Here is a 144,179-nt window from a genome sequence, read left to right as displayed (position 1 = left end):
GCTCAGTCTTGCTAAGGACCTCGGTAGGCTGTGTTTCATCTCAAATGACTTGTGAGGTAGCTAAGGTATTTATATACCAACTTCTGACAGTCATTAATTGAGAGCTGGTCTCAGGGGGCATAAAGTGCCCAGATATTCTGGCCTACTAGCAGAGGAGCAGAATAGTCTTCAACAGCCCAAAGCCCTCAGACAAAGAATCACAGGTGCTTAAATATGGAAGCCAATGGTTCTGCACAAATGTAATTACCAAATGTAGATAGGGATTTGATAGTGTCTGGGGCATAGGCACAGGGAAATCAATTGCACATGAAATATAATTTCAGGGTCATCAGGAAAATCAATCGTATAACTGAATGATGCCTGAAAATCAGCTGTATAACTGAAAACTCACTGATGTTGGCAACAATACTCAATTATGATCTTTTAGTTGCAAGTTGTTTGATAAATTAATTTATTAATTCAATGTAATAGAAAAATTCAGGTCTTTGGCTTCAGACATGACTGGATTCAGGCTTTCTGGCTATGTCATCATGCATGTTTCTTTCTCTTTCTTTGGACTGTTTTCCTCTGTTTTGGCTTCATCCTTAGGTAGATTATCTCCATTGATGGCAAAATTGACTACCAGCTAGATTCAACCTGTTTGGCAAGCCAAGAATTAATAAATCGCCCACTTTCCAAAAGTTTCAGAATAAGTCTAAGAAGGCTTTCACTGTACTAAACTATGTTACCTGTACATCTCTCTTCCAGTTATTATGTATGGGAAGAGAAATGGGATTTGATGATTGGCTGGACTGAGTTCATATAATCATCCCTAAAACTGTGGAGACTGGGTAAACCTTGGCTGCATTCCATAGCATGAGGTATGGGCAGAGTAGTTCCTTAGAAGAAAATCAGGTTGCTGTTATTAGAAGGGAAAATACTATGTGGCGATGAAAAAGAATGAAATCTTGCCATTTGCCAAAATGTGGATGGAACTGGAGGGCATTATGCTAAATGAAACAAGTTAGAGAAAGACAGATATCACATAATTTCACTCAAATGTAGAATTTGAGAAATTTAACAGATATTCATAGTGGAAGGGAAGGAAAAATAAGATAAAGACGGAGGCAAACCATAAGAGACTCTTAAATACAGAGAACAAACTGAGGGTTGCTGGAGGGGTGGGGGTGGGGGGATGGGCTAAATGGGTGATGGGCATGAAGGAGGGCACTTGTCGGGATCAGCACTGGGTGTTATATGTAAATGATGAATCACTGGGTTCTACTCCTAAAGCCAAGACTACAGTGTATGTTAACTTATTTGAGAATAAAACAATCACACAAGAAGGGAAAATGCATAGCAGAAAGACTGCATACACACACACACACACACACACACACACACACACACACCACAGAAATATACCTATATTCATTGCCATTCCACTCTTTAGCTCTGATCTCTGAAAAAAAAAATGCAGGTTTCTTTGGAGATTCATTAACTTAATTTTGCATCCAGGTGACAATTTTCTTTTCTGGCTTTGCAACCTATTTGTGTGATACTGTACAATTCACTAAATAAAATGTAAAAGTGGAGTGTTTCCTCTCTTGGCAGTTTCAGGTGAGGCCTCCAAGCTGAAAGTACCAGGTACTAAGTACCCCTGTGTTCTAATGGGAGGTTCTAGGCCATCTGAATAGGAGTTAGAAATAAGAGAATTCCAACATTGGTTCTTTGATCTTTAGCCCAACAAACCACAAACCATGTGGATTCTATAGGAATTCATCAATGATCATTTCCTTAAAGGAATTAGGATCCTGGTTATTCCCCTCTGCCCCGTGGGGGAGAACGGGTGGTATTTTCCACACAGATGGGTGACGCAGGCCCCCATGAGATCTTTTCAGAGCCTAGCATGTGCTCCTTGGTTGGGTTTCCTGATTTGTGATTGGAAAGGACTGGAGCAGCCTCAGCTGAAGGATGAGGAGACCGAATGAAGAAAAAAGAAGTGCCCTAGGCTCTTCCCTCAATGTGCTATAGTGATTAAGCGCACAGGCTCTGAAGCACTCCTGCTTTTGTTCAAATCTCACCTCCACCAAGTATTAACTGCGTGTTGTGTGGTTGTGTAGCTTCATGGAAATAGTTTAAAGGAGCATTGTGAGAATGAGATGGACTGAAAGACATTAAGTGCTTAGAAGAGGGCTTGGCACATAGCAAGAGTTAGCTTTGATTATTACTTCTTTCTCACAGGCTGAGGTAGATATTTCTGAGGCCCCACAGAAGGAAGCTAGGTTTGAGTTATCTGGAAAGGGAGCCCAAATGAGAAGGTCACTACAGGGCAAGGTGACATAATAGACATAATAGGGAGAGTCTCTGTGGGACATCTGGAAGCAGGGATGGAGGGAGATGTCATATGCAGGCAACTAGAGGAGACATCATGCAGCATGGAGTCTCAGCAGGGTCTCTGATAATAGCAGTTCTCTTTGAAGAACCCTAAAGACACCCTAAAACTATTAACTTAAAGATCTACCCAGGGGCATGGATAGCTGAGAGAGCTACATGGTACAACTTCTTTTTTCTCCATCCTTCCTCCACACCACAGAGAAGAGGAACAGCTTTGTGAATGGGGGAGGGATGCAAATGCCAGGAAGAATAATAAAATAAACCCAAACAAAGCTGCTCTTTTGCAATAACTTTATCTATAAAGTAGATAAGAGAGTGAAGCTTTGATATTGCTGTGGACTGAATGTTTCCCCCCTCCCCCATTCATATGTTGAAGAACTAACCCCCCAATGTGACTGTAGTTGAAGAGAGGCTTTTTAGGAAGTAATTAAGGCTAAATAAGGTCATAAGATTGGGGCCCTAATCTGAATGGACTGATGGTTTTATATGAAGAGGAAGAGAGAGATCTCTCTTTTTCTCTCTCTATGCCATAGGAAGACACTTCAAGAGGGTGACCATCTATAAGCTAAGAAGAGAGCCTTAACTAGGAACAAAATTGACTAGCACTCTGATCTCAGACTTCTCTGCCTCTGGAACTGTAAGAAAACAATTTCTGTTGTTTAAGCCACCCAATCCATGGTAACCCCCTTTGACTAATACACATATTAAACTTTACAATGCCTGAAAAATTAGGGTATTCAGTGACACTATTCATTAGTGTCTAATAGTGTCTGGAAAAGCAATACTTTCAGCCCAAGATTTCATCCCATAGCAGGGAAGAAGTTTTTGCTGTAATAGACTTAAAAGGGCAGTGGTGGGAAGGAATGGACACATTTTTCATGAGTCTAGCTTTTCAATAATTTGGTTGCACACTTAACTACTTTGGACTCTGTTTCATTTCTTTGGGAGTATAAAGGAGTTGGACTAGATGGGATTCAAGTCCCCAGTGTGGCTCAGCCACATTACATTCAATGATTCATTTCCATTCATGTGAAAGGGCTTCAGATATTTTCCTGAAAGCAGTTTCTAAAAAGTAAATATGTTCAGTGTATTTCAAAAGGAAGATGGAGAGAAAAGGAGCACATTTTAGAGAACTAGAAGCCTTAGGGTTTCCAACCACAAACCAGACTTTTCTGAGGCCCAACACTATAGCCAGTACTAGCCATTTCATTTAAAAGAACCTTATTAGGGTTGGGTGCCTGGGGGGCCCAATTGGTTAAGCGTCCGCCTCTTGGTTTCATGATGTCACCATTTGTGAGTTTGAGCCCCGCTTGGGGCTCTGCGCTGATAGTGTGGAGTCTGCTTGGGACTCTTTCTCTCTCCCTCTCTTTCTGCCCCCTCCCCTGCCCACTCTTTCTCAAAATAAATAAATAAACTTTAAAAAAAGGACTTTACTAAAAACAAATGTCGTTTAGTAAAATTCCAATGATACCTGACTAACAAGTAGTCACCTAGAGTTCTCAAAAAATTTTCTTGGTAGCCTACAAGTAATTTTAGTAAATGTGAATTATAATGAACGTGTGCACACATGCACACACACGCACACACACACACCCAATGTCTCAACTGTGATGAATCTAGAACTCTTGAGCTTCTGGTTAATAAAACAAAACTCCTAGTTTCAAGCAAAAATATAGCTAAGTCATACAAGTTTTGAAAAGTCACTGTGGTATTCTGAAAGATGAGTAGAGCATTTCATATTCACTCTCAGGCAACTCATCCCAGTAGCTTTTCTTTAAAGATAATTATTCCTTTCCCACACCACATATGTCCCTAAGCTTGGGGAAATTGCAATTCCAATTTTAAAGGTCTGCCATGCACCGGTGGCAGGTTTAAAGACATTCCCTTCCAACGTGTCAAAGTCTTAGGTTTCTGAGGAGGAGAAACCAATGAAAATGTACACTGTAAATTCCCAGTTAAAAAGTGCCTGCCTGCATGAGGGCATTTTCACATTTCAATGTTGCCAACGATATGCAATTTGCAGCCTACATGTATAGAAATCTTCCCTGGTAGGCCTGCCCAAATCTAGAGCCAGGGTTATTAAAAAATCTTTGTACCCTTTTCACATAAATCTAGTGCTTCCTATACAAACATTTTTTTCATGTTGGAGTGATTCTAAAGCCTCTAATCCCATGGGTGTAATAGGACACCTCTCAATTATGCATCCTAGGGATGAGTAATTTCACAAGCTGAGGGAAAGAGATAAATGCCTTAAAATGTTCTTGCAAAACAAATTTCTGGGAGAGAAAAAAGATGAAAAAGGAAGTGAATATAGAAATTGAAGATTTACTTCATTGTGCAGAAAAGAATATTAGACCTGCCTTGGCAGAAGTGCTTAATTCATGATTCTGCACAAACAATCTGGGTAATAGCACTGCCAAAAGCCTTCCTAATATGCATGTACCTACCAAAGCTCAGCTCTGTCTCTGGCAACTGTAGAGGAGGAGAAGTGTATAATAATCACATTCTGTAGTGAGTCATGGGTCAGAGAATCTGTGAGGAATTATCTCATTATATCATTTCATTCAGGATTAGTTCTATTCAGAGGCAGAGTAGTTGGTCACTTCTGGGCTTTTTGGCCTTGTGAGAAGCTATGTATTGAGGCCCTGATCTGTGGGAAGGCACATGGTAGCTAGATGTAGGCTCTGTTACGACACTCATAAGAGCCAGGGCTTCTATAGGCAAAGACAGATAACCATATAAAAGCAATATCTTCTGTCCTGGGTGAGAAATCTTAAAGATATGCAGAGGTAGATACAATCAGATTGTTGGCATGATTAAAGAAGGCTTTGTGGATGAGTAGACAAATTGAGCCTAAAAAATAAAAAGGTAGATAGGCAGAGGCGAAGAGTGTCCTGGAGAGTTACCTCATGTGGGAGAAATGGAACCATAAATGCCCAGAGGTTTAAAGCATGGTTGGAGAAAACTTATATTATTAGATATAGCACTATGAAATTATTTTTGTGGATAAGAAATGATCAAATATCCCCTGCTTTGTAAGACACAAAGCTGCCATACCAGCACACTGGAAGACAAAGGTGGATATGTGGGTAGGAGCCACAAATCAGGAATCAAGCATGTCCTGGCAAGGTCTTTTCTAGTGAGGTATTTCCTTTAAACCTCATTAACAACACAGCATCTGCAATCTAAAGAATTATGAACCTTAGAATTTTCTTTTTTTTTTTTCAACGTTTTTATTTATTTTTGGGACAGAGAGAGACAGAGCATGAACGGGGGAGGGGCAGAGAGAGAGGGAGACACAGAATCAGAAACAGGCTCCAGGCTCCGAGCCATCAGCCCAGAGCCCGACGCGGGGCTCGAACTCACGGACCGCGAGATCGTGACCTGGCTGAAGTCGGACGCTTAACCGACTGCGCCACCCAGGCGCCCCTGAACCTTAGAATTTTCTAAGGAAGGGGACTTAGGAGAAACTTAGTTTAACTTCCAAACCCTGAATGACCCTTCATTGTCTGCTTTTATCATTCCAGTGACAATGAATGTCCACCTAATTCAGTTAATTCTCTTTTGAGACAACTCTAGTGGTTTATTTCTTTATTCGTGTGTGTGTGTGTGTGTGTGTGTGTGTGTGTGTGTGTGTGTGTGTGTTTAATGTTGAACCAAAGATTAGTGTTACAGGCAACATTAAAACTTTGGCTCATCCCTTCAAACATTTGAATACACCAGATTAAATACAGCTCTTCCTCAATTTATGATGGGGTTATGTCCGATAAACCATTGTAAGTGGAAAATATCGTAAGTCAAAAATGCACTTAATACACCTCATCTACCAAACATTATAGCTTAGCCTAGCTACCTTAAAGGAGCTCAGAATACTTACATAATGTACAATTGGGCAAAATCATCTAACACAAAGCCAATTTTTAACCAAGTGTTGGATGTCTCATGTAACTCTGAAAGTGAAAAACTAGAAGAGTTGTATGGGGCACAGAATGGTTGTAAAGGTATCAGTTATTTATCCTCCTAACGACAAGGCTGACGGTACTGTGGCTCGCAGCCCAGGATTACCGGAGAGGATCCTACTATATACCACTAGCTCAGGAAAAGATCCAAATTCAAAATTCAAAGTACAATTTCTACTGAATGTGCATTGCTTCTGCACCATCATACAGTAAAAAAAAAAAAAAAAAAAAAATTAAGTCTAACCACCGTAAGTCAAGGACTACCTGTGGTCCCTTTCTTTTATTGCTTAACTTTTGTGATTTAATTTCAGGCTCCTCCTTCACTCATATGAGGACTTTAAGAGACAAAACAGATGAACATAAGGGAAGGGAAACAAAAATAATATAAAAACAGGGAGGGGGACAAAACAGAAGAGACTCATAAATACGGAGAACAAACTGAGGGTTATGGGAGGGGTTGTGGGGGGGGGTGGTAAATGGGTAAGGGGCACGAAGGAATCTACTCCTGAAATCATTGTTGCACTATATGCTAACTAATTTGGATGTAAAATTTAAAAAAAGAAAAAAAAAAGAAAAAGAAAAAGAAAATTTCAGGCTCCTCACCTAGTTGGTCTAATTTTGACATGCTCCAAATTGTGAAAGTTTCTCTGAAAGTTCAACATTTAACATGACACATTATTGGGGCACCTGGGTGGCTCAGTTGGTTAGGCGACCGACTGCAGATCAGGTCATGATCTCACAGTTCATGGGTTCGAGCCCCACGTTGGGCTGTTTGCTGACAGCTCAGAGCCTGGAGCCTGCTTTGGATTCTGTGTCTCCCTCTCTCTCTGCCTCTGCCCCGCTTGCGCTCTGTCTCTCTGTCTCTCAAAAATAAATAAATGTAAAAAAAAGTTTAACATGACACACTATCTAGAAATTGCATGCCTATATCCAGCCATCTTCTTAATAGGTTTTCTGATTAATACATAATAACATAATTAAATTTTCTTGTCAATTGCTATGCAAAGCAGAATCATATTGAGTTTACTGTCAGCTAAATCCTAATTCATTTCCTACCCAGGCTAAGCCGTGAAACCCATATTGTATAGCTGTACAAATGTACCACATTTAGGACTTTTTATTAAATTCCTGTTAGATGGCACGTAGGCAGAGTTAGTCCCTTATTTTGACCTGTAAGTTCACTATTCTTTCAGTCAACATATTATCTATTGTTCTCCAATTTTTCTTCTACAGGTTTGATCAGCATACAACAATGTCCTTTAATAAAAATACTTAATAAGCTGGGGCTCTGAAATACACCACCAGATTATTAGCTGGTTTCACACAAACTATTTAGAAAATAACATTTATGGGAGTCACCTAATTTTGCTGTAATTTAGCCAATAATAATTTCTTAATCTCAATTATAGGGATAACAAGATATATTTGTCAGATATCTTGCTGAAATACGGGATGTATTTCCCGTGCTTTCAGTATTCTCCATTTTCTAAGTTTCCTCTCAAAAGTATTATCACAACTTTTGCTGAATGGGCTGTTTCTACAATGCCTTTGTAAAATGAAAGTGGGGTAGAATATAGGGCCACCTCCTATTACCCAGTAGGACCCTTTCAAACCAGTTACCACGTGAATTATGCCTAGGCCCCAACACCAATGATACAAAGGTCAGCAAACTTTTTTCTGTAAAGGGCCAGATAGTCAGTATTTTAGACTTTGTGGGCTACCTGGTCTCTGTTGCAAATACTCAGCTCTGTCATTGTGGAGCACAAGCAGCCGTAGACAGTACTGTCTACTAACCAAATGGGTGTGGCTGCATTCCAATGAAACTTTATTTACAAAAACAGGCAGCAAGCTGGATTTGGCCCAAGGCAGGAGTTTGCTGACCCCTGTATTAACATATTAGTATTGCTGGAAGGGGAGGTGAGCAGGGGATGGGCTAAATGGGTGATGGGCATTAAGGAGGGCACTTTTTGGGATGAGCACTGGGTGTTGGATGTCAGTGATGAATCAATGAAGCTGATATTACCTTAGAGGCTAACTAACTGGAAGTTAAATAAAAACGTGAAACAAGCGAAAATATATTAGTATTAACACACTGTCAGGGATCATATCTGTAATATCTGAAAATACAGAGAAGTCTAAAAAATGACAACTATTGGTGTAAAAAAATCAGGAAAATAATCTGAGGATGATAATCTTTCTGTGCAGAGAGCTACCCACTTCAAGGAGTCACTATGGACAGCTGAGAGCTTTAAAAAGGAAAGAATAGATGATAACATCCATCTGCAAGAGAGTAGGCCCAGCAGCAAATGTAAATTTAATCTATTTTGCACTTTTGCTGAGGTTTGGGACAGGTTTCAGTATTGGTATTACCCAGATATCACATTCAATTCTCTAGAGGCCTGATTTGAAACAAAGAAGCAGACAGCATTCAGCTACCACCAGCTTGAGGTGGGTTTTTTGTTTTTTTTTTTTTATCTTGGCTGGTGACAGTTAGAAGGCCTTGGGCATATGTACGTAAAAGAGTATTTAAAGAAACGTGGCAAACTCTTGTTCAGTAAAGCTTGACCTATGTGCTCACAAAGTACAATGTGAATATAAAAATAAACAAATGGAACTTCCTCCTGGGGGAAGAATTGGCCCGTCACATGAACTGAAACGGGAACTGAAAGATTCTTTTGGGAAGGACATTATTGTACACTTGTATGGAGTTCATACACCATCTTTCTTCAGTTTATAAAACACCATAGATTGTAAGCTGCACAGCTGATTTAATAATGGCCATACAGGAAAGAAACCCAAGCAAACTGTATTAAATGTTCCCGTCAATTGTAGACTATATCCTGGCTTTAGAAATTTAGAGAGTGAAAAAGAGCATTATAACATGGAAGAAACGTCTCATGTGATCTCTCCACTGTCCCCTCCCCACCCCAAACCAAAAGCACACACCTTGGCTTTAGGGAAAAATAAGACAAGCAATAGCCTATCACTCATCCTTCAGGAATAATGCAGCATAAATGAACTTCACTGCTTTGTCCTAACTTGTCTATACTGAGATGAAATCTTACATTTGGATTGTTTTTAAGTGGACATGAAACTACTAAAGATTTTTTTAAAAATGAACTTTTATTTTAGAACAGCTTCAGATTTATAGAGTTATTTCAAAGATAGTATAAAGGGTTTTAAGGTACCCCACACCCAGTTTTTCAATATGGTTCTTTTTTATTGTTATTGTTAACTTTAAGAGTTGTTTGTAATTTTAGATACAAGTTTTTCGTTGTTGTTGTTTTTCAAGTAATCTCTGCACCCAATGTGGGGCTCAAATGTACAATCCTGAGATCAAGAGCTCCATGCTCCATCAATTGATTGAGCCAGCCAGGTGCCCCTAGACACAACTTCTTTATCAGAGGTATGTTTTGCAAATATTTTCATCCATTTGTGGTTTGTCTTTCTTTTTCATAACTGTGTCCTAATTTCCTTTTTCTCTTCTAGGATCCCATCCAGGATACCACATTAAATTTAATTGTCATGTCTCCTTAGGCATCTCTTGGTTTTAACAGTTTCTCAGATTTCTCTTGTTTGCGATGCCCTTGACTGTTTTGCAGATTATTGGTCAGATATTTTCTACAATCTCTCCCAAATGGTATTTGTAATACATTAAAAGTCTTCTGCTGCTTTCTGTGTTCCATTCTAGGATCCTCCACACTCTGAGACGATTTCTTAAAAATTGTATACATCAAGATGGAGTCTTTGTGCTATAAAAGTCAGTGGGTTTTGACAATGTCTAACATCTTGTATTCACCACTATTACATCATACTTTACAGCCCTAAAAGTAGCTTTGCTGCCCTAAAATTTCCCCTGTGTTTTCCCCAGCCAGAAGACCTTCTCTGCCACCTACTGAACCCCTGGCAACCACTCATCTGTTTATTAGCACTACAGTTTTGCATTCAAACTGTCATACACTTGTGGAAACATACAATAAGTAGCCTTTTCAGACTGGTTTCTTTTATTTTGCAATATGCCTTTAAGGTCCCTCTATGTTTTTTTTTTTTTCATGACTTGATAGCTCATATCGTTTTGTCCCTGAATACTATTCCATTTAATGGCATACCAACTTTATTTATCTTGTTACCCATCGAAGGAAATCGTGGTTGTGCGCAGTTTTGGATGATCATAAGTAAAGACTTTCTAAACATTCGTATGAATGTTTTTATGTCAACGTAAGTTTTCAATTCATTTGGGTAAATACGACGTAGGAGCGCAATTGCTGGATCTCATGATAAGCCTATGTTTAGCTTTGCAAGAAACCGCCAAAGTATTTTCTGAAGTAGCTGTACCATTTTGCATTCTACAGGGAATGATAGCTCCTGTTGCTCCGTACAAACTGTTGTCGTTGTCAGTGTTTTAAATTTTTGCTAACTAATAAGTTTGTGGTGACGTCTCATTGTTGTTTGTAATTCCCTAATAATAAATAATACTGAGCATATTTTCACATGCTTATTTTCCATCTGTATATCTTCTCTGGTCACATGTCTCTTCAGATATTTTTTTTTTTTTGCCTATTTTTAAATTGAGTTATTTCTTTTCTTCTGGTTGAAGTGAATGTTCTATTTGTGTATTTTAGATAAGAGTCCTCTATCAGAAGCATCTGTTGCAGATATTCTCTCCCGATCTGTGGCTTGTCTTCATATTCTCTTGACATTGTCATTCACAGAGCAGAAGTTTTTCATCTTAATGAAGTCGAGCTTGTCAATTATTTCTTTCATAGGTCGTGCTTTGGTGTTGTGTCTAAAACATCTTTGCCATACCCAAGGTTATCTAGATTTTCTCCTATGTTATCTTTCAGGAGTTTTATAGTTTTGCATTTTATATTTAGGTCTATATTATTTGGAGTTAATTTTTTGTGAAGTGTGTAAAATCTGTGTCTTGATTCCTTTTTTTTTTTTTTTTTTGCATGTAGATGTTCAGTTGTTTTGCATCATTTGCTGAATGGATTGCCTTTTCATCCCCTTGGATAGTACCATTCGATGAACCAAAGTTTTAAATTTTGATCAAGTCCGGTTTATTTTATCTTTTGTTCCCTGTGCTTTTAAGATTCCATTGCCAAATCCAAGGTCCTGCATATATGCTTCTATATGTTCTTTGAATAATACTATAGCTACAGACTTTAAATTCGGTCTTTGATTCATTGTGAGTTAATGATAAAGGTGCATGATAAAGGTCTAATTTCATTCTTTTGCATGTGGATATACAGTTTTCCAGAACAATTTGTTCAAGAGACCAGTATTTCCCTTTTGGATGGTCTTCCCATTCTGGTCAAAAATCAATTGACCATAGATTGATAGACCATTGAGTTTATTTTTATATTCTCAGTTCTATTGTATTTGTCTATTTTTATACCAAGACGACAGTTTTGATTACTGTAGCTTTTTAGTAAATTTTGAAAGCAGAAGTGTGAATCCTTCAAATCTGTTCTTTTTCAAACATGCTATTACTTTCTGGGTCCATTGAAACTCCATATGAATTTTAGCTTGGGATTGTCCATTTTGCCAAAAAACATCACTGTGATTTTGAAACCGGTTGGTAAAATGCTGACATTTTGCCCTGCTAATTAGAGAACACTCTAACTGGAAGCTGGGGAGAAAGGAGGATGACTGTGTTCTCAGATGCACCAGCCTGGAGTGGCATTTCTGTTCCACTAATCTGGAAGAGGGAGGAGGGAACCTCAGATTCTCGTTGTTCTTAGTGAGTTTTAGTAGATTTTCTTGAATAAGTGTTTCTTCATTTGCTGTGTGCCCTTAGGACCATTTCTACAAACTTTAAGTGGTTGTTTCTTTGAAAATATTTTTTTCCAGTTTTACTGAAAAGTGGGTCCACAGTGCTCCTCACACTATCATGTTGCAAGTGGAATTCTCTTTAAATATGATTTTAAAACATTTATAATTTATTAAGCTCTCCAGAGAGCAGATTTATCCCTTCACGGAAAGCCAGTTTGAGTTATGAACTTGTTCTTAAAAGAATGATATGTATAGCCCCTCAAGTAATCACACATCGGCCTGTGGCATTTTTTTTCAACAAAATCAAAGCTTTAAGTGTTTTTTATAAAATTTGTGTCTTTTTGGTGAACTGGTTTGACTTTTGTAATTCGAACATTTTAATTGAAGCACTTTTTTTACAAGGACAGAAATGCAAAGAAATGTAATTTGATTAATTTTCTAAAATATATTTCCATTTTTATTACATTTATAACACATTAATATATATTTGTTATTAAAGGTTTAAACAATACACTTCTGTATCCCTATAGAACTTTAATGCATTTATATATATTTACTGTATGTGCAATCATAAAATAAATGCATCTTTTTTTCTGCAACTTATCTTTTTCACTTCATAAGAGATCTTAGAAAACTTTGTTATTTGATATAGATCTTCCTCATATTTATCTTTAATAGCTGTAAACTATTTCATAAGGTGGATTGCCTTTTTTTTAGTTAAAATTTTTTTAATGTTTATTTATTTTTGAGAGAGAGAGAGAGAGAGAGGAAGAGAGAGAAAGACACAGAATCTGAAGCAGGCTCCAGGCTCTGAGCTGTCAGCACAGAGCCTGATGCAGGGATTGAACCCATGAATGACAAGATCATGACAGCCAAAGTCAGATGCTTAACTGACTGAGTTACTCAGGTGCCCCTAAAACACTTCTCTACTGATAGACATTTAGGTTTCTTTTTTTAAAAAAAACTTTTATTATAATTATTGCTAATTAGAATTTATTGAACACTATTCACCTCTGTGTATTTGGGTTGCACTACATGTAACAGAAACTTCAAATAATAAGGTAAGTTCTAAGTCCCGCCCCCTGCTTTACCTCTAGTATACACTTACCAAGATGCTCAGAGGTAGGGTTAGCTGATGATATTATTGAAGTTTGAATAGGTCTGGGTTAAAGATTCTGTGATTTCTTAGTCTTTCCTTCAGGGTCACAGAAAGGCTGTTCCAGCTTCAGACCTCTCCTCCATATCCCTGGCAGAACAATGAAAAAATACAACATGAAAATAGGGCCTATGACCTGTTAGGTGCTTTCCTGAACACCCTGCTGTTGTTGGCTGAATTGTGCTTCCCCCTACAAATTCGTATTTTGGATTCCTAACACCCAATATCTCAGCATGTGACTGCGTTTGGAAACAGAGTCTTTAAAAAGGTTATCATGTTAAAATAAGATCATTGTATTTATTTTTATGTGACTCATTTCCTTATATGAAGAGGGGACTAGGACAGACACACACAAAAGGAAGGCCATGTGAAGATACAAGAAGTATCCATCTTACAAGGCAACGAAAGAGGCCTTGGTAGAAACTAACTCTGCATAAACTTTTGTCACAGACTTTTAGCCTCCATCATTGTGAGAAAATAAATATCTGTTGTTTAAGCCAGCCGCTCAGTGATATTTTTTTGTTTGTTTACAACACATTAACTAGCTGTATGTCACCTGGCTATCCTTAGATGCAAGAAAGGCTGAGAATCCCCTATCTATACCAAGATTCTGATACTAAGGGAAGGGAGCCTAATAAATAATGGGTATTCACTGCTTCTAAATTCCAAGGTCTTTACTTTTATAATCTTACTTAATCCGTATAAGTCTAAAATATTTTACAGAGATATAAATCAAGGAGTCAAATAAAAAGTCACCTGATTGGACCACAGACTGTCTGATAGAATGCTCAATCTAAGTTATCTCAGTATTTTTCTCCCCATTATAAGTAATATCATTTTAAAATTCCTAATACATACACTTTTTTGTATTTGATAAACTCGATTTTTAGAAACTAGATTTTTAGGATTCCTAGGATCATAACTACTATAATTCATGTTGTTACTCTTTAAATAAGAATGTGCTAGTTAAATTGCTTTCTTAAAAGGCATTGTCAGATGATACTCCCACCAACAGTTTATAAGTGTCCGTTTTCTCTCCAGTGCTGGGTATTAACAATCTTATAAATATTTTGCTAATCTATTGAGTCAAAAAAGGATATAACATTATTTTTAAATCTCCCTTATTATCAGGGAAGTAAAACATCTTTTCATACATTTATTGACCATTTGTATTTTTGTTCTTTTATTCATTTTTCTATTTGGTTATCCTTTCATATTTATTTATAGGGGCTCTTGATATATTCTGAGTATTAATCCTTCTTATATTTGCTTTATATACTGTTTCCCAATTATAATTTGTCTTAACTTTGTTTAAGGAATTTTTCTCAAAACAAATCCTGAATATTTTTGTGATGAATTCTGATATTTATATTTTTCCTAGGAAAATCTTCTCCAATCACAGTTATACATATGTATATATACCTAAGGGTCATCTTAGTTTTATAATTGTTAGTTTGTGGTTTTTATTTGAGTTTAACACTTAGCTCTTTTACCTACCTGGAATTTTTTTATATGCATTGCCTAAGGCAGAAATCTAACTTTATTTTTTTACAGACATTTGGCTGATTGTCCCAGTGTTATCCTTGATGTTGTTAATCTCATAATTTTTACAAAAATATAAAGATAATTTTTAATCTACGTAACATGCTCCTTATGATCTTTTGCTATACAGGAATTTTTGTACCAAAACATCATAATCTTATTTCATTTACATGTAAATCTGAAGATGGAAAACACGTTTTGGTAGTTCTATCACTAAAATGTTTGTACTCTTTCCTCAGTTTATGGCAAAATTCTTTTTCACCAGTAGTTTTAACATTATGATTGTATTGTTTATGAGGTACGTATTGCCTTTGGGGGGATTCTCAAGTGGTTGGCGAAAGTGCCTATTTGACTTTTCCACTGAAACTTTTATACCAGAGTTATTTTTGGTTCCCATCTGTCAGCAGATTGAGATGTTTGATGGAAACCACTTTATCTCAAAGATTTATTCAATCCCTTTTGCCATTTGAAAAATGAAGGTTAATCACAAAACACAAAGAGTCAGTACAGTTTTATTACTTAAGAGCATCCCACTGGAAGGGTTAATATGTCCACATTACAGAAAAAAAGAAGGCTCATAATTCCTAGAGAATTAACTGGAAGAGAGGAACAGCCTGACCCAGAGAAATCCCTCCAGGGTCCTGGAGAAGTTCCAGCATTCTGAAGGTTGGTACTCAAGCTAGCCTGTGTTTTGAGCCACTTTATCTGATACTTGAAGTTGGAAGACTCAGTATATATTTAATGCTGCATATCTAAAAATACCTTTCAAGTTTACTTAGATATTTAGGCAGGAGAATGACTTTTTCGGGAGAAGGGAATTAGGGGGTTCTTTTAAAGCAATTAGAAAAATGAAATGAATAGTCAGGTATAAATGTTCTTCAAAGTTAATACTCACTAGAACCTGGGAAATTGGGCTGTAAATATCCCTGCTTTTTTGATAAATTGAAATCTGCTTTATCTGCATTAGAAGGAATGCAATAGATGTTTCTACAATGAAAATAAAGGATAATTTGTCTATTGTGTAAATTGAACATGTATATATTTGATTTTCTTAAGATGAGATTTACTTGTATATGTTTTTCTGTAAACTTGGGAACATTGATTTATTCTGTTAATACTGCTGGTTACAGACCAATCTATCTCCCTAACTTCATAGTAGTCTATTTCTTTTTTTTTAATTTTTAATGTTTATTTTTTAGAGAAAGAGAGACAGAGTATGAGTGGGGAGGGGCAGAGAAAGAGGGAGACACAGAATCTGAAGCAGGCCTCAGGCTCTGAGTTGTCAGCACAGAGCCCCATGTGGGGCTCAAACCCACAAACCGTTAGATCATGACCTGAGCTGAAGTCAGTCGCTTACCAGAGACACCTAGGTGCCCCCACCCTACTCTATATCTAATGTATGTGCATTGCTTCAGAGTCAAGGTATCTGACAGGAATATCATGTACTAAAAACAAACAAATAAATATGAGTTAAAGACTGTTACTTAGAATGAAGAAGTAATTCACATTTTTTAAAATGGTTATTTATTTTGAGACAAAGAGAGCAAGTGTGAGCAGGGGAGGGACAGAGAGACAGAAAGAAAGAGAGGGAGATAGAGAATCCCAAGGAGGCCCCTCACTGTCAGTGCAGAGCCCTACGCAGGTCATGATCCCACGAACTGTGAGATCATGACCTGAGCCAAAATCAAGAGTTAGATGCTTAACAGACTGAGCTCCTCAGGCCCCCTGTAATTCACATTTTTTAAAAGATGAATTATGAACTATTAGTATGAACATTAGGAATTATAGTATGTAGATGAATTTGTGTGAGTTTCTGGGATAGATACCTATTTAAATTTTTAATAAGCACTTCCCACTCTGCCTTTTATTTCCCTGATTGTCTTTATCCAGCAGTTCATACTTTGCAAACTCTCTCCTTATTGCTGGGGTTGCAAAAAACTATCATGAATTAAATACGTTGTCTATGGAGGATAGCTAATCCATAAGCCAACATCATGTAAAACAGCTTAATCTTGACCTTCTTTGACAGTTGTCATAAAAATTGCTTCAATCCAGTCCTCTCTGATCACCACAGCCTGTACAGCTTCTCAGAGCAAATCCTTTCCTATGATTTGCATAAGGAAGTTCTAAGCTCATGGTTACATGTCATGTCTTCTACTTTCGGGTAAGTGAAAAGAATAGCTAATATAAACCCCTTGCTTAAAAAACACTAGGTGTTCCTATACTTTTAAATGAAAGTCAACAAAACAAAAACTGAACAACTCAACAACTTTCTACAGAAAACTCACATCTCAGAACAAGCACTCTTGCAAGAGAGTGGTATACTGAAAAGATCCTAGACTTCAGGCTATATGGATGTTGGGTTGAATCCTAGGCCCCCACCTGTATATCAAGGGAATTTGGCAGCAATGGATTTAACTTTTCCGTATCTGTTTTCTCATCCTGAAGTGAAGTTGCAAATGCCTAAGTCATAGACTGTTATATGTAATAGGAGATTTACCATATAGAAAGCCCCAGGCATAGTACCCAGCAAGAGGGCCTTTCAGTTCTAGAAAATCCATTCCCTGACTAGCTTTTCTTCCCTCGGTTTTTACTTAACACTGAGTTTTGCAGAGTTTTTAATACTGTAATTTCCCAAACTGTACTGAAATAGGTAGGATTCAGGATAGAGGACAGTAAGGCAGATAGCCTAGGGAGGTTGAGTAGGGAGGATTTAGCTATCTGGAGAGAAATAGGGCTCTATGAAGTTTTTGAAAAGCGAATTACAGCATGTTGTTAGCAATCATGAACACTTCTAAGAATACTGGTGATTTTATGTGTCACCGTGAACTTGAATGCGCTAAGGGATGCCCATATAGCTGGTAAACATTATTTGTGGGTGTGTCTGGGAGGGTGTTTCGTGAAAAGATTAACATTTGAATCAGTAGACTTGGTGAAGATTACTCTTACCAATGTGGGTGGGCATCATCCAATCTATTTAGGGCCTGAATACAACAAAAAGGCTGAGGAAGGATGATGTTCTCTCTCTGACCTGAAACATCCATCTTCTGCCCTTGAACATTGGAGTTCCTGGTTACTGGATCTTATAACATTGGTTTCCCCTATTCTCAGGCCTTCAGACAATAACTGAATTATACCACTGGCTTTCAAGGTTTTCCAGCTTGCAAAAGGCAGATCAAGGAGTCCCTAGGGCTCCATCATCATAGATAATTCTTTTTTTAAGTCATTCAATCAACCTCTTACTCTGGAAATAAATTTCAGCGACTTGGACTCTCGACCTTGATTCCTCTAAACAAAAGGCCCCATGACTTGATAGTATGATTTAACCATAGGAAGTGTATTGCGCAAAAAGCTTTATGCAGTACAACATAGAGAACAAGCTCTAGTTAAGGCAATAATATAGGGAAGGATGGTGTGCATATACATTTGTCCAGAGAAGCTCCTTAACTTTAAAATTATGCGTTGGAACTAAAACATTTAAAAACTTCAAATAGACTCCAAATGAAAAATAATGACAGAAATTAATTAGAGCTGGAGAAAAACTAATATCGCTTACTCAAAAAGCATGTACTAAGAATGCAAGGGAACAGATAGTTTACACATTCAGACTATCTTTAATGAGGTTTCAAGAAAGCACTCTATTTAAAAATTGGTAGCATGTTTTGGTTACGTTGGCAGAGTGTCACTCTGGTGTCTTCTTTTTTAATCTGACTGCAGATCTAATTTTTGCTATGTCAAAGAGACCCTCAAGTGCTTTTTAAATCCTCTTCTAAAAACATTTCTTCATTTGGCTCTAAATGTACAGTTGACCCTTGAACAATGGGTTTGAACAGTGCAGGTGCACTTACACCTGGATCTGTGTGTGTGTGTGTGTGTGTGTGTGTGTGTGTGTGTGTGTTTTATAAGTATAGCACTATCAGTGTGTTTTCCTTATAATTTTCTTAACATATTTTCTTTTTCATAGCTTACTTTATTGTAAGAATACACTCTACAATACATAGAATATACAAAGTTCGTGTTAATCAAGTGTAATGTTATTGGTAAGACTTACAGTCAACAATAGTCTATTAGTAAAGTGTTTGGGGAGTCTGATTTAAACTCAGATTTTCAACTGTGTGGGCAGCTGGTGCTTGTAAGCCTCATGTTATTTAAGGGTCAACTGTATATACAATCAATCCAAAGTACACTGCATTTTAGGAAGAGATAAATTATAGTATGAGTATCTATTATTTTAAATCTACTATATTTACCAAATATTTTTGACTCATTATGTTTTTAGGCATCAATATTTATTAATACGAAATTTTATGTGTATACTACTGTTAAACTTTTACATTATGTTGTAATATGTTTGAGTATAATTTTAAGAACATAAGAAAAGATTAAGACAGGTGATGAACTCTGAGAAAGTTTTCTCATTTCATATAAAGGGGAACTTATGGAGGTCAAGCTTTTCCAACAACTTCCTCCTCTACATAGATAATGGCTTTGGGGCATCTGGGTGGCTCAGTCAGTTAAGTGTCCAACTCTTGATTGCAGCTCAGGTCATGATCTCAAGGGTACGTGAGTTCGAGCCCTGCATCAAGCTGTATGCTGATAGCATGGAGCCTGTTCAGGATTCTCTCTCTCCCTCCCTCTGTGCCCCTCTCCTGATTGCTGTCTCTCTCTCTTTCAAAATAAATAAACTTAAATTTTTTTTAAATAAATAGATAATAGCTTTTCTGAAGTATAAGCTGAAGTATCAATTTTTAAAAAAAAATTTTTTTTCAACGTTTATTTATTTTTGGGACAGAGAGAGACAGAGCATGAATGGGCGAGGGGCAGAGAGAGAGGGAGACACAGAATCGGAAACAGGCTCCAGGCTCCGAGCCATCAGCCCAGAGCCCGACGCGGGGCTCGGACTCACGGACCGCGAGATCGTGACCTGGCTGAAGTCGGACGCTTAACTGACTGCGCCACCCAGGCGCCCCAGAAATATCAATTTTTTTAAATAGTTCAAAGCTGGTGAAAAGTAAGTTGTTATTTTCACAACCTCACCACACAGAATTTTATATTATACTCCATTACTTACCCATAATCGTATAACATTAAAGAAGAGAAGAAAATGGACTAGCATCTTTTAAATATTTTAATTAAAACTTAGGAGGCTGGGGGCCTGGGTGGCTCAGTCGGTTGAGCGTCTGACTTCGGCTCAGGTCATGATCTCACAGTTTGTGAGTTTGAGCCCCACGTTGGGCTCTGTGCTGGAGCTCGGAGCCTGGAGCCTGTTTCGGATTCTGTGTCTCCCTCTCTCTCTGCCCCTTTCCAGCTCATGCTCTGTCTCTCAGGAATAAATAAATGTTAAAAACAAACAAACAAAAAAAAAAAAACAAAAAAACCCCCAAAACTTAGCAGGCTGATTTCTCATCAGAAGAATGAAGAATGTGAGTCAACAAGAGACTCTTAAAGGCTTGCTATTACTTCCTCCTCTATGTTCCCAGAGAATTATCTGTACTTTGTATCTAGACATCATGTACATCATACTAAAATTGTTTGTATACCTACCAATTTATCTTAAGAGAATGCTAGGCCCTCAAAGAGAGAGACAATGTTATTATTTTTTAATACTTCTGGTGTACTTAACATGTTGAATGAATGAATGAATAACTCTACTTATGAAGGAGTATAAACATGATTTTGATAAATTACAGAAAAATTTATGACTATGATCCATAGTAAAAAAAAACCCACAATTTTACATTAGGATGCAAAATACAAATGTCTATCTTGCTATCTTTCTCTGGTTATCTATCTAAAACAAAAGAGTTGCCAATAAATACTCCTCCTTACTCTGGGCACCATTCTCTTATTTTCTATTCTAATCTATTTTATTTTTTAATAAATTTTATTTATTTATCTTTGAAAGAGAGAGAGCATGCATGAGCATGGGAGGGGCAGAGAGGGACAGAGATAACTCCAAGCAGGCTCTACATTATCAGTTCAGAGACTGACACAGGGCTCAAACCCACAAACTGTGAGATCATGACCTGAGCTCAAACCAAGTGTGGGACGCTCAACCAACTGAGCCACCCATGCACACCTCATCTATTTCACTTTTTAAAGAGGATTGTCAATGAACTAAGTTGATTTTATAAACCAGGTGAGTCATGACCTGTAGTTTAAACAACAGATTTGTGGGGGAAGAGAAAAATAAAAGTATCAATTTATCCCTAATTTAACTTACATACAGGAAACTAATAGAAAACAGGTATATAGATGTTGGGCGTTTCATAAAATGTTCTGGAAATTCTGACAGAACATACAAGATACTTGAGTGTAAATTTCTGGAGAAGGCTTCAGAGAAGTTTAATTCCACTTGAGCCTTAGTATTTTAGAATTTACATGTAAAGAGAGAAGCTGAACATTCTAAGGTGTATAGTAGATGAGAACAAGAGCAGAGAAAGGAAGCAGAGAGCAAACAACTATAACCTGAGGAGATGTGACCACAACCATAAGGATCTTGACAGATGGTCTAAGAGAGATAAAAGGGATTGAACACTGGACTGAGGACTCCATTAAGATTTCAAGCCATATACTTTCTATATTTACATTTGAGATATATATATATATATATATATATATATATATATATATCAATGTAGCATCATTAAGCAACATAGCAATATTTTTCCCTTTGGTGAAAAAGAATATATGCAGGGAACACAATTAGCCTTTTGAAAAAAAATTTTAAATACTTTTAAAAAGTTTATTTATTTAGAGAGAGAGAGTGCATGTGCATGTGTGGGAGAGAGGCAGAGAGAGACGGAGAGAGAAAATCTCAAGCAGGCTCCATGCCGTCAGCCCAGAGCTTGATGCACGGCTCGATCCCACAAACAATGAGATCATGACCTGAACCGAAATCAAGAGTCAGACGCTTACCTGACTCAACCACCAGGTGCCCCTAGCCTATTTTTTAAATGTTTATTTGTTTTTTAGAGGGGGGTTGGGGCAGAGAGAGAGGGAGGGACAGAGGATCTGAGGCAGGCTCTGTGCTGACAGCAGGGACCCAATGTGGGGCTCAAACTCAGGAACTGTGAGGTCATGACCTGAGCTGAAGTTGGATGCTTAACCACCTGAGCCACCCAGGCGACCCAGAATTAGGCAACTAAAGTGCCATGAGGAAGGTGATAAAGATCAGGCTAGTTCAGAAACAGTTGTAAAAAAGGTGCTTGATGATTTCTGAAGCTGAACAATGAATGGAATTAACCCTTACTGGTGTGAGCCTGGCTCACTGGAGAAATGTTAGCAGCAATGACAGGCATGGAGACATTGGGAATAATGGTCTGTTTTAGTGGGCTGATTGGAGTGTTTTTGACGTTCCCTCATAATTGTATATTTCAATATCCAATCTTCTTCTACACTGGAATGATTAATAGTTATTTTTAGCTAAAAGTTTGTAATCTCTTTGACAATTGGCAGTTTGTTCACCTCTGGCATGACATAACATCAAGATGTAATTTTAAAGCTAAGAATGATTCCTATTTGCATCCTTGGAACAAGGCTAAACTTCAGTGTCTAGGTAGTCTGTTAGCAAATAGGCAAATTAGATAAAAACCAGATTGCTCTGGATATGGCTCTCCCAATCTCATGGTTGACCATCATGGAGATTTAGCATATAATCCTAGGCTCAAACAAACAAACAAACAAACAAACAAACACCTTAGCTCCCTCAAAATAAAAGAACAAAATAGTTCCAACAAAACCAACTATATCATGGAAATATTTAGAAAACTATACGAAACTGGACTGAAGTTACTTCTTTCCTTCACAATAAAAAAAAAAATTACTGGCCTTGAGCATGATTTTCGAAGACCATTATTTTTCTATCCATTAGGTTTCAAGCTTCCTCTACAATACTGTCCTCGTCTCCCACCACTTCCACTTCTTTCTTTATTTAAGTCACTAAACCAAGAAAACACAAGAATTGCCTCTGTTAGATACATTTGGCAAAAACTAAATCTAACAGATACAGAAATGTAACAGAGAGCAGTGTTTTATTTTAATTCTTTAAACACTCAAGTCACACTCTTGTTGAGCCACAGAATATTCATTGGGTGCTATTTGCATGACTAGTTTTATAATTTGGGATCCATCCATTTGAACAAATCAGAAGTTTTATAAATAATACCTTTTTATGTTTGAGTCACTTTAAACCGTGATTTTATGTGAAATGGCAATATCTATTTGGCTAATTTTTTTTTTTCTCAGAGTGAAAAGACAACCATGATGAAGGTAACAGTCAATACAATAGAATAAACATTAATATTTACAGGACTACTGTTATAGTGTGAATGGCAGTATCGTACACAGAGAAGTAATGCACATCTTACAACCTTAGAATGTGTTCAGATGTTTGGGGTGTAGGACATATTATAACACTGCATAATTACAAAGTACCTTTCTTGATAGAATCTATTTCATATGTTCTCCTAGTTTCTTCGGTGTTGGTACAAAGATACATAACTCTATTTGTGAGGTGATGTGTAACTCGGCAAATTCCTACTAAGTCCATGTGAGTTGAAGAAAGGAGAACAAAAACTAAGTTAGCTGAGCAGATGTTTGCGTGTGAGAGGCCTCTACTGTTCGTGACCTGCAGGACTGGTATAAAGAAGGATTTCAGACACCAATGTATAGCGTTACAATAGGTTCTGTCCCATTGCAGGAGTTAATATTTCAAAATATCCTTATTGAACGTCAGCTGATGTTCTGTTAAGAGCCACCTTTTTTTGTTCTAGGTCCTCTGAATATAATTGGGAATAATGACAATTATTAGGAATGTAGGAAAAACTGAGACACCAGTCATGGATGCTTAAAACATTGCAAGAACAAATTTACTCCCTTCAGGTAAAACAAAATTGGAACTCAGAAGCGTTGTTACTTCCATAATCCCATGTAGATTACGTAAAATTCCCATGTAGGGAATTTACGAATCCCATGTGGATTCGTAAGAACATCTAACATAGTATTCTTCCCAGATGACAATAAATCCTATAAAGAACTAATTATTCACAATCTAGTCACCCTCTCTGCAAGTTCTTTACATTAAATTTAAATGATAGAAAGGGAAAAGGTAGTGCTAACTATGACAGATTCCAAGACCATAACATCATGAAAGTGGTTTAATTTTAGATAAGAGTCTGAAAAATGCATTCGAATCATGACAAGGGAAATAATTCCAAGGCGCTCGAAATGTGATACTACCGCTGATTGCTGAGAATGTAATTATTATAAAGAGTCAACAGTGAGTCTGCACTAAAATGTAATTTAGACGATCTTTCCGCATGAGTAACACAAAAAGGAGAATAAAAAAACAACTTTGCTAAGACTCCTGGAGAAAATATTCAAATGAAGCAACAACAGCAGTGAAAAACCAAATAGCAAACAGGACAAATCACAAGAGGACATTTTTGAGTCCTCAGACATTTGGGAATTGAAAGCATATGAAAATAGCAAAGTTAGCAGGGTTTGGGAAAGCCAGCAGTGATGAAATCCACATAAATCAGAGTTCAATAGCACTCACAGCACCGGCTCTACATAAATTTGGGAAGTAGGTGGATTTTTGCTTTGGTACCACCCAGTCATCTTTCAGTTCAACGTTTGGTGGTTGGCGTGTGTGGTAGGATTGACTTGGGTAAAGGAAGAAGGAGGATAGGGTGTGTTTTCTCAAATTCCTTCAAAATTTCCTGCTTTGGGCACCTCTTTTTTTTCTCTTCAATGCTTATTTATTCTTGAGAAAGAGAGAGAGACAGAGTGTGAGCAGGGAAGGGGCAGAGAGAGAGAGAGAGAGAGAGAGAGAGAGAGAGAGAGAGGGAGACAGAATCTGAAGCAGGCTCCAGGCTCCAAGCTGTCAGCATGGAGCCTGAGGTGGGGCTCGAACTCACAAACCACAAGATCATGACCTGAGCTGAAGTCGGACGTTAGCTGACTGAACCACCCAGGTGTCCCAGGCACATTTCTTAACTACTGCTATCATTTTAAGTATCCATTTTATGTGCCTCAACCCAGAAGGCTGCCATCAGGTCAGCTTTTACTTCCAAGGACTTTTCACCATTCATCTCAACTAAATGCTCCTCCATATTCCTGTCTGAAATATGTCTGATAGGCCCTGTGAGCAATAGGAAAACATGCTAAAGCCTTCTTTTTGACTTAGCTGGAAGATCCTATCTTACACTATCTCTCTGAGTTTTAGTAAAATGGAACCGATATACCAACATTATAGGATTGTGGTAAAGATTTAAAAGAACTGCTTCTATAGCTGCTGGCACCCAGGAGTTTGGCACAAAGTTTGGGCTCTGGTGCCCTTCATCTTTCACATCATGCTCCTAAAGACTTGAAAGATAGTGTGTAGTAGTTCTAAAATATTATGTTTCTTTCTTTCTTTTTAAAATCCAGTCCATCTGATAACAGTACATTCTCATGAGTCACAGGTGTATTCACCATAAAAAGGATCCTCAAGGTTGAAGTAATTAATTTCAAATCTGGTGGGCATATTTTATAAGCGGATCAAAAAAAGCCCTACAAGTGGTGTGGTACATCTGGGAGATAAACCTCTGCCCTGCAATTCCTAATGCCACTGCTTTTGGGGGAACGGCTTATATTTGAAAACTTCCCTGGTACAGATAAAAACTTCCCTGTGGCCTAGACCATAGAGAGAGACTGAGGGGGATCAGGAGTCCCTTCTGCTCTGTAGTATTCAAGGCAGTACCAAAGAACACATGCGGTTTTAAAGGGGAAAAAAAAAAAAGGAAAATCATTTTTGATGTCTGATCTGGAAACAATCATTCTTTTCTGAGATTTACCTGTCCATTTTCACAGAAATAAAAAAGAAGCCTATACATGAAGGCAGGATCTCAATAACTGAGTTTCTAGTAATAAGAAAGGAATTCTTTAGCTTTTAGTTGAATAAACAAAAGCTGGCTTTTCAAAAAACAATACCTGTATCCTGTTTTCTAAAATTTTCCTAGAAAATACAGCCTTTGCTTTTTTTGAGGGGGGCTGTATATGGCTCCATGCAGAATTCAGGATCTGAACTCAAGACCCTAAGATCAAGACCTAAGCTGAGATCGAGAGTTGGACGCCCAAGTGACTGAGACACCCAGGTGCCCCAAAGCCTTTGCTTTTAAAAGGTGAAAGATTTATGTGATTGGAAGAGAAACCAGACTATAGAAACTTTGCTTTAAAGAAATCTAGCATTACATGACTATAAAACCCATACATCTTTTATACACTTGATATTTGTACCCTTTAGACTAAGATGTACATTAAATTACTATAAAGTAAGATATAGACATCATTATGAAAAATATTGTTATTCAGAAAACAAAGTGCCATATATACAAGGAGGTTGAGATATTAAAATTGCAGATTTCTTCAATTTTTCCCTACAGGCACTGTTTTTTAAGAGATACACTACTCTATTATAATTAAAAAATACTTTATAATTTTAGAGAAAAGCTTAAATCTTCCCACATTTGCAGATTTCTAATATATATAACTTATTAGTGGCATTTAGAGCATATGCCACTTTGGGGATCTAAAATGCTATAGCCAATGATAATGTGCTATTTGTCATAATAATAAAATCATGAAATCAAATCATTTTACAATTTAACAGGTGGCATTTCTGACATAGTTGTATGTCAGTGTATTTTTAATAAGTTTTATCTAATTGTCCACCAGTTTTGTGATTTAATATTATTTAAATGACTATTTTTCAACATAATTATTTTTTTGTCAGTCAATTTTTGTGCTTCGCACTTCTTTTCAGTTTGATACAGCGCTACAGCTAGGAGGCTAGATCAACACTCCATCCTGCTGTGGGCTGTGTCAGAGAAAGGACATAGGTAACTCATCTGGAGAGAGTATGCTCAGGTTCCTACATCCATAAAAATTGGTATAAGTCACTCCTCTTTTTATTTGGCACACATCATAAAGATAAAGAAGATAATTAAAAGAGACAAAACATATGGGAATAAATATATAAACCTGAGGCAGGACTATTCTCATGATGGTGATGATGATGAAGATGATGATGATGGTGATGAAGAAGAAGAAGAAGGAGGAGGAGGAGGGGAGGAAGAAGAGGAGGAAGAACAATGATTATATTCAAGCCTCAATAATCAACCCAAACTATCCAAGACCATTTCTTACATTGCATTCATAAGGAAACTTGGAAAGGAGAGAGGGATCACAAACTGGGCAGTTGGGAAAGTTGGAGAGCCTGAATCCTGCCACAGGTACTGTAGGGTGTGGTCACTTGAGACATTCTTGTCTGGCAACTCCCTGGTGAGTGCATCATGGACTTGAGTCTTTCCCACCAGGCATGTTCCCTCTCACGTCTGGCAGGAGCAAAGGCCAGAAGCCTGATGGAACAAGCAACTTTTCTTCTCTGATCCCAGAAAATGTCCATAGTGTTTGGAATTGAGTATTGAACCCTCCTGTGGCACTTTATGAACGAGGCTAAAACTTGCAGCCTCTGGTTGCATCATCAGTGATATGCCAAATGAAAAAGACAGACACACTGGTTAGCCCCTGAAACAATGCTTTCTTTCTGAAGTTTCTGCATCATGGTGAGCAGTCAGGCTTTCTACTGCTTATACCATTTTAGTTAGACACATCTCCCTGTAGTATAAAATTGCCATTTAAAAGTAAGGATACAGAGAGATTGAAAGGGTACACGCACCCCAATGTATATAGCACCAATATCAACAATAGCCAAAGTATGGAGAGAGCCTAAGTGTCCATTGACTGATGAATGAATAAAGATGTGGTGTGTATATACAGTGGAATATTACTCAGCAATCAAAAAGCATGAAATCTTGCCATTTGCAATGATGTGGATGGAGCTAGAGTGTATTATGCTAAGTGAAATAAGTCAGTCAGAGAAAGATACATACCATGTGATTCCTTTTTTTTTAATTAAAAAATATTTGTTTCTTTTCAACAGAGAGGGAGAGAGTGGGGGAGGGTTAGAGAGAGAGGGAGACAGAGGATCCTGAAGCTGACGGCAGAGAGCCTGGTATGGGGCTCGAACTCCTGAGGCATGAGCCGAAACCAAGAGTTGGATACTCAACCGACTGAGCCACCCAGGTGTCCCTAAATACCATATGATTTCACTCATACGTGGAATTAAGGAAAGAAAAAAGATAAACATATGGGAAGGGAAAAAAAAGAGGGGGGGAAGCAAACCCTAAGAGACTCTTAACAGTAGAGAACAAACTGAGGGTTGAGGGAGGGGAAGTTGGTGGGAGATGGGCAAGATGGATGATGGGCATTTAAGAGGGCACTTGCTGAGATGAGTACTGGGTTTATACATAAGTGATGAACCACTGGGTTCTACTTCAGGGACCAATATTGCACTGTACGTTAACTACATAAAAATTAAATAAAAAATTAGAGGGAAAAATATATAAATAGCATAAAAAATAAAAGTAACAGTGTTAGGGCATCTCTGTTTCCTTCCCTATAGTACCCCAGGCCCGTTGTCACTTGCACTTCCATTTATCAAGTTTTAACTTGAAAGTCTTCCCTGATGTCACCTTCCCAACCAGGATTTTCTCCTGATTATTTTTTCCTTTTATAGCTCTGTGTTTGTCCTTGGTAACACTTGTCGCAGTTATATTTTTTCATTTACATGCCAAATCAGTGATTAGTATCTGCCTTGCCTACTGGACTTCAAATTATAACAGATCAGGTATAATATTTTTTTACTAGGGCTGTCATATTTAACATGCATGCAAGATAAATAAAATAAAATAAAATAAAATAAAATAAAATAAAATAAAATAATAAAAATAAAAATAAAATAGATTACAGGACACCCAATTACATTGAAATTTAAGGTGAACAATAATATTTAGTGTAAGTATGCTGCTGATCTAAAATTCAAATTTAACTGGAAATCCTGTATTTTGTCTGGCGACATTTTCTAGTTACAATTTGACCTTCAATGCCTACCATGGTGTTAGGAACATTGTAAGAGTTCAATTAAAATTTCTTGAATGGGTGTATGAAAGATTGCAGAAGGAAAAAAGTACCATAAAATCTGAGACAGTTGCTAATATAGGAGAAGGCTTACTTGTATACTTGTAATCCATTCTCCCCAGAAACTCTCTTAAAGTAATATTTCAAAAATGAGGAATAATCCATCAAGCTTATAGATAAAAGACTTTCACAGTTATTGATAAAAATGTCATACTAGAATTCTGTCCCTCTAAGTTCTGACCTGCTGAGTCCCCCTATATCAGAGGTAACAAAAGTCACATACACACCCTAGTATGAACTAAAAGCTGAATTTGAGGCAAAAAGTTTCTACTAATTTTTTTTTTGCAAAATTGATTTAGTATAGCAGATGAAACTAATATAGTAGACAGAGGTTGTGAATGATTCACTGAGATCAAGTACTACAGAAACAAGAAAGGAAACTGGCAAAGAGCCCTTATGAGGTCTTGGGTGAGCTTAGGTGAGCTAATTCCTGAACATTATAACTGTTTGACAGAATTGTTTCCTTTAAATTACAAAGCGGATCACTGTCTTCTCAGATTTTTATGCTCATCTTTTCTTTATTGATTTCAGCAAATACTGAATGCCCGTGTAAGCAAGACAGTGTCTATAACAGATGAGAAGAATTTGTGTTACTGTATTGAATATGAAAACATATATAGAAGGCATACTTAAGTGGAAATACATACATTCTTCATAAAAACAAATTGCTACATTCCATAAATGTACCAAAGGCAAAGGTTGCAGAGTGCAGAAAGAATCAATTTGTGTGAATACAAGTTAAGATATGTACTGTGATAGAGTTCATTCCTTCTAATACATATTTAGTTTGGCTCCTTATCCTCCATGATTCATACAGCATTAGCCACTTCATTTGTTTGAATACTCTGTGTTAAAACATCACTAATAAAATAAGTTCTACTACAGGTTTAAATTGCTACTAACGTATGTAGGCACACTTCTGCTTTGCTGGGTTTTGACATGCTCCTCCTTATCACAATATTTTAGAAAAACACTTTGTGGCAGATTAAAGATGAGCTACAAATTCCTTGCTATTACTTCCACATGAAGTGGAGTCTAATCCCCATCTCTTGGAATCTGGGCTTTAGTGATACACACACACACACACACACACACACACACACACACACACACTTTGGAGTAGAATGTGTAAGACTGAAGGTTTTGTTATTGTTGTTTGTCTTGAGTGATAGTGATAGAACTTGCTGGAAAAGCCATATCTTTTGATTTTGGTTTGTGAGATCTTTTACTAGAAATTCAAACACTTTGTTATTAATGGGACTCTAATGTTTCTCTTTTTAATTTGGTTTTGAGGAATGTGACCAATTATGTAAATATTCAAATTTATTGGCACAAAGTTGTTTATAATATCTCTCTATTTTCTAAATTTTTTAAAATGTTTATTTATTTATTTTTGAGAGAGAGAGAGAGAGAGAGGGAGAGTGCATGAGCAGGGGAGGGGCAGAGAGAGAGGGAGACAGAGAATTCCAAGCAGGCTCCTGATGTCAGCGAAGAGTCCTATGAGGGGCTCCAACAAAAGAACCTTGAGGTCATGACCTGAGCTGAAATCGAGTCAGATGCTTAACCTACTGAGCCACCCAGGTGCTCCATTATATTTTTTATTTTTTTATTTTAGAGAGAGAGAGTGAACAGGGGAGAGGGACAGAGGGAAAGAGAGAGAGAGAGAGAGAGAGAGAGAGAGAGAGAATATCTTAAGCAGGCTCCACGCTCAGTGTGTGGAGCCCATCACAGGACTTGATCTCATGACCCTGGGATCATGACCTGAACCGAGATCAAGAGTTGGATGTTCAAGTGACGGAGCGACCCAGGCACCCCTCTCTCTATGTTCTGTTTAAGTTTTCGCATCCGTTATGCTCTCCAATATTTCTAATGGCAATTCTTTCAGTACCCCCATCTCTCCTCACCGCCCACTCCGTCTTCCTCTCCTTCTTCTTCATCAATCTTGTGATAGTTTTCTCAAAGAAATAGTAATGTATTTTAGCTTTGTTCTTTTTAGGTGTATTTGTATTTTATTTCCATTATTTCCTAATCTATTAATAAGGGGAGGGGCAGAATGGATATATCATGGTCAGCATGTCACATTTCCACCTGAAAACTGCATCTATGTTCCACAGAGGGCTAAAGAAAAAAAAAGTAAATTTCAGAGAAGTACAACTTCAAAAGTGAAATTCTATGCATTACCCATTTCAAAATGATGTATTTTGTAGTAAAGAATTTGGCCTTGCAGAAAGAGAGATCCAGCCTTATCCTTGGCTCCAGGGAGGTAATCTCCAAACTCTTGGAAATACCCTCAGTGATAGGAGTACCTCTGTTATTCATGGTAGGCCTTTGGAACCACATCTGCCAGTTTATGCTAGCGAGATGACGGGTGGATCCCTCTGACCATATCTGAGACTTTATGCTAATTATGATGACTTATGGTGGGCCTCAGCCCTGTGTTATCTGCCTGAGCTCTGAGAGTAAGGGCTGGAGACTCGCGTGCAGCTTTGTGGGCAATCATCCAGTCAGGCCCAAGTAATGAAACTTCAGTAAAAAGTCTAGGCACAGAAGTTAAGATGAGCTCCCTGGGTTGTCAAGCCTCCACAGGTACTGTCACACATTGATGCCAGGTGGAAAAAAGAAGTCTTGGGCTTGGAACCCTCCCAGAATCTGCTCTGTGTTTTGCCTTGGCTGATTTTAATGTATCATTTCCTTGTCATAAACCGTAAATGTATATATAATAGTTTTCAGAGACTTCTAGGAGTCCTTCTGGCAAATTACGGACATTGAGGATGGTCTTGTGAAACATCAGTTTGGACTGCCAAGTCACATTGCATCAGACCAAGAAACACACTTCATAGCTTCTATGTCCAACAATGGGCAGAAAGCTTGTGTCCCCAGAGCAGTGGCTAGATATAGAATTAGAACGGGCAATAGGAAGAGTTGTTGTTTAAAATGGGTAGATAAAAGCAAGAGTAGTTGGCTTCTGCACCTTCAGGAGTGTGTTCTCACACTCAACATGAGGGGAGGCCAAGGAAGGATCTCTATCAGATAGATTCCCCTGCTTTTCTGAGTAATCTGAGAAGAAGGAAGTGGGGAAGTATTCTGGTATGACTGTATAATTCTTCCCATGGGGGGAGGATGCTGTTATGACTACACTGTTTCTTTTTTGCTCACATCACCTCAACATTTTTCTTACCTGATGCAGTGGTCCTAGGACCAGGCCTGTGACTACTGGTGCCCGAAAAGCAGAGATAATCCTTAAACAACAACAACAACAAAAAACCTGTACCTATATCTTTAAACTTTTATGTCAGAATTCCTAAGGGCCTGATAGGTTGGATTATGCCTTTACCCCATCTGGCATAATTGGGGTTGGTGGGAAATGTAACACACGAGTTGCTTAGTGTCCGAGAGCCCACTAGCTATGTACTGTGTAATCCTACCCTGTATAATGGGAGTGCATTGCAGGGAATGCTTGCTGGACCAGTATTACTACTGGCAATCTGGACCTGCTCAACAGCCAAACCTGCTGTCTCTTCCAAAGGTGAAAATGTTTGGGTAAAACTAGGCAGTTAATGAAGCTAGGGAAAATAGTAGCTGAGGCTATGGGAGGGCATAAATCGGTTTTATAAGGGGGGAAAATAAATACTACATTACTACTTTGAGAAAGGCTAAGAACAAGAGATGATATGGTATCATTGCTCAATTACACCAGTGGGTGAAGGCCACTTCTGCTTTTACAACCTGACAGCATTGACAGGAAACCTACAAAGCTGAGTGGCATCACTCTGGCAGCCATTTTGGTTAGACAATATGATGATGGACTGTACTGTTAATGACTGAGTGGGACTCTGGTGATGTGCCAGTATGTTTTGATTCTTATACATTAAGAATCCTATATATAAGAATATATATTCTTGTATATTAAGAATATTATATCACATCTGCTGCCATAGTGTGATAGGGTATGACACTGGCCTTGTTGTTAAGGTTATAATGTTTATATTGATGATCAATTTGGGAAAAAGAACTAAAGCCTCCTCAAACCATAACACTGATGGAAGATGATTGGCTTAAGGAAGAACTGAATTTAGCCAATCATCAGATAATCTCTATGCTAAATAACATTGCATAAGTTTACTCTAAAGTACATATAATGGTAAATCAAGGAGTAAAAATATAAATGTAATATATATAATGACTTTATAGGATGGATTAATTTTTTCCTAAAAAATTTTTTAATGTTTATTTTTGAGAGAGAGACACAGAGTGTGAATGCGGAAGGGGCAGAGAGAGAGAGAGAGAGAGAGAGAGAGAGACAGAATCCAAATCAGATTCCAGGCTCTGAGATGCCAGCACAGAGCCCGATGTGGGGTTTGAACTCATGAACTGTGAGTTCATGACCTGAACCAAAGCTGGACACTTAACTGACGAAGCCACCCAGTCACCCTTAGGATGGATTACTTTTTTCTTTAAGCCTGTCCCTTCCCCATACTGGCTCCTCCAAATGTGAGGCACATTCATATGATAGTACTGTCTCTACCATATACAAGCTATACTAAATGTAGTTGCAGGTGAATATGATTGTTTTGCTATAAGACAGACTTGGCCAAAGGCCAGAGGTAGCCTTTATAGGATATCATTTGGTTTGGCCAAAGGAAAGCTCTGGCCTTTGTCCCTAGCCACTGGGAGGGACCTTCTAAACTTTTTGGATTTCTTAGATGATAGGAGTATCTTTGTTATTATGGACCACATCTGATACTTTATGCTATGGAGGTGACTCATGGTGGGCCCCTTGGGCCACATGGTATCAACCCAACTTCTGGGCAGTAGGGGACTAGGAACTGAGTGCGACTGCATGGCTAATCAATCAATCATGTCCACTTAATGAAGTCCCCATAAAGCTGTGGACACCAAAGCTTGGGTGAGCTTCCTGGTTGGCACTAGTGAGTGCATATTGTCGCATGTCAGGGTTGGAAGTGAAATGCATTCTGAAGACAACAGAAGCTTCACATTTGGAACTTTCCCAGGCTCTGTCCTATGCGTTATTGGCTTTAATTTATTCTTTCCCTGTAATAAACCATAGGCACGTGTATATTAGCTCTGAGTCCTGTGAGTCTCTCTAATGAATTACCAAACCTGACAGTGATTTTAGAAATCCCCTCAAACTTGTAGTTGGTGCAGAGGTCCCAGAAATGTTTGGCAACTCAGAGGATTGTGCCCTCAAACCTCACATTTTAGCTACCTTTGGAAGTTGTAGGTATATTTAAAAGGGAGAAACTGGACCAAAGAAAATACTCTGTCTCCATATACCTCATTTAAAAATAACTGTAACTATGGTGGGGAAGCCAAGGCACATCAAATTATTTTTAATAAATGCCACAAAACAAATAAGTCTCACCAGACACTTTACAAAGAAGAAGGTTTCTGTTATGCAGCATACTCAGGCAATGACTTCACTCCTCTATTTAAAGGAATTTACATGGTTTAAAAGACCCTTGTGGTGGAGCCCCCACTGCCTCCTCACCTGCAGAGGGTTGGTGGTACTGCCTTGCAGCCCTGAAACGAGTTCCCCCAAATGTCAACGGCCTCTCAAAATACAGGGCATGGATTTTCTTCTGCCTTGAATGCTTTCCATCAAACCTGCACCTGATTTATTAGTGTTTATCCTTCAGACCTCGGCTTAATTCTCTTTTTCCAAAGGAAGTTTTGCCTGCTTGCCACAGAGTAATTTTATACCTGTATAGGAACATGCACTTCTCCTTCATAACATTTATGACAGTTGTGGTAATTTGTGTCTGTGTCTCCCTTATTAGGCTGTAAGCTCCATGATAATAGGGTTACCTGTTTTGCCCACAGTTGCGGAGTGGTGGTTATGAGCCAGGTGCTATAAGGTGCAGTTATTTTACTCAATTCATACTATTCAATGAGTCAGATGTCTTCATTGTGGCCCCCATTTATAGAAAAAGAACGTTTGACATGAAGACCTAAGTGTCTTCATGTGCGGAGACTCTAAATGTGGGGAAACCATGGGGCACCTGGGTGGCTCAGTTGGTTAAGCATTCGACTTCAGCTCAGGTCATGATCTCGCAGTTCGTGAGTTTGAGCCCCCTGTTGGGCACTATGCTGACACCTCAGAGCCTGGAGCCTGCTTTAGATTCTGTGTCTCCCTCTTTCTCTGTCCCTCCTCCGCTAATGCTCTTTCTCTCAAAAATAAACGTGAAAAAAATAAAATAAAAAAAAAAGTGGGGAAACCAGGATTGGAATACATGAATTTTGACTCTAGGCCCTATATTTTAAAAACACCATATAGGGGCGCCTGGGTGGCGCAGTCTGTTAAGCGTCCGACTTCAGCCAGGTCACGATCTCGCGGTCCATGAGTTCGAGCCCCGCGTCGGGCTCTGGACTGATGGCTCAGAGCCTGGAGCCTGTTTCCGATTCTGTGTCTCCCTCTCTTTCTGCCCCTCCCCCGTTCATGCTCTGTCTCTCTGTCCCACAAATAAATAAACGTTGAAAAAAAAATTAAAAATTAAAAACACCATATTACAGTAGATGGTTAATAATACTTGCTATATAAGCAACAGAAATTAATAAAATATGCCTAGAATACTGTTATGCTTTACAAATACTACCATTTCCAAAAATTTAGATGATAATCTCTCATACCATAATTGTATTTTATCTTTTGTAATCAAGAGTATACTCCAAAATCTTACTGAGCTATAGAAATATTAGTGGGGGAATCACTTATTCCCAGTAAAAGCATCAGGAATACTTTTAATCATAGGAAATTGATTCATAGGAAATTGATTCAATATTCTGAGTCATAGGAAATTGCAACTTGGAAGCTGTAAAAAAAATACAGCTCTGAAGCTTTGAAAAAAAATAGTATCAGTATCAGTATCAGTAATTTTATATAGCTCAATCCAATCAAAACTTTTTGTTGTTGTCAATAGAAATCCAAATAAAATTTTTTTTTCTCCCTAATTCAACAACACATGAGGCTGGCCTGGCGTTTCCACAACGTGAAAGAAGATGATGAGGTTTATGTCATCAGGAAATTTATTGCCTGAAAGTACAAAGAAAACCCGCCCAAAGAAGTTTTGCAGACCAAGTATCTGAAAGGAAAGCACTGCCCCTTGCTCCTTTGTGCTTGCTGAGACAATTGAGATATTGTTATTGGATGCAGTTGCACGCTCCAAACCCTGGCACTTCTCTCTTCTCCAGCATCTCTGAAGAAATTTTAACAGAGCTTTAAACCTTGATCTTACTTCCTTAACCTATTTGTATTTCCCAGTGATGGAAAATAGTCAAAACAAACAACTATCCAAGCACCGCCTCCAAAAACCATGATAACAAAAAACGGAAACAAACTGAAACCCTTTGACCGAAAAGGCAAAAGGCAAAGCAGAACAAAACAAAACCGAGATGCTTATCTATATGGTGCAGTCTACCTAAATTCAAAATCTGTTTCTTTTGTGGCTCATAGGGATTCTTTGTTGAAGTACTTTCAGTGCAAAGCTGAACCAAACGAAAGTGGAGTAAATGCTCACGACCATTATTTCCCATGAAATTACTGCTGGCTTCAAAGTTTTTACCACCTCACCTTTCTGGAGAACTTGAGTTCTAATAGTGTCACATCGCAGGACCTCTCGTGCCATTTCTGGAATCTGAAATTGACCTGGACTTCTGGTAAGACATTATTATGATTTTTCTCTGTTTTGTGGAATGTTCTGAAGCTTTCCCCTCACTATGAAGATACTTGTAGAGGGATGAAGCCCACTGATGTTTCTGGCCTTGCTTTTGAGTTCATGAAATGACCAAGATCTGGCAGCCATAGAGTTATAAGGGTTTTCTCATTTTCATGCACTTTTGCAAATTCTTCAGTAGTTTGTTCATAGCATTCTGGGTGTAGTTCACAGCTCATACTTAGGGACCATATGACACCCTCCCTCCTTTAAAATTGCCTGCAAAGAGCATGGATTTGGGAGTGAGACAGATTAACATGACATAATGCATAATATTATTCAAGACAGCATCATGAGGATTACATGAAAACACTTCTACAACTTTTACTTTATTTGTTTAATTTTTAAAAATTGTTTCTATTTATTTTTGAAGAGGAGGGGTAGAGAGAGAAGGAGACACAGAATCTGAAGCAGGCTTCAGGCTCTGAGCTGTCAGCACACAGCCCAATGCAGGGCTCAAACTCACCAACTGCGAGATCGTGACCTGAGCCCAAGTTGGATGCTTCATCAACTGAGCCACCCAGGCGCCCTGCTTCTGTAACTTTTAAGTGCAAGGTTTTGAGGCCTAATTAGACATTCAATACATGTTCATATTCTTCCGCATCTCCGTTAGGTGTCCTCTACCCTCCACGATGGGCCACTGGTGTCTCTAGTTGCCGGCCGTGTAGAGTATCATCTTTTCTTTTCTCAGTACTTACATCTGGATTCTCCGTTCCATAGGTGTAACAAAAGCTCCCTGGCCTTTCTTCAGCTTTTTGTTTCTTGGGGAAATCTTCTGGAACCTTTCAAGTTTAGCTTGGTTTCAAGTGGCACCATTCTTAACCACTGGCACAACTGTTGGCATGTAGGGTTTCTTTAAAAAACCAGCAGCCAGGACCATGATTTTCTTCTATTTTGCCAAGAAACTTCATTAGTTTTATTCAGAACTGAGCCTCCCATGAAATGTGAAAATTACCCAAGAGAATGTGGAAGTTACCCAAGAAAAGAGGCTTGTGAAACTCTATTAAATTATACTTCAGATCCTTCATGAAGCAAGGTTAATCACTGGCCCCACAGTAGACTTCATCTTAGGGTGATATTATACAAGTCTTCTGGATAGTCCTTAGAGGATATGGGTGAGAAGTGACCAGTCTGGGTCTCCCTCTGATACATACCTACATACATCCAAAAAGTCTAGCAGCAGTCAAAAAATTTATTTTTGCCTACTCATTAAATAAACATTTATATAATACCTACCACTATTGTTCAGCTCATGACAAACACTGAAGATTCAATAATAAATATGGTTTAAATTTTTCTTTAATGTTTATTTATTTTTGAGACAGAGAGGGCCAGAGCAGGGTAGGGGCAGAGAGAGAGGGAGACACAGAATCTGAAGCAGGTTTCAGGCTCTGAGCTGTCAGTACAGAGCCCAACATGGGGCTAGAATCCATGAACTGTGAGATCATGACCTGAGCCGAAGTCGGACGCTTAACTGACTGAGACACCCAGGCACCCCAAATATGGTTTAGATTAATAAATTTATTTCTTGTCTCAGACAAAAATAAACTAACAAATAACTCTCACCATATGAAGAGCAGTATTCTAATTATTGTGCATCATATCTCTGATAATATATAATACAACAAGCCTCTGAAGTGGGTGAGTACTATAATTATCTCCATTTTATACATGAGGAAACTGAGACACAGAGGCTAAGCAACTGACTCTAGGTGACACAGCTAGTATGTGGAAGAGCCAGAATTTGAACCTTGGCTATCAGACAGTTTTTGTTTTTGTTTTTTTAAGTTTCATTTATTTAATTTGAGAGAGATAGAGAAAGCATGAACAGGGGAGAGGCAGAGAGAGGGAGAAAGAGAATTTCAAGCAGCCTCCATCTTGTCAGCACAGAGCCCGATGTGGGGCTCAAACTCAAGAACCTTGAGATCATGACCTGAGCAGAAATGGAGTTGGATGCTTACCTGACTGAGCCACCCAGGTGCTCCTTGCTATCGGACTGTTAATGTCCTGCCACATGGTCCCTTGGCTTACTTCTGAATTCATCTGTGGGAGAAGTAGTAAGTTTCCACATGCTCAGAGCTTCCCACCACAGGCCCCTGGTATGTATACTTGTCAGCCTGAGAGATTTCTCTGATTATTGTTTGGGGGCTTGCTCAGCGTTTGCAGGGTAAAGCTTAAAGGTGTCAGGTCTTTAATGCCTCCAGAGAAAACTCTCTGTGGGCGTTGGGTACGGTGGGTAAAATACCTTGTCCCTCATCTCTTGGAGACATGCTCCTTAAAGTTCTGAGACATGTTCCTTAAAGTTCCTCAGAGGGTTTTGAATGGTATGGCGCTCCCAAGGCTCTCAGGGGTGACCTGCTCATTGGCATGTTTGATCTCTTTGATCTCTTTTTCCCCCTTTCTTTCTCCACTCCTTCATCTGTGCTTACTGGGATCACCTCAAAACAAGTACCTGCACCCAAATCTTTACCTCAAAATTTGCTTTTAAAGCCACCCAAACTGGGGCAGATACAACTCTCAACATAATCTACTGCCTCTCTACAACCTCTGGTTCCTTAGTCTGCTTGGTCTCTGCTCAGAAAGGCCTGCCTTCACCATCTAAATTAAAATATTTATTTGTTAGGTTACAGGCTTAGCTGCCGAAACAAAGAGACCCAATACTGAGATTAAAAAAAATGAATTGCACTTATCTCTTGCATAGCATTCCAGAAATAGACATGGAGTCACCTCCCCTTCCAAACATCTATATTCAGGAACATAGATTCCTTCCGTTTGGAGGCTCTACCATTCCCTAGAGTCCCTGTTCAGGCTGGTTCACATTTCCACCAAGAAGGGGAAAGGAAAGAAAGGTATCCTTTATTAAGTATGTATCTTAGAATCTGTACACATTGCTTCTCTTCACATTCCATTGGTTAAGACATTGTCAGATGGCCTAGCTACAAAGGAGGCTGAGGAATATAGTTTTACTCAGGTAGCCATGTTTCCTTGTATCATTCAGGAAAATGGATATTGCGGATAATTAAGAGTTTTAAGCAAAAATAGCATCAACCCAAACAGCATTTATATATTCTTCTTCCTGCTTTATTTCCCATCAATTCACATATCACTATTTGATGACTGATATATTTCTCATATGTCTCCCCCACTAATGTATAAATGCCTTGAGGGAGAGGCTTTGTGAGTTTTGCCCACCTATAAATCCAGGCTCCAGCATGGTGCCAGAAGTCTGAAATCACTAGGGCTATACTACCTCTGAGGAATCAAGGCGACAACTTGTTTCTTCAGCTTTTGGTGGCTGACCTGGCTTTCTGGGCTTGTGACCACATCACTGCAGTTTCCAACTCTGTCTTCACATGACACCCTTTCTTTATATCTGTATCTTGACCTCTTTTGTCTGCCTGAAATATCCCTCTGCCTTTTATCTGATAAGGAAACTTATCAGTGGATTTGGGCTCACCCAGTAACTCAGGATTACCTCAAGACCTTTAATTGAATCACGGTTTAAAAGGCCCTTTTTCTGAAAAAGGTAACATTCATAGTTTCTACAGTTTTTCTGTAAATATTTCCTTTTTGAACTAGGGTAGGGGGTCTGGGCGTGTGGTACATTTTGCAGCCTACCAGTCCCTTCTCTGGCCCCAAAGGCTCATATCCATCCCACATGGGAAATACAGCCACTCCATCCCAACATCCCCTAAAGACTCCATGTATGACAGAATCAACTCAAGTTCAAAATCTCATCTAGCTCTCATCAACCCCCTAATCCCAAATATCATCATCTAATCAGATACAAATAAGACTCTGGGGATCTACCCTAGAGCAGAATCTCTCTTCATTTCTGGACCTGTAAAACTAGAAAGTGAACTGTCTGCTTCTAAAATACGATGATGAAACAAGCATAGGGGAAAACAAACAAGCACAGATTCTGTAGACCAATAATGCATCTCTGTGTCAGATTAAATCTTGAGGCCACCTTGTTGTAGACCTTTGCTGGGGGAGGATGGCAGAGTTCCTCCAGGGAGAAATGTATATACATTTGGTGGTGGTAGGGTGGAGATCTTGAGACATTTTGTTAGGGAAAGGAAGATGAAAGAGATGGAGTTATTGAAAAAAGTCCTGTAATTTTTCTATAAATTTCAATAGATAGCTGTATAGAAAAAAGTACTATTGTTTGTTTATTATTTTGGCCCATTCTGATAATTTAAATCTTTTTATCTATGCCTATCTATATTTATCTACCCATCTGTCGATTGAAATTTATAGAAAAATTGAAAGTATGGTGCAAAGAACAATTTCATTTTTCCTGAAGCATTTGAGAGTAGGTGGCCAAATATGTGCCTCCATCACCCCTAATATTTTAGCATTTCCTACAAACCAGAACATTCTTCAATGTAACTTCAATACAAACAGAACCAAGAGATAGATTTTGACACATTACTACATCTAATCAGATTCCATTCAAGTATTGTCAGAGGTTCCCACAAGGTCCTTACCCCACACTCAAACTTCCCAATTGTCCCAGTGATGCCTTAGTAGCAAACATGCTTTTATCTGTTCATATTTAGTTGCCATGCTTCTTCACATTCCTGGAACAGTTTGTTGGTCTTTCTTTACCTTTCATGGCACTTTTGTAGATGACGGGCTATTATGTTATAGACTAGATATAGAAAGATATGTTTATATTTTCTAGAATTTTATGTGAATAGAATTATACATTATGTATTCTTTTATTTTTTGCCTGTCTTCTTTCACTCACCATGATGATTTTGAGATTTAACTGCCTCTGTAATTCATTATTTTGGGCAGGGAGTACTAAATGCCTATAGTTGAAGGCATGATACCAATGAAAAAACTTAAGTAGATATTTTGGTATTTCTCTTTTTTTTTATTGTTGAGCTGTACTCTATTATATGGTTATACCACAATTTGTTTATCTACTCACCTTCTAGGGAATATTTGGGTTGTTTCCAGTTTTAGGCTATTACAAATAGGCTGCTGTGAAAATTTGTGTACACATCTTTGTATGAACATATGCTTTCATTTTTCTTGGGTAAATACCTAGGAGTGAAATGGCTTGGCCCTATTGACTTTTAAAAATGTGCTACCCATTTCCAAGAAACTATACCATTTTGCATTCCCACCAGAAGTGTGTAAGAGTTATGATTGCTTCACCACCTCACTGATACTTAAGTATGACCAGTATTTAAAGTTTTAGACATTGTAGTGAGTGTGTAGTATTATCTTTTTGTGGTTTTGATTTGCATCTCCTTAATGACTAATCATGTTGAGCATCTTTGCATGTACTCATTTACCATCCATATATCTTCACTGGTGAAGCATCTGTTCACATTTTTTTTTCCATTTGGGATGTTTTATTCTTATTAAGTTGTAAGAATGCTGTATATATTCTAGACTCAAGTTCTCTCCCTAATTTTGAAGGAAATTGCTTCTAAAGTCCAAAGTTTTCAAAAACTTTTAATGATTACTACTCTGCTTTGCTTTGTATTTAATAAAACCTTCACTAAACTGAAGTTCACTCAGAGTTTACTCTATGTCTTCTTCTAGAAATTTGGTAGGTTTTGCTCCTACACATAAGTATATGGTCCATTATGATTGTTAAAAATATGATGTGAAGATTTAAAGAGTTGAGTTTATATATATATACATATATATACATACATATATATATATATATATATATATATATATATATATACATATATACATACATATAGCTAAACTGTTTTAGCATCTTGACTGAAGAGGTTATACTTTCCACACTGAATTTTCTTGCATCATTGGTGAAAAACAATCAACCATGTATGTTTGCATCCATTTCTGGGCTCTTTATCTGTTCCATTGACTTCTACATCCATTTTTATGCCAAAAGCACAATTTTTCCTCAGTTGGGTAATAAATATCCTTCAACGTTACTACTTTGTTTTTTTGACATGTTTCCATCATTTGTTTTTTGAGCAATTCTTTAGTTTCTGGCACGAAAGGATATTCTGTGTTCATCTTGTATTGCCTTAAGATCTAAAATTGGCCTTTCCTCCAACAAGCCCTATTTCCTATCTGTGGCGAACAGTATTTAGAAGCCAAGATCTGAGTGGGAGTCATGGGCATTCATGACTATTAAGAATATCACTAGTCCCATACCACTTAGTGGACAAGCTAGAGTATATATATGCATGCATTTGAACACACATATGCACACATAATATACATGTATACACATGATACATATATTTACATCCATATTTCTCCATTTTTATCTACCTATTGAAGACTACTATTTCACATTGATGCCACCAATTCCAAAACAAGGTTAATTCTAATGTTTTTTCTTTCTATATTTGAACTGACTTCTGTGGCAACGCGGAAGCAGGATCCTCTTATCTTAAATATATTACTTATTTGATCAACCTCCCTTTAGGCCATCACCATTGCCACCTTCCTTGTGCATAAATACCCTTCTTACCTTGTTGGGCCTCTTGTGCCAGACTCTTCCCTATGTGAAATCCTGTTTTACATTCCTGGGTTGTGATACTTTATGCTTGGCTGTTGTTGGGAAGAATGCCCTCCTTACCCTGCTTGGACTTAGAACACTACTTTTCAGGGACTCCCTTTCTTTCCTACCCCTGAAACCTGTGCAAATATTTACCTTCATCACCTACATTGAGTGGCTTTAAGATTGAACTGTTTTGGAAAGAAAAGGAAGAGAAGAAGAAGATGAGAAAGAAGAAAAAGAAAAGAAAGACTAGTGGGATTGGATAAAAAGTAATTACATTTTGTCTTTAAGTGAGTGATAATGCAGGGTGCCTGGGTGGCTCAGTTGGTTAAGCATCCGACTTCAGCTCAGGTCATGATCTCTTGGTTCGTGAGTTCAAGCCCCGCGTTGGGCTCTGTGCTGACAGCTCAAAGCCTGGAGTCTGCTTTGGGTTCTGTGTCTGCCCCTCTCCTGCTCATGCTCTGTCTCTCTCTGTCTCTCAAAAATTAAATACATGTAAAAAAAGAAATTAAGTGAGTGATAATGCAACTCTACTATTGATTTTATAGGAAAGACACAAATCACGTGTAAATAACACATTGATAAATGGTACTTTTACTTACATTGTATCTTTAAATTTAATTGACCTTTATGGAAGTCAAAGCTGCTACAGCTGCCATTTCACATATCCTCTCCCCTCTCCTTCTGGGGAAAAGACAAGGTGCATTCTTTAGTGTGATTCTACTTTTGAAACTCCAACTCAAGAGTAATGGTTGAGGAAATTTAGGAGTGCTAGCTGACATTCAATTTTAAGTGACTGTGGTTTTTTTTTTCTTGAATCTTTGACAAAATTCCACCTTTTGAGATGATTTGATCAATAAATGAGATGACCTGCTTCAAAGCTTGGTCAGGGGACATAGAGAAGATGAATAGTTAGAGAGGACAGGCTACTGGGAGGGGAGGGATTACTGAACTAGCAACAGCAACTTGTATACGGATGAATCCGTATACATCGTCAGTAGAAGAAAATACCTGAGGTCAGAAATGAGCTATGGAGGTTCATGTTAACACAAAGCGCTGTGAAATTAAATTTCATTAGTTACCGTGGCATATATGTAATTATTGAATTCCATGCAATTCAGTCAGTGATTCACATTTAATATTTCGTTTCATATGATAAAAAGCCAATGAAGTAGTGAACTATATCCACTCTAGAGGGGAAAAAGCTTAGAGGTTTAAACAAAACAAAACAAAACAAAAAAGAAAACACTTACTTAAGATCACCAAATTGGTAGTTAAGAGAGGTAGGGTTGAAACTTTATATCAGGAACTCTTTTTTTTATGTTTATTTATTTTGAGAGAGAGAGCGTGAGTAGAGGAGGGGCAGAGAGAGACGAGGACAGAGGATCCCAAGCCAGCTCTGTGATGACAGCAGCTAGTCCGATGTGGGGCTCAAACTCATGAACCATGAGATCATGACCTGAGCTGAGTCGGATGCTCAACCAACCTACTGAGCCACTCAGGTGCCCCTAGATCAGTAACCATTAACAAATATGGCTACAGTCATTTTAACCTATATCATCTTTGCAGTCAGTTTTTTCAGTAGCAAGAAAAGTCCTTCAAGGCCTTAAATTGATGTTAGATAAACATTCATACCTACAACAAGGATTAATCACAGATGACATTCTGTCTGCTGCATTTGGTGCAGTATATAGAAAGCTGCAATGGTTAAGGAGGGCTTTCTGAAGGAGGTATCCTAAGAGAAAACTCAGAGATGAGTATTTACATTAATCAGATGAAGGATAGAGAAAGGGTGGAGAAAGAAACACTTGTACTGATATAGAAACAAAAGAGGACGTTCTGGAAACTGGCAAGGTCACTAATAATTGTTTTATAGAGAACAACAAGTATGATCAAAGGTGAAGGCAGAAAGGTAGTTAGTGGATAGATCCTAAGTGCCAGCAGACACCAAGCTAATTATCTTTTCAGTTATGAGTTATTATTGAACTCTTTTCAGTTGGGAAGTAAAGAAATCCGATTAGGTTTCTAAAGATCGATCTCAGTGGTGTGGAGAATGGACCCCAGTGCACTGGTGAGAAAGTAAGCATGAGATAGAATAATCAGATAAGTGATATTGAACAGATCCATTTGAGAAATAATAAAGGACTCGAGCAAAGGAGTAGCAGTGAGCAGAATATGTAGGTTATGGAATCCAGAAATATTTAGGCACTAGTATTTATAGGATTTGTTCAGTGTCAGGTGTCTATGTGTCGTGCCATTCAGATAGAGCCTTCCAGTACTCAGGTAGATGTATGGGTCTCAGCTTAGGACATATATCTGACCTGGGAAACTAGATGTGGGAATGGTAAGTGGACAAGAGTGTCGCTGAAACCATGGGGCCAGATGCTATCACTTAGAGAAAAATGTACAATGGAGAAAATAGAAAGCCAAGGACAGAACCCTGGCAAGAACAAAGGCACAGATACAAGAGGAGAAGGCCACAAAGGAGATGGAAAACTTGAAGCCAGAAGGATAGGAGGGCAGCCGGAGATAGAATCATCGAAGAAAGAAAGAGGAAACTATTACATTTAAAGTATTAAATAATTAGGGGTGCCCAGGTGGCTCAGTCGGTTGGGAGTCCGACTTTGGCTCAGGTCATGATCTCACGGTGCGTGGGTTTGAGTCCTGCATCAGGCTCTGTTCTGACAGCTCGGAGCCTGGAGCCTGCTTTGAATTCTGTGTCTCCCTCTCTCTCTGCCCTTCCCTACTCACGCTCTGTCTCTGTGTCTCTCAAAAATAAACATTGAAAAATTAAAAAAAAAAAAAGTCTTAATTAAATCTAAGGAGGCATGTTATCAAACTGCACAAAATGGCATGTGTTGCAGACATTTAGTGATAGACCAAGCATCATAAGAAGCAGTGTTACTCATAGAAGCTTGCAAGGCATTATATTTATGTACATATATGTATGTAATATAGAGCTAATTTATGCTTCAGATGTGATATAGGCTGAAAATGTCTAATGTATTTAGATGGAATTTAGCTAAATTTCTGGATTTATGAATTCATCTATTCATTTATCTATTTGACCAATATTGATTGTGCACAGAGCACTGAGCTGGAATATTTGATAATCTCTTTTCTATGAAACGCTGAAAGAAATTCTGGTGGCATTTATTTCTTCTCCTAGAGTAGAGGTATCTCTTTGTCCCAGAGTAGATTGTGTTTCTTTTTCTCTTTATTCAAAATTATTTTGAGAGTGGAGGGAGGGTCAGAGAGAGAGGGAGAGAGCATCCCAAGCAGGCTTTGTGCTGTCAGCGCTAAGCGCAACATGGGACTCCATCTCACAAACTGTGAGACCATGACCTGAGCCAAAATCAAGAGTTGGATGCCTAACTGACTGAGCCACCCAGGTGCCCCAGATTGTGATTTCTTAAGAACAGGTGCTATGACTCAACCGTCTGGAAAATGGAAATTAGAATGAAGTCTTGCACATAATAGAAGTACAGGTAATATTTAGTGACGGGATGAAGCATGAGAGTGGGAATAGAGGATTTTGTGACTGATTATATCCATCAAGAAAATGTTCCTTGGCACTGCTGTCAGAGAGCATTTCTCACTAAATGGTCTGACTCAGAACAACTTTCTATACGCTGCTTTGGAGAGATGGCGTAAAGTAATGGATAAGGACTATGCTCCTGGGCAATATGGTCAATATGTATTACAACTTTGGTAAATACGTATTACAACAAATATGTATTACATCCTTTCTTGTGTAATGAGATTGTGTTTGCTATTTATTTAAGATTGGTTCTTAACACTTGTATGACTACCGAGCTATTTTTAATTTCTCTTTAAAATTTCTTACAATTCTTGTTTCACTTTCCATATGTTTTACCCATGGCCCTGTGAAGGTTGGGGGGCATTGGGTCCATTCGGTCATTCTGGCTATCACTATGTCAACATAAATGTTGGTGTATGTCTCAAAGATGATGTGGTCTGTTCAGAATATGCTTTCGAACTTTATCCTATCCAAGCAACAAAAATTTGTTGCCATTACTTTCTACCTAACTAATCCATCACACCAGTTTTGGCTACTTAAGTTATTCCTAGTTATATTCTAAAAACAGTATCTCATCTTGCCTTCCCGCTCTTTAAGAATGTTAATATACTTTAAGCTATACTCTTTAGACTAAATTAGTCTTTGTTAAGATTTTACTTTTGATTTCCTTTGAATTACTATCCTTGACCTTTTAAGTACTGTAATTACTCTTCTGAAGTTACAATAAATAATCTATATTATTTCAATATTTAGATATCAAGATCTGAATACCTAATTTCATGTAGTTTTCATGTAGTTTTCCAAGTGGCATAAGAAAATGCATTACTATTTGAAAAAGTCATAGAGATTTTAAAGCAAATTTTCTAAGTAGACTCTCTTAATATGTTAGTTGATAGAAAAGTATTTTTCTTTTTGAAGAAATTCTCTGTCATTTGTGAAGTCCTCTGTATTATATATACTGTGGGTGAGACTTCTATTATATTAGGTTCCTTTTAGTTCCAAAAGGCCAGGCATACTTCTTTTGAATTTTACAAGGAATAACTAAGAAGAAGACATTTTTCTCCCTTTCATTTGCATTCACCCAACATCACAGATATGTATAACTGTAGCCACATATCATGTAATACATATAAGGCACCTTGCTGGGTATTGTGGGTGAAACTGGGGTGAATTGTTCACAGTTCCTGCCCTGCAGCCATGCACTTTAGTGTGGGAGACAGATCCTTTAAGAAGTATCTCTAATTCATAAAAGGAAAAGAAGCTGTTATAATGGAGATACAATATATAATAGAGATATGCAAGAGTCCTAGACAGAGAGTTTTCAATATTGCCTGAGTTCATGGTAGAGATGAGATCTGAGTTGGCCCAAATGAATGAAAAAGGAAGGACCTTCTAGGTAGTGATAAAGGCTTGAGCAAAGATATGGAGACAGAAAAGTAAACGTTGTTTAGAGAAACAATGATTAATCTCTTGTGTTTGGAACATGTGTTTAACATGTGTCTCAAGAATAGTTCAAGATGAGATGAATAAATTTGTGGAAAATTCAAATGCCTGGCTGTCAAGTTTTGACCCTGTTAAAAGGGACACTCAGAACAATATTAAGGAAAGATGTAATATTTTCTTTTTCTTTTCTCCACAGTATTTATAAATGAAATGATGGTAATATATTTTGATACGTCTATTCATATGATGTTTCTTTTTATTATATTATCCTTTATATTGCTTTACTCTGCCTTGAGGAAGATTAGCATTACTACATCAGAGAATAAAACAAGAAAAGAGTGAGAGAACATCAGTACTAAGTTTTGCATTGCAAATTGTATTTTTTATTCTTAGCAAGACAACAGCCTTGAAATTTTAGTATTGCTGCAATATAAAGGGAATTTCCAAATCTCTATAGCTTCCACAGAGGGATCTGGAGCCAGAGGTCTGACTAGATCTTTTGCTCCTTCCCTGGTGTGTGGAATGGATTCTGCTTTGAGGCTAAGCCCTTCAGAAGAAGCAAGATGTGATGCAGAAAAGAAGGGGACGTAGGGAGCCCAAGCTATAAGCTCTGTCAGATTGTGGAGAGAGATGACAAAACCTGATGAGAGGATAAAAGAACATCTATGGCTAAGAAATATTTTCCTGAAAACATTGTGCTTTTGAACATCCTTCTTTGTAACCTCTGCCAACCTTAGAAAGTTCATTTATTTGTCTCCAAAAAGCATGAGGGAAGAGAGGGCATCCAGAAGCCTTAACTGAGAAAGACAGAATCAACCAGAAGAGATAGTTTAATAGGGAAGAAATGAGATATTATAGTTCAGGAATTGAAAAAAGTGTTGTTTTCTCATTTACCAAAGAGATGAAGATCTCAAAGGAAAATCAGATCAGTCATAGAAAACAAAATTACATTTGCTTTAAATATCTGAATGTTGTTATTGTTTTTCTATTTCACAAAGTGCTTCATCCATTTATGAATCATTATTTGTTTCTCTTAATTAAACCACAACAATTGTATAATAAAGGACTAAAACATTTCACACTGGTTTGCCAAGCCTTATAGCAACTTGGTTCTCTTACTTGGTGGCTGTATCACTGGTCAGAACAAGCAGTTCATGACCTAAGATGAAAGGTGTGTGGAGAGTCTTAGGTCCCCCAGGAGGAAAGTAGCAGAGAAGCTGATAGACAAGGAGGAGAATAGAGGAGGCTGAAAGTATCATGTCTGGAAAACAGGAGACTTATGATCCCATGACTCTGCAGTCCAGATTATCTGGACCTAGGGATCACCCTTCTAAGGCAGGTATTATTACTTTGGTGCACATAAGACCATATTAAATTTATTAACACTTTCTGGGATTAATTTTTCATTTAGTTGACTTTACAAAACAAATTTATATGCACTTCCCCCCCCCCCCTTATTGCCATTGATCCTTTGGTCCCTAAACTAACTGCTCTATTAGCTGGTAAGGTGTTAGATTTGGTAATATTATCTGATATTAACAGAAGTACCGTATTGTTTCAAGTTACTGCGGAAGACGAAGAACTGTGGATTTGGCATTTTGTGGTAATATTGTCTTACTAAACAGAACATGCATGTAACAAAATAAAAAAAAATTATATCTAGTTATAGAAAGCCTATGAATGGAAGAAGAAGGGAAGAAGAGGTGGCATATTGGTACTGAATGGAACTTGTGGGGATGGTGGAAATGTTCTGTATCTTCCCATAATGGTGCACCCATTTGTCAAAACTCATTGAATTGTACACTTAAAGTGTATATAGTTTATTATATGTAAGTTCAATAAAGTTAATTTTTTAAAAATAAAATAATATAGTAAGCATAATAATTTTGCCAAGCAGTGCTTACCTAGGTTTGAATTCTTGCTGGGCCCCTCACAAACTGATTGACCACTCACAGGGGTAAATGATGACCCCTCTGAACCTGTTTCTTTATCAAGTAAGAATAGCAGAAATATCTATTCCCTAGGATTCATATTAAGAAAATGTGGTAATATATGTAAAGCACATAGAAAAAAAAAGCACATAGGAAGAGGTTCAGGAATGTGTATCTTTACCTATACTTGTATAACCTAGTGAGAGCTAATAAAAACATTTTCATTAATAGACCTGAATAATGCAATCTCAATTATAAGAGACAGCTCTTTGCTAAAACACCTAAAATAAAAAAGAAATATGTGTGCTATTATTCTAGTTTTTTTCTAATATAAAAGTATTCTTTCCCTATATTTCATTATTTCAGGAGAAAATATATTCAGTTCTTCTGACAAAAACTGAGGGAAAAAAGGTTTTTAATATGCTTTTAGTAAGAAAGATAACTACAGTGTGCTCATAATGGTCGTATAGCTTTCTTTCATTGCTGGGGTTCTAAATTACACTACACCAATAATGTTATGCCAATAACAAAAACTATGAAGTTTATTAGCTAATGTTTTTAAGAACCACTTCCTTTAAAAGTAAAAGATCTCAGTCTCTTGGCTCCGTAACCGTTTTTGGAATGTTCTGGCGGAATTCTTTTAAAACAGCTTAATTTATGGCCCAAACTATCATGGTTACTTCAGTATGAAGTTAATTCATTTAAACACAGACTAGCTTCTGATTCTCTCTGAGATTTACATTGTAGCCAAAGATGGTATAAAATAGATTCACTCCCTCAGAATAAAATGATAAGAATTATTGCTCTTGGCCTCTCTATGACTGCTTCAGTCAACAAACGTGTTGGCCTTGTAAAATAATGACTAAAATGCTCACCATCTGAAAGCTAGGAAAGGAATGACTGTACCATAAAATATTTAAATGAAATTTGCCCAGAGACTGAGGAAAACCAGAGAAAAAGAAACTCCCTTATTTCTTATTTGGTTGTTTGCAATTTACATCTCACTTGCTTATGAAAAGAATTGGAAGACAAGATGTGTAGTCTTTTAGTCACTTTAAAAGGTTTGGAAAGAAAAAAAGAAATGGAATTGGGGGGTATTCAATTACTCTAATATATGCTAAATGTCTTTAATTCGCTGTTACTGAACAATGGAGAGGAGCTCATCTTTGTTGCACTGTAGTGAAATGTGAACTATAATTGGAAACCCATTTAATTACCGTTTTGTACTCCAGCATACTGTTTTGTACTATAGCCCATGAATTTAGTGAAGTTTATGATATAGTAGGTAAGAGTGCATGTTCTAGGGTCAGGCAAATCTGAGGTTGAACACCGGTTCTCCCATCCAATGGACAAGTAGTACGGCCTCAATTCCTGCCTCTCCAACCTGATGATAATCATAACCATCTCATGAGTTTTTGAGAGGATTAAAAGTCAAGAGTACATGGCAAAGACCCGTTTCTACACCTGGCATACTGTAGGCTTGACCAGTCATCCCTGGCACCTTACATACAAAGAGCTTCTGTGTCATGGGTAGTCATTACTATTGTAAATACTACCGAGAGCAAAATTTAAAATCTTTCCCTTTTGTTTCTTGTATGCAAGATGGATGGAGAAATCCTGAACATCATATTTTTACACATTGCACCTAACATTTCTTTTTCTAAATGTTCCTTTTCTGAAGATGTGGCTATATTTTTCCAGCCTTCCCTGATAAATGTCTGCATTCTCTTTGGTAATGGATTACCCCAGGAACTTCTTGTCTCCATGTTTTGCTGTGTTTTACCATCACCAGCTGTCAACTGGACAACTCCATATGAAGAATAACTGCATGTGAATACTGCATATTGAACACTAAATTCATTGTGTCTTTCCTCATCAACCCTCCTTCCCTTGCATTCTTCCTTCTGTATTCCTACTCCTAGTGGATGGCTTGACCAGACACTTGGTTTTCTAATTGTACATCTTGGAGGCTTTCTTGATGTCCCATTTTTCTATCTTGCTATATCTCACTGATCCAGTTCAATTCTCTATCCAGCTCAACACCCAATTTTTCTCTGATACTACCCTTTACACATTTTTCCATCATATGACAAGGTGATTCTTTCCTCCACATTTGTATTCATGTTGTTTTCTCCATCCAAATGTTCTCTGAACAAGCTACAGTTTCAAAGCGCAGTGACAATTTCAACCTTTCCATGAGGTCTTATTTCTTGGCAAGGCATTGGACTTTGTGCCATCAGCTCTCTTACTTTCTGATATAATAGCATCACGTATATGCTTTGTCTTCTTTGAGGAGATCAATGGAAGGCAGGTAGGCTCTGTGTCAGATGCCCCAGATTTCTTCTTAGTGCCTTAGCATATCAGTTTCCTTTTCTATAAAATGAAGTTAATGTAATACTAAGAAGTCATTGATATAATTACATAAAATAATGTAACTAACACTTCTTTTACTGAAAATTGGCACCGACATAATAGTTACTTTCATTATGATTTTCAATTTCTATTTGCTATGGCCTAAACCAAAAGGAGTTACCTACATTGTTTGTTTAAAAATTGCTTATTTATTGACTGTTTGGATCTGATATTTAAAAAGACATTTATTGCTTCATCTAATGAAGAATATTTAATGTTTCTGATGAAGGATATATCAAGTCAGTTATAGGTTTATGATTTTTTGTAATAAACTTAGAAGTAACTTAGAAAATGACAACCTTGAATAAATGCCTGTGTTTACATGAAAATGAAATTAAGAATAAAACCAAGCAAGAAGAGACTAAACTAGAACTTGGCATATAGTCCAGCCATATTGGCCAACTTCTATAATCTCTCAGGTTTCTTTGCCTCTGACTTTCCCTGCTTTGATCCCTGCAATGCCCAACCTGGAGATAAATCTTCTAAAAATAGAAGATGCTTTCTTGCTTAGAAATCTTCAGCATCTCTCCATGACTTAATGAATCAAGACCCTAATTCTTTGTCAGAAATTCATGGTTCTACATAATCTGGGCCCAGTTTATGTACCCAACTTCATCATCTATTATTCTAGCAGATGTGATCCATAAAATCTTTCTATCTTACATATTCAATAGTTTATGACCTAGGTTCTGACACTTTAGGGCCTTTAGGGCCATCTAAATAATGTCTTCTTTGGGGTGGTTAGGTGGCTCAGTGGGTTAAGTGTCCAACTCTTGATTTCAGCTCAGGTCATGATCTCGTGGTTCATGAGACTGATCCCCACGTCAAGCTCTGCGGTGGCAGCATAGAGCCTGCTTAAGATTCTCTCTCTCCCTCTCTGCCCTTCCCCAGGTTGTGTGCACATACTTTCTTTCTCTCTAAAATAAATAAACATTTAAAATACATACATACATAAAGTTTTCTTTACTGAAAACTTCCTTAACTATAAGAATCCATATTATTAGTACCTGAATTAATCTCAAATCAAAATACACTCATTATTGCTTAGAAAGTGTCAAGCTCTACGACAGAAACTTTGAGGAGAATAAAGACGAATTAGTTACACTCTTTGACTTCAGTCTATTACTAAGTTCAATGAAACCCATAGAATGTGTTTCGAAAATAGAGGAAAGAAAATGTAAGGCACATGGTGTGTGTGTGTGTGTGTGTGTGTGTGTGTGTGTGTGTGTGTGTATTGGGGGTGTGCTCAGAAAATATTTTCAAGATGAGTTGATATTTAAACTGTGCTTGGAAGAACTATCCTAAAGACACAATAAACAAAATGTCTAGGACCCATGATACTTCTAGGAGTCCATAGATAAAATACTTTTAACTTATTTTAATATCATAAAAATTTAATATAACAGTAATGAATATATAATAACAAACTCAGCCAGGATTGTGCTTGTTTTTATACAAATAGAATAATTTTTAATATTTTGATGGTGGAAGGAGCCCCTGAAGACAAAGTGACTTGGGTTCTCAAAAGTTACGTTGTCACCGTGCCTAGAAGAATAGATGTGATATGAATGGGTGGAGATGGAAAGAGGAAAACATATTAGTAAAGGTCATGTTGTAGGAAAAAATAGGGTATATGTAGGAAATTCCTGCAAAAAGAGTGTTTAATTAAATATGAGTAATGATGGCTAAGAGATATAGGACAATAGGTAAATACAGAATGTGGAATGGATCCATATTATGGAAGCCATTATTCATGGCAATTTTAAAGAGATTTGAACTTGTTGATGTTTATATAAAATGTTGTAGAATAGGGGAGTGACATGATAACAGTTTTCTATATCTAGTGCATTCATTCAACAAATATTTGCTAAGCATCTAAGATGTGCTAGACATTTTGCTAAGTACTAGGCATACAGTAGTATAAGAGGGAGTCCCTGTCATTATGTAGCCAACATTCTAATGAATTCCAGAGACAATAAATACACAAATTATCAAATAAATAATAATTTCCCAAAGTGATAAGTGCTTTGAAGACAGTAGAGGAGGAGAACAAATAGAGTAAACACAGAATACTGTTGTAGTTGAGAGGGTCAGGATTCTAAGCTGGAGGAACATAGCAAAGAGAAGACCAAGTTCAAATAACTGGTAGTTGACAAATCTATAATGAGGTTGTATGACTGGATTGAGTGTATCAGAGAATGAATTCAATCAGAGAATGAATACATGGAATGAGGTTGGGAAGGAAGTTTACATTTTTGCACTTGGTTATAAAACATTTTGTGTCCTTGTGTCCCTATCCTTTTTAATAGTTTTTTACATTTATTTTTAATTCATACTAACTTATTTCTTTTTTATCTGTAAAATGGCATTTTGAATCATTTTTGGAATGCAATGGTGTGCTTAAAATTCTCTTCTATTCTGTGCAACATCTATCAGTGAGTTGAGATTATGAAAGGCATTCAATAAACATTTGTATGACTGGTTTGTTAGACAGCAGATATATTCAGATATCATATGAAATTCCACTTAAAGGAGCCAAGAATTCACTTTGGTCTTAGATAAAATAAATTGTCATTTAGTTTACAGAGTCCTATGAACATCTAAAATAAAATAAGAAGTATCGCATGGTGCTTTAAGTAATATTGGCCTTCTTCTTTGATAAATTCCTTTAGTACTGTTACAAGAGCACATCAGGGTCCATTATTCAATTTGGAATCTTATTTATTGTCATGGTAAACCAAGAAAAATGCTATCTAAATGCAAAACTTAGAGATTATTTTTGGAAGTTCCAGCATATATGCATATAGTTTCCCTCAATGTCTCCAAAAAATTTTAGCAAAATTAAATGAAAGCAAAAATTCAATTTAAAAGAAAGATTCCATTAATTGATATAAGCTTTGGAAGATTCAAGAAGCTGCATTCAGAGTAAGCACCAATCTATATTTATGGAATAGTTAAGGAAAACAATATTATATAATTGTAAAATAAGGATGCAACAAGTCTCATAGATTTTGGTATATTCTGTGTTCTGTATATTCTGTATGCTATAATGTCTCTAGATAAAACAATTTACTAAGGACTGTAGCATAATATATTTGTCATAATCATTGATCTTAAGTGCTGCAACCTTTGGAGGGATTATTGGAATCTTACATTTTACTTCAATTTTTGTTAATAGAATTAGTCTCATCCCGCTTGTAAATGAAAGGTTGATTATAGGGAGTTTATATTTGTGATGGGCTTGGCTTTTGAGAGTGATGAATAAATATTAATAATATTGTATTTGGGTAACAATCTTCAAAGGATTAAACAAATGGGAATTAATCCCTCAATTAGTCTTCCTTCAATTAAAACTGATAACTACCATTCTCCAAGAGAGCAAAGTGAGTCAAAGAAACTTAATCCTTTGATTCTGTGTGAATTTCATCACTTTCCAAAGAAACATTAAGCTGTAGTTTAGAAGAATGGGGATTTTAAGTGCAAATAGATTTATGACTCTTGAAGTTAGAGTGATTCATTATTAATTACCTTCCTCTTATCCTTAAGTGTACATCAAGTCATCACTCCTGTGCTAAAATCCAAAGAATGTTTATATTAGATCTTCATTTATAATCAAGTTTTGTAGACTTAATTTGGGAATTGCATTACATAAATATGTATAGACCATTCAATTTAGCCACATATTTTTGAGTATAATATCATAGATAGTAAGTTTAGAAAGGATTAATGTGCAAGACAGAATTCTGTATGGGAAAACACTTTCTTAATTTTGTCCACTTGGGGCTTATATATGACCTTCTAGTCCAGGAATTTATATTGAAATATATATTTGCACATATTCTGGTAATATGTGCACCTAGGGGTTTCATGGGAGGCTTAGGATTTTTTAGAAAATAATATGGTTTAGAATCACTGCACCCCATATTTTAGGAGAAAAACATAGAATTTACAATAAACTCTAAAATCTATATGGTAGTATCTGATATGAATTTCTAATTCCTTCACACTTAGGATTAGTGACCTGCTGGGGACCACCTGTACCAGTACTGATAACAGAATGATCCTATCAGAGTGAGCTTTCCAGGTTTGGATACGTGATATCCTTTTCATAACACTTCTGTGGTTTGTGCTGAGATAGCTTCCTGATGCTGCATAACTAATTACAAATCATAACTTTTACTCTTATCTTGTTAACAATGAGTGTTGCTGAATGATTCTGCAGTTGTAACTTTTTTTTTTTATTTTTTTAACGTTTATTTATTTTTGAGACAGAGAGAGACAGAGCATGAACAGGGGAGGGTCAGAGAGAGAGGGAGACACAGAATTGGAAGCAGGCTCCAGGCTCTGAGCTGTCAGCACAGAGCCTGACGCGGGGCTCGAACTCACAATCTGCGAGATCATGACCTGAGCCGAAGTCGGCCGCTTAACCGACTGAGCTACCCGGGCACCCCAGTTGTAACTTTTTAAAAATGTTTTTATCTCAAAACAATCTCAAAGTTAAAAAATGTTAAGAATCATCCAAATAGCATTTTCCTGGGCGATTTGAGCGTGAGAGGCTAACACGATGCTCCATCATCCCTGCACACTTTACTATAGAATGAAGATATTCTCTTATATAACCCTAAGACAACTACCCAGGAAATTTATATTGATACATTACTACCATATAATCCTTGGATTCCATTCAAGTTTTTCAAATGGTCTCAATAATGTTCTCTGTAAGAAAAGGATCCAGTCCGGAATCATGCATGCTATTTAGCTGTCATAATCCTTTAAACAACTTCAGTCTGGAATAGTTCTGTGGTCTTTCTGAGACTTTCACAACCATGACATTTTTGAAGATTATAGACATTATTTTCCAGAATTCTTTCAGTTGGATTTTCTCATGTTTCCCCATGATTAAATTTAGGTTTTCAACTTGAGCAGACATACCACAAAAGCGACTCTGCATTATTCTCTTTCATCCTGTTAGGTGACACATGGGTTTGTTCCGTTACTGATGATGTTAACTTTGATCACTTGTTTTTGGTGGTATCTTGCAGGCTTCTTATCATAAAGTTACTTTTTCCCCCTTTATAATTAAGTATTTTATTGGAGCAAGTATTTGAGGCTGGGTAAATATCTCATTTTTTGTTAAAACTTCAATTTATTCATTTATTTAAATGATAGATTCTTGTTTTATTTAATAAGTTGCAGTCCAATATCCTCATTATTTACTTTAATGTTAAACTTGTCCAAGACTTAGTCACTGGGTCTCCTTTGAAGGCACTTTTTTGTCCTTTGGACATTTCTCCATCATTTTTTTGAGAATTTCTTTCTTTCTGACACATGATTGTCCAGGTTCACATTGCAATATTCCTGCCCAGTAATAGATTGAGTTACTTGTCCAAGGAGTTCTACTTTCCTTAAGTGTACAGTGATATTTAGAAACTAGGATCTGCGTGCTAGGTGTTCTCATTACTATTGGAGGTTGCTGGTTCCAAGCTGCTCAGTGGAAAAAGATAGGAAATATATTTATATATGTTACATATACACACAAATATATTTTATTATTTTTACATATGCATATTTATTTAGGTGTGGGGGTAGAGATATATGTTTACATATAGATTTGTACTTACATCCATATGTAGTTTATCTATCTAGAATATGAAGAGTTCACATTAATATCTCCACTTTAAATGCAACAACATAGAGTTCATTCTAGTTTTTGCCCCTTCCCTGTTTGTAACTCCTTAGTCCGACACTGAGAAACTAGGCTCTCACTATCCTTAATATCATTTATTTTATCAATTATCCTTACGTATCTAATCATTGCCACACCTAACCTGGATGTCCAGCTAGAATATACTTGAGGTGATTACAGCCTTAGCTGACATCTGCCTAAAACTACATATATGGCTGCAAGTGAGAACCACCTAGTTAGATCCAATAAACTCACAGAATCATGAGAGATAATAATACATTATTGTTTGAAATGACCAAGTTGTGTTGTGGTTTCTTATGCAACCATAGATAATCAGAAAAATGAGATCAGCAGGACAGAAAAAGAAGGACAGCAAGTACCAAAGCACCTAAGAAAATTACCTAACAGAAATTTGGCGGATGATAAACACTAGTATCTTCTCATTTTACATCACAGCTTTGCCTAGAAGTAGCCCTAATACTATCTAGAGGGCAATACAGACATATTCAACTACTTGAACTATCACGTTTACAAATGATTTCATAGGAATTGTGACTGCATGATCTACACAAAGCAAGATTCGTAAAGACAAATTAAAATAAGAAATGTAGAACTAGTTTTGTCTTCTTAATTCTCTAAAGTATCTTGAAAGGTCAATTAAATTGTACCTCATTTTTCTTATCTCGAAGGTCCTTTTTTAATCTGTGTATTTTGCCTTCCAAGGAGCTGCACTATAAGGTTACATAGAGAGTCTTAAAAAATCATGAATGAAGAAACCACACAGAAATTTAGTTTTCCCTCAAACATCTTTTAATCCCCATCTTGTTTTAACAGTAGAATCTATTCTACTGCAGCTTGCCTTCTCTTTGTGGCTTGGCCTGCTTCTATTCTTGGATGTTTGGAAGGCCAGTATATTGCAAATTTATTGCCAAATGAAACTTTGAGCTTTGCAAAAGATACAGAATTCCATGGAGACCATGAGAAGGATATTAGAGAAATACTTAGATCTCATGTGAAGTCATTGGCAAATAAGCAATAAACAATGGGAGAAGAAAATGTTAACAAAAATAAGGATAGGCAGGGGTTTCAAAAGAGAATGATTGTTAAAAATCAAAGACTTAAGAGAGAGCTTTGCAAAGATTGATTAAGCATGTGTGTATTTGCAAGAATAATCCTCCTTATTATCATACTGGAAAAAAACACATTTTGTGCAGATATGATATCATGCAATAGTACAAGTTTGTCAGTAAATTGCACCAAGAAGAAAACAATGTTCTTTGTCTTTTCTAAAAATTGAACCATGTTTGCAATTGTAAACTAAATTTAGTTAAATATTAGATTATATTTAATCACATTTTTATAATTTTGGTTTTATTTTTCAAAATAAAGTTCCAATCACAATCTTTTCCTCTATTTTTACAAATGAAATTGTAGTGTCAATTTAATGTTGATTCATTTCAAGTGCCTTTTCTCCCTATATTAAACATATTAATCATCCCCAGATGAGGAAGTAAAACTCCAGATTAGTAGCCTCCAGATTAGTAAGAAATAATTTTTTGGATAATGGTTTTCATTATCAGTTAAGGGAAGATATTTTCTTAAGTAACTCAGAGCTTGCAAGCAATGGGTAAATAGACTTTAATATAATAAGTTCAGGTATTAGTTTACATGAAATAAACAACACTAAGATAATGGAAAACTTCTCTCAGGAAAGGATATATTCAAAGGAAATTTTGCATTTGATTTTAGATATTTTAAGAGAATACTAAATATAGCACAAAATGTTAAATCCCACAGTCTTTCTACTCTCCTTTCATTCATCCAGGCATTTGGTTGAAAATAAGTGATTTCATCCAGGTAGTTGGTTGAAAATAAGTGATTTCAAATGAATTTTAGGCACAGAATTCTTTTCCCTTTTCTTCCCTTTATCCCTTCCCTTTTCCCACATTCTTTCTGCCTTAAATTCTTTTTCTCTGGAGCTTACAAGAAAGGCATATATATAAAACATATACAAGTATACAGCTGTGGTTGAATCAAGGGTTCCAAACCCAAGTCAATTTATCCAGTCTCCATGTACCCTCTTGCTGTGTTGGCATCTGGGATTCTTCCATGATTCCCTAAGAATTAAGCTAAAGATGACTTGAAGCCACTGGACTATCTTCAGTGTTCTATCAGTTTAGAATCCACAATTCTATCAGTCAGATGATTAATTATGGCACTATGTGCTCATATTTTACAGTGTCTGTATCATAGTGTTTGCCGTTCTTTTAGAAATTCCTTCCTGTGGTGGGAAATAATTGTCAGATTTGTACTACATGGCTCTTCAATGTTTGTTCTTATCAACTGAATGAAAAGAAACAAATGGCCTAAGAAAGGTCAGTAAGGTTTAACTCCTAGGAATATGTTACATGGATCAAAGATGTTATTTTGATGTGGAATGGTCGATCGAATGAAGATACACAATCAGCTGTGTTGTATACATTTTAGACCATTCCAAAAGCAGGAGAGAAGGAAGAAAGGAGAGGGAGAAAAGGAGAAAGGGAGAGGGAAAGGGAAAGTGGGAGGGGGGGAGAGAGAGAGAGGAATAATACACAAATTCAGAGACAGGTAAAATTTTACTGCTAACTAATTTCCTAATGGCTTTTGAGTTCCTGGTACCATTTCTTTATACTCTTGAGTGCCTAGGACTCTGTGAAATTTTCTTTTATGTTTCATAGACATACACATATATATAGATATTCCTTATTGAAATAAATTAAGTTTACTTGAAACCAAGGAAATTTTGATGGGCATACAGGCTTAAACTGGAAACAAGAGACCCCCAGTAAGTAGTCTAAAGCATTTGTTATATATTTCAGTATATATAGAGAATACTTAAAATTGTTTATCTTTTGACTTATATATATTATACTTCCAAGGGTATTCCTTAAATGAATGAGCAGAGAATACAAATATTTTTGCACAATTTCACATAGCATTATTTATAACATCAAAACTGGAAGCAAGTTTAGCATTGAACAGTAGACTAGTAGCTAATAAAGAATGGAAGAGTCACGTAATGAGCAATTATGTAGCCATTTCAAATGTTTTCTAAGAACATTTAACATAGGCTGTCACATTATACAACCTTAGGAGGTGTGTCATAGTCTATGTAAATGATGTTCTTTAGGCTTTTGCAGTGTCCAGACGATACTTGTATACACAATACATGGCATATTAATGATATATTAAACATTAAGCCAGGTTTGACATTATGTTACTGTCAAATAAAAAAACGAAGTAGCATTCACACAAAACTCTTTGGTATAATCCCAAATATATAATTTATAGATTTAAATCAATATATATACTATTCATTTAGATAGATTATAGAGATATATGTCAAATTATTATAAATTATCTCTGGATGTCGGAATTATGAATGATTTTTTTTAATTTTAAAATTTTCTTTTTTTTCTATAATGAATGCATATTGTTGGAATCAGAAAAAAATGATAATTATAATTTTAATGCTGCTATCTGTTGGCCTGTTAAACATCAAACACTGGGTTTATAAATAACAAAATCTTCTATTATATACCACATCTAATGTGCTCAGGTATCACCTTCATGGCAATTCTGTGGCTATGCTTTACATTAACACTCAACTATTAATTTTATTTTATTATTCAATACTATCTGAGATATCCACTTTATTTATGAATTCCTAAACTGGGCACTTTTCTCTAATAAGGATCTGACTAGACTTAAATACACTGAGAAACAAACTCACGTTTACTACGGTCAATGATTTTGTTGACATAATATATAATTATTATTTTGCAAGTTCCTAAACTATAGGAAAGACAGAATTCTCCAGGGATTTTCCAAATCAGTAATAGGCTTTGATTTCTCTACACTATAAATGGATTTAACCTCTAGATGTACTGGTTTTCCCATTTGCAAATGGATGATATATAAGCTTGCCTAAATGTCCTCTGGGGATATGATAAAGATTGGTGTAATTTAAACTAACAGGAAACATTCGATTTAACTATGGCATAAACAGGTAAACAAATTTGTGAAATGTTTTAATACCTTTACAGAAAGGGACATATTAAAGAGGTCTGGGGACACGTGACAAAATATTGACAATAGTAAAGTCCCACTGTGGCGGAAAAAGTGACCTAGCTCACACATTGAATACGTGTATCTTCTACCCAACACAACATAATTTTCCAGTGAGTTTCAAAGAAGGACCACAAGCAACCTTAATATGAGAACTGAACTGTGTGGGGCCAACCAGTCAGTTAGAACCTAATCCTAACAAGCAAGTGGTCACAACTTGGGTCCACACCCAAGCACCATGCCAATATCAAAGGAGGCATTCCTGTTGTCAGTCTGCTCTTTCACCTTAAAGGTACTAGTCAAAGAAATACTAACCATGTAGTATTAAGCTCCAGTCCTGTGTGCCCACTCATGGTTTTAGTATTCTACATATATTATTTCTAATCTCCAGAAAACTCTTTAAGTGGATTTTCTTATCTCCATTATACAGAAGAGGAAACAGAAGCACATAGATTTTAAGTGATTTGCCCAAGGTCATACAGTTAGTTGGGGTTGACTCAGCATTCAAATTCAAGGGTGTGAAACACAAATTGTTCTTATACTTTGATGCTTCCTTCCTGTTACTGAGATTGTAAGTGTTGAGACCCTCAATGTTAATGAAAATATATGTCTTATCTAGAAGACAACTCATAGATGGCCAATAGCTTATTTCTGTTTGTGGATATGATATGATATGATATGATATGATATGATATGATATGATATGATACTATATAATACTGCTTTCAAATAGCTTCCAAGATTTATTATTTTTCAAGTGATTTGTATTATCTATTACCATATAACAAGTTACTTTAAAATGTAGCAGCTTAAAACAGCAAACATTTATACTCTCATGGTGTCTGTGCATCAGAAATCCAAGCATGGCTTAGCTGGCTGCCTCTGGCTTAAAGTCTTTCATGACATGGCATCAAACTGTCAGCTTGAAGCTATGGTCTTATCTGAAGGCCTAATTGGTTTGGAGAATGAGGAGAAGATTTGCTTCCAATTTCACTTGTGTGGTCCCTCACCAGGTGGGCCTCAAGTCTCGTCACTGGCTCCACCCAGATAAGTGATCCAAAAGAGAGTAAGACAAAGCATCAAACACCAAAAACACGGTCTTTTGTAACTTAATCTCAGAAGTGAGATTCCATCTCTTCTGCTGTATTCACTTCATTAAAAGTGAATCAGTAAATTCAGTTTATACTTAAGGAGAAGAGGTTGCATCTTATACTAGAAGATGAGGATCACTGGGGACTATCTTAAAAACTACCTATCACATGATCTAACACAATTGCCCAGACAATAGAAGATTATGATATCTACTTACAAGTTTTCTATAACTCCAGAATTGTTGTAGTCAGGACTCTAATATTAACGAACAGAATGCCAATGTAATCTGGCTTAAGCAAATATAGGATATTTATCAGGTAATTCAAAAGTTATGTATGGGTCAAGCTTCTGACAGACTGCATTGAATGTTTGAATATTAGCAGGTACCTGTCTGTCTTGTCTCTTCTCTCTCTGGCCTTATTTTCTTCTGAGTGCCTTTATTTTCTGGCAGGCTCACTCCACATTGTGTAAAGGTTAATTCTAGTGACCCTGGGGGGAACATGATATATAGTGGCCACTATCTTTTTGCAGAGGCCAAACAAAGTTTTTCATTGGTTCTCTGAATAATTAGGACTATGGCATGTGCCATCCCTGGTGTGGGGTTGTGGCTACCCTCATATGAATCATATGAACAAAGTGTTTTAGGGAAATTTGGTTCTAAAAAGTAAAAGGTTACAAGAATAAGGGGTCATTTTATGGGAAGACAAAAATTTTAAAAATATCTAAAGAAATAAAGAAAAATAATCACAATGTTATAGGCTGAATCGTGACCCCCGCCCCCGCAAATTTATATGTTGAAATCCCAACACCCAAATGACTATATTTAAAAATAGGGCCCTTATGGAGGTGATTAATGTAAAATGAGGTCATAAGGCTGGGACTTGAATCCCCTTGTCATCTACAAAAAATCCTGAAGTTGTCAGTATTGTATTTGTTTCCTGGGTCTCCCATAACAAATTACTACAAACCAGGTGACTTAAAACAAGGGACCAGAAGTCTGAAGTCAAGTTGTTGGCAATGTTGTTACCTGCCAGAGTACTATTCACAGACAGGTAATTACAAACAACCTGTTAAATTGGACTGAATAGGAGTTATAGGAAATTCCTTAATGGAAAAGAAAATATTTTGTCAATAAAATTTTCTATATAGAGTTCAAATGTAAGCCTCAAAGATTCCTTAATGTAGTATAATTTGTAATAATATCATAAAACAAATCTTTGTTAACTTTATTGAATTTTTATAAAACTTATGACATAAGAACAAAAAAATCTTTTAACAATTATAACTAAGTACATTAGTTTTCTAGAGCTACTATAAGAAATTGCCGTAAAGTACGTGGCTTAAAACAGTGGAAATCTATTCTTTCATGGTTCTAGAGGCTTGAAGTCTGAAATCTAGGTGTCAGCAGGTGCCTGTTATCCCCCAAAGGCTCTCTGGGAGAGTCTTTCTAGCATCGCTTGCTGGCTATTCTTGGCTTGCAGATGTATCACTCCAATCTGTGCCTTTTTCATCACATGTTTTCTGTATGTGTCAATATCCAAATTTCCCTTCTCTTATAGGGGCAGCAGTAACTGGATTTAGGGTCCACCCTAATCCAGCATGTATTCATTTGAACTTGATTAATCTGCAAAGACCCTATTTCCAAATAAGATCACATGGACAAATACTGAGGTAGGATCTCAACATATCTTATTGAGGAATACAATTCAACCCGCAATACTAGGTCTTAAGATTCTTTAAATAAATTGCATTAGAAAGGAAAAGAACATTAGACTCCCTTATTTCACTTTATTGGTTTCTATGAATAAACAAGAATAATTTATAGGAGGAAAGTTAAAAATCATAATTTTGTTAGGACTCCCACTGTACTAATCTAGTATTTCATGAATAAATCTCACATTGTAATTGGTTTCTGATTAAAAATGTACTGTCTACATAAACTATTAAAACTTACTTACCCACCTTCAAATTCATACTTACCAAATGATCTTTTCTTCAACTAGTGCATAGTCTGTAACTTTGGCATGGGAGTCACATGCTTAATATCACTCCACTGTGCTGAAGAGATCTGTTTAAACAAATCACAAAGCTGTGATACAGGACAGAACACCAAGGCAAAAACATTTCAGCTTCTTCTATTTAAGGTAATCATGGTATTTAAGAATGCAGGCAAACTACAGGTTGCTTCAAGTTTTAGATCATCATTCTCCCACAAACCTTCAAATCATGTTCTAGGTAAGAGCTCTGAAATTCCAGCGTTCACAGTGACGTTGCACCTGCATGTAGAATTCTCTACCTTCCCTGATTCGGCAGCTATTCTAGAACTGAGGATCCACATTATGTTACTTTTCCTTCAGCAAGACCAACAGTCTCTGGTAATATTTCTCCAGGTTCTGTAAATTTGGGCTAAATATTCAACATGTTAATTAAAATGTTTTTGTTTCTTCATTTAAAATATCCAGAGAAAATTTTACATTTTTTTGTGTGTAAAAATGGAGCAAGTAGGTGTTATGTAATGGGATGATTATTATCTTTCTTATATTCTCTTATTTCCCCCACTCTCATAGCCTGAGTACCCCAGAAAAGAGTCTGAACCAAAATGTATATATTAATGCTCTTTGGTAGGGGTGAAACATTATGTGCAAACACAGTGAGAGTGAAGGAAAAAGGGAAATGAGGCAGGAGTGAGGAGGAGAAATGAATCCAGTTGTCTGTGATTTTACACGAAAATGCAGTCGGTTATTATTTAGTCATATATGATATCTCTGGACAAGCTTCATGTCTCCTAGGTGGGCATGGGGTTTGGGGAAAAGAGTAATTCATCTGATGGTTCTACTATTTCTCACTGGTCACATCTGCTCCAGGGTCTATGAAGTCCCCACACTCCTGGGTTGTATGATCTAGCTCTTCTACAGAACAACAGAGAAACCATACCCTTTACAGCTTTGACCCAGCCAGGGGTTTGGAGACAGTGGTCACTACCAGTTGGGGGGTTCTTGATCTATAGTGATGATGGCAGCAGTTGGACTTTATCATCCTCAGAACTGTGTATTTCAAAGCTAGGGCTGCTCAGGCCAAGAACAAAGTCAGGAAGTTGAGGTCTGGAGAGTACATGTCAGTGCAGCCTATTGGGCAGTACATAACTGGGTCTACACACAGCTGGGTTGATCTTTAAAGGTCACTTATTCCAAATGTGACTTTAAAAATATGAGGAGATATTTTTGTCTTCAGTTAAAATGGAGTAATAAAGACTGAATTTACCCTCCCATTTGAGATAATTCCCCCATAAGGCAAAGTATATAAAACAACAGTTTTCAAGACACACAGTGTCAGATGATGAAGGAGAGTGCGACCTGAGAAATAGGAAACAAAAAGGTGAGCCTAACAAATGCTTCCTTAAGACTTTCTGGGATAAGGGGCGCCTAGGGTGGCTCAGCTGGTTAAAGCATTGGACTCTTAGTTTCAGCTCAGGTCATGGTCTCAGGGTTCATGGGTTTAAACCCTGCACTGGGTTCTGTGCTGATTGCACAAAGCCTGCTTGGGATTCTCTCTCTTTCTCTCTGTCCCCTGCCCCCCCCCCCACCACCACTTATGCTCTCTTTCTCTCTCTCAAAATAAACAAATAAACTCTAAAAAAAGTTTCTAGGCTAAGAGAGATCCAGTAGGAGCCTAGTGTATGGAGGACATGGAACTGTGTGTGTAAACTGAGGTAGCTAGAATTTGCAGTGCAGAGTATCAGGAAGAAGAGAGCAAGAAAGAGAGAGAGCGAGAGAAAGAAAGAAAGAGAGAGAGAGAGCATGCTCCAGGAAGATACCCCTTGAGTATGCGACTGGATACTAACACATGCATGGAGACTACTCCAGGCTGAGGAAAGTTTTAGAAGTAACAATGCCTAGCACTCACACAGGACTTGGAGTAATGTCTGCTACCACCAGCTGAACTGGAAAACCTCATGATGAAAGGGCACTGGGTAAACAAGAGACTTCCCTGAATAGTGGGAATCTTTAGCTTTACCTAGAATTGCTCTGATTCTAACAAATATAAAATCAAGACCCAAAAAGAACAGGGGCACCTGGGTGGCTCAGTCGGTTGAGCGACCAACTTTGGCTCAGGTCATGATCTAATGGTTTGTGAGTTTGAGCCCCATCAGGCTCTGTGCTGACAGCTCAAAGCCTGGAGCCTGCTTCTGAATCTGTGTCTCCCTCTCTCTCTCTGCCCCTCCCCTGCTCATGCTCTGTCTCTCTCTGTCTCAGAAATAAATAAACATTAAAACAATTTTTTTAAGAAAAAAAATTTAAAAAGACCCAAAAGAGCAAATTGCAAGTAACTTAAATGCATCATAGAACAAACCTCATGAATATTTGTATAAAAACAAAACGATCCAGAACTCAATAGAGTAAAATTCATGACTGGCAAAACCAAAAAACAAACAAAAACACCCCACAAACCATTATACCCTTGCAAAGCAATAATAAAATATAGCCACATTGAGGAGAAAAAAAAACCAATAAATTGAAACTGGACTAGAACTAATAAAATGTTAAAATCAACAAATGAGGACATTGATACTGCTAGTACAACTATATTACATATGTTCAAAGAGTTGAGGAGAGTCATGGAAGATATAAATCCACCCAATTTGAACTTCTAAACATAAAAAGTTTGATGTGTGAGATGAAAAAAAAATCTGAATGCGATTAAGCAAGTTAGAAGACATTAAAAAGGAAATATTTTAGAATGGTTAAACTTGAAAATGTTGACCACACCAAATGTTGATAACGAAGTAGAGAAACTGGATATCTCATGAACTGCTTATGGGAATGTCCAATAATATAACTACTTTGAGAGATTGACAGTTTCTTAATCTGTTTAACATATGTGTGCAATATAATCTAGTCACTCCACTCCTTAGCCTTTTCCCAAAGAAAATGAAAGCCTACATCCCTACAAAGAATTGGGCACAAGTTCACACAATAGCTTTATTTGTAATATTCCACTAAAAAGACCAAAATGCCTATCAACAGGTTAATGGGTTGGCAAACTTTGGTATGTCCATGTAATGGATACTTGTCAGCAAGAAAAAGGAACGAACTATTGATATATGCTACAAAATGGATGAATATTAACATCGTTATGCTGAGTGGTAGAATCGAGACAAGAAAGCATACATACAGTATGATTCCAGTTGTATAAAATTCTAGAACATAAAAAGTAATCTATAGTGACAGAAAGCCTATTAGTTGTTGCTTCGAGAAGGGGGAGGAGGGACAGAGAAGTTTGAGTGGGAATGACTGCAAGGATCCGTTGGTGGGTATTGATATACTCATGATCTTGATTGTGGTGATGGTTCACGGTAGGTACACATGAAAACTAATCAAATTGTATACTTTTAATATGTGCAGTATATTGTGTGGTGTTAAAAAAAAAAGAGGAACCTGGAGAACAAAGGTTTCACAGGGAGTCATAGGTAGAACTATTAAAGCCATATTTCCTTTTTCTATAATGCATTTCCTTTATTCTTAAAAGTATTTGAAAACAACATTGATTATTAGATGTAGTGTCATGTGTAAATGCAATCCATAATAATTTACAGTTCTGTCCTACTTCTTCCAAAATCAAAGAAGCACAACTGCAACTGTTATTCACATGGATGTTGAAAGGCTGGGAGTCCACATGCTGATGGAGCCACCATAGCCATGGTTACAATATTGCTTATTGTGGACTCCATGACAACAAAGGATGTGCAATGAAAATTCACTAGTCTATACAGTAATATTCACTTCACACAGTGTTTGGAGTTTCTCACATTTTATCTTAGAGCCACCTGCAAGCTCATTAAACACAGATATCTGGGACCCATTACCAGTTTCTGACTGAGTAGGTCTGGTAGGGGGCTGAAAATTTTACATCTCTACCAAATTTACAGATGATGCTGATGAAGTTGCTCGAGGGACCACACTTTAAGAATCACTAAGATAAATGCCCTAGACAAAAAGACAAGGAATCCCTTCATGCAGTTGAATTTAATTATTCATTTGGGTTTGGATTTAAATATGTCCAGGTGGCAGAGAGCAAGCAAGCATCTGAGCAGCCCAGTGGAAATACCCCTGTCAGATGCTCATCCGTCCTTTCCTGTCTCCTGGATCCATTTAGCTCACCACAAACCTATTTTGTAGGTGTAGGAGTCACACACAGATCTTTCTACTTTTCAAATTTAAAATGTTTAATGGTAGCCAAAGGTAGCACCGTGTGCAGTTGAATCCTCGCAGAACCAATGAAGATCATTGTCCACTTGTAAGTTCAACAAGGTGTTTAAACGCCTGTCCTATGTCACACTCTGTGTTATGTACTTGATATTCAGTGGTGAGCAAGTTGGGCACGGTCTTTACCTCTTGGAAATTCCTGTCTATTGGAAAAATTGTCATTATATCAATAATCATCCAAATAAAAGAGCACAATTATGACAAATGTACAGAAGGAGAGCTGTAAATATTATTGACGATCAGTACAAAAATAATGTTCCTGTGAAGACAATGCATGTAATTCTATAACTTGACTGGATCTGTATCTGCCTCCAATTCTAATGATAATTTCTGATATAGTTTGCACTGGACAATTCTACCAGATAATTTTAAAGCGTATGGCACTCCACCTCCCATTTACATTTTCATTGCCTTTGGTTTTATCCCTGAATTTGTGTCTTCTTTCTCTTGTAAGTTGATTTAACTTCTACCTGTTATTACTTTTATATTTTTAGAAGTTATGGTGTCAGTTTATTTAATGTTTATCTTTTCTTTGACTGATTTCATCTCAACCAAAATAGATCTCTTGTTTAATTTGTTATTGTACATTTGGAAGAGAATCAGATTTTCTGAGCTTCACTAAATTACTTCTTCTTTTACAAGACAAATACTTCACAGGAGACCTGAATGTGAGTATTCAATAAATACTTTTCCTCCATTTCCCAATTTTTTTCCTTTATTCTTGCATGCACAGTAAGCTTGTGAAATTCATGAATGATAACTCTCAAAATTTTCTTGAAACCTGAAATTTAAGTATACCACAATGTTTGCATAAGCTTCTAGCTTTCACCTAAATGCCAGTATAGTTCCTCTTCTTATCATCTCACCTTTTAAACTTCCATGAAGAGTTTTATGCAATGCAATTTTCACATTAAAAGGAAATTTCTAATTCCTTCTTAAGGTTACCGTGTAACTAATGATGAACAGAAAAAAATCAAAGTTGCCTCGAGAAGTAGGTGGGGAACAGTTGACCAAATTGGTGCGCTTTTTTTTCGTTTTCTCAGATCTCAGGACATTTAGAACTTTACAGCATCAGAGCTGAGGGCCAAACTCTCAGGGATCACAGCTTTGACAACATAATTGCCTGGGACATTCAAGGCTAGGCTCTATCACCAGCTGAGTGACTCACCAGCTCATGTAGAATACATGAGATTCAAATTTGTGACGGAGCAAAACTTCAAATAACTCCAAATTATGAATGCCAGGGTTGCTTGGGAATTGTTCATTCTGTCTTCCAGCATTTGTAAAATATTTATTCAACAAATTATAAGATCGTGGCCAGTGATGAATACCAAGCCTCTATACTTCATGTTCTATAATTACGCCAAGTTGTATAAAATCATAGACCTCAAGATCCTATGACATTATTTACAACTTGTTTCTTATTTCTCTGATAGCTACAATACCATTTTAGATCCTTATCCCATTCATCCGTTTAAGCATTTTTGACATCTACTATGATGTAAGCACTTTGCCTACTTCTTCATACAATAGGCTCTACTCACTTAAAAAGCCTATAGTTTGGGTAGAAAGAAACACAAACAGACCATTACAATAAAATGTGAAGAGTACTGTATCACAGGGAAGCCCAGAAAAGAAGAGGAAGAAAGACACATCAAGTTTATGAGGTTTAATCCAGTATGTTTTCCCATTGATTTTCCTCTCATTCTGAACATGGTTCATGAAATAACATCCTAAACATGTCCAGAGTCAGCAAGTACCACCCAGCATCTGTGTTTTAGGCCCCACTGCAGCTTTCATTATTAGCAGATCTGACACTTGCCTGTTCTAGTAAGTTATTATGGTTTCTATCAGGACATAGAAAATAGATGTGAAAATAGATGTGATAGACTTGGAATAGAATTTAGTCATGGGAAAAATGTCTGTTTTAGGTTAAAATATCATATCAAATAAATAGTTGCTAGGTGACAACACAGTGTGATTCATATTCTGCAAATGATATAGCTGTAAAAAAATTAAAACTTAGTTTTTCTTTAAAGCATTTTCTCATATTGTCTAACGATGCTAGGTTGGGGACTTTTTTTTTAATTTTTTTAATGTTTATTTTTGGCACAGAGAGAGACAGAGCATGAGTGGGGGATGGGCAGAGAGAGAGGGAGACACAGAATCCAAAGCAGGCTCCAGGCTCTGAGCTGTCAGCACAGAACCCCACATGGGGGTCAAACTCACAGACTGTGAGATCATGACCTGAGCCGAAGTCAGACGCTTAACCAACTGAGCCACCCAGGCACCCCTAGGTTGGGGACTTCTAATACTGTAGGACAAACACATTGACCATTAAATTTTTATTTCAGGAGGGAGTTACTGATACCCAAAGTCCCTGCTGAGACACGGTAGGGTTTTATGATGTGAGATTTGAGGTAGATTTTCCCACGACTTCCATCGTCTCAACTTACTCCAAAAAGGAAAAATAAAAACCTGTATTAAATGAAAGCCCAAAGAATTATTAGAATTGTATGGTTCCAAACAGGGCAAGAGAGTAATATAAGTAATGGGAACATATGTCAGTAGAAACTTACTTTCTCTTTTCCAAAGATAGTGTGCCCCTGTAGGGAGAGACTATCATTTGTTCTTTGGGCTGGCAATACTTAATTCTCTGTTCTGTACTTGGTAGGCACTCAATAAACATTCGGCAACGATTATAAAAATAATGAAGATGAAGTTATTTTAATTTTAAATTAAGTTAAATTCTAGGAAGGTTTTGTAATAAAAGTAAATTTAATATTTCTCCCAGCTCTATTCTTTGCTCTTTAGGACATTTCATAAGTATGTCTTGCCTGTTCAGAATGACACTATGCATTATTCTCAAAGGCATGAATTTTTTCAATCTCTGGAGTCATATTGATTTGGAATAAACATGTCCTTAAAATTCTAATTTAATGTTCTCGGAAAATTTTGCCATTATGGAAGTCACTTTCATATGTTCCTGTGAGAGTCAAGGGAGAGATTTGAATTTCTACTTGATTTCTTGCTTCTATTCAATTTCCTATCCAAGGTGTCAAATTTATCTCTCACTTGTGACTTTCATAGGAAGATATGAGGGCTCCAATGGCAGAAGGGAAAGGACTATATTTATAATTGTCAGTATTTTTATAGCAACAAGCTGCTGGATCAATAAAAGATAATACAGATTGAGCCATTTATATTCTTACAGCTATAATTTAATTTTACGTGGGAGCAATACATAACTTTTCTTTTATGTTTACTTAGCTATCTGTGTCTTGGAGCCCCTTTTTTGCCTTTGAATTGCCAGTTATCCTAATACTGTTTTTATCTTTTATTTTCTGTGAAAGCAGAAGAAAAAATTTTAAGTGTAATGACTATAAAAGGAAATGACACCTTATAAAAGGCATTGTTAAAATGAAGTACTAAATGTCAAGATTCTTAAAGCACAGGAGAAAATTTACATTAGTTTCTAATTATACTCTATCAGCAAATTAAAAAATACAGAGTCTAAAACTGGAATAAGTCTACAAGTGAATCAAAATTGCATTTAAAATGTCTTTTCTTTACCAGATGATCAAAGTACCTATTTTTTTTTTTTCTGTGTGAAATGCCACCTGTTCTATACAGCTTTCCTGATTGGTTGAAAATGAAATTGAAAATTCTGTGCTTTTTCACATCCACCTCAATCATATCTTTTCATTTTGCATTTTGTAGTTTCTCATAATTTCTTTTTTTTTTTTAATTTTTTTTTCAACGTTTATTTATTTTTGGGACAGAGAGAGACAGAGCATGAACGGGGGAGGGGCAGAGAGAGAGGGAGACACAGAATCGGAAACAGGCTCCAGGCTCCGAGCCATCAGCCCAGAGCCTGACGCGGGGCTCGAACTCACGGACCGCGAGATCGTGACCTGGCTGAAGTCGGACGCTTAATCGACTGCGCCACCCAGGCGCCCCGCATAATTTCTCTTTTAATAATCAGTTTCTTATCCATCTAGATGTACATGTCCTGTGACACTCTTTGAAGAAAATATATACGCTATTGTAGTAGATTGAATGCTGCTGTTACATTAGGTAATCACCCACTCTGCTTCTCTATTTTCCTTAAGAGTTCATGAAAACAAAAGGAAGGCAAATCTCCTTATTGACCAAAAATTACACTAACAATTCAACAGACGAACTTCAACAGATGATGAGCAAAGGTGAAATCATATAATTTTGCTTAATCCTTCCATTTCAAAGCAAGTTTGACTAAATGTGTAGTCATATTGATCATAAAATCTGTTTTGTTTGATTATTTCCAGTTGCTAATTAATAAACTGTGGAGTTTAAAAAATAGAGGGGACTATAAATTAAAAATTGAGCTACATTCCTGACTTTGTACATGACCATGAGAATGTCAACTCTCAACTATCCTCAGGTGATTTATGAAGAAAGAAGCCTCTAGAATTTTCTGAAGATTGAAAGCAATAATCCCTCCAACAGTTTTTTTTTTTTAGAAAGTTAAAAGAGCATAAAATTGATATGCAAGCTAGATATAATGACTTATTTCAAACTACTACATAGAGACACTGGTTAATTAAGCTATGTTTAATTGGAATTTGATTATTACCATGAAGATGAGTATTATTTTTTTCATGTGTCACTAAGACCATATGTTTTCAATAAACTCTTTGAGACTCACCTTAACAGTTACCGCATGAGAACAAAGAAAAAAATAAGTTTCATTTCTGTATTTCTCTATTTAGAATTATTTAGGAGAAAGGCCAATGACCACATCAAAATATAGTTCTTTGAGATAAGTACCTTAGTGTTGTCAGCACAACATGAAATATTTAAGATTTCTGCAACAGGAACTAAAATGGGCATTTTGTCACACAATACCAGATATGCCATTTCAGTTGGAATGCATAGAAGTAAAGCATTAAACACACCAGATAACCTTATGAAACTATAGTCTCAAATCTAAGTGAAAATCATGCAAGAGTATCCATAAAACTTGTACTTCTAAAATTCTAGAAAAGGATTTATCTTGTTTTTTCATTATTTAAAAAAATTTTATTTTATATTTATTTATTTTTGAGAGACAGAGGGACACAGAGCGTGAGTGGGGCAGGGGCAGAGAGAGAAGGAGACACAGAATCTGAAGCAGGCTCCAGGTTCCGAGTTGTTAGCACAGAGCCTGACACGAGGTTTGAACATGAACCGTGAGATCATGACCTGCGCTGAAGTCGGATGCTCACCTGAGTGAGCCAGCCAGGCACCTGTCTTGTTTTTTATTTTTAATGTTTATTTATTTTGGAGAGAGAGGGGAGGGAGGAGCAGAGAGAGGATAATGTATGTCATTTTTAAGATCCCACTATATGAATATGCATTCCCTATCCCACTGCCCCACAATCTTTCTAGTATAGTATGCACACTACGTTAGCAGGAACAAATATTCCTTCCTTTGGATCTTCTCTTCAACACTCTGGACATTTTAAAATAACAATTTGTCTTCTATAAGACAAGTCATCAACTAAAATATACAGATATAAATAATCTATTTATAGACAGGCTAATTATATCAATCCAAATAGAACCAAAATTCCTTCATATTTGGACTTGTCCATTGGCAAATAAATGTAAGAAGCTGGCCAAAGTATAATTTAATCCCAATGGGACTGCTATTTAAGGAAAACAAAACAAAAATTCTTAACTTTAACCAATTCTCTTCTATACTCCCCTCTGGGCACATAAATAATAAAAACAACTAATCCCATAGGGATAAATCCATGTCCCCTCCCCAACTTCTTCTTCCTCTTTAATTAGGGACAAAACAACTAAGTAGTACAGTTTGAATATAAACTTGCCAGTATTTCTAAAATGTTACATAAGAAAATTGTCACTAGTATATTAAGAAGAATTCTAACTTGGTACAACATAATCCACAGAGCAAGAAGTCAGGCCTAGAGGGAAAATGAAAGGTCAAAGAGTTGGTTCCAAAAAATCTCCCAACTCTAATGAAATAGTTTGTATTACACAAGGTCTCCAGTCAAAAGCTACTATAAAATCTCAGTCTAAAAATTTTCAGCTTATTTAGGCATTAGAGAGCAATTAAAGCAGCCATGATTAGAGGTACAGATCAAAAAGAGAATGGAAACACACTAAAGGGAACTATACTTGTTTAGCTGCTTTCTCCCATTGAAACAGTTACTATTATTTGCCATTTCATAGCGGGAGGCTCAGAGTTTAAGCAGAAAGTCTGTCTAGAGTGTTTGTCAAACTTGGGATGTGGTAAAAATATAATGGCTAAAAAGGTAGGTCAGACCCAAACGAACAAGATCTAGAGAAAATGACTTTGTAAGGAAGTGAGGACAACCTTTTTTTGCTTGAGTCATTTGTCAAGCATTAATATTTCAAGGTGTAAGAGACTGAAGAACTAAGAAGGAAGCAGGTTAGAAGGCAAAAAAAAAAGAAAACAACAAAAAAAACAAAAACAAAACCCTTTTAGCAGTCTCACAGCACCAAAAGAACACAAATTGGAAATTAGAATCTTCCAAGAAAGAGAGGCAATGGTAAAACTCAAATTTTTCAGGAATATGGGCAAAGTAAAAATATTACAGCTTCTACAAAGCTTCAAACCAGTTCTCAAACTTTATTAATCCTAGCTTAGACTGAGAGAATCTGCCCTTATACTAACTACTCACTAGAATAATTAAATATTCTTTGATAAAGATAATGTCACATAGAGCTTCCTGTCTTGGCAGTCTTTTATATACAATGTTTAGAATTCAAAACAAATTTACAATAGTACCAAATGATCAAAAAACAAGAGAAGGAATAAGTACTAGAAACAGACCCACAGATGATCTAGGTAGTGAAATGATAAAACAGAAATGTAAAAATAATTGTAATCAATATGTTCAATAAAATAGATGACAAAATAGTTTCAAAAAGCATAAGAATATATATAATATATAACATATAACATATATATAGAATATAAATATAAATATAAATATAAAATATTCAAATGGTAGTTCCAGAACTGAAGGATACAATAACTGAAAAGAATATTTGTGAGTAAATTACCAGAAGATTAGATATAAGAAAACAAAAATGTAGGTCAGTAGAAAATAACCAGATTGAAAAACAAAGAGAAAAGAAGGTTGGTCAAAAAAAGAAAAAAGATTAGGAGACATAAGTAATGTCGGAAATGGTAAAATGCATATGTAGAAGAAAAGAGAGAAGAGGGAACATGAGACTGAAGCAATAGTTGAAGAGACAATGGCAAAACATTTTCCAAGGCTGTAGAAAGATATCAAGATACAGTTTTTTTTTCATTTTTTAATGTTTATTTATTTTTGAGAGAGAGAGAGAGAGAGAGAGAGAGAGCGAGCATGAGAAGGGGAGGGGCCTCAAGAGAGGGAGACAGAATCCTAAGCAGACTCCAGGCTCTGAGCTGTCAGCACAGAGCCTGACATGGGGCTTGAACTCATCAACTGTGAGATCATGATCTGAGCTGAAGTCTGATGCTTAACTGACTGAGCCACCCAGGAGGCCCTCAAGACACAGTTTTACAAAGAACTGCTACTCTCCAAAATTATAAATACCCAAAACATCACATCTATGCACAATTTAGTAAAACTTATGAAAAAAATAAAGGGAAAATAAAATCTTAAAAACAGCCAGAGTAAAGAAAAAAAATTCCACATTATTTGACTTCTCCAACTAGCAGTAAAGGACTCTTATTCTTACAATTTCTTACATTCTTACAGTGATATATTTCTCTAACTGAATTCATCCTAATGCCCCTTATCCTAGAAATTCAAAAGAATTCAAAAATAAATGTGTATGGCTTGGTAATTTGAATGACAAATAGTCACATTAAAAAAATCAGCTTGAAGACATTTAATCATTTCTCCTTTTCCAGCCTGAAATCTTTTCCCTTTATAATTTTATTTTGAAATTTAGGAGGTGACATTTGTTTCTTAATTGGGAATTTTAACCTTGAGACCAACTCTTCAACTTGATTTGTCATTTTCTCATGAGCTATCCCCCACTGACCCACTCAAAATACAAACTTTGAAGTTCTTAAATTCACAGTGACCATGAAATTTGAATCTTTGTCTTTTGGTCATAATACCATTATACAATATTTATAAGGATGTAGGAAAGGTTTATTTTACATTTAGGAAGATAAAACTGTATTCTTTAAGTGTATTCTTATTTTCCTGTGTAATAAGAACTGTATTCTTATTTTCCTGTGTAATTCCCTGATGATGAGTGATGTTGAGCATCTTTTCATGTGTCTGTTAGCCATCTGGATGTCTTTGGAAAAGTCTATTCATGTTTTCTGTCCATTTCTTCACTGGATTACTGTGTTTTGGATGTTGAGTTTGGTTAGTTCTTTATAGATTTTGGATACTAACCCTTTGTCCGAAATATCATTTGCAAATATCTTCCCCCATTCTGTTGTTGCCTTTTAGTTTTGTTGATTGTTTCCTTTGCTGTGCAGAAGATTTTTATTTTAATGAGGTCCCAATAGTTCATTTTTGCTTTCATTTCAGAAAAATGAAACCTTGCTATTTGCAGCAATGTGGATAGACTAGAGTGTATTATAATAAGTGAAATAAGTCAGAGAAAGACAAATATCATATAATTTCACTTATATGTGGAATTTAAGAAACACAACAGATAAACTTAGGGGAAGGGAAGGAAAGATAAGATAAAAACATAAAAGAGAGGCAAGCCATGAGAGACTCTTAACAATAGAGAACAAACTGAGGGTTGCTGGAGGGGAAGTGGGAGGGTGGATGGGTTAAATGGGTGATGAGCACTAAGGAGGACACTTGGGATGAGCACTGGGTGTCATATGTAAGAAATGAATCACTGGATTCTACTCCTAAAGCCAAGATGACACTGTATGTTAACTAACTTGTATTTAAATTAAAAAAAAAAAAAAAAAAACAAATACAAAGTAGCCCACCATGCTGGTTTCTATTTAAACCAAATTTGAAAGAAGAATCATCATTTCTTTTGGATTTATATTTTGTTCATTTTTCATTGGGACAGACTTTCATCTAAACAAGAAGAAACACGTGAACTACAATGGTAAATATGAGGAACAAAGACTGATGGAAGAGGAAGCAAAAAGACAATGGAGGAAATATTTTAGGAAATTATGGTATAAAAAGTAGAAAAGAGGAGAGGTAGAAAGGAATTATTCAAGAAAATATAAAAGGGAAAGAGTCAGTATTAGACATTCAGATTCAACAGATATTTTTGAACCTCTGTGGGTTTGCCTGTGTGCTGGGCTCTGAACAAAATGAAAAAGGCCTCTGCTTCCAAGGAACTTATATTGTAGTTGTTGTGTATCAGTTAAGATTAGGTGGCCTGTATGAAAAAAATGTGTGAAAAGATTTTAAAATTCATATTGTTTTTCTTTAACCCAAAATAAAACTGAACTTAACCCAGTGTTGGTTAAATTCTACCCTGAAGGCAATCACTGTTCAAAACAGCTGCTGTGGCCCCCAGCTTCCCCATTCATTACCAGACAGCAAAAAAGGGGAAGAGAAAATAAAGCAAAAGGGAAATATTATCCCTTAAGGAACCAACCATACTAGGAGTCTCTTCCCAAAACTTTTAACTTCTAACTCATTAGTCAGGGTTTAGTCATGTTGAAACCTTTAGCATATATGGAAGAGTGGGAAGTAAAATATTTTTGTTGGGCATATCACTGCTCCAAATAATACTCGTTGTTTGCTCTTAAAGCAGAAAGCAAGAATGGATATCGTGTAGGGATCCAGTTGGCTCTGCCATGGATAGAAATGTGAACAATGTGATCTTTGATTATTATTTTATATTTATTTGCTTCTTATGGTCTTCAAACCATGGCTATATTTATAATGATAAAAAAAAAGAGACTTATGTTGCCTGAGTCTATTTTCTCCTAGTTGGCCCTATCAGTTATTGTTCATCTAAATCTACTTTTCCTTTTTTCCATTCCCTAAGAGCTTACTTGTTTTTAGTGGAACTGGGAAAATTGTTTAAACTCCAACGTGACTCACAGAACTACTTGCAGATGTTGCCTTTGAACATTTGGAGACTAATGAGAGGTGCACACTAATCTCATTAGATTATTCACAAATAAAAACAATAATTTTATATTCTTAATAGTTTAAGATCCAGAGATTTGGCACAAGACACTGCCAATTCAACCCTATTTCCAGTTACTCATACTGAGGACATATCTAAATAAGTTCCAGAAGCACCTTAAAGTTTCAATCCCATTATAATTCCTGTGGCTAATTACTGGTGGCAGAAGGACTGAGTTTCTCTTTCACATATTAGTTTTGGAAAGTTAAACTCTGTTAGAGTACTAATAAGGAGTATGCTGATTGCTTCTCAGCTCCTACTTCCCTCCCTCACACTATTAGAAAATAAACGAATGGTTAAATCTTTCTCTGAATCAATCATGCAATTTCCTGAGCACAGGAGCTTTACAATTTGCAGTATGCTTTTCCCTGTAGTATCTCACTTTATTCTCATACTTTCCCTGTAAAGTATAACAATTTGCAGTTATTACCCACATTGTACCGTATCTGGGGGTCTGAGGAGTGACCTTGAATTGTTCAAGTCACTTGGCCTGTAAAATTTGAACTATGACCGATTAAAAAACATTTTTTCACTATAATTAATGTCCTTTTAATCTACCCACAAATTTTCAGTAAAATTATTTTCCTATGTTGCTGTTGCCAATACAGAAGCAAAAACCAAAAAACCAAAAATGTTCTATGTTGCTTCTGCATTCCCCTCTTTTAATTACATTCATACACACTTTCGCATCTCTCCCTTTTCTGCCCTTCCAGAGCAATTGGTTTTGTAGCTATCCCTTAATTAATGCCCGTTCTTCACCCATTGGTATAAAGGGCAGGAATGAAATATCAAAACTTGCTTTGTGATCGTAGATTCACTCCTGCTGCGAGGCTGAATGAAAGGAATAAAATTTCAATTAAGCAATTACGGAGGAGTGCCGCTGAAAGCCTCAGGGGTGCAACTGTTCCTCTCCATGATTTTTGCAGCCCTCATTGACCATATGTTGAATTTCCATTTTCCATGGTTTCCTCTCAGGCGGAAATCCCCACATATTGACATGCGTGTAATGGAGGAGCACCACGTGAGGCCCAGTTTTGTATTTATCCAAGCCCACTTGCTTCAATGTCTGTGACAAGAGTAGAATGGGTACCAGCAAGAGGCCGGACATTTTCGATGCCCTGTCAAAGCCTGGCTGTGCTTGGTCCTGTGATGATATGGAAATGGCTCCCTTCTTATTGTGCAAGCCAAGCTCACATGTGGATTAGCCCTTTGAACACCAAGTCCATTTCTTTGCTTTCATTGTTTAGTACTTGTAAGCCAGAACCTGCATAAAGAGTAGGCATTCCCGTTTCCAGCCACGTAGACTGACTTCAGAAAGCTTAAGAGAGGCGAGCTCATAGAGTCACGTTGTCTCCAAGACACCAAAGAAGCCAAGTTTGATTGTGTTTTCCTGTCTTTCAACTCATAGACTTCAGGTTCCTGCAAGTTGTGAGCACAAACTATCACTCTATAGATACTCAAGGCACTTGGAATCAGTCACCACATGTCTACCCACTGGAATTAATTTGGAGTAACAACATGTTCTGTGGATATTTCTTAGTTGCTTTTTTTTTTTCAGTGCCTTTGCTCTGAGATTATAAAGCACATATTTAAAAAATTCTAATAGTTCTAAATGTGAAAATAATGCTTTAAATACTAATGTTATATACTAGTACTACTAATATGCTACATTTACATTACAATTCAAATTTGTCATGTCATTATTGTTTCTTTGCATTGCTGACCTTGATGTTAAGAAACAGAAACACGTGGAAGCAGTAGTGATCTTTTGTATCATTATTTTATGAAAGGGGATCTACGATTCTGAAGCAGAAGTATTCAGGAGTTTGTTTTTAAATGTTAATACCATTGTCAATATACTCTAGAACTTAAAAAATGTTACAAAGAGTGCTGAAGAAAGAACTTTATTTTTTAAAAACATGAAAAATAAAAAGGAATATTCATTGAATCTTCTCCAGTCCCTATCCCTAATACCTGAGCCTGCAGAAGTGAACACAGACCACACTATCCTTTGCAAACAGGGTTTCGAGGGCTCCCTGTAGGACCAAGCCCAGTGTCCTCACTGGTGCATTCCAAACTGTAATGGTCTGATCCATGCTTTGTTTAACTTCTCTATTTCCACTGTCTCACTTAAGTTCTAGTAATAGCATTTTACTGAATTTTCCTGAATAGTTTTAAGCTCCTACATAATTTTCCTAAATTGCTTCAGCCTACAATGATCTTCCTTTCTTATGGATTGAATTGTGTTTCCCCCCAAAAGATACGTTGAAGTTATAACCCCCAGTATCTCAGAATGTGACCTTATTTTGAAATAAGGTTAATGTAGATGTGATTAGTTAGGGTAGGTGGGCCACTAATACAGCATGACTTGTGCGCTTACTCATAAGACAATGGCCATAAGAAGGTTCAAACACACAGGGAGAAGTGATGTATCTATAATGACTGCCAACCATCACCAAAAGCCAGGTGAGAGGCATGGAGCAGATTCTCCCTCATGAAAAAACCCTTAGAAAAAACCAACCCTATAGACACTTTGATTGTGGACTTCCAGCTTCCAGAAATATGAGAGAATACATTTTTGGTGTTTTAAGCTACCCAATGTGTGGCGTTTTATTACAGCAGCCCTAGGAAATGACTATATTCTCCATTTCCAACTGCTATTGTCTGCCCATTCTATGGAGCACAGTTTAAACATAATCGCTATTCTCCCTAGTTCCTCCCTGAAGGAAGGCTATCAGAAATCTCTTACACCTACCTCATTTCCTCTCACCCTACCTTGTTACTCTAGCCATTTCTATGCAGTCAGCTGCCTACAGACACAACCTGACAGGACCTCATTCCATAACAGGGCATGTCTTTACTTTCTTCCCCTAACCTTCTCTGCTTCCACCAAGTGAGACTTCTCCAGGCTGCAGAAACTGCTCAGTCATACTAACACACACCGATCTGAAAGAGCAAAGGAGTTAATATACTGGAGGGCTGTGAGCCAGTAAACTAATACTCCTCTGTAATGTTCCTTGGATGGATGGTTCTGAGACACATTTTACCCAGGAGCTTGCAGGACTGAGCGGAACCGAGCCCACAGAAAACCAGCTCATCACTACAGCTTTAGATTGCCTTTCCCTTCATTTCTGTGTCATTTTTTTCAGTTCTCTACTTTTTGAGGTCACATTCTGAAATAATTCAGTGTCACAAAAGCTTTAGTCTTAAGTTCTGCTTTGGGGGTAGAAGGTAAGCAGGCTGAGACATTTTTCCACCATAGATTGACTTTGCACTGTAAATATTCATGTGGAAAATGCTGCTTTGCACTTGGTTATTTGTGAATGCATATGACTGTCCTGATTCATCAGGAGGCTCTGGCTGCTGTGGCTGTGAGGGATGTCTGTAGCCTAGCTTTATCTAATGTAGGACCCAGGCCAAAGAAAAAAGTAAAAACAACAAACAACCACCAATAGCAGGTTCTAATACTATATATCTAAATATTTAAAGGTAACAATTCAACCTAATAAATTATCAAATAAAATAGGTACCCTCCTTCCACTTGACAAATACGTCTTCGTAATGACCTGGAAGGCCAGGTTAAATTCAGGAAACTTGGATTTTTTTTTCTGGTATGGGAGTCCCGTACCAGAGCACAGCAGGGAGAGAGGGAGCCAGCACTTGGCCTGAAGCTCGTCCCGCTTTTCTTTGTATCACACCCCAAATACCATCCCACTTTGTCCTGTACATGTGGACTCCCTATTCAACTCTACCGCCTTGGGTCTAGGGATTACACATAATGGTTCAGTCTGCCTTTGATGGGATAAAGCCTGGAAGAAAAGTCAGGACCACTGGACATGGAATTCCGAGATCCTGAGGATCCAGATCATGACCCAGAAGGGGCTGTGTGATTTCAAGGTGGGCATATCACAAAGAATGGTCAAGAAGTTTGTTCAATAAGGAAGGTTTGTTTCATAAAGAATTATCGCCAAGCTAAAATGGGCAGTAACAAATCCCTGAAATCGTAGTGCTTGTGAACAAAAACCATAAATAAAATAAATACAACCACACTTTACAACACAAAAAGGTCTTTGAAAATAGGGCTTGTTCCTAGGTAAAGTTGATGAAAATCAAAGAGTGCTTCAGGGAGCACTGAAAATCCTGCTCACTGCCCATCGACATAGTTCTAGGTATCCTTTCATTATCCTTGAGAATTCCAGAATTCCACATCAAAGAGAGAGTAGGGTAATCCCAGAACCCCTGTGGTTAACAGGTAAGTACAGAGGGCAACCCAAAGGCTTATCTCTTTCTCTGCCATCTTCTAACCCCATCCCAAACTTTGGTTATATCCCCTACATTGGCAAAATTAGCTGGATTAAATTTTCTGACTGAACAAGTTTAATGATGATGTTTCCCTTCAGTTAGTTTACTCTGTTTTATTTTGTTTTGTTTTGTTTTCCTATTTGTGTACTTATTTATTTGAATATCTTCTTTAAAAACCCTATCAAGTAATTTGAAAATAGCTATATGGATACAGTGTTAAGCAATCCCATACACCTGTTTTTTTTTGATAAATGGTATATAATAAACAAATTTTTAAAAAGGCTTTTGTCTTGCACTCAAAGGATACACACTATAAAGCTATGCAAATTCTTATTACATTATTTAGTACTGAGCAAACTTATTCATCAATTGTCTTGCACATGCTCTTTTCCAACAACTCATAGTATTTATAATTCATCCATATCAAATAGTGTTTACTAAATGCCTCTCTAGATAACACATTCACTGTATAATTCTTGGTGTAGCTATTAAAGAGTTAGCTTTATTTTTTGGCATTTTATAGTGAGTGGAGGTATCATGGAATGTCTTAGGTAGGGTGTTTTTACCTTCATTTACCTCCCCCCATTCCTACCCCTGCCTTGATATTCTTATAGTTTCTAAATATTATGGAAGCATGAATAGCACCATGAAAATTTTCTATATGTATTGATGTATAATATACAGCCTAAAGAAAAAAATCACAGTGTGCACACTACACAGTAAAGACCACTTTCTCCATTCCAGCCAGACTGTACCCATAAGCCCCTCCCATACAGAGATTTCTGAAACATTTGGTTTCTAGATTAAACAAACTTAAAAAAAAACCTTTTGACATTTATTTATTTTTGAGAGACAGCACAAGCAGGGAGGGGCAAAGAGAGAGAGAGACACAGAATCCAAAAGCAGGCTCTAGACTCTTGAGCTGTCAGCACAGAGTCTTATGTGGGGCTTGAACCCATGAACTACTTGAGCTGAAGTTGGATGCTTAACTGACTGAGCCACTCAGGTGCCCCACAAACTTTTTAGTAAATGGAATGGTACACTAAGATAACTTAAGAATTTTCCCAATACAGGAATGCTAGCAAACTATAATGAAAATTTTTTCAAATGTGTAGTTGAACACATGGGGAAGAAAGTAAAATCCTCAGGTGCTAACAATATACAAAGTACAGAAAACAAGAATGGTAAGTGAATGGGTGCTGTGGCTGTGTGGTAGGAAACTGGGGCAGGTGACAAGCCCTTGGACTCGTGTGAGGAAGGGAACTGTACATGAAATCTTGACCTTAATCCAGAACATTAAAATGACTGTACCCTTCAAACCAGAACACCCTTAGGCTCAGAGGGAGAATGCATGAAGGCTTTCCTAATGATATTTGGAGGTGGGTGGCTTTAAAGTAGTTAATTTCCAATTCTCAGCTTCCTAAAATTGATCTTTCATAGAATATCTGAGATTTTAAAAAATGCTTATGCCTAAAGTGAATCCATCTGGCATATGCTGGTTCTCAGTGTTACCTCTCTTTTCATAATCACCCTTTCCCAAATAATAAAAGACAAATTCTATGTCTCCTCTAACAGTGACCTTACTAAGGGGCTTTGGCCAAAAGTGTAACCTTCTCCATGTCAAACAAAGTGGCCATGGGAAGACTGATGATGGTGTTGGGCAAATGAGTATTTAATGACTGGGTAACTGATCTTTTCAGAAATCAGATAGTATCTAAATTGCTCTTAATTAAATTGAAGCAGGATCTACTTGGCATTTAGCTTAACATTAAAAATAAATATTGATGACAGTGTTTTCTGCCATATAACTGAGATTAAATTAGTTCAATTATATGTCAATGCTGCAACAATTCCCATCTACTTACTTATGTAAACATGAGTTTTCAGCATTTATAGCTATTCAACTTATAATTATGAATAAACCCAGTTTCATATTAGAAATACAAAACATTCATCAATGGATAAATTCATAAACTAATTTTGAAAAGACTTGCACATAGAGCAAGTGTGTGTAATAATTAACAATATGTTATTTTGCTACTGGCTTCCAAAAAATAGCTGTAATAATGGCTCAAGTGATGAGAAAATAATAATACTAAGAGCCTTATGATTTCAAGAAATACAAAATGAAAATATAAATTTGTAATCTGATTTTGCCCTATGGAGATATGTTAGGGTAATCAATTAAAGATAAAGAATTCTGAGCTCAATCCATTCTGAATCTTTTTCTATTCATTCCAAATCTTTTTACATGCTCTACTCTCTAATGGAATGTCTTATTTATTTATTTATTTATTTATTTATTTATTTATTTATAGCTACCACCAATTTTTAAATTCCAAGTACAGGCTAGGAACCTGTTCTGTTTGGCCAAATACCAGGTTTGGTAAAGCTACATTTATGCTACCAATGAGTTCCAATAGGACCCTTGGCTATAATGTAGGGACTGAAAAGTGACAACTGAATGGACTGAAAAGTGACCACTGAAAAATAACAATGCATTTCAGAGTTTAAGTATGATTGCTTTAGTCAAAAAGTAGAATTTTACTAAAATTCAACTTTGCCTTTATCTAAATATCTAGCAATGCACATAATGGCACTGGCACATATATTTGGATTTGACCCTGGGTCACCGTAAAGGTACAATTGGTGATGTTCCTTACATAGACAAGTGTATAAATATTTCATTCCAATGACTAATGACTATATTCTATTATTTACTCTATAACATTTAAGTTCTACTCTTCTATACCTAATTGGCTAAAGAATGGCAAGATAACATGACTGATACTAAAGACGATAATGTAATGAGCTTGTAAAGAGCATCACAAAGTACTATACAATTTGTTCAATTTACCTTGCATAATTTAGATTTGTTCTAGTTTGTCAAAAAGTGCCTTTCATGCATTTTTTCCCTCTGTATGGTCTTTAGACTGGAATACAATGCATCAGATTACTACATTCATAAGGAAATTTTACATGTAACTCTATGTAGTGAAAGAGTGTTGTCCTTAGTCAACTTTAGCCAAGTTTCCTGAAGCCTGTATCATGTATTAATATGAAATAAACAAAATATGCAATAAAGGCTAAGGAAATGTTGATGTTATCATGTATTCTATATGGAAATATACCTTGGCTGACATTTTAATGACATATAAAGATTTTTTAAAGATTTCTGAACTAGTTGTTTTGGCCTATATATACAGCTTGCTCAGTTTCAGGACATTTTGACATGATAATATCTCATATCCTGTAACTGATATAGCAACTACCCAACTAGACGAGGTTTTTGTGGGTTAAGCACAGTTAACTAACTTACATTTCTTTTTCCAACCTAATTAAGTCAAAGAGATAAAATTCCATGGGAAAAAAAAAAACACAAAAGAGGCCAAGGAAAATTTTCCAATAATTCATCAGAGTTATTTACAACGCAATTATACATAAAAACAGTTATTTAAAAATGAACCTGAAAAATGTTAAACTCCTGGTAAATTGGGAGGGAAAGATGTCAAATACTCCACAAGTGTAAATCTTATGATGTGAGTTCTTAAATCATTTTTGTTTACTCATTGGCAGCTCATGTTTCCTCCAAGGAATGACTAATTAAAAACTAAGGAACAACTTGGGATGGCAATGTTTAAGAATGTTAGTGCTACTCAGCTTAAAAGTTATAACTGGTATAAAAACAGAAGAAAATTGACCTATACTTTTTTTAATGTCAAATCCTATGAAGACAATATTAGTGACATAAAAATTTATATTGCCGTATTTTTATAATTATAAAAGTAAGCAAAAGTTAAAATCCAAATGCTAAGGAAATGAATAAAGTGAATAAAAGTCCTCCATATTTCCCCATTAGTTTCTGGCTATCCAGTCCTTCATTTTTTTTTCTATACATATTACTAATAGTGTTTTAGTCTATTTTTACAGGAAGATATCAGACAATACAGACTGCTCTCAAATTTGACATTTTTCATTTATCAGTGTATTGTGAACATTATTTCATGCTGCTAAGTTTAAGTCTATCTCATTATGTTTAATGGCTTCATGTTATTCCATTAAATGGGTCTATCATAGTGCTTCTCTACTGATGAAAATTTGAGTTCTTAGCTATCAAAACAATATAGAAATGGAGGTGTCTGGATGACTCAGTTCATTGAGCATCTGATAGTTCAGGTCATGATCTCATGATTCCTGAGTTTGAGCCCCACATCAGGGGCTAAGGCCACGCCCCTGCTTGTGTGCTCTCTCTCTCTCAATAAATAAATGGGTACTTAAAAAACAATATAGAAATGTACATATGTTATCATACTTTGACACTTATTTCTGAAGGATAACTAGATGTGAAAATGTTATGTCAAGGATATAATCATTTTAAATTTAATAAATATTTCTAAAATATTATTGAATTAATGTTGTACTGACTATAATAACCAAAGCATTAAAATCTCCCTGTGTTTTATGTTTGTTTGGCAAGTTTCACATATGGAAATTAAGCACATAAATTTGTATAATCCCATACAATTTATATACACAGAATATTATCACTAATTGGTAAACTCTCATGTTTTGATTTATATTTTGTCTTCCAAGCTTTATTTACATAACATTTTGCTTATTAGATTGTTCTTTTTTAATATTAATATATTAGTGTTAATGTAGACAACATAGAAGTCTTTCACATTTATCTTTGTGTTCTAAGCACAAAATATAATGTTTGGCATATACTAGGTGTTCAATAAATTCTTATTGTATAAGTTAATGAAAATTATTTACCCTTACTTATGAATAAAGAAAACAAGGAAACACTAAATGTTTCCAAAAGAGGGTGAAGCCAGGTTTCTTGCTGGCCTACCACAATTACTTTTCTTTCCATTGCACTGCACTTACTTATGTGAAATATATCTCAAAGGGTTTATGCTGTAGATTTTGTTTTTTGGTAGTTGAGAGGCATCTAGCCCATTAAAAGGCTACATCTTTGGCTGCTACCTTTCTGTTTCCTCTCCAACTCCCCTCTCTCTCTCCATGTATACAAGTACTACTGAACAAGCTGAAAATATGAAGTCATGCCAGGATTTGTTTAAAAAGCTAAACATTTCAGTGAAAGATCTTCCTGAAATAAGAAACTAAGTATAATTTTCATGAACCTCCAATAAAGATCTGATAATGTTATTCACGCTGCAATTTGAAAGTGAAGCAGGAGGAAAATCAGCCCCGCTCTGCCACTGCATAAATCATTCCCCTGGGAGTGAGAGAAGTGCTCGGAGAATGGGAAATGGGAAATTCGTGACTCTTCCTGACGAACGGTTTGGTCTAGAGTGAGCTGCAGTCGTGATTTTCCAATAACAGCCTCTCCCGAAACCAAGATAAATTCCAATTCAAAAATAATGCCTTTATTGTGTTCAAAATGGTTTGTTTTGTGTAAGACAGTTTATTAAACTGCTGAAATTTGTCATCGAAAACAGGGTTTTGTACAGATAGGACTTGGTAGGATCTTGCTACCGGGAACTGACATGAACTAGAATGCGGATCCCATAACTGGCTCTAAGGGAGGAAGAAACTATTGATCTAAATCCTCTGGCAGGAAAATAACACGTTTTAATTGAAGAAAACAAATACAAGCATACTCCTAGAGGCATGTCAACCCCCTGTTTCTTTCCTGCCATGTGTATTTGATTATGGAATATGCTGTAAAGGTAATCTAAGAATCGATTAGCTTAGATGTCATCAGTGATAATCAATGGGCTTCCTAGCATTAGATAGCAGGTGGTGCAGAATGCGCAAACTGGGAAGCCTTCATGTTCCACCACAGCAGGGGTTCTCTCTGGCCAGTGTTTCCCTCACTCCACCATCCCCGTGTGTTTGGCAACTCTGGACCAAATTTTGGTTGTCACAACTGGTTTGGGGTGAGGGAGCAGTTGCTACGGCATCTACTGTGCTGTTAAACATCCTATAATGCACAGGACAGCCCCCATAACACATGATTATCCAACCCACATGTCAGCAGTACTGCTATTATGAAACCCGGTGCTAGGTAAATGGACAAAATTCCAGGTATGTCTTTGTAATATACTTTTGATTCAGAGTGAGATGATTAAGGAAAAGATAAAAATGGCTTCAGACATGTATTAAATTGCAGTTAAAATTACACCTTTAAGTTACTTTAAATCATATTTACAATGAATGGTGGATTAATGTTGACTAACATCGTTTAAATAATGCTATGAATGTAGGGTAACAATTCAGTAGGATCAATTTGCAGGGTTTTGAGTAAAATTTAGTACCTGGGTCTTACATAAATTAGGTATCTTTTCATTCAGACTTTACAGCAAACTTCCAGAAAGGGAGTTTTTTTACTATCCAGAATAGATACATAGATTCCTCTGAAAACTATGGATACCAAGAAGACTGGGCTCAGTTTCCCAGAAACTTTCTGTAGAATATGGTCCCAACTGGTTCTTTATTAGGTGTCCTGCCTTCAACTTTGGCACTGTAGGTGAAATTAACATGGCTTCCCTGACCACAGCTGCCTGGATCAGAAAGAGGGGCATGTGCCATAGGCCTAGTCTCACCAAAATATCAAGGTGGCAGTTAACATAATAGATTTAGTGATAATACCTTTCTGCTCCATTTTGATGTAAAGTTTTTTTGTTTTTATTTTATTCCAGCAAACAGAATTATAATTTGGCTTTAATAATTTTATAAGTTGGCTTCATACATTTTAGATGGACTATTATATTTCTTAATGTTAATTTGCTTTCCATTTTATCATGAGTTTTTACGCTTTTGTGTGGGCTACGCTGGAAAGAGAGTAGGGCAACTCTTCCTGAACAGCTTGGCAATAATTCTGCCTAACAGATGCCCCCCATGGGAGCAAGAGGCAACTCAGTCAAATGCTCTTTTCTAAGAAGGATAAACTCTAAGGTGAGCAAAAGGTTAAGTCTCTAAGGCCATCATATGCTATTCCTAAAGCTATTTGTGAATCGTAGGAATCCTGAGACTTCGCTCACTCTGGAGCCAATCAGACAAATCTACCTCACATTTCTGTGCATTCTTTCAATTTTCTTTTAAAAAAAAATTTTTTTTTCAACGTTTATTTATTTTTGGGACAGAGAGAGACAGAGCATGAACGGGGGAGGGGCAGAGAGAGTGGGAGACACAGAATCGGAAACAGACTCCAGGCTCCGAGCCATCAGCCCAGAGCCCGACGCGGGGCTCGAACTCACGGACCGCGAGATCGTGACCTGGCTGAAGTCGGACGGTTAACCGACTGCGCCACCCAGGCGCCCCTCAATTTTCTTAATCACTGAAGATGCAGAACTTCTTCTTGTAACTCCAAAAGACTTCTTTTGTAGGAGCTGAATCTGCAGAACTGAATTTGACAACTGGAACCCACACAAGTCCTTTGCTCTGTGTTCAGACCATACTGGGCCTAAATATTTTTCTGCACACATCCTAAAAATTCTGTGATTGAACACACTTTCCTAGTCCTATGTAAACAGTACTAAGAATAAACAAAAACACTTAGCTACTGCCTCCACAAAAACTTATCCCTCCTAGACAAGAGTACGGAGCAACTAAGACAGTATACTAATCAGACCCTGAGCTTTCTCATCAAGACTTGCTTAAAGAATCTTCTCTCACCTTCACTTGCTATGCCCACCAATCCAAAGTCATTGTATCATAAACTTTGCCTGATTACAGCTGTTTTCTTACCTTTCAAGATTCAAATGATAATGATCCAACTGAGGCCCTAAAACCTTAGATTTCCTTTGACGTTCCCCTCTGAGACACTTTTAAGGCTCTGTCAAGGTAAAGTTCTCCCTTGCTGTAGCAGGGACCATATACTTAACTTTGCTTGGCCACCGTACTTTTCATGTGGTCTTTGGAAGGCAAGTAATAGCCAAGTTAAGATATTGCAACAAGGCTAAAGAAGAATGAGGGGCCCAAAAGATATAGATCTCATAAGATCTATAGATCTCATAAGCTGCTAGGCCTTCTTAAAAAGTGATTTATACCAGAACTGGTTTCTAAGAAAAGAGGAAGACTAAATAACTGATTACCCCCTGTGACCACCTCAAAGGTGATTTAGGTGTTTATCAAAATAGTTGTTAAGTCTCCAAGAAAGAAGAGAAGTTTATAAATACTTTCTTGAAGCTGGCATTTCATGGACACAAAAATCTCACAAAAACAATATATTTGATTGCACATGGAACCAGAAGAAGTCCTGGTATGTAATTATAAAAGCAAACATATTTTGACTCACCATTCTTTTAAATCTGATTTAGTGAGCATTATCCTTTCTCTCCCCCTGGATTACCAAGTGAAACTAAGTGCTGTTTCTTTCTGACCATTCCTTTATGTCGCAAACCTTTAAAATATCTAGTCCTATAAAATGATCAAAACTTTGAGGTTGATTTTTCTTTCCCTTCCAGCCGGAGTTTCCTTTGGGATGATTACTTTCAGGAGGAAGAGAGGGCACTGAATTGTCTTTCCCTCCTTCTCACTTAACCTCTTGTTCTATTTAGCATCTCTTAATCTAACACCATCAGAGTGGGTGGGGTTGGGAGGAGAGTAAAGTATGAAAGAGGAGGTAAGGCAAGTAGGATAACTCATGCTTGACAGATATCATCATGATTTTGGACAATGCAGGTATTTAAAGCCAACTTTTTTTACATGTTGGGTACTTTTGTGTGTTTTCTGAAGATTTCTCTGTGGAGTGCCTTTTTCTAAAACTCCGGTGACATGGCAGTATCTTTCCTTTGTCAGGTCTGCCTTCACCACAGAGGATTTTCTTCTGGATGGACACCCCATATCCCTTTCCAGATGATATTTTTTATCCTAAAAGGCAATGCTTTGGGGGTGGATCACAAATAATTCCAGAATGACATTTCTACTTGGGATCCATATGTATAGTCACCATGGTTAACCTACATTTGACCTACTTTCAGAGAAAAAAGTAACTTCCCATTTTCAGCCTTCATTCAAAGATCACTTGAGCTCTTTTAGGCATGAGCCACAAATCTAGGGGGACATGAATAAAGCTTCTAAGTAGTCCCTTCAAAACCTCCATTATACTCATGGTAAGAATCAGACACTGTCCAAATCTTCCCTACTACAGGATTGAGATTCCTAGCATGTTGGTAATACTCTCAGAATTTCTTTTCACAAAGTCTTCTCTTTAATATAAAATTTCAAACATTTCAGTTCTTAATAAAGGTGTACGGCTTTAAGAATTGTGTTGCCAGTTTAGGGATATTTCATTGTAAATCTTGCATGAGGCATAACACCTACTTTGGAATGGAGGAATGTCTAGCACATTATATTTTATCTTGGTGCTTTGTCAAAATGTCAATTTTAACATTCTGTTAGATACTGAAAAAATTTTCAAAGTAGTTCTTCTTACATGTATTAATGCAATGGTAAATAAATTAATCCCAGATAGAATGCAGAGGCATATTAATTGAGTTATACTCCAGTCAATTGTATTTGATCTCAGCAATGCAAGGATGGCTAATATTTGGAAATATGTTCATTTTTTCTTCATTTTATGTCATCAAAGATTGCAACTAAAAAAGCTTTTGCTAGAATTCAACTTTCTTCCTAGTACAAAATTTTAATTAACAAAGATGAATACTTTCTTAACATGGGAAAAATGTATTTCTGAGAAAGATGGATTGTGCTTAACTGTAAAATACTGAAAGCAGCTCTGTGAATATTACCAATAAATTTAATATTGATCTGTTAGAATGTTCAACTTAATTAGAAAAGAGAAGAGTGGGGAAAAAAAGAGAAGAGTGGCATTAAAAGTGGAAAGGAGAAGATGAAATTATTTGCAGGAAGTTTGAATATATACCTAGAAACTCAAAGAGTAATACCTGAGAAAATATAAGATATAATAAAAAGAACTTAGTAAGATAGGTGAATTTAAGAAGAAATAGTTTTTCTTTATATGAAAAGGAAATAACCTATCCTGATGTCTTAGGCAGTTGAGGCTGCTATAACATAAGTGCCATAGACTAGGTGGCTGCTTAGAGTTCTAGAAGCTGGAAGTCTAAGATCAGGGCACCAGTATGATCAGGTTCTGGTGAGAGCTCATTTCCAGGTTGTAGACAGCTGACTTCTCATTGTATCCTCACAGAGTGGAAAGCACTAATTCCATTCATGCGGGTTCTACCTCATGACTTAATTACCTTTCAAGGTCCCACCTCCTAATAACCACCACATTGAGGGTTTGGATTTCAATATTTTTCACCATGCAAATCGACACTGAATATATGTAATACAGCCGAATAGAATTTTTCTCTAAATGCCTCTTATCTAAAAGTATATTTAGCAATCTAATGTTTTAAACAGTGGTATCTTGACACATCAAAGGCATTGATTGACTAATTTCACAGTCAAAACTAATGCTAAAAAAGAAAACAAGATTTTTTCTCTACTAGATGCCTCTTTGCTATTAAAAACTTTAGCATTCTTTCAAAGTTAAGTAAGAAACCTCTTTAATTGTTATGTCAGAGTTTTTTACTTCTACATATCATATCTTGAGCACCATTCCCTATTGCTTTCATATTAGATGTACATGTATAGTTTTAAAAACATTGTACAATATTTATCTACTTTATCCTTTTTGGTACTTCACTTGTACTGTGGAGGATAAGAATTATGTGGTTTCATCAGCTACAGTGAAAAGCATAACATTTTAGCAGATTTCTAAGGAAAAAATAAAGAATAGTATTACTTCTTGGCCTTTGTGAGTTATAATACCGAGTAGACCCATGTGTATTAACTTCCTATGAGATGTTTATTGTGTTCCTATTAACATATCATTTTGGTAATCTTTAAATGCATTATTTATAAAAATATGTTTTTGGCTTTGATTTGGCTGCATAGTACCCAAACTAGCAAAACTTGAACATAATTATAAATGGGAAATCAAAGTAGTTTTTATTCATTCATCTGGAAAGTAAAATTGCATATATTAACAATAATGATTCAAGCTGATATGATCTTCAGTTAAAGTTTTTCTGTATAATTAGAGCTCATATTTTTGTATTTACTTCAAATATAGAGTACTTTTAATTCAGGTAAAACTAGAAAACACATCACACTTAGTACACCCACATAATTTGTTTTTTTAATATACTCTTTTTAGTGCAAATTTTTGTGACATGGAACATGAGAAGAAAGTGCCTCGATCCTCAAAAGTTCTTTAAGAAAGTAAAAACTGCTTTTAGTGAAGAAGCAAAATGGATTAAGAATCAAGTATTAAATGAATTCATGTGAGCAGGAGGACCTCTGATTCTGCACTGATCTCAATGTCTAAAGAGTGAACTTGGGCATGTAAATACTGAGCCTAGCCGCAGCCTTGGACCTGGAAGCTCTGGAATATACAATATGAGGTCTTTCCTGTGTAATGTTTTGGAAGGAAAGACAGTCAGCTTCCCCGAAAAGTCCAGGGTATTAAAACACATCATTAAGGGGCGGCTGGGTGGCGCAGTCGGTTAACCGTCCGACTTCAGCCAGGTCACGATCTCGCGGTCCGTGAGTTCGAGCCCCGCGTCGGGCTCTGGGCTGATGGCTCAGAGCCTGGAGCCTGTTTCCGATTCTGTGTCTCCCTCTCTCTCTGCCCCTCCCCCGTTCATGCTCTGTCTCTCTCTGTCCCAAAAATAAATAAACGTTGAAAAAAAATTTTTAAAACACATCATTAAAATATGCAAACATTTATAAGTGCAACTGTTAAAATTATTACTCCACTTACCTATACTTAAACTTGTTTTCCTAATAATTCCTTTGCTTTTTTCCCCATCTTTTGCTTTTTTAAAGTTTGTTTATTTGGGGGGGAGAGAGGCAGAGAGAGAGACAGACAGAGAGACAGAGACAGAGAATCCCAAGCAGGCTCTACACAATCCGTGTAGGGCCCAATAAGGGGCTTGAACTCAGAACCACGAGATCATGACCTTAGCTGAAATCAAGAGTTTTACCTACCCTCTCTACTTTGGGTTGTAAGATCTTTAGGACAATCTTTCTGAACAGTCCCCTCTTTTAGTTATATTCATATATCTCAATTTAGAAATTGGACAGGCAGATTAAAGATCGGTGGATTAATTTTAATTTGCTTAAAAGAGGAGCTCGCATGTGTCCAGGTACTATTGGAGCATTCACATACTCATTTGATCTAACATTAATAATTAATGTTTCGGTACTTGCCTTATATATGTCAGGCATCATGCTAAATGCTATACACACTATGGTAAATATGATAGATGTGATTTCTACACTCATTGAGTTTTGGTCTCTTGAGACAGACTTCTATTAAATATCTATCTATCTATCTATCTATCTATCTATCTATCTATCTATCTATATACACACTACAGAAGGAGACTCTTTTTGATGAGTCTAATAGGAAGATCCAATTCAGGGAATGTTGCTTTGTTGAAGTATCTTTTAGTTTAGAACTGAGGATAAGCAAGAGTTTGCCAAGCCAAGGATGTGGAGCTGAGCATGTCAAGCAAAAACAAAGGCTAAAAGAAAGAAAGAACACGGTGCCCATGAGGACCTAAAAGGTCAGGAACTGTGGTATAGTGAGCAGAGAGGGAGATTGCCTGGTGGTAGGACTAGAGGGAGTGGGGTTCAGATCATAAAGAACCCACAAGGCCAGGTTAAGGATTTCACCTTCTATCCCGAGTTCAACAGGATGCCATTTACTGCTTAGGGGTTTGAGTAGAATAATAGCCATATTTTAGAAAAATTAGTTTGACTTCAATGTGAAAAACAATGAGTGAGAAGGAGCAGAAACAAGGAATCCAGTTAGGGATTTGTTGCAATAGTCTGGATAACAATCCAAACTGACATATCTTAATGGGGGCAGGGCTTTGCAATCCTGTGCCTAACACAATAAAAGACATTAAAATAATGGATTAAAGAATTAATAAAGGAATAAGTTTGTCTGGCCTGAAATTCTAATGAGCCATTTGCATGAATTCACTGTGAATACCAAAGTCTAATAACTACATACATATCTTTGATGTAGATTAGGAGCTTAACTCATCATATAAACTTTTAGAATTCCTATGGATTACCATAGGAAGTTATTACTGTAAATCCCCAAAAGTAAGAGTTCCCCCCAAAATTTGTATGTATGTGTGCATGTATGTGTGTGAAAAGGCCTTCACTGCATAAATTTTTTTTCTATCCATCTCTTTTTATTTTATATGCACCAATTCAGATAAAAATTATATCTTGAAGAGACAAGAAAAAATATAATCATATAATATCCTAGAGAAGTGATTCTTAAATCTTCCTTTTTTCCCTCATTAATCATTTGATAAAATATGCCAAATCTTATACAAATTATATAGTTACAAACATTTGACAATTTTATTCATTACTTATGATCAATTAAATGGGTATAGCAATTCATTATTTGGTGAGTGAACAATTTTGTTGGTCTATCTTTAAAACACAAATTAAAATAATTCCTTTTGTGGTTTGAAATGGAGATAATGGTGTTGGAGAATAAATGTTACTGCTCTCATGACTCTTAAAAGCACATGTTTTCCCAAAATTATTCTGGTCTCATTGTACACATACATAGCTGATGTAGAAAGGGGAAGAAGCACAGGATATAGCTTACAATAGGTGTGTCATATCAGAAGTACTGACTTGTGGGAATAAGAAGAACACTCCACGTGCAGGGCTTTACACAGAAACGGCAGGTGGTAAACCCCTGGCAGGTAGAAGTGGCTATAAATGGCATTTTGACTTCCGGGAAAATAACTTGGAGGTTGAGAGAAAAAAAATTTTTTTTTAGAAATTTTATACAAACAATGAGGAATAAAGTCTCCCTAAACTATGATTCTTTCTCCCGCTAGCCATCTAAATCCCACTGGTTGAAAACCACAGTCCTATCCAGCAATCATTCTTGGCTTTTTTCCAAGAGAGGTGAAAACCTATCTTCACAAAAAAACTTGCTGCTTGTTTATAGAAGCTTTATTCATAACTGCCAAAACTTGGAAGCACCAAGATATCCTTCAGTAGGTGAATGGATAAATAAACTACAGTTCATCCAGATAATATTATTCAGTGCTAAACTGAGATACACTATCAAGCCATGAAAAAGCATGAAGGAAACTGAAATTAACATTACTAAGTGAAATAATTCACTCTGAAAAAGCTACCTATTATATGATTCTACCTATATGATATTCTGGAAAAGGCAAAACTATGTAGATGGCAAAAAGATCAGTGGTTGCCAGGGGTTATTGTGTCAGGAGGGATGCCTAGGAGGAGCCCAGAGGATTTTTAGGCACTGAAACTACTCTGTATGGTACTAAGTATATATCATCATACATTTTTCCAAACCTACAGCATGTACAACATGAAGAGTGAAACCTAATGTAAACTATGGACATTGGGTGATTATGATGTGCCAATGTAGGTTCATCAATTGTAACAAATGTACTACTCTGTGGGAGATGTTGATAATGCGACAGGTCATGCATGTGTGGAGGCAGGGGGTATATGAGAAATTCCTGTACTTTCTGCCCAATTTGTGATAAACCTAAGAACTTCACTAAAAAAATAAAGTCTTGGGGCATGTGGGTGGCTCAGTCAATCAAGCATCAGACTTCAGCTCAGGTCATGATCTCACTATTCATGTGTTCAAGCCCCATGTCGGGCTCCATGCTGATGACAGCTCAGAGCCTGGAGCCCACTTCAGATTCTGTGTCTCCCTCATTCTCTGCCCCTGCCCCATTCACATACTCTCTCTCTCCTTCAAAAATAAACATTAAAAAATAAAAAAGTCTATAAAAATCCCCCACGAAATCCTGCAATATCATATGCTCATGATCCCCCTTGCCTTTAATATTCCTTCTCTATAATCCAGAGGATAAATGGTTTCAGGTAAGAACTAGATGCAATTCTTTTGTAATTAGGCCATATACACCAATACATTATTAGGTACCATTTTAAATTATTTGTTCCTTTAGGTGTCATTAGCTGTCCATTCTATTATGTTTATATATGAGAACAAATAGAATATGGTTAATTGTAATGTTCTGAGCAATTATAAATGGCTGTTGAAACCAGTTTCTCTTCTGTTTGCTATTCTAACACAAAATACTGCATTTTCTGGCAAAGGGATACTAAAATGTTAATAAAACAAAAATAGGTAATATCAAGATACATTAAAGTAATCTGGTAAATAATTGAGACCAGTGTTCACTCTAAAATAGCCTCTGAATTTTAATATCCTAGTTCTGGAGGAAAATTACATACTTGATATCAGTCATTTTGCTTCTTATTGTTTAAAATATAGATGATTAAGTTCAATATTTTGGGGGAATAGGATATAAAATTTTTATTTAGCAAGTTTTCATTCCATCTTGACTTCTCTGAATCCCTTGATACAGAAATATGCATATTTGCTCATATCCAGATAAGAAGTATTATGAACATGGGGTACACTTAGGAAGGAAATATCATTCCCTTGAAAATCAGACATGGTGGCCATGCAGTCTTGGGAATGGAGTAGAGTAAATAAATTAACAAAATTTATGTTAACAATGAAAAGGATATCAATAGTTAGTTTAATCAGTGAATAATAATATGAACTAAGTAGACGAAAAAAATGATCTTTGAAATATTAATTCTGATTCATCCTAGTAAAGTCTTTGATCGATTTAGGATAAGAATATCACTTCTGGGTAGGGGGAAGATGGCAGAGGAGTAGAAGGACCCTAGTCTTGTCCCTGACATACAACTAGATAACTATCAGATCATCCCAAATACCCCATAAAATTGGCCTGAAGACTGGCAGAACAAACTCCACAACAAAAAGTAGAGAAGAGGCCACATCAAAGAAGGTATGAAGTACAGGGACATGGTCTGTGTGGCCACTGTGGCGGGGAGGGAGCCAAGGTCATGGAGAGGGGTGAGAGACAGACTAGCACACAGGGGAGCACACAGAGAAAAATAATTCTTCATAGCAATTGGCTTCAAAAGCAAGAGCGCCCGAATTTTGTGAGTTCTTGCAACCAGTGGGACATAAAACCTGAGTTTTGAAGGTCAGTGTGTTTGGCCCTGGGAGAGATTGGAGGGCATTGAGGCTGCTCTTGGAGAAAAGACAGGAGGGCAAACAGCCGGTGGACATACAGCATGGAAATGATCTGAAGAGCACCAAGGTACACAGTGGGGAGGTTAGCTGCTCATCTCAGAGTATGTCCCAGAGAGGCAGTACTTATGGAGAGGACGCTCCAGAACTAAGGACCTGGCAGGAAGCATTTCCCTCCTCTGCCCCTCAGCATAAACACAGAGTACCCTGTGGGAACCTGTGGGCACAGATACTCACTACCTAACTTGCTTACACTGGCCCTGCTCCGCCATCAGAACCACTCTTTCCAGTCACATTTGCCTTAGTCTCAGCCCCTTCCCCCAAAAGACTGCCCCAAACCCCTGCCAACATGGGAGTTTGGTGAGGTGTTGATTCTGGAGGCAGAGGACAGAGGTCTCATTTCACAAGCACACCAGAGCAGATCTACTTAAAATGCACCATATTCAGGCCAGGCCCCAAACACTCCCCACAAAAGAGACTGCAGATGACTGGCCTGAACTGCAAAGAGAACTGCAGGTGACTGGCCTGAATGATGAAGTTCTCAGCAGAGCACACACCGCACACATTGGAGATACTCAAAGAAGCACCAGACCCTGGGGAAAAGGGGACACTACACTACAGGCACTATAGGAACTCTTCTTCATAAGCCTTTACCCTCAAGAACAGGAGACATAGCTGACTTTTCTAATGCAGAGAAACAGGCACAGAGACTTAGACAAAATGAAAAAACAGAGAAATATGTCCCAAAGGAAAGAAGAGGGCAAGGCCATGGCTGGAGATCTAAGTGAAACAGATATAAGTAGCATGCCTGATGGAGAATTTAAAACAATGATTATAAGGATACTCACTGGACTTGAGAAAAGAGGGGAGGACATCAGTGAGACCATAACACAGAGATAAGGAATAACATAGCAGAGGTGAAGGGCTTAATAAAAGAAATAAAAAATATGCTTGATGGAATGAATAGCAGGCTGGAAAAAGCAGAGGAATGAATTAATGACTTAGAAGATAGAGTAATGGAAAGTAATTAAGCCAAACAAAAGAGAGAAAAAAGAATTATGCAAAATGACAATAGAATTAGGAAACTCAATAACTCCATCAAACATAATAACATTTGTATTACAGGCATCCCAGAAGAAGAAGAGAGAAAAGGTGGCAGGGAACTTATTTGGCAAAATAATAACTGTAAACTTCCCTAATCTGGAGAAAGAAATAGATATCCAGATCCAGGAGGCACAGAAAACCCTCAACAAAATCAACAAAAGCAAAATTTTATTATTCCAAAAATTATTCCAAAAAAATAGAAGAAGAAGGAAAACTTCCAAATTTATTTTATGAGGCCAGGATTACTCTGATACCAAAACCAGATAAAAACACCACACACACAAAAAGAGAACTACATGTCTATATCTTTGATGAACAAAGATGTAAAAAATCCTCAACAAAATACTAGCAGACTGAATCCAAAAACACATTAAAACAATTATTCACCATGATCAAGTGGGTTGCAAGAGTAGTTCAATATTCACAAATCAATCAATGTGATACATCACATTAATAAGAGAAAGGGATAAGAACCATATGATTATTTCAATAGATGCAGAAAAAAAAACATTTGACAAAGTACAACATCCATTCATGATAAAAACCCTCAACAAAGTAGGTTTAGAGGGGATATACCTCAATATAATAAAGGCCATATATGAAAAACCCACAGCTTACATCATACTCAGTGGGGAAAAATTGAGAGCCTTTTCCCTAGGGTCAGGAATAAGATGGGGATGTCTCCTGTCACCACTTTTATTCAACATACTACTGAATGTCCTGGCCACAGCAATCAGACAACAAAAATAAATAAAAGGCATCCAAATTAGTAAGGAAGAAATGAAACTTTCACTATTTGCAGACAACATGGTATTCTATTTTGAAAACCTGAAAGACTCCACCCAAAAATTGCTACAACTGACAAATTCAGTAAAGTCACAGGATGCAATATCAATCTGTAGACATTTGTTGCATTTGTATATACCAATAATGAAGCAGCAGAAAGAGAAAATAAGACAGTCCCATTTATAATTGTACCAAAAATAATAAGATACCTAAGGATAAACCTAACCAAAGAGGTAAAAGACCTATACTCTGAAAACTATAAGACAATGATGAAAGAAATTGAACAACACAAAGAAATAAAAAGACAGGGCACCTGGGTGGCTCAATTGGTTAAGCATCTGACTTCACTCTGGTCATAATCTTACAGTTTGTGAATTCGAGCTGCACATTGGGCTCTGTGTTGACAGCTCGGACCTGGAGCCTGCTTTGGATTCTGTGATCTTCCTCTCTCTCAGCCCTTCACCTGGTCACACACACTTTCTCTCTCTCGCAAAAATAAATAAACATAACCCAGTGAAGAAATGGGCAGAAAACATGAATAGACACTTCTCTAAAGAAGACATCCGGATGGCCAACAGGCACATGAAAAGATGCTCAACGTCGCTCCTCATCAGGGAAATACAAATCAAAACCACACTCAGATATCACCTCACGCCAGTCAGAGTGGCCAAAATGAACAAATCAGGAGACTCTAGATGCTGGAGAGGATGTGGAGAAACGGGAACCCTCTTGCACTGTTGCTGGGAATGCAAATTGGTGCAGCCGCTCTGGAAAGCAGTGTGGAGGTTCCTCAGAAAATTAAAAATAGACCGACCCTATGACCCAGCAATAGCACTGCTAGGAATTTACCCAAGGGATACAGGAGTATTGATGCATAGGGGCACTTGTACCCCAATGTTTATAGCAGCACTCTCAAGAATAGCCAAATTATGGAAAGAGCCTAAATGTCCATCAACTGATGAATGGATAAAAAAAAATTGTGGTTTATATACACAATGGAGTACTACGTGGCAATGAGAAAAAATGAAATATGGCCCTTTGTAGCAACGTGGATGGAACTGGAGAGTGTGATGTTAAGTGAAATAAGCCATACAGAGAAAGACAGATACCATATGGTTTCACTCTTATGTGGATCCTGAGAAACTTAACAGAAACCCATGGGGGAGGGGAAGGAAAAAAAAAAAAGAGGTTAGAGTGGGAGAGAGCCAAAGCATAAGAGACTCTTAAAAACTGAGAACAAACTAAGGGTTGATGGGGGGTGGGAGGGAGGAGAGGGTGGGTGATGGGTATTGAGGAGGGCACATTTTGGGATGAGCACTGGGTGTTGTATGGAAACCAATTTGACAACAAACTTCATATATTGAAAAAATAATAAAATAAACATTAAAAAAATTAAAAAAATTAAAAATTAAACAAAGAAGAAATAAAAAGACATTTCATGTTCATGGATAGAAAGAACATGGATAGAAAGATAATATTAAAATGTCTATACTACCCAAAGCAATCTACACATTTAATGCAATCCCTATCAAAATGCCACTGGCGTTTTTCACACAGCTAGAACAAGCAATCCTAAAATTTGCATGGAACCACAAAAGAACCTGAATAGTCAAAGCAGTTTTGAAAAAGAAAAGCAAAACTGGAGAAATCATGATTCTGAACTTCAAGTTATATTACAAATCAAATCAATTTATATTATAATCAAAACAGTATGGCACTGGCATAAAAATAGATACATTGATCAATGGAACAGAATAGAAAACTCGTAAATAAACCCACAATTTTATGGTCAATCTTTGACAAAGTAGGAGATAATATTGTATGGGAAAAAGATATTCAACAAGTGGTGCTTGGGAAAATTGGATAGCAATATGCAAAAGAATGACATTGGATCACTTTCTCATGTCATACACAAAAATACATTCCAAATGGATTAAATACCTATATGTGAAACCTGAAACCATAAAAATCCTAGAAGAAAACATATGCAGTAAATTCTCTGACATTGGCCTAAGAAACATTTTTCTAGATATGTCTCCTGAGGCAAGGTAAACAAAGCAAAAATAAACTATTAGGAATATGTCAAAATAGAAAGCTTCTACACAGTGAAAGAAACAATCAACAAAACTAAAAGGCAACCTGTGTAAATAGGAGAAGATATTTGCAAATGACATATCTAATAAACGATTAGTATACAAAATATAAAAAATATAGTGTATTAGTATACAAAATAAAGAACTTACAAAACTCAACACCCCAAAAATGAATAATTCAATTACAAATGGTGAGAAGACATGAACTGACATTTCTCCAAAGAAGACATACAGATGGCCAACAGACACATGAAAAAATGCTCCTCATCACTTACCATCAGTGAAATGCAAATCAAAAGTACAATGAGATATTACCTCACACCTGTGAGAATGACTAAAATCAACAACACAAGAAACATCAGGTGTTGGTGAGGATGTGGAGAAAAAGGAACACTTGGTAAGAATGCAAAGTGGTGCAACCACTCTGGAAAACAGTATGGAGGTTCCTGAAAAAAGTTAAAAATAAAACTACCCTGTGATCTAGTAATCACACTGCTAGGTATTTACCCAAAGAATATAAAACAAAGGGATACATGTACCCCTATGTTTATAGCAGCATTATTTACAGTAGCCAAGATATGGAAGAAGCCCACGCATTCATTGGTATATGAATGGATAAAGATGATATAGTATATAGATATAATGGAATATTATTCAGCCATTAAAAGAATGAAATCTTGCCATTTGCAATGACATGGATGGAACTAGAGAGTATAATGCTTAGTGACATAAGTCAGTCAGAGAAAGACAAATACATGTGATTTCATTCATATGTGGAATTTAAGAAACAAAACAAATGAGCAAAGGCAAAATAAAGAGAGAGAGGGAAAGAGAGAGAGATCAAGAAAAAGACTCTTAAGTATGGAGAACAAAGTGATGGTTACCAGAGGGAAGGTGGGTCGGTGTATGGGTGAAATAGGTGATGGGGATTAAGGAGCGCAGTTGTCATGAAGAACACTAGGTGACTAAAATAAAAAAAAAAAAAATCAGTTCTGTTGCTAACAGATGTGAAATGCTGGGAAAATTGTAAAGTCTCTGGGTTTTGAGTGACAATCTGTGAAGTATAGATGACATTGATTTTTTTAGTAAGAATTCATATTCCGGGTGCTTTTTATTAATAAGTTGCAGAATGGTGTGTACCTCAGTAAGAGTCAACATCAGAAAAAATAGTGCATTGAGAAATAACACAACAGACTATTATCAGAGTCGCCACCCTTCATCTATATGAAGAAGTATAAAGGAGATGTGGGAAAATGTGTTAAAGTTGAATATCATAATGGCAGGATTTTGGTCAACCTTTTCTGATTCCCAAAATGGACAAATTAGTGATCCTAGTAAAATGAAAGTGTTGACTCATTAACCCAAGATTCTGTCATAAGCCCACTGGCCTCAAACTATTTCCTCCAATGTACTGTCACACTTCTAGTTTCTCTTGGCTCAAAGCAGAGGTTCAATACACATTTATTGAATAACCAACACACCACCTTCCCCTTAGCTTACTGGCACTTGGATCTTTAAAGGTGAAAAATATAAAAATTTTAAACAGTTTTAAATATGACAAAATACACTATCTTAAAAAGTGCTTTGTTTGTTTGTTTATTTATTTATTTATTTAGAGAGCACAAGTGGGAGAGGGGCAGAAGGAAAGAGAAAGAGAGAGAGAGAATCCCAAGCAGGCTCCACTCTCACTACAGAGCCTGACATGGAGCTCGATCTCACAATTGTGAGATCATGACATGAGCCAAAATCAAGTCAGACATTCAACTGACTAAAATATACTGATATGTTTAACAGATTAGGTAAAACAAATGACATGTGAAGTCTGCTTCTGAAAAATAAGGGAAGATCATATGATTTCAGAATGATAATTTGGGTGATGTTATGGAGGGCAGGGTTAGAGGAGCTGGCACAAAAAATGAAAGCTATTAGTGCACATATTAATTACTTCCACATTTTCTTCTAGCTAATTTTGAAAATTAGTTTATTAAAAAAAGAATAAATAACAGCTATCTATCTATCTATCGATCTATCTATCTATCTATCTATCTTTACATCCATATCTCTATCCATATCCATTCAGATCATTATAACTATTCATTAGGGTCCTAAAGAGATGCTTATATCAGATGCTGACCACTATGCCAGACTGGTGTGCACTGGACAAATAACAGTGATTCTTCTGGGATGATCCTTGATAGAATTTTGATAAATAGAGAGATTATTCATATCAAATGCATTTTCATTTTTTACTGGTCTTGGATGAAAAGGTCATCTCATTCCTCAGAGCTCTTTATCCTGCTAGATGAATAAGGAATAGATGCTATGAATAATGGAGAATGAAAGCAGTTAGGAATATATCTATATATTATTAGTCACTCATTATGTATGAGCTAAAACTGCATTTTCAAAATAATACGAATGCAATTAATAGACCCCAGCAATGGGGAATTTGAATAAGAAACTGAAGTATCATGTGTCCAATGTTTGATAGCAAAATCAATCTAAGGGAATTATTTATTTTGGTAGTCGGTTTTGACAGCCTGAAAAGATGTACCTTTTGTTCTTTTTTTGAAGTAAAATTTAAAATGTTCCCAAGTCTGGCCAACTAATCTGCTTTGGTGGAACAAATGTCAAGATGCCATTCTTTCCATTCCCTAAAGTAATGTTGACTACATGAATTGATATGTGTATTAACAACTAGTCTTTCCTTAGAATCACAGACTACTCAATTCAGACAGCTGCTACCAAACCAAGGAGGCTGCAAGGCAGTTGCTCCTCCAGCAGGCCCAAATCCTCTGTGCACTTCTGATCAGATCCCATAGAGCATTTAATGCCAATTCTTAATGAGCGGGAAGAGGAAGAAAGCAATGAAATCAGAAAAACAAGACGTCATCCACTTTGGGTTTTGTTCTCTCACATTCTCTGACCATTTATTGTAGTTTTGTTCTTAAGATTTAGTTTGCTTAATTGGGAATGACTTGCTTGCCAACATTATGCTCTATTCTCCAAAGGCTTGCCTTTAAGCTTCCTCTTAAGTACATGATGCCTGGGGTTGGAAGCCTGAGTGAAGAACAAACACTTTTGTCTTGGCTTGGTATTTTACTTACTGCTTTATATAGGCAATCTGACACCCAGAGTTAAGCCTTAGCAAACCTTCACTTTAACACATGTTAATCTTCTCCTTTAACTCAACTGTAGAACTAAAAGCTCAGCCAATAAAATTACCACCTTTGGCAGTCATGTATGTGTAAGTGTTTGTGTATTTGAGAATGTTTATCTTAGGCTGGTTTTTACAGGCATTATAAATCATGACTATGGTTGTAAATTAACAAAAATAGTTTAGTACTTAGAGGACAGAATTTGTACACTATGTACCACAATTATGTAGAATTTTTGAAGAAACACAGGCTTCATTTAGTTGACCATATTGGGTGCCATTTGAGACTATGTCTCCCTCTGCTTTATATGCTTTCATTTGTGACACGAGTTTCTAACCAAAATTAATCTTTCCTTTCTCTTTTCTCCTATAGGCACTTTCTTGTACCTCTAGCATTTATAACCTGACTTACAATATTATTATTTGTTTCTTTGTCATTCTCAGCTCTACAGAGTAAACAGCTTGGTGTAAAGCATGCACACATAAACAGCTTGGTATAAAGCAGGCACAAATAAGAAAAACACAGTAATAATCTCAGCCATGCCATAGATCACATAAGAAGAACACAATAATTTTTAAGTTGAATAATTTGTCTAAGACATCCGATTTAAATAGATTTCTCATCATTTTAAAATTTACATACTAAAAAAGAGCCCATTTAAAGTCTATAGTCAATATTAAAAAATTCTTATTTTTCATTCATGAATATTCATATATTCCTTCTCTGTACCAGACCCTAAGTGAAGTTCTAAAGGGGAAAATATAAAACACACTAAGTTGTCCAAATGCTAATACATAAAACAAATAAAAAACTGTAGGAAAACCATGAGGTGCTAAAACTATTATACTGAGTTAAGGTCAGGTAGGTAAGATTAATTTCCTTGGTGATGTAAAGTGTTAAGACAGTCTTCTCAGAGAAGATGAAATTTGAACTGGGTCTTGGGGTAAATCCAGAAGGATAAGAAAGATTTTGCCAAATAAACAAGAGTATAGTTAGCATTGATGTATACAAAAGTCCAGGAGAATGAGTAAATAAACATAATTTATGAGATTAAATAAGGTTGTCTATAAATAGTGATGGGATTCTTTGGATGAGGAGGGACCAGACATAAAACTGGACCATTTTAAATCTGTTCTATAGGTTTCAACAGCTTTTAAATAAAGATGTGATGTGGTCTAGCTTCATAGTCTGGTATGGACAAAGACTGGAGAAACAAACGATAAAGTCACAGATCCCAGAGAGGAGGCAGGAGATGAGGGGCCATGAGAGGGTGGTGGCAAGAGGCCTGGAAAATATGCATCCATGAGATAGCTCAGTGTTAAAACCGACTGACTAGAAAATGATGGAGTATAGACAGTTAGGACAAAGTCAAAGACGATTCAGCAATTTCTACCTTGAGATCTGGTGATCTCTTCCCCTTTCTTTCAGGAGATAGGGCTGAGTTGGTAGTTGGTGGATAAAAATGAGTTTGGACATTAATTTCACCTGCCAAGAGGGTGTTTGTATTAAAAACCTATTATTTATTCTAGCCAAGCAAATCTTATCTCTTATCTCCTGTTTCTGACACATGTCTCTTCTCACATCACATGGTTTTGAAGCAGACATCATCTATATAATGGACATTTTCCTGTGGCCAGAATGGACTTGTTGGGGTAATATGTTCCTAGGATGGGCCACTAAGAGTCTATGTTTCTCCAGAACAGAGAAAGCAAAGTAGATCTCTTTCTGGATGATCTGAAACTGAGAATGTGTAAGCTTGGTGACCATTAGTTGTCACGTTCCAACATGTGGGTTAAAGAGTACAAAATGCTGGTTGCCAGTGTGAGAGAAGGCATAAACAGATACTCAGAGTACAGGTGAGAGAAAGAAATTTCCTGAGTTTCTCTGAGGACTCTGGCCTCTTGTGGAAGCCATACCTTCCATCCTGTAGGCTCCTTGAAATTCCCCAATAATCACTCCAGTAAGCCTCTCTTTCTTCCTTTGATTTTGCATAAGCTAGACAGAGTCCATGTCTGTTGTTATTTTGTTCTTTAAGCTAAAATAGTCTCATACTATGTTTGAATGATGTTCAATATACAAAGAAAAATATTCAGAAAACAATGTTAAGACTTACTTGTAGATTAGACACCATCATCATAGATTTGGGAGCTGAGGCTCTATGACTAGATGAAAATGTCCAGAAACAGCAAGTATGGTGAAATGAGAATAGGCCTAAGGACAAAACCTTTGTAACTACAAAATTTAATGGTAAACATAAAGAGGGAGAGGTTTAGCAGATACGAAGAGGATAAGTATGAAGTAGTTTGACAAAAGCCATAGGAATTTCAAAGGAAAAGGGAATTTAAAATATGAAATATGGATAACTCTGCTAAATATTACCCAGAGGCAAACAGGATGAGGACTAATAAAAAGTTACTGAATTAAGCAAAAGAATGATTATTGCTCGCTTTTGTTAGATATAGACAGTTTTAATAAAATGAGAAGGATGTTGCCCTAAAACGGATAAATAATGAATGAGAGAAGGTTGCTTTTGCAAGATGTGTGGAAAAATGGAATAGAAAGAGGCAGTAGTTCAAAGGAAAAATGTGCATTCAATCCAACACATATTTGGTTTTTAGTATGTGCTAGGTACTAAACTAAGCTAAATGCTAAGATAAATTTTTTAAGCTTATTTATTTATTTTCAGAGAGAGAGAGTCCACAAGCAGGCGAGGGGCAAAGAGAGGGAGAGACAGAATCCCAAGTTGACTCAGCTCTTTCAGCTCAGAGTCTGACACAGGGCTCCATCGCACAAACCGTGAGATCATGACCGACCTGAGCCAAAGTCAAGAGTCAGATGCTTTACCGATTGAGATGCCCAGGAACCCCTAAATGCTAAGAGAGATATAGTTTCTGACTACAATTTATAGTCAAATTTAGATTATGAGCCCATAATTTAAAGGACTGGGAGAGGCAGAGTTAGAAAAAAGGCTTTAATTCCTGAACAGTTACTAGGTCATGTTGTATTTGATGTCTAAAAAAATATCAATTTTGTATGCCTGTGCAAGCACATGTATATGAGAACACACATACAAAACACATAGAGACTGAGCTGAAACAACTAGCTTGCGGGGCACCTGGGTGGCTCAGTCAGTTAAGATCCGACTCTTGGTTTTGGCTCAGGTCAAGATCTTGAGGTTCATGAGGTCAAGCCTCACATCAGGCTATCAAGAGTGAATTTTTCTCTTACATGACAAAGAAAGGGTAGCCTTAAACATCTTCCTCTCAGACAAAGTGTGGCAAGTGTGTTTGTAGAAAGAGAAAGTAACACTCAGTTGAATTATATTGATATCATTAGTTTTGTTTGTTTTGTTTACTTTTGGAACAGCCATGAGAACTATACCTCTCTCATTTGTTTTCTCCACATAAAGGTAATTATTTCTAAATAGTACTACTAAACTTTCCACAAGTGGAAGATTTTAATATTTTAAAGGGCACACCCCTAAGTATCTAGTTTTTCCAACAAAAGGATGCCAAGACTAAAATTCTTTAGAGGGGAGTCTCCTGTTTATGAATTACCCCTATTCTAGTCACAAATACTGAAAAATTACTCTTCACTGTCTACAATTTTATCCCCTAGCCAGGGCTTCTGACCTTAGCAACTTCAAGTACTCCTTCCCAAGAGTATTCGAAATCTGCCAAAATCTTGTGATAGTTAATCACCTCTTATTCATATTTTTCTAAGATTACTTAACATTGTAGACATCTTGTTCATTCTATTACTACATGGTAGAGAAAGGAAATCCAGCTGATGAGAATGGAGATGCACAACACATAAAAGCATTGGAATAGCAATACCACTTTGAATTAACTTGGTGTATTCATCGAGCCCATGTATTTTAGAGAGAGAAACTAGAGCAAGAAATACAGTCTATCTGGAAGATTGTGGCTGGTTCGCCCTTCCTTCCTTCCTTCCTTCCTTCCTTCCTTCCTTCCTTCCTTCCTTCCTTCCTTCCTTCCCTTCCTCCCTCCCTCTCTCTCTCTCTCTCTTTCTTTTTCTTTCCATGGACTGGATTTTGATTAGATCAACCCATTGTCTGGTTGTTTTCATTAGAATTTAAAAGCAGAATTGCCAAAAATCTCTCTAACTTAACTCTTGAATACATCTGCCTCAATTCTTTTCTTTTGTTATAACCTTTCCCCAATTTGGCAACTTTCCTCTCAATCCATTCAGTTATTCCAGCTGCATATCTAGGCATAATCCTTAATTCGTTTCCTTGTGTCAAACCCAGTCATGCAGTATGTCACTTTCTTATAATTCCCATCCCCAAAATATGCCTAGAACATATTTGCTCTAGCCTTGCTGCTAGTATGCTTGCTCAAGCCCCCTCTTCTTTGCCTGTAATTCTGCAGTTGCTCTCTTGCTGTTCCTTCTCAAGGTTACTGGTCATTCTCTATGCTACAGTGATCTTTAAAAATGAGAATCAGAACACATGACTGTCTTGTGTAAAACCTGCCTTTAGAATGGCATCCCAACGCCTCATCATGGCCTGTTCTGCTCTATATGATGAGAGGTCTCTGACATGCCTGTACCACTCTTCTCTCTCACCACACTCCAGCCATATTGGCCAGTTTTGGGTTCCTCAATCCCTCTGGACTTGTTTGTACTTCAGGTTTTTTATACATGCAGTTCTCTCTGCTCAGAATATTCTTACTTAACTTTATTGCAAAATCTTATCATAGCCATGAAAAACAATTTAGGTCAAATTAAAGAAAAGAGCTTTTAGAATATGTCACGTAAACCAAAAAATTCAAACACTGAAAATGTTAATGCACAAAAATGCAGACTGATTGGTTAGGAGTTATTAAAGGAAAATTGGGATTCTAGGGACACCGTATTGTTTCAGTTACTATAGCTGCCTAATAAACAGTCCTGACTTTAGTGACATAAACAAAAATTTTATTATGCTCATGGGTTCTGTGGAATTTTAAGAGTTCAGAAGGGATGGCTTGACTGTGCTCCATGTCTGAATTCTCAGCTGGGAGGTCTTGAGGGCTAGGGGAAGTGATTTGAGAGTAGGAGATTAGAATGGTCTGAAGGCTCACTTAGTTGTTTGATTGGTGTGTGGATGCTGGCTGTCAGTTGACATCTCAGTATGGCTGCCTGGGCTTCCTCACGGTATAGTAATTGCATTCTAAGAGTGAGGATCCCAGAAGAAACAAGCAAAGGGTGTATGGTCTTTTAAAAATATAGCCTCAGAAGTCACACAGCATTACTTCCACTGTTTTTACAGCCTGCCCAGATTAAAGGAAATAAACATAGACCTTACCTATTAGTGGGAAGAGTGTCAGAGCCACATGGTAAGAAGAGAAGGTGGTATGGGAGAATTATTGTCATCATCTTCCAACGTATTTTACCATGAATTATGGTGTCATGGACAGCAATGGAGCAGGTGGTTGCAAACAACTACAGGTGTCAATGTCAAAGATAGAACACTGGGTATAATTGATCACTAGTCTCACCCAAAGGAAATGTTTATGCTGCTGGATATTTTGTATCAGCTAGCTTTAAGTCACATCCCTTTAAAAAAAATGCTTCATTTCAATGGAACAGGATGATTTAATGTATCAAGGAGAGATTTGAGCAATGTAGTTTAAGGTATAATTTATTATATTTCTTACCAGATAATGCTGTGACACTTACAATAAACAAATAAAAGAGATTGCAAACCACCGTGTGAAAGATCAAAAAAGGTAGGAGAAATCAAAAGGAAACTTTTTAAGAACTTTTCAGACTTGGCAATGCCTCACTTCTCTAGGCTATATTGTACTTTGATTTTTTTAATCACTCTGAGACAAAAAAAAAAAAAAAAAGTAGGACATCAAACCACAAAGACCCACAAGAGCATTTTCATCTACACCACATTCTCTATCAAATACAATGAAGAAACTGTTTAGAGATATTTCTCTCATTGCTTTCAAATGCCTGCCTAAATATAAGGAACATCAAACATGAATTCCTTTAAACTATCCTAACTGACCTTGGTTGATGATTAGAAGCTGAAAATAGAGGCAAATATTCAATAGGTGAAAAATTATTTTCTTTTGTTAAAATATTTTTTTTAATGTCTATTTACTTTTGAGAGAGAAAAAGAGACAGAGTGTGAGTGGGCAAGGGGCAGAGAGAGGGGGACACAGAATCCGAAGGAGGCTTCAGGCTCTAAACTGACAGCACGGAGCCCAACACGGGCCTCAAACTCACAAACTTGGAGATTGTGACCTGAGCCAAAGTCGGAAGCTTAACCAACAGAGCCATCCAGGTGCCCGAGAGAAATCATTTTCTTAAAGGGTTATGTATATGTTATATTCTATTTATTAAACACAAATTGAAAATAGGGTATTATGATGATATATAATATTTTTGGAAAAAGGAAGATTATATTTGTTGGCAAACTGGCACGGAGTGCACACACACACATATACATACTATAGGAACAGACAGTGCCAAGGACATAACTTAAATCATTATTTTATTAACAGAATTTGAATTTGCAAAGCATGAAACCCTCCTGCTGTAGATAATTTTTTGACATGAGAAATTCAGGTTTCTACAACGGAAATGTATCTTTTGAATATATCTTTGACTGTTAGTTGGGTACTTACAATTCAGTCTTGAAAATGTTCAAAATTTGGCTCTTGCAAAAAAACCTGAAGTTAAAATACATTATCCAGTGTTTATACCTTTGTGATAGTTTTCTCTGCAAACAATTTTTTTTATTGGATTGGCAATTTAGTAAAAGCCTATTTGTCTCTCAAGATCTAGTGCAAATATTTTGTGCTGTGTTTTCGTAACACTAACCTCTGTACAACACTCACCATATTCTACTGTGTAAGTTGTGTTTCCTCACACCTCACTAGCCATAAGTATCAATGAAGTCACATGAATGATAACAATGAAAAAGTGCCTCAGGTTTTGTCTCAATCTGCTCAAGTAGTAACTCAGTACCCTGGGACTTGCCTGTCAAACATTTTTTGTAGTACCCAGGGTTACTTCTGTGACTGTGGGCACTAAAAGCTCATTCTACAAGTAACATCCACTGTTCCCCACCAGGCTAATTCTGGGTGCTGATGGGTCTACTGGAAACGTCCATCTTTGGTTGAGCATCATTGCTTTGATGCAGCTGCTCTAGACAATGCTGAAATATATCATACTGAGCCTTCATGGTACCAAGGAGAGGGATGTACTATGCCCAAGTGGGAATAATTCACATCTCTGTCATCCTGTTTTATGCTTTGTCACTGAAGACATGAACAGCTCTGCTTGTGTTTCCATATCTCAATGGTTTTTCGTGAAAATACTCTTGTAGCCCCTCTTTCCACTGGATCAGGTTCCATTCCATGGGGGTTATCTTCATTTTCTGGTCTTTTTTTTTTTTTTTGCAGTTTATTTTATTTTATTTTTTTTTATTTACATATGAAATTTATTGTCAAATTGGTTTCCATACAACACCCAGTGCTCATCCCAAAAGGTGCCCTCCTCAATACCCATCACCCACCCTCTCCTCCCTCCCACCCCCATCAACCCTCAGTTTGCTCTCAGTTCTCAACAGTCTCTTATGCTTTGGCTCTCTCCCACTCTAACCTCTTTTTTTTTTTTTTTTTCCTTCCCCTCCCCCATGGGTTCCTGTTAAGTTTCTCAGGATCCACATAAGAGTGAAACCATATGGTATCTGTCTTTCTCTGTATGGCTTATTTCACTTAGCATCACACTCTCCAGTTCCATCCACGTTGCTACAAAAGGCCATATTTCATTTTTTCTCATTGCCACGTAGTATTCCATAGTGTATATAAACCACAATTTCTTTATCCATTCATCAGTTGATGGACATTTAGGCTCTTTCCATAATTTGGCTATTGTTGAGAGTGCTGCTATGAACATTGGGGTACAAGTGCCCCTATGCATCAGTACTCCTGTGTCCCTTGGATAAATTCCTAGCAGTGCTATTGCTGGGTCATAGGGTAGGTCTATTTTTAATTTTCTGAGGAACCTCCACACTGCTTTCCAGAGCGGCTGCACCAATTTGCATTCCCACCAACAGTGCAAGAGGGTTCCCGTTTCTCCACATCCTCTCCAGCATCTATAGTCTCCTGATTTGTTCATTTTGGCCACTCTGACTGGCGTGAGGTGATACCTGAGTGTGGTTTTGATTTGTATTTCCCTGATAAGGAGCGACGCTGAACATCTTTTCATGTGCCTGTTGGCCATCCGGATGTCTTCTTTAGAGAAGTGTCTATTCATGTTTTCTGCCCATTTCTTCACTGGGTTATTTGCTTTTCGGGTGTGGAGTTTGGTGAGCTCTTTATAGATTTTGGATACTAGCCCTTTGTCCGATATGTCATTTGCAAATATCTTTTCCCATTCCGTTGGTTGCCTTTTAGTTTTGTTGGTTGTTTCCTTTGCTGTGCAGAAGCTTTTTATCTTCATAAGGTCCCAGTAATTCACTTTTGCTTTTAATTCCCTTGCCTTTGGGGATGTGTCGAGTAAGAGATTGCTACGGCTGAGGTCAGAGAGGTCTTTTCCTGCTTTCTCCTCTAGGGTTTTGATGGTTTCCTGTCTCACATTCAGGTCCTTTATCCATTTTGAGTTTATTTTTGTGAATGGTGTGAGAAAGTGGTCTAGTTTCAACCTTCTGCATGTTGCTGTCCAGTTCTCCCAGCACCATTTGTTAAAGAGACTGTCTTTTTTCCATTGGATGTTCTTTCCTGCTTTGTCAAAGATGAGTTGGCCATACATTTGTGGGTCTAGTTCTGGGGTTTCTATTCTATTCCATTGGTCTATGTGTCTGTTTTTGTGCCAATACCATGCTGTCTTGATGATGACAGCTTTGTAGTAGAGGCTAAAGTCTGGGATTGTGATGCCTCCTGCTTTGGTCTTCTTCTTCAAAATTACTTTGGCTATTCGGGGCCTTTTGTGGTTCCATATGAATTTTAGGATTGCTTGTTCTAGTTTCGAGAAGAATGCTGGTGCGATTTTGATTGGGATTGCATTGAATGTGTAGATAGCTTTGGGTAGTATTGACATTTTGACAATATTTATTCTTCCAATCCATGAGCAGGGAATGTCTTTCCATTTCTTTAAATCTTCTTCAATTACCTTCATAAGCTTTCTATAGTTTTCAGCATACAGATCCTTTACATCTTTGGTTAGATTGATTCCTAGGTATTTTATGCTTCTTGGTGCAATTGTGAATGGGATCAGTTTCCTTATTTGTCTTTCTGTTGCTTCATTGTTAGTGTATAAGAATGCAACTGATTTCTGTACATTGATTTTGTATCCTGCAACTTTGCTGAATTCATGTATCAGTTCTAGCAGACTTTTGGTGGAGTCTGTCGGATTTTCCATGTATAATATCATGTCATCTGCAAAAAGCGAAAGCTTGACTTCATCTTTGCCAATTTGGATGCCTTTGATTTCCTGTTGTTGTCTGATTGCTGATGCTAGAACTTCCAGCACTATGTTAAACAACAGCGGTGAGAGTGGGCATCCCTGTCGTGTTCCTGATCTCAGGGAAAAAGCTCTCAGTTTTTCCCCGTTGAGGATGATGTTAGCTGTGGGCTTTTCATAAATGGCTTTTATGATCTTTAAGTATGTTCCTTCTATTCCGACTTTCTCAAGGGTTTTTATTAAGAAAGGGTGCTGGATTTTGTCAAAGGCCTTTTCTGCATCGATTGACAGGATCATATGGTTCTTCTCTTTTTTTTTGTTAATGTGATGTATCACGTTGATTGATTTGCGAATGTTGAACCAGCCCTGCATCCCAGGAATGAATCCCACTTGATCATGGTGAACAATTCTTTTTATATGCCGTTGAATTCGATTTGCTAGTATCTTATTGAGAATTTTGGCATCCATATTCATCAGGGATATTGGCCTGTAGTTCTCTTTTTTTACTGGGTCTCTGTCTGGTTTAGGAATCAAAGTAATACTGGCTTCATAGAATGAGTCTGGAAGTTTTCCTTCCCTTTCTATTTCTTGGAGTAGCTTGAGAAGGATAGGTATTATCTCTGCTTTAAACGTCTGGTAGAACTCCCCTGGGAAGCCATCTGGTCCTGGACTCTTATTTGTTGGGAGATTTTTGATAACTGATTCAATTTCTTCGCTGGTGATGGGTCTGTTCAAGCTTTCTATTTCCTCCTGATTGAGTTTTGGAAGAGTGTGGGTGTTCAGGAATTTGTCCATTTCTTCCAGGTTGTCCAATTTGTTGCCATATAATTTTTCATAGTATTCCCTGATAATTGCTTGTATCTCTGAGGGATTGGTTGTAATCATTCCATTTTCATTCATGATTTTATCTATTTGGGTCATCTCCCATTTCTTTTTGAGAAGCCTGGCTAGAGGTTTGTCAATTTTGTTTATTTTTTCAAAAAAGCAACTCTTGGTTTCGTTGATCTGCTCTACAGTTTTTTTAGATTCTATATTGTTTATTTCTGCTCTGATCTTTATTATTTCTCTTCTTCTGCTGGGTTTAGGCTGCCTTTGCTGTTCTGCTTCTATTTCCTTTAGGTGTGCTGTTAGATTTTGTATTTGGGATTTTTCTTGTTTCTTGAGATAGGCCTGGATTGCAATGTATTTTCCTCTCAGGACTGCCTTCGCTGCGTCCCAAAGCGTTTGGATTGTTGTATTTTCATTTTCGTTTGTTTCCATATATTTTTTAATTTCTTCTCGAATTGCCTGGTTGACCCACTCATTCGTGAGTAGGGTGTTCTTTAACCTCCATGCTTTTGGAGGTTTTCCAGACTTTTTTCTGTGGTTGATTTCAAGCTTCATAGCATTGTGGTCTGAAAGTATGCATGGTATGATTTCAATTCTTGTAAACTTATGAAGGGCTGTTTTGTGACCCAGTATATGATCTATCTTGGAGAATGTTCCATGTGCACTCGAGAAGAAAGTATATTCTGTTGCTTTGGGATGCAGAGTTCTAAATATATCTGTCAAGTCCATCTGTTCCAATGTCTCATTCAGGGCCCTTGTTTCTTTATTGAGCGTGTGTCTAGATGATCTATCCATTTCTGTAAGTGGGGTGTTAAAGTCCCCTGCAATTACCACATTCTTATCAATAAGGTTGCTTGTGTTTATGAGTAATTGTTTTATATATTTGGGCGCTCCGGTATTCGGTGCATAGACATTTATAATTGTTAGCTCTTCCTGATGGATAGACCCCGTCACTATTATATAATGTCCTTCTTCATCTCTTGTTACAGCCTTTAATTTAAAGTCTAGTTTGTCTGATAGAAGTATGGCTACTCCAGCTTTCTTTTGGCTTCCAGTAGCATGATAAATAGTTCTCCATCCCCTCACTCTCAATCTAAAGGTGTCCTCAGGTCTAAAATGAGTCTCTTGTAGACAGCAAATAGATGGGTCTTGTTTTTTTATCCATTCTGATACCCTATGTCTTTTGGTTGGCGCATTTAATCCATTTACATTCAGTGTTATTATAGAAAGATATGGGTTTAGAGTCATTGTGATGTCTGTATGTTTTATGCTTGTAGTGACGTCTCTGGTACTTTGTCTCACAGGGTCCCCCTTAGGATCTCTTGTAGGGCTGGTTTAGTGGTGACAAATTCCTTCAGTTTTTGTTTGTTTGGGAAGACCTTTATCTCTCCTTCTATTCTAAATGACAGGCTTGCTGGATAAAGGATTCTCGGCTGCATATTTTTTCTGTCTAGCACACTGAAAATCTCGTGCCAACTCTTTCTGGCCTGCCAAGTTTCAAAAGAGAGATCAGTCACGAGTCTTATAGGTCTCCCTTTATATGTGAGGGCACGTTTACCCCTTGCTGCTTTCAGAATTTTCTCTTTATCCTTGTATTTTGCCAGTTTCACTATGATATGTCGTGCAGAAGGTCGATTCAAGTTACGTCTGAAGGGAGTTCTCTGTGCCTCTTGGATTTCAATGCCTTTTTCCTTCCCCACTTCAGGGAAGTTCTCAGCTATTATTTCTTCAAGTACCCCTTCAGCACCTTTCCCTCTCTCTTCCTCCTCTGGGATACCAATGATGCGTATATTATTTCTTTTTAGTGTATCACTTAGTTCTCTAATTTTCCCCTCATACTCCTGGATTTTTTTATCTCTCTTTTTCTCAGCTTCCTCTTTTTCCATAACTTTATCTTCTAGTTCACCTATTCTCTCCTCTGCCTCTTCAATCCGAGCTGTGGTGGTTTCCATTTTGTTATGCATTTCATTTAAAGCGTTTTTCAGCTCCTTGTGACTGTTCCTTAGTCCCTTGATCTCTGTAGCAAGAGATTCTCTGCTGTCAGCTATACTGTTTTCAAGCCCAGCGATTAATTTTATGACTATTATTCTAAATTCACTTTCTGTTATATTATTTAAATCCTTTTTGATCAGCTCATTAGCTGTTGTTATTTCCTGGAGATTCTTCTGAGGGGAATTCTTCCGCTTGGTCATTTTGGATAGTCCCTGGCGTGGTGAGGACCTGCAGGGCACTTCCCCTGTGCTGTGGTGTATAACTGGAGTTGGTGGGCGGAGCCGCAGTCAGACCTGATGTCTGCCCCCAGCCCACCGCTGGGGCCACAGTCAGACTGGTGCGTGCCTTCTCTTCCCCTCTCCTAGGGGCGGGATTCACTGTGGGGTGGGGTGGCCTGTCTGGGCTACTTGCACACTGCCAGGCTTGTGATGCTGGAGATCTGGCGTCTTAGCTGGGGTGGGTAGGCAAGGTGCACAGGGGCAGGAGGGGCAGGCTTAGCTTGCTTCTCCTTAGGTGATCCACTTCAGGAGGGGCCCTGTGGCAGCAGCAGGGAGTCAGTTCCGCTGCCGGAGGTTTGGCTCCGCAGAAGCGCAGAGTTGGGTGTTTGCGCGGGGCGAGCAAGTTCCCTGGCAGGAACTGGTTCTCTTTGCGATTTTGGCTGGGGGATGGGCAGGGAAGATGGCGCTGGCGAGCGCCTTTGTTCCCCACCAAACTGAGCTCTGTGGTCCGGGGGCTCAGCAGCTTTCCTTCCCTTTGTCCTCCAGCCTTCCCGCTTTCTGAGCAGAGCTGTTCACTTATGACCTCCCAGCCGCTAAGTCGCGCTTGCTGTCGGAACACAGTCCGTCAGGCCCCTCCGCTTTTTGCAAGCCAGAGTCGGGGGCTCTGCTTGGCCGGCGAGCCGCCCCTCCGCCCCGGCTCCCTCCCGCCAGTCCGTGGAGCGCGCACCGCCTCGCCGCCCTTCCTACCCTCTTCCGTGGGCCTCTCGTCTGCGCTTGGCTCCGGCGACTCCGTTCTGCTAATCCTCTGGTGGTTTTCTGGGTTATTTAGGCAGGTGTAGGTGGAATCTAAGTGATCAGCAGGACGCGCGGTGAGCCCAGCGTCCTCCTACGCCGCCATCTTCCCTCCTCTCTCCCATTTTCTGGTCTTTACAATCATGCAGATAGTAATCTCTAGTCTCTTCATTTCTGCCAACAGGTAAGGCGAACATATGTCTGCATACAGTTGCTGTTTACTCTCACTTTTCATCCAATTTAGCTCTCCAACCAGGTCACAGATGTGGTGAGGATGATTGAGTCTGACTTGGGCCACAGGTACAGAGCCAGCCACACTTCCCTACATTTTCAGCCTCAGAAGGTTGTCATCCTTTGAGGACATAAAACAAGATTCTTTCTACATTACATCAAGTCAGAACTAAAAACTAAATCTAAACCAGCTCACAGACCAATTCCTTAACTCTAAAGATAAGCAAATTATGGTATCTGTTAAAAAATGTGAAGTCTTACTCTGCTTGCAAGCTAGCAAGTTAACCCACCACAGTATTATGGGAACGGGTAGAAGTCACAGACTCCAGGGGTCAGAAAAAAACAGTCCATTACTCACAACACAGCAAGAATAAACTTCACGTTTACATTAAACTACTTGTCCCATAGGGGCCAAGTTTTGTGTCACAGTTGAGAAGCCCCAAGCTGAAAGATTTCTACTATATTATAATGGGTTACAAAGCAATCTGCCCAAGTTTTACTCAGAGGAAAACATATTTATTATACTGGTGAGTAAACAAGCTTGCTCTCTGCTCTGGGAGAAGACTTGACCTCTAACTTCCAAGGCGACTCACTACACAAACATCCTTGGAAAGATAATCTTTTCAAAGCTCAGCAAAGGCTGTCAGTACCTTTGCTCACAAGACGCAGAAACTCAGGAGACCCCTCAGAATTGTCTCCAACCACATCATGAATTAAAGTGCCCTGCTCAGTTAGTTTAATTTAGTTAGTAGATATCAAGGCCAAATCTCAGGTCATTTGGCACATGACCCAGTAATTTCTCCAAATTTAACAGCAACTGAAAAGGAATAATATGGTATCAGTTTAGTTTCATTGATTAGCATAGCTAAGGACAAGTGAGGCATATTTTAAAAGTTCTACTATTACTGTGGTTATCCACATTCTGTAATGAGTATTAAAATCACTGTATAAATTCTGAGCTCCTTTTCCAACTTCTACAGCCTCGATATACTGACAAAATGTAAAACAAGCAAACAAAAAAACACAAACAGTTAACAGCAAAGATAGGTATTACCTTACTCCCATGTATGTAGCTAGGGCATAAACAAGATCTGCCTTTAAATCTTCAAATCAGCATATACTGGAATTTATAGATTTTTTTAATCAGAGATTTTCACACCCAAACCACAATATTTCTAAGTCCTGAAGCCTGAGGGCCTTAGCTCTCTTTCTCTGCAGCCGTATTTTAGAAATTGTCAGAACAAAACACAAACTCATTAATTGAGGAGGTCATATTTTATGAAATAATGTCTGGAAAAAACTGCACCAAAGTTAAACAGCTAATGTTACTGTGAACAACACACTCTTTTCAGGGGTGTTATCCAAATTGCTATTGAGTGTAGCCTCAGTATTTTATTGTATGATGATGAAAGATTATTGACACGGTCACTAAGAGGTCTTCATGTAGTGTTAACTCATTATGTCCCAATGTGAAGAACTATTTTGTGATCGCTCACACTATAATTCTCACCTATCCCTTAAATTATATCCTTCCAGATACTTTTCAGAGTCACTCTATGTGTAAAATCCAAACAATGAATAAGAAAACAAGTACAAGTTCATAGATACCCACAGATGTAGTGGAAAGGACTCTGGACTAAGAATAAGGAATTTAGGGGGTCAGTTTCCACTTCACAAAGCATGATAAGCAAAAACAAAACTTATCCACTTTTCCTATATGAATTGTACCTAATTTTAACTAAAGTGTTGATGAATGCTAGGAGTTAATGAGCATGTTAATTGACACCATAGGATACAATCAACAAAACCTGGAGTGTAGGATGTTCTACAGAATGTAGATAATTCGCTGTTTTTTTTTTTAATCAACAAATGATTTGCCAGGTGAGAGAAAGAGAGAAGAGATTAAGAGATTTGTAAAATGTTAACTTATTGCATTGTATGATCCTCATTTGGATCTCAAAAAATTAAACTAAAAATTAAAATTTAATGAGTCTCTTGGAAATTTTGATAGAGTTAACAAATTACTGTCATTTTAAGATATTATAAAATTGTGGTTAGATTTTAAAGAATCCTTGTTTTAGAAATACACACTGAAATGGTTATATATAAAATGTCATCTGGAATTTGTTTCAAAATAATACACCTACCACCAACTGCCCAATTAATTACAAATATCTCAGGCTCCCTTCTACTTTTTGTATCCATTGATTCTGGGAGGCAGGGGATGAGGGAACCCAAGTTCTTTTACACCTGTGGCTTCCTCAATGAATCATTGTATCTTCTGCATTCAGTGACAACTAACTTAGAATTTTACATTATAAGTGGAACAAAACTTAGTATTTATTTTTTTTATTTTTATTTATTTTTTGAGAGAGAGAGAGACAGAGCAGGAGCAGGGGAAGGGAAGAGAGGGAGGAAGACACAGAATCGGAAGCAGCTTCCAGGCGCTGAGCTGTCAGCACAGAGCCGGACGTGGGGCTCGAACTCAGGAATCAAGAGATCACGACCTGAGCCAAAGTCAGACGCTCAACCGGCTAAGCCACCCTGGTGTCCCACGTTTTAGCATTTATTAATAGAATCATACCAAACTCTAAATGAAGGGTATATGAATGAAGCTTTCTGTATTCTACAGAAAATTACCAACAACATATGCATATTAAAATAAGCTAAATACCTGCTGGGATGAGCACTGGGTGTTGTATGGAAACCAATTTGACAATAATTTCATATTAAAAAAATAAAATAAATAGGGCAATTTTGCTATTGAAATATTGTGAATTTATGAAATGGTTAATTGTCTCCTGCCTAAATTTTTATTGAATTACATTAATGTTGATCCAAGGACATAATTGAAACATAACTGCCTTTCCAGACCATATATCAGGCCCATGCTAACATAACCAATCTACATACCTATGAAACAGAGCAACCAAGACTCTGTGAGGGAGCACTAACAGATCTCTATACCTATAGAGTCCTTCAGGGTGATCTATAAGACATTGTAGAGCAAAATACACAGATGATACAAATTTTACTTTTGGCAATAGTTGGGAGTCATTTTTGAGTTGTTATTACCAACATTTGGTGGTCTCACTTTGCCTAATTTTTGACCCCTAAAGAACATAATGAATTAGAGGAACACAAAGTAATCAGCACTGTAGGAAAAAATAATCAACATTAAAAATGTATTAAATTTTCAGCAATCCCTATCAAAACAACTCCAGCATTCTTCACAGAGCTAGAACAAACAACTCTAAAATTTGCATGGAACCAGAAAAGACCCTGAATAGCCCAAGTAATGTTGAAAAAGAAAACCAAAGTTGAAGGCATCACAATTCCAGACTTCAAGCTGTATTACAAAGCTATAGTCATTAAGACAGTATGGTACTGGCACAAAAGCAGACACATAGAACAATAGAACACAACAGAGAACCCAGAAATGGACCCACAAATATATGGCCAACTAATCTTTGACAAAGCAGGAAAGAATACCCAATGGAAAAAAGACAGTTTCTTCAGCAAATGGTGTTGAGACAACTGGATAGTGGCATGCAGAAGAATGAAACTGGACCACTTTCTTACACTGTACAAAAAAAAAAAATCAAAATGGAATAAAGACTTAAATTTGAGATATAAGACCATCAAAATCCTAGAGAAGAAAACAGGCAAAACCTCTTTAACAGCTGCAGCAATTTCTGACTTGGCATGTGTCCGGAGAAAAGGGAAACAAAAGCAAAAATGAACTGAATGAACTATTGGGATCTCATCAAGATAAAAAGCTTCTGCACAGTGAAGGAAATAATCATCAAACCTAAAAGGCAACCGATGGAATGGGAGAAGATATTTGCAAATGGCATATCAGATAAAGGGTTAGTATTCAAAATCTGTAAAGAATTGTCAAACTCAACACCCAGAAAAGAAATAATCCAGTGAAGAAATGGATAAAAAACATGAATAGGCACTTTTCCAAAGAAGCCATCCATGTGGCCAAGCAACACATGAAAAGAACATCACTCATCATCAGGGAAATACAAATCAAGACCACAATAAGATACCACCTCACACCTGTCAGAATGGCTAACATTAACAACTCAGGCAACAATAGATGTAGGCAAGGATGCAGATATTGTACTGTTGGTAAACTGGTGCAGCCACCCTGGAAAACAGTATGGAGGTTCCTCAAAAAATTAAAAATATAACTACCCTATGATCCAGCAATTGTACTACTATGTATTTATCCAAAGGATACAAAAATGCTGATTCAAAGGGGGCACATACACCTCAATGTTTATAGCAGCACTATCAACAATAGCCAAAGTATGGAAAGAGCCCAGATGTCCTTCAATTGATGATGGATAAAGAATAGATGGTATATGGTATAAATACAATGGAATATTACTTGGTGATCGAAAAGAATGAAATCTTACCATTTGCATCAACATAGATGGAACTAGAATGTATTATGCTAAGCGAAATAAGTCAGTCAGAGAAAGAAAAATATTACATGATTTCACTCATATGTGGAATTTAAGAAACCAAACAGATGAACATAGGGGAAGGGAAGAAAAAATAAGATAAATACAGAGAGGGAGACAAACCATAGGAGACTCTTAAATACAGAGAACAAACTGAGGGTTTACTGGTGGGTTGTTGGGTGGGGGGGGGTGAATTAAATGGGTCATGGGCATTAAGGGGGGGCACTTGTTGGAATGACCACTGGGTGTTATATGTAGGTGATGCATCACTAAATTCTATTCCTGAAGTCATTATAACACTATATGTTAACTAACTTGGATTTAATGTAAAAACTTTTTTATTTGAAAAAAAAAAGTATTGAATTTTTAAATAAAAAACCAAAGGTAATAACTCTTCTAAAATAGTTAAAATTCCTCTTGTTTATAGCAAATACAAAGAAGATAAATGGGAGATCCCTATTATGCTCAAATTGAGGGTAGTGTAACCATTTTTTTTAAATTAACTTTGAATTAGAAAAGAGTTATTCTCAGGAATAGTCTGAGCTCTTCCATGACAGAAGACTGAAAAATCTATAGACTGTGTTCATGTTTCTCAGAGCTCTATCAGGTATATTATTCAGACCAAGGTCAAAATGTAACAGGATAATGCTTGTTATTACTGGCTTCTGATTACCCCAGAGAAATCAGAAGTGATTATTCACCTCAAATGGAGGATTTCCTTTTGTAAATGAATCAGGAGAAAACAATTACTCATTTTGAGTGTTTCAGCTGGGGATCTGAACATGGAAAACCTTCTATCTGGATTGAACAATTAAGAGATAAAAAATAAATTGCTATTTTGCATGAATTCTGAGTGTCCCCAAGTGTTTGACTTAAGTTCATTTGGGGTCTGATTATAATAGTAGCAAGTAAGGGTCCTGCTGCTTAGTGTACACAAAAGTCAGTTACTAAAAATCATATGGTATACATATTGGGTAACATATAATTTACTACCCAAACTGGGACACACTTGTGAAGGAAACTGGGGCTATTCATAATTTTGTTGTGACTGTCCCAGGCAAACCCTGATATATGATCACCTTTGTATATGCAGTTATCCCAAATGCATCTACTAAATGTTGAGATAAATACATCGTACAAAGTTTTACCCATGTTAGAATGTATTTTCTTTAAATAGAAATGAAAATAAAACACACTTAGAGTCAATATTGTATCCCACTTGATGTAACTGGAGAATATTTTTTATGCCGAGTGCTATAATTTAGGGAACAAAATTAGATTTTTTGATATATATTACCTAATAAAATCTCATTAATAGAAGTGATCATCAGAGGTAGTAATGGATTGGTCAGATAGGCTAAAAAATGAGGTTACCTGCCAAAAATAATTTTACTCCTTAAATTGATTTCTCTCTTCTTTAATTGCTTTTGCATCTATTACCAGTGCTGTACAATTTAACACTGGCATGATAAGATCCAGCTTACTCATTTTACAGATGGGCAAGTCACTTAATTTCCCCCCCAAATTGTAGAATGTAGACTGGACTGGAAGCCAGGCAGTTCCTTTCCACCATGAAAACTGCCTGTCTCATGGTACTCTATCATGAGATGGCAGTCTTCTGCACACTGTACTCTAACTGTACCTAAAGTGGGGCTTCCTATACCTAGTTTGTGCTCCACTTATATGCAGAGCTCAGCACCTCTCTGAGTCCCTCTAAAGAATGAGAAAAGTTATGTATTTCATTGAGGGTTTCACAGGGGAGACAAATGAAAAGTTTAATAATGGATACTGCCAGCAAACAAATTAGGACTCCTCTATTAGACATGTCTTGTAGTAGACATTTTTGGAACTAACATCTTCTCATTCTGAATATGTGGAAATTCTTAGTTCCCAACCCCCTTAGGTAGGCTGGGATCATGTGACTAGTTTCAATCAAGGCACTGTGATAGAAGTGAATGAAGTGTGTTGGGGCACGTGGGTGGTTCAGTTGGTTATGCGACCATCTTAGGCTCAGGTCATGACTTCATGGTTTGTGCGTTTAAGCCACACATTGGGCTCTGTGCTGATAGCTCAGAGCCTAGAGCCTGCTTTGGATTCTGTGTCTCCCTCTCCCTCTGCCCCTCCCCCATTAGTTCTCTGTCTCTCTGTCTCTCTCTCCCTCAAAAATAAACATTAAAAATCTTTTTGAAAAAGAAGTGAAATGTGTTTATTGCAGATATGAGACCTTAGACTCTCTCTCTTCCCCAGGTATAGCAATCATGAGAAAACCTTTGGTTTTGAGGGTAGAGACAAAAGTTTGAAGTGGCCTATATTGCCAAGTGTCCACTTAAAAGGCAAGTGACCTGAGTAGGTGCTCAGACCCCTGGGATGAGATGTGGTAAAGTTTTTCATTGTGTTAGGAGAAGTAAGGCACTGAGCTGTGAGGGTTGTATGCTGCCTCAGCCTAACCTAGTTCAACCCTCCAAGGACTTGTCTCTGCTCCAGACCTTCCTCTGCCACATCACTACCAGGATCTTGTTTTTCTGTTCTTTCTTCACAGAGGCCAATAGCTCCAAGATTCTTTCTTTTAGGTATCTCCCTTAGCAACTTACATTTCTTTTTCCTTTATGGGCAGTGCAATTTTCCTCTAACCATCACTAAGCTTATCTAAACAAAAGGGACCTCCAGTTTCTTTCTGAGAGTGGAATTTCTCTCTCTCTCTCTCTCTCTCTCTCTCTCTCTCTCTCTCTGTGTGTGTGTGTGTGTGTGTGTGTGTGTGTGTGTGTAAGCAATATAGCATTCTGTAAGATGATTTGGTGATTATCTTTTCCTGAATCAGGTGGCAAGTCTCTTGAGGATGAGAGTTCCTAAGTGAGAGTCTATGGATAAGCTTCAAGTTCTAACCCTTGAAATGACTTTTTTTTTTGTTTCTTACGCATATGTCGCACTTTTAGTTTTCATCAGATTTTCAAAGGGGTCCTTTAAGTGAAAAAAAAAATTAGGAGCCATTGGTATATGAGCAACATGAGTTTGAAAATAAGAAAGAACTTAAAATGGTCCTAGTTTCAGCCCTGATACTCATTGTGATAAAGATTCTTACCACTGTCCTGGATTTAGCATGGTCAGAAGAACTGGTTACTCACTCTAGCTAATTCACAAGACTCTGAGGTATATAAGCCAGAATATAATTAATTTAATCAGAACTATTTAATCAGAACTATATCTATAAGGTACATAGGATAATTTCGGGACAGGGCATTGTCCTACTCGCTTCTTCTTTCCACTTAAGCTAATTGTAAAGACAGATTATTAATTTTTTTTCCCTAAGGAATCTGTCTTTGCAAGAGATATTGCTGTCAGAGGACTACAGTTCACTTGGCTTGGAAGATACCATCTCAGGCTGGTCAACACTAATTCTAGGAGATTTAGTGTATAGTGTATAGTCAGACTTTGAAAGGCCTGAATACCATTCCATTATTTCAAGATAATCTCTGCTTAGATCTCATGAACAGACTTAAAATTCATCATTTAATGCTCAGAAATTTGCTTAGGCATTTATGAGGCTACATGCTATGGGATAAGGTGAGAGAAATGAGAATGAGAAGCAGTCCTGCTTGAGAAGGTTGCCCAATATCTTGACACCAAGGAAATCTGCTTGATTTCTTTTGTGAAACATCCAATTTGGCTTCCTCTCATTTTTCTTTAGAATTCATCTTCTTTGGTATATACCCTTGGTAGTATATGACCTTGGAATACACAATGAGTAGCCACATCTATTGCTACTTTTAAACAATAGTCATTGAACTTTGGTAAATGTACTGAAAATCGTGTATCTTTTTACAAGAAATTGAGATCATATGAATACTATGGATATCTTTAATATGAGCCAATATCAAGATATTTTTAATTATTGTCACAATTCAAGAGATTTTTTTTCATACAATTTTGAGCAAGAACATTACTTCTAAGCCTCAGAGTCCTCATCTATGAAATGGGGATAATAATAACAATAATCTGCAAAGTTGTTGATAGTAGGTCATTGGCTTTGTAATTCCTTTGGTCCTCTCTTTCCAAATCTTTGTAAAACAGGAGACTAGAGCAACTGTCAGGTTAAATTACATTAGATTAGATTAGATTAGATTAGATAGATTAGAGCAAGTATTAGTTTTATTTCTCCAATTTTATAATTGGTGTTCTTAATCAGCAGAATAAAGGATTTTGCAGATGGCATAGTGTTGATCTTCATTTATCAGTATTTATAAGTTTTAATTCAGTATATATTACTGAAGAGTAAAAACCATTTCCCTTAATATATATTTAAATTGCTAGATTTTTACTTCTTTACGATTTGGGCATTTGCTATGATAATGGGATAAAGTGAAGATTATTGAAACCTTTTCCTGATCCTCTGAAGTTCATAACTCTATTTTAGGTTTTCTCTGAAAACAGTTCAAGGCTAAGAACAAAAGACTTTAGATTCCAGTACAAAAGTTTGCTAAAACACAGCAGTGCTTCTAAGGCAACTATACTAAAAGGAAAAGATACCAGAAAGAGAGAGAGAGAGAGAGAGAGAGAGAGAGAGAGAGAGAGAGAGAACACACATTTAGGGGTGAACAGAGCTCAAGAACACATAACTATTCCTTCCTTTCTCCTTCACAAGTGGAGTATGGGTAATGGATAAATTATTTCTCTGTTTTCTATACAGTTATGGTCAGGATCTCTTCTACCACTACATCTGGATTAATGACTTTTTTTTTTTTTAATTTGAAAGCTGCTTAGCCCAGAGCTAGACTTTAGTGTTAAACTTACAGGTTACAGAGAAGTAGGGTAGAGAAGAGATAACAAAGTTTCTGAAGTCAATCTACAGGGTCATGGATTGAAGCAACATGGATCTATGAGATCCTATGGATAGAGAGTGCCCAAGGCAGCAGAGGCTTTAGCTATCTTGCAGGTACCACAAAATAGCTGTCCACAGGAACAGCGAGAATAACCCAGGAGTAAGAGTCTATGGGGTGGACCATCGACTGGGGAGTGAGGGAGAGGAAGAGTCTTGCAGTATCAGAAAAAGCATCAGTGCAAACTCTGAAAAAGAAGCAAATACAAAGGGCTCAAAAAAGGACTAGGATTTGGGCATTGGTCACACTGTGGCATCCAAGGTCAGCTGTAATGATCAAAAGAGGGCTGAAACTCTTGCTACTGATAGGGATGTGCTGGACAGAACATAAATTTCCTCCTTATCACCTCCAGCTTATCACCAGCAAAGATGTGGGTACAGAGAATAAAAATTAATATGATTAAGCATGCAAAATGAAGTTTAGATATTAATAATCTATTTGTACTTGAAGTTACTGAACTGACTGTATCAGAACAGTCTGAAAATCCACTAGTTAGCAAAGTTAATTTCTCTCACCACCCATGCCCACTATATCTAACTCTTAGAATTGAGGGCTCATCAAAATATTATTATTAGTTATTTGAGATAGACGAGATTTTTCCGTCAAACCTCTGATACTTTTAAAAGATTCACTTTCTTGAATATAAATTCAATTTTCTATGTAACATTAACTTTCATGTCAACTTACCAAATATTGCTTTACCTAGTACATATTTTCTGAAAGAGCTTGGTGTTAAAAATATTTTTGGGTTAAAAGAAAACGTGAGTAATATTTTATAGAGTCAGGGACTATTTGGAAATTTGTTATTCAGCTCCATGTTGGACAGCTAGGTCTCTGTCATCCTCCAACTCCTTGCTCCAACTAGGAAGTCAAGTAGACAGTATGGCACAGTGGTTAAGAGTACAGTTTCAGGAGCCAGACTGTCTGAAATTGAGCTGGTCTCAATGACTTCTTAACTTCGGGAACTTGGGCAAGTAATTTACCCTATCTGTGCATCACTTTCTTCATTTATAAAACAACATTCACCTGATTAGGTTGTTATGATAAATATGTGAGCTAACATAGGCCACATCCTGAAGTAACTGGAACTTAGCAATGTTAGCTGCTTTTTATTATGACTGTTAGTAATATTATTATCCTACAGGCACTTATGTGATATGAAGATCTGATTGACATTTTAAGTCATGTCAACATTTAATTCTCTCTCATGTAAAAGTCATATTTTTCTCCAGTCTCTCAGTTTATCATATGAAAGGAAATCATCTGCTGCAATATCCTCAACTAATTGTTCCGCAAATATGAGCTGTTAATAACCAAAGAGGCCTCTAAGACACAGAGACTGACATCAGACTTCTCTTTCTAACTTTTGTTTCTCTTATTTCTTCTGCCATAGTGAACCAGTCTTTCTGGTGGTGATGAATCATCAAAGTTACAGTTAATTTAATTGAAGTTGTTTGTCACAGTTAGAATTCCTTAGGTTTTTGTCTCTATGACAAATTTCCTTTTGGTATTTTGGTATTTTACAGCTCCCTATTTGCTTAAACTATTTTTCCTTGTGTGACAGATAATTTCTGTGTCAACTTGACCAGATCAAGGGATGCCCAGATAAGTGGTAAAACATGATTTCTGGATGTGTCTGTGAAGGTGTTTCAGGAAGAGATTAACATTTGAATTGACAGTTTGAGTAAAGGGAATTGACCTCCTCAATGCGGGATTGTCTGAATAGAACAAAAAGGCAGAGGAAGGGAGGATATGTTCTGTCTCTGTGAGTCTGTGTCTGTGTCTGTGTCTGTCTGTCTGTCTCTCTCTCTCTCTCCTGACTGTTGGAACTGGGACAATCTTCTGCCCATGGCACTCCTGGTTCTCAGGCCTTCAGACTTGAACAGGAATCTACACTATCAGCTCTCCAGCTTTCAGCCCTTCAAATTGCAGCACTGGACTTCCTGGGTCTCCAGATTGCAAAGGGCAGATTGTGGGACTTCTTAGCCTCTATAATTGCATTAGCCAATACCTTGAAATAAATCCCTCTCTCTCTCTCTCTCTTTCTAGATATCTCTATCATCTATTATCTATCATCTATCTATCTATCTATATCTTTTTTTTAATGTTTATTTATTTTTGAGAAAGAGAGACAGAGTGTGAGCAGGGAAGGGGCAGAGAGAGAGAGGGAAAGACAGAATGTGAAGCAGGCTCCAGGCTCTGAGCTGTCAGCACAGAGCCCGACATGGCTCGAACTCATGAACCATGAGATCATGACCTGAGCCGAAGTCAGACACTTAACCGACTGAGCCACCCAGGTACCCCTCATCTACGCCTGTCTGTCTGTCTGTCTGTCTATCTATCTATCAATCTATCATCTATCTATCAATCATCTGTCATCTATCTCTAGAAAGAGAGAGTTCTGTTTCTCTGGAGAACCCTAAGATACCAGTTTTTCTCCTCACAAATTATAGAATAAATTGTAATTCCCAGATGTCACATTTGTCATTTTTATAATTTCTCTGCTTAATCTCTAGGACATTGCTTCCCAAATTTTAATGTGCATATGAATCCATCTTGAAATCTTATTAAAATGAAGATTCTTAGTAATTCTGCATTTGTAACAAGTTTGCAGGTGATGCTGATGGTCTAAGGAACATACTTGAAAAATCATTATTCTGAAGAATAATAGTAAATAATAACAATAATAACAACTGCCAATACATTTCCTAGCCCTCTTCTATGTGCTTAGGCATCTTGACTTACTTTATCTTCTAACAATCCTATGAGGTTGGTAACATTCTACTTCTGCTGTTTTACAGATGAGGAAACTGAAGCACAAAGAGGTTTACCAATGTGTCCAAGGACATGTAATTGAGTGCAAAGCAAGGAGGTTTTGAACCTAATGAGTCTGGGTTTGGAACTCTGCACACTTAACCACTGAACTCCTGTGATGTAAAAACTGAGCATCAGCTTCTTTGTATATATCATGATAAAATGTTCTGGATCTGCTAAACTGTTCACAGTTACTCAATCATTTCTTTTTATTTGGGACCTGTGTAGGTAAGTGAAGAGGCAATGGTGTCAAACTGCCCAAAACACTAGCTGCTGGTCTAAATTGAGATGGACTGTGAGTGTAAAATACACACTAGTTTTAGAAGAAATAGGGAAAAAATAATGTAAAGTATTTCAACAATTTTTTTTATAATGACTGAATGTGAAACAATAATGTTTTGGATATGTTGGATTAAATAAAACATATTTCATTTTATTTTTTATTTTTTTTCAAAAATTTTTAACATTTATTTATTTTTGAGAGACAGAGCATGAGTGGGGCAAGGGCAGAAAGAGAAGGAAACACAGAATCCGAAGCAGCCTCCTGGCTCTAAGCTGTCATTACAGAGCCCAACCCGGGCCTCGAACTCACAAACCATGAGAACTGAGCCGAAGTTGGTGCTTAGCCAACTGAGCCACCCAGGCACCCCTCATTTTATTTTTTTAAGTTTTTTTTTTTTTTGAGAGAGAGAGAGGGAGAAAGAGAGAAAATGGAGAGGAGAAGAGAGAGAGGAAGAAAGAGAATCTCAGGCAGGCTCCAGGCTCATTGCAGAGCCTGACGTGGGGCTCAGTCTCACAACTATGAGATCACGACCTGAGCCAAACTCAAGAGTCAGATGCTTAACCAACTGAGCCACCCAGGCACCCCAAATAAAACATATTTTAAAATGTATTTTCACCTATTTCTTTTTACTTTTTCAAAATGAAGCCAGGAGAATATTTAAAATTCTATTTCTGACTTAGATTATATTTCTACTGGATGACACTTGGGTGGAACTTCCAATACAGGTAGTTGAGCATAGCCCTTCTCCACCATCCATTCAACGGTGAGACGCAAAGCTTCTCTTACATCAGGAAACAAGGCATATGTCAAGCTCAGGGAAGGTAGGTGGTCAGGGGTGAGACCTGAGGGCAACCAGATGGCTAACCATGGGGGCTAACCATGTCTGCCTACCTGCAGCCTAAACAGTAGTCCTTGTGACGGTGTTCACAATGGGTTTTCTTGAACCCTTTATTACTAAACAAATGACTGAGTTAGTGTGTCTGATTTTAATGTGAAAAATTCTTGATTCTGGCCACAGAGTGAATTATGTGTTCTTCCAGGATTTTAGTTTTGTACCACAAAATGAGTGAGTGTAACTTCAAGATTCCTTCAAGATTTAAATGGTATAATTGTTTGCTGATAAACACAGGAAAATCAAAACTCTAGAACAGGTGATATGCTTTAAATTCCATGCAGCCAGGGCAGGGGGAAAGCCATCTAGCTCCTAAATACATGAACAAGCAGAAGAGGCAAACATTTTATACTGGTAACTTCATGAGCTGTAAATCTGTGGCAACCAGGTTTAGTTTTCTTCGCTTTCCACTTTTGAGAGTATGTTCAGAGAGCCTTAGTAGTATATCATGTCCCCCTTTAATTGCTAGAGTTATAAAACTCAAAAAAAGTAATGAAAAGATTTGTTTTATGCTTTAAATAAGTCACCAAAAGACAGTCTAATGGATCATAAATCAAAGGTTCTAAATTACCTTTACTTTTCTTGTGACTTCTGAACCAAAAGTAGAGGTGGAGAATAGTTGAACTGAGGCTTATTCTTTCCTTTTTGAAGTTCAAAGTTAATCTTGTGCATTTAAAAAATTCCCATCTCAGAATTTTAAAAATGTTTGTTTTTCAAGAGTGACATCATGGGACATGTGATTTTTAATAAATTGTCTCATATAACATAACAGATATTTATATCCAATCTTTGGAGAGTGATAGCTTTTGTCAATATAATTACTGGCTTAAAGCTTTATTCCGGCCTGATCAAATACATCAGCACATTTTTAATCTCTTGTGGGTTTATGAGAATATTAACTTGTTTCTTTAAATGTTTTTGAAAACTATTTATAATAATGCATCCTAAAATCTTTGGAGTAATTTTTTCAGTTACTAATTAAGTGTTCTCTGGCAGAAGAGTAGATAATAAAACCTCAGAAAAATATTGTCCTGGAAGGTTTCTTCCTTGGGTCCCCATTAATTTCAGGTTTTAGTTCTATGCTAATTTGCACATATGTCTGTAATTCTTAAGTCCTTACCTTAATAATGGCAGGTCATTTTAATATCAGCTCATTAAATGGAGAATGAGAAAAGCAAAGGCAAATAAGTTTTTGGATAACTTTTAAAACCTTGAACTTACTTTAAATATCAACCTGACATTTTGTACTTTAGGGTTTGGCCTCAAATACAATTTAAACCAGATGGCAAAAGGGCACATTAGATTATGATGAATTCTTAGCAAATCTTAGTGAAGCACCCAAGATATAATATGATATAGTTACCAAACCATTTTATCATATATTCAATTTAGTTGAATATTTTAAAAAGCCAGTTGGTAGTTTCAACAAATTTAACATGGTAATAATTTATCTGTTAAATTTTTTGAAATAGACGGTCAACCCTTAAAACATATTTAATAATATTAAATAGTTTGGAAATAGGCTTAACTTTTTTCTGCAAGGAGTTTAATTTCGGTGGACTTTTTCCACTGAATCATTCATGTTCAGACTATCATGCCTCTCTTTTAAGTTAACTACTTTGGCATTAATTTCTTTGCTTACTTAAAAAGAGAGGACCAGTTTATTTCTAAAGTATTTTTATTTGTTTTCCTTAAAAGAGCAGCAAACTTTCGTTTTTAAAACGGATCCACTAACTAAGTGGAAACGATCTCATCAGAATAAGTGCAAACCTTTTAGGAAGAATAATCATGGCACCAAAGTTATTACAGTAATAATTTATTCAGAAAGCAGCACTTGTGTTTGAAGATGGCTACAAATGGGAATGGAAATAACAGAGAAAGAACAACGCATATTTTGAGGATGAGATGCCATTTCCTTTTGTAAGGATTTGGTCATGCCATAGGCATTATTTCTTTAGAAAATCAAGTTAAATTTCTTTATGTGTGGTGGTCTGCCCTCTCCTGGGCCAGAATAATATACAAAAGATCCATTTGACTTGTAAAAAGGGAAACTCAGCTCCAAACGACTAAAGTATCTTTTAAATTAACCTGGCATTGAAATCTTAATGCATTATTTATTAATGTAATAACTTCTCACGGACTGTATCCTAATTCAAATATTTGAGAAGTTCTTAAGGTGTGGTTGTTCCACTAATTTCCATCTTATCTCCCTTTACCCCTTCTCTCTGTTACAAAATAAACACAGCTTGCCACTTGACATTTTCCTTGACCTCTCTTTTTAAAGTATTTTAGAATTAACTCACAGGGCATGAACAGGATTCCCCCCTCTTTGCCTACAGATTTTTCCATCAGAATTTGTATTCTAAACATAATTACAAATTTGTTAAAGTAGAAAAAGAGAATAAAAATAAACAAACCATTAAATATTACCTACAATTTCTTTCATAGTAACCACTATTGATATTTGGGAGACTAATCCTCCAGACATTTATGATGTATGGTTATATATGTAACACACTAACTTAAAAAAGGGAGATACAGAATACATACTTTTGAAACCTTTTTTATTTTTTAACTGAATACATGAAGAAAAGATTTGTGTTTGGCATTTAAAACTTTTTATATTGCTATTTAATCATTGTAGAGTTCTGTGTCTCTTTTGTTCAATTATATAGTAATCTCCTTTGGGAGAATGGCTGTGCTGAATTAACTTGGTATTTCTATTGTTAAGCAGAGCATTATATACAAAACTATATACTCAATATTTTGGAACAGTCTCCTGACAATGAGTTGCTTTGGAAAGTATGCCCAGAGCAAAAACGGAAAACAAGTAGACTCCATCCTCTCAGTATATTATTAAGATAAACCAAGCAAAATGAATCTCAGCAGTGGATAATATCAGGATTTCAGTTACAACCACAATGAGAGTAAGTGATATTGTGTATACAAAGTCATTTGATAGATATGATAAAATAAGTATTTGAAATTAAATAGGTGACCTCAAGGACATTTTATTGCTATAGCTTATTTACGGTTCTTTTGTGATTTTTTGTTTCATTCTCGACAGTTTTGAGGTTATAGAAAATGTCTCCTGAGATGTCTTCTCAGCCCATGAGACCTCTTTGGTGTGACTTAGGAGAGATCTCCTTACTGGTATAAAAGTTACATCCCAAATTGCATTACTCAAATAGACTGAAAGATTTTTATCTTCCAAGTAACAGTACTGTATAGTTTGGGAAGTTTGGCAAGATAGCTCAGCTCCACCTAGTCACTTAGAAATTCAGGCTGCAGAAATTCTGCCAACTTAACAATATGGCTTCCAAGGTCTCTCTGTTCCAGTCAGCCCTAAATGGGGGGTGGTGGTGGTAAATGAGTTTTATAAGAGCCTATGCCTGGAAACGGCACATGCCATTTTCAGTCACATTCTATAACAAAAACTCTATAATTTTGCCATACTTAGCTGTAAAATAGACTAAGACATGTAGTCTGTGTTCCAAGAAGAAAATGTAGATTTTGGTGAGCTACTTGCTAGTACCTCTAGTGAGTCTTTGCTGTACCTCTTTTATGAGAATTGCCTCTGTCTTTCCAGGGATGAGATGCCCTTTCCCATTATATTAGTAACATATAACCTTCCTCCCCACCTTCATTGATTTATTAATGGTGAATACCTGACATGTCACCAATGGGGCCAATCAAATTTAGATTCTCCTTCCAGAGAATTAGAAAGTGAGATTCAGAGGACTTTTCTGTGTGTCCTTAGAACTAAAGCCATTAAACTTGTGAGGTCCCAGGAAGAAGAGGGGGAGGAGTAGAGGATGGGATGAGAACAAAGCAAAAGCATGCAAAAAAGACAAAAGACGTACATTGGATTTCTGATGATGTTCCTGTTGCTATCTTAATCCCTTCCAAAAGTCTGACTGGCTACCCTGCCTAATTCATGAGATGAACTTATATCCTGTTCATTAATTCTTATTTTTTAAGTTGACTCAAGTTGATTTCTGTTACTTTAAACCAGATTTTCAACTAACATGTTGGTGAGAAATTTCTACTGAATAGGAAAGAATTAGACAAGATCAGTTTTTAATCCCATTCTCACACCTGTTAAGTGTCTGCCTTTGCAGAAGTGATAACTGAGCTTTCCCCCATCTGCAAAATGTGAACAATAATTCACACTCTTCAGTTCCCTTACAGGCTATTAACAAATAAAGCACAGAATACAGTGACAGACATACTGTGTATGCTCAGTAATTGATAGTTCTGGTAATGATAAAAAGGATGATGAGGATAATATTTACAGATATCAAACAACACTTGTCTGGTATATTTATTTCAGAGGAACCAGTGGCTCACAGCTGTTCATGAGTCCATGAGGTTGTGTTTTCTCAGATTTCCAAGTAAGACAAAAACCAAGTGAAATGTGGTACATCTAATTAAGGAAGCTGAAACTTTGTGCCAACTTTTGTAAGCTGTCTATAGCTAAAAATCTCCTAAAGACAAGAAAACATTTTAGAAAAACTCATCCTAACTCAAATAGTGCCAATCATATAACGGGGAAAGTATTTTATTTTCTCAGAATATTTTGGCCAATGTTTTCGATTGACTTTCCAGAACATGATTATATCTACAACTCTACAATGTTACAGTTGCCCTAAAAAAATAGGCAACTAAAAGATTTGAAAATGTATCTGTCATTTCTAAGAAATGTAAAAATGGCAGGTACAATTTAAATCTGTCTTAATCTAACTCCACCTAATCAACTCACTGAATTAACCGTCACTCTCCATGGCAGATGCAGTTGAAGTATATTTAATTTAATTCCACTTAACCAAGTCACTGAATTAACCATCATTCTTCATTCTTACTATATTACAGATGGATAGATGCCTACATAATCTTGTATGATCACAGCTACTGGGCTATTCCCTAATACATGCATAAAATAAATGCTTTTGAGTAAGGAACATTAAATGGTTGTGATGTAATTGAAAATTCCAGAAGAGTTTGGCACTCAGATGCTTAAAACACACATAGACACACACGGAGAAACACACACAGACACACACACACTTTAAATAGACCAAACAGGAAAATGTCAATGCAGCTGTATGAGTATGGTTTCTGCAATAAGATGGCTAAATTTTAATCAACCAAGCAATATTCAAAATGAAATTCCTTAGTCATGAGTCAATTGGGATGGATATATATATATATATATATATATATATATATATATATATATATACACACACACACACATATATGTATATGTATATATAATGCCTATCTCATTCAATCATGTTAAATGAGAGGGGACTTAGGACTTACTATCCTGTTAGTTGATGTTTTCTGTATTGGATTCTTTCTCAGTTTCTCAGTTCATAGAATATCTATTGATAATACTTAGACTCCTGAGGAAATTGTGCTCATTTTTTTCCTTCTGTCTCAGACAGACCATGCTAATGGAAGAAGAACTACCAACTGCTCCAGGAATGCTGTGCTGTATTTAAATATCAGAGAAATGAAGCGCAGTTGCGTAAGCATGCATCTTATTCAGGACTCTTAAATTACAGATGGGAATCTGAAAAAGCACATTTATAAAAAATGAGGCAAATAGCCATAGATATCCTGAACCTATGTACTTACAGTTTCAGGAAAGGAATAATAGTAATGATAAACTTGATTAAAGAAAAAAAGTAAGTGACTCAGTCTGCTGAGCGTCCGATTTCGGCTTAAGTCATCATCTCACGGTTCATGGGTTCAGGTCCTGCATTCAGCTCATTGCTGTCAGCCTGTCAGCACAGAGCCCCCTTTGGATCCTCTGTTCCCCTCTCTCTCAGTCCCTCCCCCATTCATGTTCTCTCTCTCAAAAAATAAAGGAAAAAGTAAGTAATGCTGAAAGTGCAAATTCCTAATACCCCAAGTTAGAAGGCTTTCCCAATGTTGATGTATAATCCAGAGGCAATATTTTATCTCATTAAAATGCTTCTCAACAATAACAACAACAAAGTAAAAAGACCAAAAAACAGAAAAATAATATTGCCAATTCATATCACAGACCATGAGCTAAAATATAGATCAATTTGAAAATGACCAAAATCCAACAGAAAGGGAGCAAAGAGTATAAACACAAATATGAACATAAAATTTGCAGAAGAGCTATGAATGCTCCTTAAACATATGTAAAGACTTCACCTTTACTTAAAATATGAGAATAGCAAATTAAACCAAAACTGATATGCCATTTTTTTTTATCTCTAAAGACTGGCCAACGTCAGTTTGGTAACAAATATTCTTGTTAGAGTGAAGAGAAACAGGTAATTTCATACATAGAATGTTATATATACAACCTCTAAGGAGAACAATTTGTCAATATATATTACAGTGTTAATGCATATAACCCTTTGCACCTGTAATTCCAAAACTTTTTACTTGTATACTCTTATTCTGTGAAATGACTTTTATAGCCTTGTTTTCATAAACATTGGGAATAAAGACTGTGTGGCTACATAGATGATGTTACATGCATACAATTGAATTCCATTTGCCAGATAAAAAGTGTCCTCTTCCTTAGCCAAGAAAACCCTCCCACTATAAAACAACTAAACATCATGCATTAAAACATTTCATATACTTGGCTAAGTTTGCAATTAAATAAGTAAATGCCTTAGATGTCAAAATGAAACTAAAGCACAAATTGAGAGCCAAGTAGGTGCACAAATTCAAAGGTAAGTAGGTGCTAAAACTAGTGGTTGCCTAAAGAACTTACTATTCCTTGACTTCAGTGTTAACAGCCATGTAAGAGAGGAAAAAAGGTGAGACTGGTGCATTGTGGGAAGCTGAATCAGAGATTCCCACTCATAAAAATGGGACACCAAATGACTACAACCATAATAAAAATGTTGGGTAGGGGATGGAAAGACCATGTAAACACGGTAAACATGGCTGTATTGACCATGGTTGTGAATAAGAGAATAAAATATTGGGGCACCTGGGTGGCGCAGTCGGTTAAGCGTCCGGCTTCAGCCAGGTCACGATCTCGCGGTCCGTGAGTTCGAGCCCCGCGTCAGGCTCTGGGCTGATGGCTCAGAGCCTGGAGCCTGTTTCCGATTCTATGTCTCCCTCTCTCTGCCCCTCCCCTGTTCATGCTCTGTCTCTCTCTGTCCCAAAAATAAATAAACGTTGAAAAAAAAATTAAAAAAAAAAAGAGAATAAAATATTACCTGTTAGAAAATTGGTTCACAGGTCAATTCCCACTCAATTATGTGCCCCAAGTTCTAACTGCCAGTAACATCTAAAAGACCTCAAGCAAAGAATTTATTTGAATGTAGCTCTGGGTTGATATTGTACCTTGACAATGAGAAGAGAAAAAGAGGGGAGGGTACATCCTCTCAAGATACAACAAATGAGGAAGTTGGATATCTTCCAAAAATTAAAAAAAAAGATTAATAAATTACAGAAGAAAAAAATGTGATCATTTCTCTGATCATCTCAATGTAGAGAAAACATTCAACAACATTTAAAATCAATTTATGTTAAAATTTTTAGAAAACTAGGTACAAAAGAAGATTTGAAAAATCTGATATGAGGTACCTACTCAAATGTATAGCAATCTCAATTTTATGGTACAGCATTAAAAGCATTCCCTTTAAAATCAGGAATAAGGAAAATATTCCTACTTTGTCATTTATATTCTGCATATATTTTGGTGTTCCAGCTAGTAAAGTAAGATAAACAAAAGAGTAAATTATTTAGAAAGAAAGAAAAAAAACTAACATTTTTTATAGATAATATGACTGTCAACAAAGAAAATCAATATAATCTAATAAATCACTTGCATTAATGAGAAAATTTGAAGAGGTTACTTTAAAAAGTATCAATATACAGCTGCCAATTGTCATCCTGAATACCAGGTATTTAATTTTTAAAAGAATAGAATTTAAAATTGAAAAAAAATCCCTAAAAACCCTATTGAACAAAACTGTGAAAATGAAAATTTATGGAGAAATTCAACAATTTTTTAAAGGAAACAAAACCTAAATAAGTCAAACCTTAGAAGGTAAGTAGGTGCTAAAACTAGTGGTTGCCTAAAGAACTTACTATTCCTTGACTTCAGTGTTAACAGCCATGTAAGAGGAAAAAAGGTGAGATTGGTGCATTGTGGGAAGTTGATATATCATGTTCATGTATGGATTACTTAATGTTGTAAAAGTATCAGTTTAATTTATGGAAGTGAAAAAGTCCAAAGATAGCTATAACACACTGTCAGAAGAATATAGTGGGAGGCTTTACCTTAATGGATGTCAGCATGTTTTACATTAAGCAGTAAAACTAAGACATGCAAGAAATAGGCTACTGAAATGGAAAGCAAACACCCAAACAGACTTACACAATATAGACACTTGATTTATAAAAGAAGTACATGGAAAATAATTGGGGATCAAATGGACTTTTAAGTAAATAACTCATACAATTAAGTACACAAATGGAAAAGAATGAAATTTGATCCCTACCTCAAGCCATAAACAAAAATCAATTCTGGATGGAATGTGAAAGCCAATTTTGTATGCTAGTTTAAGACAATTACTTTATGACCTCATGATAAATAAGGATTTAAAAAAAAACACAAAAGCAAAACTAAATATAAATAAAAATACTGACAACTTTTACTACATTGAAATAAAAACCTTCTATATATCAAAAGAAATCATAATGAAAATGAAGAAATAAGTGATTGAGTGGGAGAAGGTATTTACAACACATCTAACTGCAAAGAATTCATATCTAAACTATTCAAATAGTTCCGAAATTAGTCATTAAAATGATAATTCAAAATGGCATTTCATAAGAGAAAATACAAAAATCCATAAAAATAATTTTTAAAACTCATGCTAAAAAGGAATATAAAAATGGAAACTACAGTGATATGTCATTACATACCTACCAGATTGGTTGGGAAAACAACAAACAACAACAACAGACTGAATCAAGAAGTAGTAAAGATTTGGAGCAGTAGAAACTGTTGAAGACTGCTGTAGAATTATAATTTTGATACAACCATTTTTGAAAATAATTTGACATCATCTAAATGAGTTGAACACAGACATATGCTATGACCCGGCAATTCTGCTCCTGATATATTTGAGGTCATCTCTTTTTTTCTGTGTTTCAGGAAATACAAGAATATTCATAGAGGACTGAAATAGCTAAAACTAGAAATAACCAAAATGACCAAAAAGAATGGAATGGAAAAATGAATTGTTCTATGTTTCTTTTGTGGAATCCTATACAGCATTAAATAGGAATGAACTGGAATTACATGTAAAAATGTTTACAAGGCAAGATGGCATGTTTCCATTTATATAAGAGTTGTGCATAGACACAACTAAGCTCTAGTGACTACAAATATATATATGAGTGATAACAAACAATTGCAAGAAGACTATTAACATAAAAAATCAGGACACTGGTTACCTCTGGGAAGATGAATAAAGAAATACTGGGAATGGACATGAAGAACCTTCTGAAATGTTGGAAATGTTTTGAATCTTACCTGAATTATAGTTATACAAGAGTCTGCTTTATAATTACTCTTTAAATTTTGCCTGCACATTTTATACTCTCTTCTGTGATTATATCAAATGAACACATATTTCTGATATGAAAACACATATTTTCCCATGAAAAGATTACTAAGCTAATTTTTAATAATAGAAAAAAAATAAATGAGATGCAATTTTATAGTCACAGATTTGCAAAGACTAAGAAGTATGGTAATGGCAGTGTAAATCCATATGAGCACTTTGGGAAACAATTCAGTATTATCTTATCTTATTTATCTTATCTTTATTATCTTATAAATTTGATGGTGCTCATACCCCTGACTCAACAGTTGCACTATGAGATACCTCATATGCAGGAGACATACCCAAGAAAGTTAATAGCATATTATGTATAAGAGCAAAAAATTGGAAACAATTCATACATCTTATAATAGAAGCATGAATAATCCTATGTGGACTCCTCTGTAATGATGAAAATTAATGACCTA

At 36.8% G+C, this 144,179-nt stretch overlaps 1 long non-coding RNA gene across 2 annotated transcripts; it reads left to right on the top strand.

Moving 5' to 3' along the window:
• The first annotated feature begins 36,058 nt into the window (after window positions 1-36,058).
• On the top strand, window positions 36,059-82,340 carry LOC121033855 (uncharacterized). Of its 2 annotated transcripts, none has more exons than XR_005792147.1 (4): window positions 36,059-36,564; window positions 73,716-73,808; window positions 73,911-74,026; window positions 78,664-82,340. It is a non-coding gene; the product is annotated as an uncharacterized LOC121033855 (long non-coding RNA). The 2 variants fall into 2 exon arrangements; XR_005792148.1 differs by lacking the exon at window positions 36,059-36,564 and adding an exon at window positions 70,156-70,271.
• Window positions 82,341-144,179: the final 61,839 nt, after the last annotated feature.

Source organism: Herpailurus yagouaroundi, unplaced genomic scaffold (genome assembly GCF_014898765.1).
Source record: "Herpailurus yagouaroundi ecotype Mexico unplaced genomic scaffold, PumYag 159, whole genome shotgun sequence".
Taxonomy (NCBI): Eukaryota; Metazoa; Chordata; class Mammalia; order Carnivora; family Felidae; genus Herpailurus; species Herpailurus yagouaroundi.
Note: the sequence above shows the minus strand (reverse complement) of the source record. Positions and strands in the feature narration are given on the sequence as shown.